At 32.4% G+C, this 138660-nt stretch overlaps 1 protein-coding gene across 1 annotated transcript; it reads left to right on the top strand.

Moving 5' to 3' along the window:
* The first annotated feature begins 2660 nt into the window (after nt 1–2660).
* LOC108904505 (transcription factor SOX-2) lies at nt 2661–103349 on the top strand. Its single transcript, XM_023457318.1, has 4 exons — nt 2661–2895; nt 26077–26271; nt 72532–72686; nt 102774–103349. The coding sequence occupies exons 1-4, from the start codon at nt 2667–2669 to the stop codon at nt 103347–103349; spliced, it is 1155 nt and encodes a 384-aa protein (XP_023313086.1). The 5' UTR covers nt 2661–2666.
* The last annotated feature ends 35311 nt before the right edge of the window (nt 103350–138660 follow it).

Here is a 138660-nt window from a genome sequence, read left to right on the forward strand (position 1 = left end):
TTCATTCATCTTTCCAAATTTGTTGGATATTTAGTTAAGTTGACTCATACTAGATGGCGGATCGGTAACAATTAATTTATGAATGAACGGTTGGGATGGGCTATCATGATCACTTATTGTGGACATTTATGGATATGTCCAAGTTAGTTCTGAGTTAATGGGCATAATAATTTACTACTAATATAAAATACACATTTACTTCCCATAATAATCAAAATGATTTGCCCAAAGTCGCAAGACTTGAACGAGAGAAAAATTATGAATATAATTCAAACGTATCTTAAAATTATACTCGTACAATGCTTGAATTAGTAACATAAAATTTTCAAAAAAACTTTTCTGTTATATTAATTTGAAACAAATAATAATTTGATTTAATAGTTTATACTAAAATTCTTCTTTTAAAAGAATTGAAGACGTTTGTACAGAGTTTTCCGCGGAAAATGATCGCCCAAAATCTTCTTTATTTTTGACATTAGGAAAAAAAATGTTCCACAAACTACTAGAATAGAACCTTAAGTTACTAGAATAAAGCTCAAATCATAAACAACCGAACTATTTATGTATTTGATAATATGTAATTGTATAAACTTTTTCTTTTACAGTTTAAAAATTCAGTAAGTACTAGTGGAAAAGTACAGAAATATTCAAAGGTCAAGAAGAGACAATACGTCGTAAGCTATGCGTCAATATTCTGTTAATACATACCAAATCCTAATATGGAATATAAAATATAAAACGGTATCGCCTTGTATCACTTTCACTCATCGTGATATCTTACAAGTTACATGTTTTATCACTTTAGAATTCTATATGCAGGGTATTTCTGAACTAAGTGCGTTCTTTGAAAAGGGCGATAGAGGGTATGAGTTTTATTAAACAACTGATGGTCAAAACACTTCGTTTCATATTGAAAAAAAAGTCCACATGAAGGTTTAAACAAATTTAAAGCCGTCCCTTGTACAGCAGCCAGCTGTACTTTTGATATCGAATCTTCAATCTGCCTTTTGCACTGTTCTACTGTTAAGTTAAGTAATACTGGGACACACAACGCACATGCACAAGATGCACGGGGTCGGCTTACATTTACGGTTAATTTTCTTAATTAATTTTCTTGAAAACAGAAGTATTTATACCATCAGTTGCTTAATAAAAGTTGCTCATTTTCGTGCCCTCTATCACCCTTTTCAAGGAACGCACTTGTTTCAGAAATACCCTGTATAATTGCTTAAGTACCACTTTAAATAAGTAATAATAACATTGAAATCATCAGAATCCTTCGAAATGTTTTAAAATATCTAATAACACTCAAATAGACGAACACAAGGCGGGTCCATACATACAGGGCGACTCAAAATAATAGTATTTAAAGTTACTTATTCAGGTTGTTTCATGGCGAACTGTACGTACTGTAATGGCAGAATTGGGCAACTTAAGGTAGTACCAAATGATCAGTAATAAAAGTCCTGGGTCAAAATTTGTTAATATGTGGGTGATTTTTTATTATCAATGTAATTTATTTTGCCTATGGTTTTATCATTTATGAAAATTAATTTATTACTGTCATACATCATGTACCTTTGAAGGCCAATATGCTCCTGAAGTCAGAATTTCGAAATTTGAGGACCGTATTCATCCAATATATTACCTTTATAAAAGTTTGACTGCTGATATTAAATAATCATTGCCAATTTCTCAATTTAAATTTAAAGTTAAAAAAGTTGTTTTAAATTCTCCTATACTCTAACATAATAATATTTTCCTTATTCTCTCATGCTGTGGAATACTTAATACTAAGATTGTATTTGTTTAACTTTTCTTTTTTTTGTTGTTTCTCTATAGAATTAGTTTTGTTCTGAAGTATGTAAGGCTGAAACTTGTTAAGTAGGTAACTCTTCTTACCATGTTGTTTTTCAGTCTTTTTTGCAAATTGTGAATTAATATAAATCTAATTTTTTGTTAACTGTTTTTTTTCTGCAAATAAATGTATTATTACTATTATTATTATTATTATCATTATTATTGAGAAAATTCCTATTGTTTCAGTCACTATGAGTTTGATTTTTTGTCATACTTTTCAAAATTTTAAATTAAAATTTATTCTTGTTACACTTTATCAGCTTTTCAATGTTATTTTGGATGTAAAGCTAATATTTTTTCAATTAATAATATTTAAACATTAATTTTTAGTTTCTTTAGATGATTATTATTATGAGAACACTTTTGAATTTATTTAAATTGGAATATTAAAACATGCATATTTTTTAAAAACCCGTAAAATTTGACAACCTTCTTTCACCACTGGCACTGGTTGATCTTATATTTAATTTCAAACACCTTGCGGCCTTCATATATTAGGTGGACATTCCCGGTATCTCGTAATCATCAAATTGCCTTTTGCCCTGTTCTATTGTTAGATTAAGTAATACTGCAATACACAACGCACGTGAACAAGATGCACAGGATCGGCTTACATTTATGGTTAATTTTCATATTAATTTTTTCGAAAACATAGCATTTAGACAGGACATAGCTAATGCAAAACATAGCCTTAATGTTACAAATGCTGTCACCGCCGTTCTTGTACTCTTATACGTCTAATTTTAACTACTTCCGTTGTCAAAACGTTACTCATACTCAAAATTTCTTGTAGGTCCGTTGGCCAGATGTGCGACGGTGGTTTCAGTGCCGCGGAGGGGCTCTCAAGGATGGCCTCCCTCGGGGGAGCCGCCTTGGGGGTCCCGCAAGGTCTGCAAACACCGCAGTCGGTCAAGAAGCAGGAGGACCACATCAAGCGGCCCATGAACGCCTTCATGGTGTGGTCCCGGTTGCAGAGGCGGAAAATTGCTCAAGAGAACCCCAAGATGCACAATTCTGAGATATCTAAAAGACTGGGTAAGTGGTTTACTAACATTCTATTAGTGCGATAAGTGTTGGAATGGCTTATGTAAATAATTGGACGCTTCTTAGTACTGTTCCATTTGCACATTTACCGTAATTAAGTTACGCGGTAATGGGGTATGGTGAGTAACGCAAATTTTGCACAAAGTAACGGTTCGTTGACTTATTTAATATACACTGAGCTCGTAAAGTTTGGAATAAATTCGATAAATCGTTATTGAAGGGTTTTGACAGGAAATCCTCGGACACGTCAACTTTAGTTTATAAAATGTCACTTTTTTCAGCCATCGACTTTTTTTTCGTTTTGTTTGTTTTTGAGCTATGACGTCATCGGCAATTTTTTTAAATGGCAACCCATATTTTTTTCCACGGATTTCGATAGATCACATTTTTCTGAGTACGAATATGTCAAAAACGTATGACCTTCAAGATGGAAGTTTTCGAGATAATAGACAGTTTAATTTGATTGTAGATGATCATGATACTAATTTGAGCATGCGCAATGGTCAAATTCTACGTATATGTTATGTCCGATACATAACTTAAACTGTCTATTAGGTTCCAAAGTTCCAAGGATGTCAAATATACAAGGTATCGAGTGGGTCAAGTTTTTTAATAGCTTATCGAACATTTTAAGAGATTTTAGGAGCAATTTGTTTAATTTTTTTAAACAATAATCAATAACAATTTTAACAAATGAAAAAAGGTTTCTGTACAAGTGATAAATAATTAAAGTAAACAAGAAAATTCAGCGGACCTCCATTCACTTCTTGGCAATATCCCATTCGCCACTGAAACTCCTGCAGAACCTTATGAAGAATATCTGGTTGAATGGTTCGAATTTCATTGCGAATTCTGTCCTTTAATTCTTCAATGGTATTTGGTCTATTGAAGTAGACTTTGCTCTTTAAATAGCCCCATAAAAAGTAGTCTAGGGGAGTGAGATCCGGAGATCTAGGGGGCCATTCGATAGTTCCTCTTCGACCAATCCAACGGTTAGCAAATATTTGGTTTAAATAGTCGCGAACGATCACTGCAAAATGAGGAGGTGCACCGTCTTGTTGGTACCATATCGTGTTATTGGGCAGATCGCGATCTACGTCATTTGGGTAAAGCACCGCAAGTGCAGGGACTAAATCGTCTCTTAAAAATTCAAAATATTTTTCGCCTGTTAATGCGCCTTCAATGAAAAATGGACCCAAAATGCGGTTACCGACAAGGCCAGCCCAAACGTTAACTTTTTTTGGAAACTGACTACGAGTTTCCATTTTCCAGTGTGGATTTTCAGGAGACCAATATCTACAGTTATGTAGGCTTACTGTGCCGTCGAAATAAAAGGTAGCCTCATCAGAAAAAAACAATATTGCGTAAGAATCCGCCGTCATCAATCAGGCGTTGCAACATGGTTTCACAAAACTGTAACCTACGGTCAGGATCATCTTCGTTTAATTGTTGGACCAAAACCACTTTAATTTCAAATATTTTAAGACGGAGCTTTGAACTATTCCGTTGTTTGCCGCCAGTTGGCAGGTGGGTAAATGGGGATTTTCTTGAAGCTCTAGTAGAACATTCAATTTAACATCTTCTTGTACTGGTGGACGACCCGTTCTAGGGCGATCTCTGTCATGACCCATTTCTGAGAGCTTTTGCTCTATTTTACTAACCGTGGACTGTGTAATTGGTTCTCTGTTTGGATATTTGTTGTTAAATAAACGACAAACTTCTATTTGTGTGCGAGCTCTGTCCCCGTAACTGATCATTATCAAAATTTCGATTCTTTCCCTTTCACTCAAACGACGGACCATTTTCAAATAAAATGAATTCTGATAGAGTAATGATTAATTAACTTAAAATAAAACACAAACTTGCGAGGACAAACTTCAAAATTCTGACAGCTATCAAAACTGTAATTTTTCCAGCGCTTCATTGATAAATGATTAGTATTTTGTCATCGCTTGTATAATGCATTCTTGAAACTTTGGAACCGAATATCTCGAAAACTTCCATCTTGAAGGTCATACGTTTTTGACATATTCGTACTCAGAAAAATGTGCTCTATCGAAATCCGTGGAAAAAAATATGGGTTGCCATTTAAAAAAATTGCCGATGACGTCATAGCTCATAAACAAACAAAACAAAAAAAAGTCGATGGCTGAAGAAAGTGACATTTTATAAACTAAAGTTAACGTGTCCGAGGATTTCCTGTCAAAACCCTTCAATAACGATTTATCGAATTTATTCCAAAGTTTACGAGCTCAGTGAAGAAGCCGAATAAAGTTATGTCTCGGTTAAAACGGTATTCTTTCGTTAGTGGTGACCTTTTAAGCTAGTGTCATACCGTATTCAGTACTCCTCGGGCTATAACTTATTGTAAAAATGGGTAATTAAACTAATCATTGTACAATGGAGTTAGAATGTCTTCGAATTTGTTCCACATGGAGACTCGACCCCCAGGGTTGGGGCGTTATAGAATCAAGTCACCATATTGGATGCGCCATCTTGAATTTCATTTGGATTCAACGACTTCAGCAATCTCAGAATTGTTTATAGCAGAAATGTGTGATTAATAGTTCCCTTCGGCCTGCGGGCTGAAAAATAAGTGTTACAGCGGTCATAATTTGAAAAAAAAATTATCGAAAACATTACACTAAGGGGGGTTTATATGCGCAATTTTTTGTTCGGTATTTTAGAAAATCTAAGTGAGTTAGAAACAATATCTCTTCACTGTACCAATTATATAAGTTTTCTTCGGGGTATAAGACAACTGATAATTCAAAATAAGGAAAAAGAAGCCTATTTTTACCTGGTAAGTTTATCTTACGTTTGCTGATTTTCGCATACCTGTTGAACTTACAGAAAATCGCGTACTATAAACATAATCCCAGCCCGCAGAATGCTTTTAGGAAACAATTAACACATGCATTAATAAAAATTGTTGAGTATCCTTACAAATTTGCTAGACAAAACAAAAAAAGTATATTTTCTGATTATTACATATTCTCTGTAATCTTTCAATGCAAGAAATTAAAGGAACTTACTCTAGTTTAGCGTTACGCTTCGTCACGTCTTGGATAGATTTATTTGTTCTATCATTATTTTACTAAAAGTGCTATTTCTTGTCTATAAAATTCTAGCCTCAAATGATAAGATTTTTATTCATATTTTCTTCTAGCTTTATGTAGTTTTGAACATATTTTATTATTTCTAAATTCCAACATCTTATTCTGTCAGNAGAATGTCTTCGAATTTGTTCCACATGGAGACTCGACCCCCAGGGTTGGGGCGTTATAGAATCAAGTCACCATATTGGATGCGCCATCTTGAATTTCATTTGGATTCAACGACTTCAGCAATCTCAGAATTGTTTATAGCAGAAATGTGTGATTAATAGTTCCCTTCGGCCTGCGGGCTGAAAAATAAGTGTTACAGCGGTCATAATTTGAAAAAAAAATTATCGAAAACATTACACTAAGGGGGGTTTATATGCGCAATTTTTTGTTCGGTATTTTAGAAAATCTAAGTGAGTTAGAAACAATATCTCTTCACTGTACCAATTATATAAGTTTTCTTCGGGGTATAAGACAACTGATAATTCAAAATAAGGAAAAAGAAGCCTATTTTTACCTGGTAAGTTTATCTTACGTTTGCTGATTTTCGCATACCTGTTGAACTTACAGAAAATCGCGTACTATAAACATAATCCCAGCCCGCAGAATGCTTTTAGGAAACAATTAACACATGCATTAATAAAAATTGTTGAGTATCCTTACAAATTTGCTAGACAAAACAAAAAAAGTATATTTTCTGATTATTACATATTCTCTGTAATCTTTCAATGCAAGAAATTAAAGGAACTTACTCTAGTTTAGCGTTACGCTTCGTCACGTCTTGGATAGATTTATTTGTTCTATCATTATTTTACTAAAAGTGCTATTTCTTGTCTATAAAATTCTAGCCTCAAATGATAAGATTTTTATTCATATTTTCTTCTAGCTTTATGTAGTTTTGAACATATTTTATTATTTCTAAATTCCAACATCTTATTCTGTCAGCCATATTAGGTACGACATTTTGACCTTTCCGACGTCACATTCGTANTTGTCTATAAAATTCTAGCCTCAAATGATAAGATTTTTATTCATATTTTCTTCTAGCTTTATGTAGTTTTGAACATATTTTATTATTTCTAAATTCCAACATTTTATTCTGTCAGCCATATTAGGTACGACATTTTGACCTTTCCGACGTCACATTCGTAAACAGCGACCCCAAAAACCTGCAAACCAGTGAGAATTTAGCTGTTTGTAATTCGATTCTTCTCTCTTTTTTAGTTTTCACCTCATGCTAGTCAATTTCGTCCAGTATGCCAAACTAATCAATTTGAACAGCGATTTCTCGAAGGGGAAAGAAGATATTCTAACGATTCAAAATTTCAAACGATTTTGAAGGGGAATAGTAGTATTTTTAGATGCCATAACGAGTTTTGTAGGGAAAATTACCTCGTTATGTAACATAACCTCAAATATAGCGCGAAACTGCATTTTCGCTCTGTTGGGTTAGGATATTCAGAAAATCTGAAATAATGAAGCAATTGTGTGATCGACCTCAGATTTAGTGCATCAAAAACCTTCCAAATGAATAGCCCGCTTCCTGCCCTGCCCTGCCCACACATTTACGACGGCCCAGTATCGACAATTTTGAGTTCTCATCATCGTTACAGCGATTTTGCATTAATTCGCAAAATAAATGGAGAAATACATAAAGAAGGTATTATAAAAACTATTTGGAATGTTACAGCTAAAAGTATTGTACTGGAATTAGTACAAGTATTGTACTGGAATTAGTACAGTAAGATAGTAAACCCTTTTACATATACTACTTATGTTCTTATTGATTAATAATTACTAATTAAAATTACTCGTACAAATACGTATTGTTAAAAAGAACACAAATCGAATTTAATTCAGTTTAAGTTAATACAAAGATATGGACAAAATTATCAATAAATATATGTATTTTTGTAATTTTGTTACTTGTAGAGGTTTATTCAAAAGTTTTAACTTGACCATACTTTCCGCCACACATAGTAGTTAAATCATTTTAACTTCTTACGGGAATACGGCTCAACAGAAAAAAGGGGTAAGGAATCGAGTACAGCTAGCTGATTGGTTGAATTACGTCTACCGCGGTATTCAACTGTGAACGAAGCATTAGCCCGCACTAGCTTTATCTCTCTCGCACACGTCTGGGCGACTGCAGTTTACATTGGCAAAATGACAGTTGGGCGAATCTAGTAGTTTATTAGATCTATGGTAACGCTTTACTTTTGACATTGACTTTTGACTAGAGACCGACCGAATGTGACTTTTTTGGTCGAAGCCGAAGTCGAACTTCGGTTTATGGGTCAGCTTCGGCCGAAGATAAGATAACAAAAGTAGTTCAAAAATAAATGCATAATGTTTTGGAAATATAATATAGGGTGTTAATTAAGTATGTACAATAAGTTCAACAGACGATTGATTTTAAGACAAAAAGTTCATATAAACATTGGTCCGCAGATGCCTCGTTTTCAAGATACAGGGTGTTAATCTTTTATAAAAAAAAATGCTATTTCGTAAATATTGTAAACACCCTTTACCCAATTTTGTTGTAATTTGGCAGTGTTATTTGTAGTTTTAAGGGGCTAATTTAACCCTAATTTGATTAGATTTGTCCAGCGGTGTCCCGAACGGTACCTTCGGCTTCGGCGAAAAGTTCGGCATAATTTTGGCCGAAGCCGATTCTTAGCCGAAGGTTTAAATAATGGCCGAAAGTGGCCGAAGCCGATGCCGAAGCCGATTAATCGGTCGATCTCTACTTTTGACACTTCAATAAAAATTAATTGTGTTCAGGCGTCTAGACTCAAGTATCCCGTTGAAAAAAAGATAAATAAGGGTACGTTTTTTCGATTTTTCCCCCAAAATTTCCCGACCTAGGGGGGTTGGTGTAGCACACCAAATTAATAAAAAAAAAACAAGTTTTCTTATTGTCCAATAAAAAAAAGGTTACCATTTAAAAAGCAACCCTATAATTTTTTATTGAATTTCACCGAAGTACATGCCCCAAAAAAACAAAATTGACCTGTCCGAGCAATTTTTCTAAAAATTGCCAGTCCTGAAATTTGCATGACTTTTGAGACATACATACAGGGTCGGAAAGTCCCCATGGTTCATCGGCCGTTACGTGAGAGGGATAAAGCAAGTCATAGAAATCCAGGCGGTAGAGAAAGATGGCTATAATGAAGGCGTCTAATAGTCACCGCCCATTTCGCCCTTCCACAGATAAGAAGTGGATCTTATTTGTCGACTCCACAAATGGAATAGTTAGCTTTCAAAATTGTAGATACTGGGCTTCGGAAAATCCTAATTTTCGGATTAATTGTAGACGACAGTATTAAAAAAAAGTTAACGTTTGGTGTACCTTTTCTTATTTAGTTGGACCCTATTTTATAGAGGGAAACTTGAACAAGCATTCTTATTTGCAGTTACTAAGTACGTTTTTCTTAAACTACCTAAACGATATACCATTAGCACACCGAGAGAGGGTTTTCAACAAGACCTCATTCTACAGTTAGATATGGTTAGAGAATGGTTGGACCAACATTTTAAAGATCGATGGATAGGACGATTAGGTCCTGTTCGATGGCCTCCTAGAAGTCCTGATCTGAAAATAATGGACTTTTATTTGGGGCAATCTAAAACAAAAAGTTTATGCTGAACCGCTTGGTAATAATGTGGACACTTTAAAAAACAGAATAAGAGAAACAATTGCTAATATTCTTCTATACGAAGTACGAAATGTCTATAGAGAATTTATTAGAAGAGCTGTAATTTGTGCAAAAATTGGAGGCAATAAATTTGAGTAAAATTTATTTTTGTAAAACATTACATTATTCCTTGTTTATGTAAATTTTCATATTATTAGCAATAAATTGACTTAATAAAAACAAAATTAAAGAAATTGATTATTGCATAAATTTTGCAAATATCAAATAAAGTGGTACATACAAATTAGCTGTCCTCACTGTTAAAATAAAAATTAAAAAATTTTAATCCTCTGTGGATCCTAAATGACATCCCTGATAATATTTTTCGATATTATCAAAAATAACGGTACTTTACTCTTGGCGACTAACAATATTTTTCTAAATACTGAACACCCTGTATAAAAAATGACAAATATTTTAACAGTTTTGACCGTTTTGGACCAAGCAGGCGTTTTTACAAAGAGTGACTTTTTGTCGTAAACTCACAAATAAAAAACTTTTCCCTCTTCCGGACATTACAGCGGGACACGCTGTATATATTTTTAATTTATTTGAATTAGCTTTGTACCTTCAAAATAAAAAAACTAAAATTTTGTAGGAACGTAGGTATGCTGGTATCGCCATTTCAAAGGTTGCGACGTCATGGAATTCTCTTCAAAACCAACACCCTACATTTTTCACTTGTATACTTTCCACCAAATGAACTTACTAGTCTTAACGCTTATAATTGATTAGTATATGTCTCATTTTATTGGAAAGGCAATAAAGAGCACAATGTAGCACCATTACTTTTATTTACGTATTAATTGACAGCACCTATTGTTGAACTTTCATAATGGCTGTTTGAACTGTATCGTTTCTGCCATTGTACGTATAAATTAAAGCGCAATACGTCGAAAAGAATTGGTAATAAAGAAGGATGGTCCGAGTACAAATATTTAGTTAGGAAGAAATAACACAAAGGCGATCCATCCCCGCGCACACCCAAAATGAAAAGTCCATTGAAATGAACTTGCTGCGTATTATCCTAATAAATACAATATGAATTTTAAGGGTTTATAAAAACCGAGCTTTGCATATGAATGCGCTCCTCACATATGTATCCTGTAAACGTCACGTTTTAAATAGATTTTCCACCCTAAATGGCAATATAAAGGCATATCATAACACATTGTTTATGTAGTGGGGAGGCCCATGCATTATTCATGTCCATATTCAGATCATCTACGAAGGCTACACTGATCGACAAGTGACAGTCTACAGCTGCCGTTTCACGGCTATATAGTCATTCAAGTGTTTTCGTATGCACCTCATGTCTTCTCGCCCTGCCCACTGAAGTGTTTTTTATTTTTTTTAAAGGCCTCATTATGGGACAGCTAAAAATAACAACCAGTTTCTCACCGCTATCTATATTAATTTAAATAAGCATTTGGCTCTAACGAAATTATAAAGTAGGTAGACGGGATGAAGGGAAAAGTTGAATCAAAACAAAATTGGCGTCAACGTAAAATAAAAAATGTTAGTTTTGATTTATACGGAATGTCCCAACCAAAAGTAGCCGCCATGTATAATTTAAATAACTTTGAAAATAATCATTTTCTGAAAAATTGTTGAAACATGTCAAACATGGTTTCTAGAGTGGGGGAGGGGGATTTTTAACGAAATACCTTTGAGTTTAAACTAATTCCCCTTCAAAAAATTTTTATTTACTTTAAATGATATTTTAAAGCACCTTTCGATTGTAGACTCTGCTGTATTTTCTGAAATTTAATTTAACTTATATTTTCCTCTAGGTTTGGAATGAAAAATAAGAAAGAGCAACCTAAATTGTCGGACATATTATTCAAACTAAAGTAATCATTTGGGTCATCTGATCGTGATCTTTTATATTTATTTTTATAGGGCATCTAAAATCTAGAGTGAATGTTACAAAAATACGTTTCTCTCCAGAATTTGCATCAGAAATTGGAAGGGTTCGTAGTCGCAAAACTTACAATTTTTATGTAAATATGTTATGAAAACACATCAGATCAGAATAATCTGAAAAATCATGCTACGATCTATGTACCTAATGGCTCCCAGTTACAGACTTTCATTACTTAGCCTTAGCCAAGAATCTTTGACCTGCTCTTGTCGTTCTAGGTCTAGGCTCTGTAGGATCAGACCCGCTCTCAGAACCCTTAAGACCGCCTTGGTATTGATTTATGTCCTTATTGGTTCTTCTTCTTTTTCCACTACCTGTGGCTGATACTATTCAAGTTCCATAGCACCCCGGCCTTATCAGGCTTATCGTGCATCCCAACTGTTCAGTCCTAGTCAGCAAGCAGTTTTTTCTTTTTAGAAAAACCAACAGTTTCCTTGCCGATACTTCTCTCAGCACTTTGGGTTCCACAAAGGGTTTTTCCAGGAGTGTCATTCTACTACGTGCAAATCCAGAGCACTCGCCCAGGATATGCAGAGAAATTTCATCGTCCGAATCACATCCTCGGCAGACCGGACTGTCTACAAGCCATAGCCTGCATACCTAGATGTTTCCTAAAATGATAGTGTCTCGTTATAAGTCTGAGCACTTTCATGGGCCAAATTTTATTTAAGCTTAGCAAATCATTTGTTTTTTCCTTTAAATAACAGTCCACAAGTTCACATGGCTTTGAATTGGCCTTGAAGCCAAGTATTTTCTGTATTCTAACTCAATCTATTTGCCCAGAGCCCCTCTGACCACACCGAGAAATGTGCCACAGAAGAACTCCGAATGAATGAACTTAGATCACTTCCCAGCAAGTTTATCCGCTTTCTCGTTTCCGTCTAACTGTATGTATCGCGAAAATTTCTTCTTGAAATGTAGTAGGAAACCTCCCCAAATAATGGCTTGTTGTCCGTCTGGGTCTGAATCCATATATTCCTTCACCAGTCCCTCCAGCTATTTTGAAACCATCCGTAAACCCTGTGGAAGTGAAACCTTGGAACTATCTTGTCGGATACTATCTTCATAATTGGTTCCGACATAGATTTGTCCATAATCCTGGAATAGGTACTACCTCTCCAGTCGTTATTGTTCCTGAGTCGGTATGCTGTTAACTTGTCTCTTCGGCCAGTATAAGAAGTGGTGGTAGATTTAGCATGACTTCTAGTGCAGCTGTCGGGGTGTCGCCCTCGTTATACCCAAACAGGCCAGTCTCTGGATTTTATTCAGTTTTTCCCTCCCTGTGGTCTCTTGTATTTTTTGTGCTACGAATGTAACGAGGCAATGGTGGTCCTCTAAGATGTTCCGTAATGGCTGCGTAATTGGTCGCATCCAATGGTTCCAAACGTTTTGCCGTCTTTGACTGTGTGCATCTTCAATAGTTATTCTACAAAAGCTTCACGGTGACTGAAACCGCCTGCTACATAGTATCTCTGGTGCTCATCTAGGTCTCTTTATCTATAAAGATACCTACAAGGGAACTCGAAATCGACACAAAAAACAACTATAATCAAAACAGTAATCAACAGAGAGCTAGGGCAATATCGGACCCGGAATATTTAGACTCTGAACTGTAACATCTCCCTGGATGGCAATAAAGAACGGAATATCAAAGGAATCATCAACCCTAGATATCCACAAAAATAAAGTAACAAACTGCATTGCCAAGGCATTACAGACAATGGCAGTAGGTACAAAGTTCATCACTTTACGAAATGTTCAAAAGTTGATTCCAAAAAAAATCTACTTGATCATCTGTTCATTTCTGGGGTATACAGACAGCATACCTTGTGTGTGTGAGATAGATATGACAAAGAGGTTGGTTATTTCAACAATTTCGGAATATGACAAAGTCTTAAGGCTCAACCAACCTGAGAAATCAGCCATCGTTAAACATGAGGTAGATGACGGGCCTACCAATTTACAAAATTATGCCAAATTTACGGACAACACGAATAAATTAATATGAATTATACAGTTCCAAGGCAATAGCGATTATAAAATAACTATCACTACAACAATTTCAATTCTATTAAGACTCGGTTAACTAATCAAGCAAATAATTTGTGAATATAATTTTATTAAGGCTTTCCGAACCCCATAAACTATCCATTTCTTTTGTAATAATGCACATCGACAACTCACAGTATGCATGCACAGTAATGGCTGATACTGTTCTACTCTACAGCCCCATTGACTATTTGCGATTGGGTCTGGTATATGTTGACTGACTGTAGGAGACTGTGTCAAAGTATTTAAACTTTTACGATGAGTATACAGTAAGAAAAAAATACAACCTAATTTTACAATGTTTCGAAGAAGACCATTAACAATCCTTTTAGTGCTGAATTTTAAACAGGCCGTGTCACCTAGGTGCATGGCCTGCGAGCTGATATGGCGCATTACTAGACACCACCTGGTAAAACAACAAAAGAATATCTAAATCTTTGTCACCGATCCGGCGAGATGTTTGTGTCCACTATCGAAGACCCACTTCGATTGTTCCATTAACAAAAGACGAATTCGAGATCCAGGCACGCTTCGAAAGGATATTAACAGAAAATGACAGCCGAAGCAGTTATATTTTCCTATAGATTTGCAGTTCAAACTGTCCTTTTATACGAAACAAACAGTTTGAATGAGACAAAGGCCTAAGCGATGTCTCTTTAGTTGGCTTTGTTCGGCCGCATTGTTAGCAGAATAGATACTTCAAGTTACATCATTTCTAAGAGATTGTCCCTGATTGCTTTATCTTACTCTGGGCCACAATAGCTGCTATGCGGCTAGGTTTTTAACACAACGGTTGGTCGGTTTTTATCCCCCGACTTTATCACATGTCGATCGGCCTGCTATCGACATGTAAATCTGGAATGAAAGAAATTGTTCGAAAAGCCGTGTAACGGATCCTCTTGAATTTTTTAGAGGCGAAGGGGGATTTTTTATCAGCAATATTCGCAGCCTAATTCTATTCTGTTGTTTGAAATGTCCGATGTCAAAAAAATCAAAGATTGGAAAGTGTTAAGGATTTATTTGTTAACAATAGAGGAAAATATATTTGTTTTACTAGTAGAAATAAAAAGGTTAATTAAGTGGAGAATGGGATGTTTGCTAACAAGTAAAAAAATTTGTCTTGGTCGGGTATTTCTAGAGTGAATATTAAATATACAGGGTGTAAGAAGTTTGGCTGCCATTACTACCATTACTTCAGAGATAGAGTAATCATAAATGAACAAAAATTTTGTATATTACAGGGGCGTAAGATTAACAGTTTTCAAAATACAGCGAGTATTAATATTGGGGAGTTTCATCACAACGTGACAACAGCGCTTAACCTAACGCTACACATCTGATACCACGTGTGCACGCGGCAGACGTCCTACGGAAAAATGTAAACAACTATTATTGTGAAACATTTAGTAAATTTCAAGACAATCATTTTCCAGTTCTTAAATAAATAAAATAAAATGTATCGATTTTGTAGTACGAAGATAGTGTTGTGCTTAAATTTTAGCTCGAATTTTAGTAATTATGAATCTTTTAAAAAAGGAACTTAACTTTTGATCAAATTAAGAATTTGTAAAATATGTAATTAAAATACCCAAAGATTCACGTCATCCAAATAGTCATACATAGTAAAAATAATTTAGGTACTCACCAAAAAGCAAAATTCAGTAATTTTTAAACGCACAAGTACAAAACAAACTACAACATATACTGAAAATGTCCACCACCATTTTCAATGCACGCACGACGCCTTCGAATCCAATTTTCGCGCACTCGCTGGAAAACACCTCAAGAAAAGAAAATAGTAGTACACAAAAAACACTCACACACGTTCCAATTCCAGATACCAACTGAATTGTGTATTACTGGACAACTTAGTATCTCGTGTTATCCGCGGCACCCTTGTCACATTGCTCGATATGAATTTTATCGAATTTTAAATTTATTACAACGCTAATTATTTTTTAAAATTAAGCATAAAGAATTTTATGGTATTCTATGCACTCAGTTATGTTAATATTCCTTAATTGATCAAACTTTTGTACATCAAGTTGGAGATTTTGATAATTTTTTTCTCGGAAATTGTTGAGTTTAGGACCCATGTCATATAAAGTTTGTTTGTTTATTTTAATGTATTCTACAGTGCTTTCGAGAAATTACAAATAAATTCATTATTTTTTAAATTGAGAAGTTTTCGAAAAAAATCCCCTGGCACGTCGATTTTGTTTTTAAAAAAGGCACTTTTTGACAAACGACCCATATTTGTGACGTCATCGTTGTTCGAGATATGACGTCATCGACAATTTTTTTAAATAGCAACCCCCAATTTTGACCATGCCATTTGAAAGAGCGTGTCATTCTACATACACAGATCATGAAAAATTATGGTGTTACATAACAAAAATTTCAAGAAAATAATGTTTGAAGATTTTAAAATTTAATTTTCACAATACTGAAAATGATAATGATTATGTAAAAATCGACTAAATGGTGCACCTCCCCATTATGCAACACCTGTCCGTGCTTATTTAGATGAGCTGTTCCCGAATCGTTGGATAGGGAGAAGGGGGCCGATTGAGTGGCCAGCTAGATCACCTGATTTGACACCCCTAGATTATTTCTTGTGGGGATACTTAAAAAGCAAAGTATACGTTACTAGACCGGTTAACTGTCAGGCAGCCAACGGTGCACAAATTGAACATTTAATTTAGTCGATTTTTCAAACATTATCTTTTTAAAATTTTTGTTATGTAACACCATAATTTTTCATGATGTGTATGTAGAATGACACGCTCTTTCAAATGGCATGGTCAAAATTGGGGGTTGCTATTTAAAAAAATTGTCGATGACGTCATATCTCGAATAACGATGACGTCACAAATATGGGTCGTATGTCAAAAAGTGCTTATTTTAAAAATAAAATAGACATGCCAGGGGATTTTTCCGAAAACTTCTCAATTTCAAAAATAATGAATTTATTCGTAACTTTTCGAAAGCACTGTATGTCGTCTGTTAAAATTATGTCAGTCAAACTTCTAACACTCTGTATAGATATATGTAGAAATATGTAAAAGTTTAATATTTTGTTTCTATTTAACAAAATAGTGATAATGTGTCTATTTTCTAATGTATTTATGTTAAATTTTACAAATATATTACCATGAACTGAACAAAATTTGTAATCAGGATTCTTTACTTTTTCTACACCTTCGATATATGAGGAAATGCCATAATAATAACCTATATTCCAATTTTTGAGTGTTATTAATGATTTGTACAGCATAATGATTGAATTAATATTACAAAAATAATTTGCCTCTATAAATATAAAACTGAAGCTGATGAAATAATTTCTTTCAATGTGTTGTTTATACGACAGCCTACTGTCAGAAATGACCCCTAACCCCTAAATCTTTAATAATTTATTGTTCATTTTTATAAGAGTGCTCTAATGGCAGTTTACTGCTTGTGAAAGTTATCGTACAATATTTTTTTGTTAAAATCTAAATTATTACTTTGTTACAACAACAATAACTTACATTTTTCAAATACCTCAAAAATGTAATGTAAAGTTGTAAAATGTTAATCTTTAGGTATAAAAGCATATTGACTTAAATTTTACTGAAATAGCTCTATAAATAATTGTACAGAATTTGTTCTAAAACTTTTGCAAGAGCTGGAAGATCTACAAATACCCATTATTAATTAATTATGTCGTATGCATAATTTATGTTGTTCTATAAAAGCTATCTATACAAATACAATGAATCCGGCTACACTACTGGAATATTTATTTAAATTTCGTAAGATGTCAGTAGTATTTCAGGTTATTAATTTTATTTAAGATAGGATAAATTGTTTAATCCCAGAATTTTTTAGACAGGAAAAACTGCGTCTTCGGCGGATACGATTGTCTCTGAGGGGTTGAGGGTCTGAAATTAATTTCCGTTAATACTGACCCTAAGGTCTCTTAGGGATTATGAATTTAAAGTCCTGTGGATGTTAGAATTTTCTACTTTCTTTCTCACTTTTTGGAAAATGGGGCGAAAAATTTCTATACTCCTGGCTCACATCGACGACCTTGGAGAAGGAGTGGTACACACTGTCATCATCGTTTGAGGGAACTGAGGATCCTCGGCGGCAATTTTCTCATCCGATAATTTAGAAGCTTTGATGAAAAATATCGAAACGTCGGTGATTTTCTTTATGATCCTGAGGCACGCAGCGCTTCTCTGTATCGTCGTGAATGTCTCTAAGACGATCTTGGCGGTAGTCGCGACGTATGCGGTGCCTCGCAAGAAGTCTGAAAGATCGTTTAAATGTTTAGTTTGCTCTGCATACTACGACACAATGTAATTAATTATTATTGATTGTCTTAAAAATTAGCTTCTCTGTAAACAAGATTTATGCCAAAAACTTAGGATATTTCCAGTAAATAATTTTTTTATCTGAACTTGTTAAACTTCCTTGATATTTAAATGTGAAATGAAAATAAATGTTTATCTCCTTATTCGACAGGCTATAAATTCGCAGGAAAGCGGAAAGGAATTTTTTTGTTTATTTTAAAAAACCCTCTTAAACTGCAACGGATCACCTTAATTTTTACGCAGTCGTTTACACCCTGTATAATCAAGGTTTCTTGAAATCGAGTATTCTGATTGACATTTTCTGAAACAAATATGACCTTCAGAACACCTTAAACGAATTTGACTATTTCTGAGATACATATGGTGGTCTAGAAATGATTCCGGGTATTTTATTTTGTTTGCGAAGTAACTTAAGAGAAGATCTAAGATTCATTTTACTTTTTTTTTAACTATTATTAAATTCATTTAGGAGATCTTAAGCTATTCAAATATTAACAAGCAACAAATTTACCTACGCTACCCTCCCTGAAAAGTAATGTCAAAATTATCATTTACTTCCTAATTGAACAAGGTGCCCTATGTATAGAAGCAGTTTTTTTGTGTTTACCGGTCAAATAAGTGCGAGGTCGTTTTAAAATATTTGTTTGGTCAAGGGCGCCACATGATTTGTTTGTTTTATCCCTATTTAGAACGCCAGGCACACGGTCTTTATGTTTTCACTTAAACTCTCACCCCTTCTACGTTATTAATGAGTTTGTCAGTTCATAACTCTGTTAGAGCATCTATATTATGTGACGAGAAAACCAAACTAACGTTCAACAAATTGCACGGAAGACAAGTGGTCTCAAAAAAATTTAATAAATAATTTAAATGCTGATACTCGGGAAAAATTATTTATTTGGCAAATACATTAAAAAAGAATGTATTTGAAGCATTGCTTACCACAACATAGAAAATACGGTTAACTACAGATTATGATGTAATTTTTTTTTGTGCGGTTAGTAGGAGCTTTAAGTGATGCTGATTAAGCTACGTAGCGATTTTTAGTAAAAGAATCCTTAAACTAATTTTTCAAAATATCGCTTGCAAAAAATATGTCAACAGGCCATGGATTGCTGTCTGGTCATAGTACTTGGTAGATCACGTTTAGATGACGCAACAAAATCATTCGAATGGTGGGTTCCAAAAATAATTCATAATAAATTGATGAAATTTGAGATATAGGCATTTTTTAAGTCAGATTTAAAAAAGTCCCTAAAGTGGTTTCCCAATAAATCACTTCAAAACAAATTCACAGTGTACCATGGTTTGCTAACTGGAATATCGTAATTGGTTCAGGAAATACAAGTAGAAGGCAAAAACATAAAATAATTCATTCAAATCTTTCATTGTTAAAAATAATTAAACACTATATTGGATATCTTTCAATTTTCCAGGAAAATCCCCTGGCGACTTTTTGAATATCCATCTTTTTCAGTATTCAAGGATTGTCACGCTCTCGAACAAACACGAGAAAAAACTTTGGTTTAGGTGCATTGTAGTATAACAACCCTTGGTTCGACAAAAAACAATATATCGTAGTTGTGGCCAAAAACATGTGATCGTCGTAAGGACTACCTACGTTGTGTGTATCCATTTTTAGTTGACCGGAAGGCGCTGGCTACTAACTTTGTAGCCTAACTACACCTAACCTTTATTTACATACAATTCAAATTAAACATGTGACAAATAGAAAGAGCAACAAAAACATTAACAACCATTAAGCATGAAAGGAGAGTGCCAGGCTCACCTAGAGCTCCCGTGGGGAAAGAGCATGGCAGAGAAACCCATGATCGTTGCTCTTACCACCCAAATATAAATACAAAACAACCGCTAACCAAAGGCATAAATTAAGATCCTTTGCTAATGATAATTAAAACNCCTCATCAACAAATGAACTGTTGCAATATTGTAAACTATATATGTTATCACAATTAGATAAAATTAAATCTAATAATCTATTGTTAATGTTTAATACTGAATTAAATTGTTTTAACCCACAATAGGAAAATGTGTCTATTAATGTAGAAGATCTTTGATCAACATTTAAAGGAGTGAAGTGTAAACAATTATTTACAGAGACCCAATTGACACTAGGTAAATTGAAATCACCGCATATGAGAAAAATGTCATCAGGTAGAGAAGTGAACAGTTTATAAAGATTATTACTAAAGCAAGCAGCGGCATAGATGTCAGCTGGAGGTAAATAAACGCAGCATAAATGTATTTTAACTCTCTTGTCGACTACAAGTGATACCCAAATATCCTCCGCTTCGCTTTGCCAATCAAATCTTCTCAGTGCCTGTATGTCGGATCGTACTGCCACTAGCACCCCACCTCCATCACGTTTACCACTATCAGAACTATCGCGATCGCGCCGAAATACAGAGTGACTATTAGTAAAAATTTCACTATCGGACACACTATTGTTCAACCACGACTCCGTCAGAAAAATCAGGTCGGCATTACTGTTCACTGTATTCAATTTAAATTGAGCTGTTTTTGATCTTAGCCCACGAACGTTTTGATAAGCCACAGATAGATGATCTGATGATCCGTAAAGCATACAAAGATAAGAAATAATAATAGTGAATACAATAATTGAACTTACAAATTACCAAGCTGGTCTGAATTTTTAATCAGCGTTATTTTTGATGAGTCGTTCTTTCTAACGAAAATACTGCAGTTTTTCAGCCAGATATACTTATAGCCTTTGGCTTTTGCTGTAAGTCTAGTGTTTTTATATAAAAGTTTATTCTCAGCTGTTAGGTGATCATTAATATACAAATTATTGGAAACACCTTCAACTGCTAGTGTTCGGTTAGGGCTAGAAATTCTCTTTGCTTTGGCTGCATTTAAAATAAGATTTTTTATATTTGAGGAGCTGAATTTAACTATTATACTCTTGGGAACTTCAGGATTAAACGATCGAACTCTATATATTGAGTCAATACAGTTGGTATCTAGGTTAAGATCGAGAAATTCTGACACTCTAACAATAACGCCGAGTAAATTCTCATTCCGTTTTTCAGGAACACCTTGTATTTCCAAATTATTAAGTCTAGTATGTTGATCTAAATCATTAATACGAGAGTTCAGAGACTTTATTTCTTCCTTTAGTTGCACATTGTCTTGTTTTAGTTCTTCAATCGTTTTTATGTGATTGTTAATACTTGATAGTGCGTGTTCAAAGTCGGAGACTTTATCAGAACAAAAAGAAACAGATACTATAAGTTCGTCTTGTCTAATCTTCATATCATTCAAATTATTTTTAATATCCATCATAAATGACAACAAATTCTGATTGTTTAAAGATTCACCTGGATCAGCAACAGTGTTCAAAGATGAAGTGGTCTGGCAGTTAGTACATTTCCATGTGGTGTTAGGAATAGCCTTCAGAACGTTTAACTGGTCCACTGTGATATTTACACACTTCAGATGGTAAAAAAGGCCACAAGAACCATCGCAGCGTATTCCAGGCGATTTCTTGGTTAAAGGAATTGTACATAAATTACAAACTTCAGACATTATAAAAATTGACAGCCTTTACCAAATCAAAAATGGTATTTCACAACAAGCAGTAAGGTTGTGGCGAATAAAATGTTACAACTGTTTCACTTTTCTTAGGAAATGGAACATTTAACAACACAAATTAGGAGAACTATATCGTAGCACATCACTCGTCGCTTGTCTGTACTGTACTCATTATCATGGTCTTGATGATCGACCTAAAAATATTTATGAATACTAATTAAAGAAGTCAAAAACACTAACAATAACGTCTCCAGCAAGTTTACGTGAACACCTAAAGTAACACCAACCCACCAAAAATTCGAGCCGAAACTTATAACAAACGCATTTATTAAAACATCAAAGAACGACAACTAACTGACAACAAGTACTGATTTGTTTCCATCTGGTAGTCCAATGTATGATTAATAATTACGGAAACGGCATTACAGATCTCATTAATTTCAAATGTAAATATATCTATTATAAAGGTTTGATTAGAGTTTTTTTTGTGAAATAGACTATTTTAACATCAGCTATAACCTCTTTAAATTAACACTCCACTCCCGAAAACTTTAAAATGTTTTTTGTAACTATGCACTATATTCTTATGCACTACAATAATATAGTGACTTGTTTATAGGGAATTTTTCCACGTGAGTTTAAAATTAATTGTATTCATTGTGCCACATTATGTCACTGTCGAGGACAATATAATTAAATATATATTTAACCGTGTTAATAACAGTGTCTAACACACTTTCAACTCCATCATTGGTCAAGCATACTAAGAAATATTAGAAACTAGAGGATGTGTCATTTAAATTAGACAGGTTCTTTATAAATATATCTGCAACCATCTAAAACATTGAAGTTTTTAGTTTTCCCGGAAACACAAGTTTATTTTTTTGTGCAAATTGGACATTTTGTAGAGGAAGACCTAATTTGTCGAATTTGACATGAAAATTTTCCAGTTTTTATACAGGGTGGTCAAAAAAATTTATCGAATATGAAGTTCAGAAAATGTGGAAAACTCGAAATTTTTAAACCTAATTAGGGAAACCCCTAATTTTTTAACGTATTCGCATTCTACACTAAAATTAAATGTAACTTTGTTAAAGTTTCCCTTCATTTTCAAACGAAGCACTCTAAGCTCACATATTATGAAATACCTTGTATATGAAACCTGAAAACAGCGTCAAATGTATCACTCCCCAATTTTCCCTTAAAGTTTTGTTCATTTTCGTGCTTCCTGAATTCGATAGGACGGTAGAATTGATTGATTGTATCCAGATAGTAAAACAAAGCGCTGGCTCAATATAAAGAAAAAAACCTGCGAGATTCTGAAAGGAAGGAGCATTAAATTATCTTTTGAGTGAAAATGGGAATGAGAAAGTGAACAATGGGCCATCATGGCTTGTAATTAATTCTTATCTCGCTTCAGGAGGCAAACACAAAGGGTAGCACAGTGGCGCTTTACAAAGTTCTAGACACAAAATGACAAAACACACAACAAAAACCGGCGTAATGTAATACAGCATCTCTATTGGAGGAACCAATCGGTCGCCCCATTGTTCCACCAATGGCGAAACAGGTGACTGTATATGCGCAACAAAAGAAGAACGCTCCGATGTTTACAGGAAATTAAATCAAAATTGATTTTTTTTCTATTTGCAATTTCGCTCAATTCGGATCCGGGCATAATGCGGTAGATTTCTGAACAGCTTCAGTGTAATATACCAAAGGAAAATGTTTTCCAATAAGTGTTTAGAATTTTTTGGAAGTAACCTAACTTGTTTAGAGCACAATTTTATTGCTATTTAGTAACAATATCTATCTAACTGTGCTATTAATGCAATTGTAATATAGTTAAGAATGTAATTTGAAGCAGATAAAAATTATAGATAAATTAGTATAAAGTAATATATTAGTAAAGTCACAGTGAAAACTACAACAGGGGAATATTAATCAATTGCAACTCAATTTTTTTTGCAACGGCTAATCTTTTATTTTCTTCGTTGAGCAATATTCTTTCGTTTCTATGGCTGTAGTCTACAAAAGGTATATAGAATTGTTAGATTAACTCAGTAGTAATAGTAGAGCAGTTTTCATATAGGTCCTATTTAAAAAAAGTAGCCAGCCAATTAAGCAGTCTGATTCAATCGATTTGATTTTAAAATATTATTTTTATTATTTTGGATTATTAAAAGCCAGTGCCTAATTTACAGTGGTGGGGGCCTGTAGGCTGAAAATTGGTGGGGGCCTATTCCAATTTTAAGAATAAAAAAATTATATTCTTCAGAATAATTTTTCTTTCTTGTTCCTGATGGGAGGTTTTAAAAAAAATCTTTAAAAAAATTGTTGTTAACATGGTGGGGGCTCCTAGTTGGTGGGGGCCTGTAGTCTGCAGCCTACACCAGCCTATAGGTAAATCAGGCACTGTTGAAAGCATGATATTGCTATTAGTGAAACAGTAAAAATACCTTGTCAACCTTATTAACCTATCAAATTTAACAGAGGGTTTCATTTAAAATAGTAATGAACCAAAACTTAGAAGTTATTCGGCCATAATTATTATTTTTTTATTTCAAATGTATTGAGTAAGCAAAAGATAGGTTTTTTCATGTCTCTATTTTAAAAAGGGAGTATAGGTTTAAGATAATTTTGCCAAAAATTAGATATCGCTTTATAGCTCGAAAACGTTGCAGATATCGCCCTGTATATATTTCCACCATCTAATCCCAGAACCTAACCTAATCATTGTTACATATTTTTCCTTTTTGCGTTTGTCGCTCCTACACACAAATTCATCCCTTACAAAAGTTAGTTTTTACCCCAAAATCCTATAGTGCACTTAAACATTGACAGTGTCTAATAAAAATAGTTATTATGTAGAGATTCGTCATTTTCGTCCGCATTACCTGCACCGTAGCATGAAATGTCCATAAACTCCATTCGAATTAGAGTTTGAATGTGAAAAGATTATACAAGACATTTTATTGCACTTTATGATGAGAAAGGGTATGTAGAATGATAATATCAAAAAAGTAACTCGTAAGAAGTTGGCAAATAAGTGGCAAATTTACGTGTTTTTCACTTTTTTACTGTCTTCTAGATAACCTATCGGAAAATTATTCCTACAACATGTAGGCAATTAAATTGCCTACAATTTAAGGTAACTAAAGTCATATTTGTTAACTGTTTTGTGAAATATGATTTTAAATACCTTAAATTGTAGGTAAATTAATTTCCTACAACATAATATGACCCATTTTCCGATAAGTCGTCTTTCGAGGGCAGTAAAAAACGTGAAAAAACACGTAAATTTGCTACTTATTTGCAATTTGTCAACTTTGCATCACTTCTTTCGAATTACTTTCTTGATATTATCATTCTACATACACTTCCGCGTCATAAAGTGCATTAAAATGTCTACTAATAATTTTTTCATGTTTTCACGTGTTACGATGTAATTCGACTGGAGTAATACCTCTTCTATTCGATGGAGAAAGATCACTCCGATCGAACTACCTCTGCGCCCAGCGGTCGCCACCGAACAATTATTACACTTTGAAAATGTTACATTCTACATAATAACCTAACGTCTAGCGTTACATCACCGGTTTTAAACAATTCCAACGTCAAGATGAAGGCAGATAGCACTTAGAAAAAATAATTTTAAAATGTAAATATATTGATTTGGTGAAACTTTTATTTGAAAGACCCATCTGGCCTTTATACAGGTACTTATTGACAATTCACATTGTAATTTTACTACAGAGCGATACTTACTTTTGAATATTTTATGACTTGATTAATTACAGAAAGAATTATCAAAAATTTTATGTTTAATAACACTTTAATAGCGATTAATAGCGATTTTCTGCTGAACGGTTACATTTATCGACTCGAATTAAGAGTACATAATTTTTTCTGATATTATTTTTCTCTTCAATGTAAAAAAGTTATGAACAAAACAAATTTTGAGTTGTAGGTAAAGTGCTTCCTAGCGGCGCATAATGAAACTTTTCTTTTATTGGTCCAATAGAGCTTCATCTACTTAGTGGGTGTGCCAAATGAGAGACTAATCAAACTTGAATTAAATGAGTTTTTTAGATAGAAATATAACCAAAAATTAAGTTTGGCAAACTGTAACTTGCAAACAATTGACAATTCGAAAAAAAAAATCATTACATACTGTTACTATTTTAATCCGTATAATCACCTCCCGGAGTTTCTTGACGGACTTTCAGAACATCCTGAATGTCGTTTGAATAATTTTGCTGTCAGTTGTATTCTGAATAACCAATTTTGACTGGAAACTTCTAATATGGCAGATTAGTGCATTGGATTTAAACCCCAAATATAAAGTTTAACCTTTTTTTTAGAAATTGCTACATGAAAACCTTTCCTACGCACGCACACCCTTAAACTCAAAAATAAGTATCCATCCGCGATAATATCTCTGAAAATGAAACTGATTTCAGGTGCAGAGTGGAAGCTGCTGACGGAAGACGAGAAGAGGCCTTTCATCGACGAGGCGAAGCGGCTGAGGGCCCTGCATATGAAAGAACATCCAGACTACAAATACAGGCCACGACGCAAGCCGAAAACCTTGAGGAAAGAGGGTTATCCTTATTCCATTCCATATCCTTCGGTGCCGATGGACGCTCTCAGGGCAGGTCAGTGATATTGGATCAGATATAAAAAGATTTAGAGTTCATTATGTTGCCGGACTGAATGATTTTTTCCCAATGGAAGTGTAAGGGGCAGCGCACACGAACGTTTAACGCTAAGTCGTTTACCACGGCAAAATGAGTGTCGCATGTAATGGGTTTATTTAGCATACGTTGTTTTAAGTCATATTCAGAAAGTGTACCTAAATAATAATTATTTAATGTGCAAAAAGTGAAGAATTTCTCCCTCAAAATATTTAATGGAACCCAAGCGAGGAAAAATACATGTTCTGACGTCACACCACTCCTCGTGTCGCACATACATCGTATGATTTCTTAAGCTAGAAAAGAGACAAAAACAAACAAATTAAACTATCAAATCTAAATAAAAAATATTTTAATAGTAATTTCTTACCTACCGTATGTGTAGATAAAAAATTATTGAAATAAAATTATCAGTATTGGATGTTCGGCTTTTTATGCCATTGAAATATCGTACTGTAATAATATTGTAGTATAACAACCCCGGGTTCGATCGAAAAAATAAACCAAACGTAGTTGTGGCCAAAAATATGTGATCGTCATAAGGAATACCTACGTTGTATACATCTATTTTTTTTTATTGACCGGAAGGCGCTGGCTACTAACTTTAAAGAGGGGAAGTATGGTTTAATTTTATAAAACAAAAGCAGAGTAAATACACCTAACTTTATTATTTACGTACAACAGTCTTCAAATTAAACATGTGACAAATAGAAAGAACAACAAAAACATTAACAACCATTTAACATAAAATGAGAGTGCCAGGCTCACCTAGAGCTCCTGTGGGGAAAGAGCATGGCAGAGAAACCCACGATCGTTGCTCTAACTACCCAAATATAAATACAAAACAACCGCTAACAAAAGGCATAAATTAAGATCCTTTGCTAATGATAAATAAGACCTGACTCATTTAATGTGTCACTAAATGTCACCTCACTCGAATTAGACATACACACTTCCAAGTAAAACTGAAGAGGTTTTAGTAACAATAATAGCAACAACAACAACAATAATAATAATAAAAACAACAACAACAACAACAACAACAACAATAACAACAACAATAATAATAAGTAAGGTACTGGAGTCCCATACGGGAGGCAATCCAGCTATGAGTTGAGATTTCGGAAAAACTGTTTTAGCAATTCCTTTTTTGTATTTAATTATTCTTTTTACAGATTCATTCCTCAAGGGCGAAAATGTTAGTAAATTCAACAAGGCTCTTATATGCGTATGACATAAAGTGAGCACCAGAAATCCAAGAACAACGTAATCATGATAAAACAAGTTAAATGTGAAACAAAGGAGTTGTTATTGCAATATCTGGGCAGTCACGACAATATATACATATTTTAACATGTAATAAATAATGAGCAATCTTTAAATAATTGTAACAATTTTACGTTAGAAAAATATACGTCCCTGGGCATAAGACAATGAATGCTAAACATATACAGAATTATTATCATGAAACATGTATAATCATCACAATCATAAGATTACATATTAACAACAAAGTACTTAAAGAATAATTACCTGCTAACTAATACCGGTTAAACACTTATAATTTTTCACTATTTTTGACACACTGCCCGCCGATCGTCTTGTTACCTATCTCCACACTGTTCTCACTTCAACTATCCAGGCTTCCTTCCAGAATTCCCCACCTAAGCGCTTGTTTTTGTGCTTCCTTCTACCAACTGTCAATATTACGTTTTCATTATTGTATAACACCCATGTAACAGGTGACGTCGAAGTTAATACGATAAGTATGGTTTGTAAAATATGCAAAGAAATGTCCCGAAAAATCGTTTGAATATTTATTACAAATGTGTTCAAACGTTTTTGAAATATATAGATTGAAAAACGACCTTAATATTTTGTACAGAAGTTCAAAAAACGATAGAAATATTATACAAGGAATTTAAAATGGTATTTTCGGAAACATACAAATTGTTTTGCAGGCAAACGAAAAGCTGCCGGCATTGTTTTATATGTAAATAAATAAGTTGGCTGGCTACCTTATGAAAATTTGTTTTTATATTTTTTTCATATTTTTTAATATTCATAAACCAAGTAGGAACAATTATGTTAATTATTAGGTAAATATATACTTTATACTTTTTTCTGTTATCTAATTTTATTGTAAATACAATTTTATTATAAATACAATTTTTAAAGTTCTGATATTATTATTAATAATATATTTTTTTAATTTACGGTTATAGTAGGGCTATTGGCGAACATCTCCATAATAAAAAATGACGAGGATTAATAAAATATAAAAACAGTTGCGTATAATTTTTTATAAAATCTGAATGAAAATCCTGCTCGTGAACATCAATTTTTCTATAATATTGTAAATGCAGCTAAAAGTTTCTTTCTTGTCCACCTAATAAAAAAAGCCACGGGCCTCACCTATGCACAATGTCACGAGCCGCCACTGCTACATTGTAATGCAGATATGGCCAGCGCTGTATATTTCATACGCCATACCGTGTTCAAATCATATTATATTGTATCTTGTGCTGCACGCCAATGGATTTGATACTAAAGCGCTGAATAAGGCCGAGTAAATTATTCCCATTTCGATTTTTATCATAATAAAACCGTTTGAACTAAAAAGGGACTGATGTTAATTTAATTCTGTATTTTATCGCAACACAAAAGCTTTGTAAGACCTTTGTTGTAAATTTTCGAGCCAAAAATTAGAATTAAAAATTTATCTACATAAAAATTGATTTCGTTCCGAATAATAAATGACTATGGCGTATAATTTTTTAAACAATGCCGTTTGTTGTGAAATATGGTATCATGAATTCTGATAAATCAGTTATTTTTAAAACACGCTTCAATGAATATTGCTTTGAAAGGACGCGAATTTTTGTTTTCATAAAAAAATATCCATTTTGCGCGTATAGGATTTAGAGAATAACGAATTTGTTATTTTAACTTAACACGATTTTTGACAAATTTGTACAGTTCTGGAAAGCTTTTCATTCAGACTGCATGTTTCAAACATAAGAAGTTTAAAAAAATAATAAATTTGTGTATGCGACGTAATATTAATATTTCGAAAGGATCTACCCAAATAAAAGATACTACTGAGATTTAGATTAAACCAGATAATATAAAATATGTTGCAATATTCCAACATCAAGATTTTACAAGTCTGAAAAAAATACCTTTAAAATACAGTAAAAGTAAAGGAGGTAATAATAAATTATACAGGGTGTCTCTGAAAATAATAGACGACGCTTGGCCACAGGTTCCTTGGATGAAAATAAGACTAGCCTAACTTACCTATCAGGGTGAGTCATTAACAATGGTACACAGCTTAATGGCATATTGTTATCCGTAAAATATACTGATTGAGCCAAACATGCCTTAATCAATTATTGCTCCTTTTCGTTCTACAGGGTGTTAAAATTGAAAAAATATTTTCCTTTTTTATCTATATTTTAAGTATGTATGGACCGATTGTTTTGAAAATTTGAAGTTGTACGTTTTTTGAGAAGGCAAATACGAATATGAAAACAGTGTTGGGGTAACGACTAGAGGGCGCTAGTTATACTGTCCTATCAATATAAAAATCTATCTAATTTTTTGTATTTTACAATTTTGAATTTTTTAACTACAAATTATTGAACTACGTTCAATTGTAAATAAAAAAGGTGTACTAGTTACAAATCGATAAACTAAACCGTTTTCGAGATACAGACGTTTCAAGTTTTTGAGATTCGGCGGGAATTAAATTAGAAAATTAGTAGGTCTTAAGATACCAAGCCTGAATTAAGAATTAAGACAAACATTACAGCAATTAAAGATTTTATTATGCATATCTTAACAAATTATTAACTACCAGCAACTTCAATGCATTTTCTTAGCCTTTTATTAAGATATTCTCTTCTCTAAAAAATAACAAGAAAAAAACTACTTCTTAATAGAATTGAGTAGAAAACAATATGGTATTGCAGTGACAGCTGTCAATTTATTATGTCCATGCCTACTACTTTGGAAAAATTAATTTTCTAATTTAATTCCCGTCGAATCTCAAAAACTTAAAATGTCTGTATCTCGAAAACACTAGTAGAGTTTATCGATTTGTAACAATTACCTTTTTTTAGAATTTCTAGTTAAAAAATTATAAAATATAAAAAGTTAGACATATTTTTAAATTGACAGGACAGTACCACTAGCTCCCCATAGACGTGACCACTACACTATTCGTATTTGCCACCTCAAAAAACGTAAAACTACAAATTTTCAAAACAATCGGTCCATACATACTTAAAATATAGATTAAAAAAAAGTATTTTTTTCAACTTTAACACCCTGTAGAACGAAAATGAGCAACAATTGATTAAGGCATGTTTGGCTCAATCACTATATTTTGACGTTAACAATCTGCGATTAAGCTGTATACCATTATTCATTACTCACCCTGTATACAAATGTGTACTTAGGTTTTTTCAAATAATTTGAAAACTATTTTTCTTAGAAACTTCAAATTTGGTACACATATTTTTTTTATGTAAAGGCAATGTATATATAGAATTTGGTGAGAACACAGATCTTTCTAGTGCCTGTGTGCCACTGGCTATCCCGTAACTTTTTTGTATGTACGTCAGTGGTACCAGAATTTGTATTTTAAAAAATAAGCACTATTTTAGAATATTTGTTGCCTCTTACAAAATTTTTATATCTTTTATGAATTTCGAATAAAATTGGCATTGGCAAGAGACTAAAAATATTCTAAAATTTTAATAATTTAATTCTAGCGTCACTGGCGTGCACATAAAAAAGTTACGGGGTAGCCAGTAGAGCACAGGCACTAGAAAGAGAATGTCCTGTATATGTATTCTCACCAAATTCTACATTGCCCTTATCTAAAAAAATATGTGTACTAAATTTGAAGTTTCTAAGAAAAATAGTTTTCAAATTATTTGAAAAAAAAACTGTTCTACTGGGTGTCCCGAAATTCATGCAACAAAATTTGGCCATAGATTCTCAAGACAAATTTAGGGGACCAGTATTTTTTCTTTTTGCCAACTGGCCCCCACTTTCGGAGTTACAGCTCCCTGAAATCTGCCCCTAAGAAGTCTTTTTTATATCTCAAAACCATGTTGTATGAGAATCACTAAATTTGGTACACAGGGGTTTTATGACATGTGGCATCTCACAGTGCTACGTTTTTTGGCGAGAAACCCCCTTAAGACACTTTCTCGTGGGCCCCCTTGTCTTTGGAACCAGAAAAATTTGGTCGCAAATTTGATTTTTTTTTAATTATTAGTTAGATAGAAAGCCATTGAATTTAGAAACTTTTTTGTCCCTTGATTATTTGTTTCGTAAACCGCAATGTTTTTGAGGAAAATGGGGAATCACGATATGCATTCGATCACATTTTGACATTTTTCTCGAAAACATTGCGTTTTACGAAAAAAGTACAAAGAGACAAAAAGTTTCTAAATTTAATGGCTTTCTAGTAGACTGATAATTTTCAAGAAATTTAAATATGTGACCAAATTTTTTTGGCTCCAAAGGCAAGAGGGCCCACGAAAAATGATCTTAAGGGGGGTTCCCCGCCAAAAAACGTTGCATCATCAAATTCCACATGTCATAAAACCCCTGTGTACCAAATTTCGTGATCCTCGTACAACAGGGTTCTGATATATAAAAAAAAATAATTTTTAGGGGCGGACTTCAGGGGGCTGTAACTCCAAAAGAGGGGGTCACTTGGCAAAAATAAAAAATACGGGTCCCCTAAATTTGCCCTAAGAATCTGTGACTAAATTTTGTTGCATGAATTTCGGAACACCCTGTATATTTAGAAGGCTATATCTCAGTAGGTGTGATTTTTAAATATAGGTAAGTTACGCTAAATGGTCTTATTGTCATCCAAGAAAGCTGCGGTCAAGCGTTGTCCATACTTTTCAGGGACACCCTGTATATTTTTATAAATTAAAGAGTGCACACTACATGATGAGGTATCTCAAACACGTTTTTGCAGACTTACATTCAAATTATTTTTATTTTAAGTGGAATATTACGACATCCTGTATGTAAAGCGTTGCTTGAGGGAGGGGGTGGGAAAGCAAATTATAATTTTATTTTAAAATTCGTTTTGACATTATATCACGTTCTTTTTGTGTCAATAAATTTAATCCACCTATATTGTATCTGCAGATAATATTTTAAAATCCTGTACGCCACTGGTCTCGCATTCAATCCGCTTACCTGGATGCTACAAGAAAACGGAATCCAATTCCACGCGCGGGTATATCGATTGAAAAAATTACAATAACTGGATTGTATTCCTCGCATTGTGCCGTTTCTATTTTAAATAAAGCAACGGGAACCCAACTGTCATATTTGACGCTACAATAACCACCTGGCCGACGCTGCATAACGACCACAGCGGAACCGATATTTACTTTTATTTTTTCAATCGAAAACCAATAAGGAAAACATACATAATTACTTACAGACTTGAGGGTTTTGATTAATTAACACGAAGTGCCACTTTTGACGTGGTGAATAATGATTAATTTCTGTTGGATTAACAAAAGTTGAGGGAAGAATTATGACAATGTAGTATAAGTACCTGTAAGTGGAGCACGGAGCTGCTTTCTATAAAATTCCACTTGATTTAATAGAATAAATATTACTTGTCCATTTTTCTATATAAAACTTTTAAGGTTGGGTATCTATGCACATGTCTTCAAATTATTTAAAAAAAAGGAAATAAAACTAGTTTTACTATTTTCTCGTTGGTTTGAATTCAAGGCTTTTAAGAAATATAATACAAATTATCAGAAATAACTATTAATTTGTGCTAACAGACATCATGAGTGAACTTAGTTATTTACCTGTCACTGTAGTTTTTTCATTTAATATCTAATGGTGTTTCTTTTATTAATTTAATCAATCAAACTGACATAATTTTTCTAGGAATTAATTTGTTCATTAATTGTCGTTATAGTTAACGAATAAAGAAGCATACTCAAACATTTTTAATTATGCAATAAATGCGTTAACGTTTACTTTTTTTATTGGGATAGAAATCATTTCTAAATTTAACAGAAGGCGTAATTTACGTTAAGGACAATTGCACCTTATCTTTTAAGATTTAAGATTTTTTAAGAACATTCGGTAAGTATTTGATATTTTCAAAAGCTAAAGTTACTATTTTCAAGCAAGATTTTTTCCTCGGTGCAGCTTTTTTTTTTTTTTTTTTCAATATGATGTATGCCCTTAATAAATAGAGAGGTATAAACTCCATTTCAGTGTCATAGAAAATTAAAATGGTAGCTCCATAAATCCAAATAGAATAACATAAATAGTAACAGTCCTTGAATATATACACAAAAAGATAACATGTTGATCATGAATGCAATCCACATCGTCTCTTTTAATAACAGGATGTAGACCGTATCAGATATTAGTTGAATTATAGGATTTTGCTGTAATGTTATGATTAAATATACTAATATATCATTGTTCTGAGACAAATATATGAACAAAGTATGTTCTGGAAATAATCGTATTTATGCGTCAGAGTTGATCACACAGCCACACAAAGAAAAAAGTCCAAACCCAACACAGCCACATGTCATTTTCGAAGGATGCTGAACACGACCCTGTAGTCAAAATTCATGACTTCATGACAAATTCCAGAGAGAAGTGAAATTTTTGGGTAGAACTGGTTCAAATATGAATCAAAACTTAGTGCTTTTTATTTATGTATGTACTAGAAAATTAAAAAAGTAATTACTAAAACCTTCATAAGAAACTTACGGACCACTTTTACTTCCTACATCAAAATAAAAAATTCCAAAATTTTTTACCACTCTTTGATAAAAAAAAATATATATTATTCATTATTTCANTCTAATTTTAAATTGTAAGTCGAATTGTAATGTTTGTATTTTATAGTTGTCTATACTTTATGTACTTTATGAGTGTTTTTATAATATGATGTGCTTCTCTTTGAATTGTATTTTAATTGTATGCTTTGGCCATGTTTTTCTTTGACGTGTGTAAACATTTTTCTTATGTAATAACACCAATAAATGCTTACTTACTTACTTACTTACTTACAAATACATTAAAAACAAAAATGATAAAGCAAAATATACCGACACTGGTTCTTTAATATATCATTTCTTTGTTGACGATATATAGAACACATTAAAGATGATATTATTAAATTAGGAGTAATTACTTTTTTAATACTAATTTTGAATTTTCTGAGAAATATCGAGGTCAAAGGTAAATTTTACTAATGGCAGCAGCTCAAAATACTACAAAAATGATATATTTGCACTCAATTTAGGTATATAAAAAGCACTAATTTTGGATTTTCACCCAAAAATTTCACTTTTCCCCGAAATTTGTCGTGAAGTCATAAATTTTGAATACAGAATCGAGTTTAGCGCATCGAATTCCTTCGGAAATGATATATGGCTCTCTTGGGTTGGACTTTATTTTTTTGTGTATATCTAAGTATTTTCGGTATCTAAGTATTTCAAATTGGTAAATAAATAATAACAAATCCAGTTCAGTTGCACAGTCCATTTATTTGCGATATTTGTTCAGCATTATCTGCTCAAAAATGTAAATGTATCTTTTTTTAAATGAAATCCAACGAAGGACTGCAAATGAAAACACAAAAGAAATTATTGAGAGCTGATAAAAATTGGACTTAATTTTAATTGTTTCTGCATTTATCATCTTTTGGAGATGATGATCTCACCTTTTTGCCCCTGCATCGACTCCGAGAAAGTCATTTTTCGTGAAATGATAAAAATGAGCAGCCGCCAATATCCTGAACCCTACACTTGATTTGTGCTTAGGACTTAAGTGGGATAATATACAGCAACGATAAAACAGCGACTTGACAGTCAAACGTCCATAAGCGATACGTACTCCTACTTGCGCACTAATGCGCGTGGGCTTGGAAATCCATTTACCAACGTAATTACATGCACAATTGTCAGTTCGAATAAATTACGTCATAATTCTCGTATTTAATATCAGCCCGCTTAATTGTCGGTAGTGTTACAGACAAAAAGCAGCAAACAAAATATTAAACAGTAATTTATCGCCGCCAGAAACCAGCTTGACACTACACGGTGTCAAAGCAGATTTAATTCGGCAGTGTACGAGGAACTGATGGCCTGCCCCCCTACCAGGCGTCAAAGAGCGCTATCAAGACCGAAATTCCTTGCCTCACCAAGGCGGGAAGGGTGTCGGGTTTCTGTGGAGCGGCACACTTTGCTCTCTTCAGGTAGTGCCGGGATGATGCATGAGTGTAGATGCGTTAATAGTTCTTCAAATATCAGAATTTATTACAAAGCATTAATGTCAGAATTCTGAAAAGTTGGAATTCTAATATTTTTCCAGAATCCTTAGAACATTTTTTAATTGCTCTGTAGAATTTCCAGAAACTATTGTAATTCTAAGTCTTGTCAAGAGTCCATAATAAACATTTAAAGACGAAAACAAGAGTTCCATAAATAAAAGTTCTGATTTTTGCCCTAAAATTACGAAAAATTCAAACTTTTCCCAGAATTCCGAAAAAATGGTGGAATTCCCACCGAATTTCAAAAAAGTTGGGGATGTTAGTTATAACATTGATTTTAAATACTACGCAACCAGATAAATCATAGAAGAAGCAGGTACTAAAAAGTGTAGATGCTGTAAAGAGAAAGAGCGATTTGATCTTTGAGGAAGGAGAGTAGCGTTAGCCAATCACGTGCCTGCGCGAGAGAGAATCATAGTACCCAAAGTATCTCTTTCTCTCTCTACACTGTCGCCGGAAGCATGCTTCCTACATGTAGTATATGCTTTAAGTCCAATTAATCCAAGTAAAGATTGATTTTTTGTCACAAATTTTGACGTTTCTAGGCAGTCAGGATCCAGGTATTGCGATCGACTCTCTCAGATCTGACAAATTGCGCTTTTATCGTTGTTATTTATTACATTCACTCATAGCACCTTATTATAACAGTTTGAGTAACAAATTACAACTTTTTGAATATCAAAATTAAAAAGACGTATAAAAATTTCAAAATTTGAGTAATAAAATGTATCAAAATTTTGATATTAAAGTCAGAATTTTGGATGTCATAGTCAGAATTCCGTGAATGACATGAATTCTAGGTTTCTCGAATGCTCAAAATTCAAACAAATTTCGATTTAAATTTTTTTCAGGATATTCATACAAATATAACTGACATGCACTTTCACACAAGGATTTTTTAAGTTTTCACACGTCTGAATGTATTTATCGCGTAAACAAATACTTTTCTTATACCAAATTTAATTTTCTATAAAGATGTCATCTACATTTTTGCTATAGCTCTAAAATCAATAAAATTTAAAAGAAAAAACAACTTTTTAGCAGTGCAACTGTGCAAGTCACAGATCCTGCTATTAAAAGACAAAGATTACAGGAAGCCTATTCAAGAAAAATGTTTCATATTATATCTGTCCCATAATTTTTCGGAAGCACTAGAATTAAAAGTGCGAGAAATTTAAAAATGTGATATTGTCAAGATTAAAAAAAATCCAATGAGGAAATTAAAATTCAAATTCAAATAAAACAGTATAATTTCTTCAATAGAATTCCATGAAATTTTTAAAATTAAGTCTCAACAAAAATTCCATGAAAATATGAAAATTTTAACCCCGACATTTTAGGATGAAAGGTAAAAATTTTAAGATTTTTTGAAATAAAATTTTGGATTACTGATTTCTACCTGAATTCTACCTCATTTCAAAAAAGTACCGAAATTTCGACACTAGAGTTAAAATTCAGAAAATATTTTAAAATTATCTAAATTATATCAGAAAATCAACCTCAGAATTCTTAAAAAATATCAGAATTACAATCTCTTTTTTTAGAGTTACGAAGAAATTTTCGAATTCCCCTGCAAAATTGTTAGAAAAACGTTGAAATTTTAAATTAAATTTCAAAATTTCGCAAATAATTACAATATGAAAATCAATTTTCCATAAATAAAAAATTGCATAGAGGATTCTGAGAAATGTTAAAATTTTAAGAGCAGAATTTCAAATAGAATTTTAAAGTTTTTTGAACAAAAAATATTACATCTGTAATTCCTTTTTAATTTAGTTAAATAGTCCAAAATTTTGGAAATATATAAAAAATTCAGACATTATAATTAGAATTTAGTAAATTAATGCCATTCCAAGGGTTAGAATTATGAAATGTTAGTATTTTTTTCAAAACAGAAAATTTTGGAATTCTCAAGGAAATTGTTAGACTCCAAAAATCAAGGCGAAAGTTATAATTCTAAGAAAATGTTAGGATTTTAACTTCTAATTTTCCAAAAGTATGTGAGAATTTAAAAATTTACAAAAGAAATGCCAGATGTTGATTTGCTTCTTAGAATTTGACCTTAAAGATAATTTTGATTTTAATGTTGAAATTCGGTTTCATAAATACAGTTCCTAAGAAGAAGAAGAAGAATTCCTACGTGAAGTCAGAATTTCGAGAAAAAGATTACCTACACAGCCCCACAAAAAAAAAGTTCTGAACCAGAGACATGAGTATATAGGTATTGTGTATTTTTTTAAGCTGAATCCGAATCTATAGTCCATAAATCGATCAGGTTATTTTTTAAAAAAACGCTGTGAGATGCCCAAAATAGAGTGAGGATAAGGTAAAACTTTATAATGAAATGCAAAAATTTGTAAATACTTTGAGAAAACATTATAAAATAATATTTTGACCATTAGAAAGAAATATATGTAAATTAAATCCACACCCACCCCTACGAGGGAGTTTATTTTTTTATACCATCAAGTGCAAGGTGATAGACAACATACTAAAAAAAAAATAATATAATTTATCCCTCAAAGGGTTGAAAACCACAAACCAGGGTGCCATTTACCCACACACATTTTTCTATTCAATATTTTTCCCTGAATTTTGTTACCGCGGGTTTTTGGAGGTCGCTAATTACGAGCCTGAAGTCCGAATTCGAAAATTCCTGAATGAATACGGCGGATGTAAAAATCAGAAAAGCATTCAAAATTTGAAGATTATGGCTGAAACTTGTTACTCGGTGGTTTTCAAAGACGCTTATCACCAATACAAGGTTGTAACCCGAAATGGCGAACCTATTATGGCGGATTGAAAAGTAGGTTCCATAGAAATTGATATTTACCACCCAAAGAAATGCATTATGAATGTTTAAAGAATTGAGTAATTTCAGTAAAAATAGGCAAATGTCTAAAAATTAGCAACAAAGAATATAAATTCGACATGCAGTGTGATGTCCCTTTCAAATACTCTTACCAATCCCAGCACTGAGTAATAACATCATAAGCAACGATTCTGGCATTCTAATTCTTCTTAAATGATACAGTAATCTTTAAAACTGATAAGTAATTTTTGTTCATTTTCTTTAACAACTGGTATTTCCGAATAACTAAAAAAGTCGTTATAATGTATTCTTCACAGCTGTCGTTCTTCTTCTAGAGAGGCTAACAGCGTGGATGACAGTGCCAAAAGAAATTTGAAAAACGTAACTGCGCCAAAAACCAGGATTAGAAACTTAAAATATGCGTATGCATAACATTAGTAAATATACGTTCGATGCCTCCTGAGCAGCAGTGGGTCAAGTACCCTCAGTGGTTCCCAAGTGGTGGCCACAGCAAAAGTACGTGAAGAGCGATCGAGCGACCCTAGCCCGTTTCCCTGCACCATGAATCACACGGTCAGGCGGATCCGTTTCTTTTTGTGTCGATTTAACATCGTTACCGATCGTGTTACGGGTGATTTAACGTCGGTGATTTGTAAGGATTTGAATTTTAATGTTTTCCGACGTGTTCCTGTGATCACGTTTATAACTCGCGGTATAAAATGGTCCCTGTCGACGTTATTTCACGTGCGATACACCGGCGTATCGACTTGGGGGAATTATGGTGATCACCGGGATTTACCGACGCATTAGTGAGTGTTGACGCGATGTGAGGAGAACGGAGAATGGTACATATATTAATGCAGCTCTCTAATAGGTTTTTACTCCTTTGATCATCGTAAAACTATGTATTATTTGTGTTTACTAGAGCACAAAATACGCATATATTCATTACTAAGTCTAATCCTTCAAATTAAATTGTTGGTCTATTAAAATTATGTCGTCAATGAAGTAGTAACTTTTCTTAGCTGCGTCCACTTTATCGACGATTTACAATATAATTACCCAACTGGACTTGTACAGGGTGGTTGATTTTCGATAATTTTATAGGGTACAGCCAAAACCGTGACAGATACAAAAAATCTGATATCGATGTCCCGTCCTCTTTCTTTGAGTTTACTTCGCTGGTACCAAAAGATCTTGGCTAACTTAATTAGTTTTAGATATACAGAGTTTTTTTGAAAAATGGCCCATTTACATTGACCTCTCTATCTCAGTTGTCATTCAATTTAGAAGAAAAAGGTATGAACATTATTTGTTCAATTTTTATTAGGAAGCCAGTGGCGTACTCAGATGTTTTACAAATCGCACAGTTTTTCCGATATTACATAAACATAGTTTTTTTAAATAGAACACCCTGTATTTGCCTAAATGAAAAAAAAATGCAAAAAATGTATAGATATTTTTTCAGTTGGCCACGTAATTTATTCAGTATTCGTCTTTTGTTGTTTAATATTGACAGTTAGTTTATTTTTGACTGATTGAAAGCTTGTTAAACGTCTATTACTTGGTTTTATTAATTTTGAAAGGTATAAAAATGGTGTATGAAAATCTTCACAAAGTTCAAATGTTGGAGTGTTACATTGAAAGTGAAAAAATAGTGACACAGCTTTAAACTTATATTTGGTGAGATACCCAGAGCGTCATCAGCCAAAAAAGAGAATTTTTAGCCTACTCTATGATAACTTGTATTAGTTTGGTTCTTTTCAAACACCGAGAGCTAAATCTTATAATATGTAATAGAGAAAATGATGAAATCAATACTTTAGCTTTTGTTGTCGCAAATCCCAATATATCCAGTAGAGAAATTTAAAGGACGATATGAATTAGTAAATTCAAAGCAATGAGAATTAAAAAAAAAACAAACATTTCGACCATATACTATAAGAAAAGTCCATCATTTGCATCCAGGAGATGAAGAGAAACGCGTCTGCCAATGGTTTTTGCAACAAACTCATGTAGACCCCAATTTTTTCAAAATGTTATTTGGACCGACGAGGCTGTTATAAGCAGCGAAGGTATATTCAACCATCATAATGCGCGTTATTGGTCTGATGTGAATTCTCACCAAACTGTAGCCAGAATTTAACGAGAGCGGTTTGGTTTTCATGTATGGGTAGCTCTCATCCACAATAGAGTGTTTGCTTACGAAATGTACGATGAAAACCTTAACGCTCAAAGATATGTGAGAATTTTACAAGAAGATATTATTGAACCGCTGGACGATATGCCACCAGCTCAACGATATCACAACATGTTCTTTCAGCATGATGGTGCGCCTCCAAATAATTCCCACATAGAGAATTATTGAATCATAATTTCGGGGACAATTGGATTGGTATGCACGGACCAAACAGGTGGCCGCCTAGGTCACCAGACCTAACCTATATAGACTTTTATTTTTGGGGAAATAAATCTACAGCTAATAAAGTCTAGGAGCTAAGGAAACATTTTGAAAATTATATTCAGCGTGTGTCAAATATCCACATTTACAGTGCGACCCGCTTCATTGCCAAACGTTATCAATTATGTATCAACGAAAATGGCCGACAATTCGAGCACTTGCTACCGACAACGTGGCAACCAACCCGGAAATGGTTCTAGCAAACTATTTTTATATGATATTAAATTTGAAATAAGAGTATATTTATTGTTTACAATTTCTGCCTGCTTTAAGATTGAGATCTTGAGATCTTCTTATTTACAACATGTGATTGTTTTTCTTTTTGATTAAACTAATCAAGCATTTGAGTTCTCGAACAACTTTATTAAATACAGTTTTTAACGAAAACAAAATTTAAAGGCACTTTGCTTAGCGAATATTTCACATTTTGATATTTTTTGAACGCCCTGTACGTTTTATTACATATTTGATTACTGTCCATGGCTTCCTAAGATAAGCAAAACTTTTTATCAAGAATAACTCTTTCTTGAAAAATCAACAATAAAAAAGTTTACAAGAGTGTAGTACCCCATCCGGGGACACACTGTATATACAACACAGTTCTTAAAATATATGCATCTGATTTAACCAATTTTATTGCAGGAAACAACTGTTCGGCGGTCTAATATCCCGACCAATATTGAGTACACAATATCTAATGAACAGCTTATGTCACTCGTTAGTAGAACCACATATACCGATTTCGAAGTTATTAGTTCTCTTGTATATCCCATAGATGGGACGAAAGACGAATGATCTAGCCAGTTTGATAGATCTACAGACTTGATTATTTAGCTATGTTTTCCTTTCATAAAAAAAATATAATAGACTATAATCTTATGAGAAAGTAATTTTATGAATATTTTCATTCAGTTGTTTGTAAACCTTTTTGGGAGGCTACCGTCCTTCAATGAAAATAAAAACTGTTTCTATGTAATTATTCAATATTTAATATCTACTTTGCCCACTGTTTCCAAAAATAACGGGTACTTTTCTATTTGTCATTCATTTGTTTTTATATTGAAATTATCAGATCAGATTTGTCTTAAAAATACACAAAATTTACGTATTTAAATATATGATACATCAAATCAATTCACTGAAAGAAATGGGCTTATTAAACTGTTTATCTGGAATAATGTGTTAGCGCATATTAAAACTTTTATAACCAATATACAACTTTTATTAAAAAAAAGCAATCATCTCCATACTCATTATTCAATCAGTTTAACTGGAAGGTGCTTAATACACCTTATGCATCTATGAAATAAAGGTTATAATGAATTACTTATACATTATTAGGTGTTATAGACTTTATATTCCAGTTGTATAGTAGGGAAGATTTGTTGTATAAAGACCAGTATCCGAATTTGTATATAACAATTGTATTAACAGAATTATTCGTTCTTATACTGAATATGTTTCCGTTTTTAACGTGTAAAACGCATCTTATAATGGTTAAGTGATCGTCACCTCTCGGTGCATAATCGGTTATGATCGTTGTTAAGTTATATTCATAGTCTTGTAATAATAATCATATGTCAGACCCGAGAGCGAAGTGCGCCGACTCAATAAGAAACCTGGCTATTCCAGCCGCTGATTTAGGGTTCGCCGCACGAGCTCATCCCTTCTAAGATTTCAGTAGCATGCTATGCATGAAGCAGAACGGTACTCAACTATCTTATACAGTCCACTTTTATTGTCCATACATGTTCAATCATTGTCAAAATAAACACACAAAACCACAACGTCTTTATTATCTTTACTCAAGAAGAGAAAATACAACAATCGTAAAATTTCCGACAGTCCGCTGTGCATCGACTTACACACGTCTAGTTTGATGAAAATGGACAGTATATGCACATGTTTTGTGGGATACATGATCATATCGCGTTGTGTGAAATGGAAAATTATTATGTAAGTATCTAACTGTTTTATGGCTTGTAATTGTTTTGTTTTTTCAAATGTAAATCTTGTCTAAATCTTAAAAATTATTATTTTGTAGGTCCTATTAGAAATCGCTGATGTTAAGTTTTACATAAGATGGAGGAACAGAAGGTTAACGGTGACAAAGAAGAGCATGGGTATAAAGTCAATCAACCAGAGGAAATAAAATTATATGGAAAGAAGCTCAACCTTTCTGGGGATGCTTCATTCTTAAGGTGGAAGAGTTATAGTGCAAATTCTCATGTAATACAAGAAAATACGGGTGCATCGTTGCTAAGAAAATAAACTGGACAGTTTTGGGAGCGATTTGTCATCATTTTTAATGCTTAAAAGTATGTTTTATGTATGTTTACATTAGAACCTTAGCTTGTAATTACAGTTATCCAATAAAATTTCTGAAAACTTAATGACATATGTTTTTAACTCATACAGAGTATACAACAGTTTAATACATTTATTATTATAAAACTTATAACCAGTACTAGATGTTCTAATAACGATATGGAACACTTTAATAACAGTTATTGCTATTATTTCGTAAAGGGTATAAAAAACGTTGTATACTAGTTATACAATAATTTAATAAAGAATAAGGTTTATAGTCACTATACAACTGTGCTAGCAATACTCGTTTTATATCCAATATTCACCTGTTTAACTGTCACGTATAGTATACAATGGTCTTATAATGGTATATAGAATTCTAATATAGAATAAAACGCATTTCTTTCAGTGTTGAGATGTTCCTTAACATGAATCCAGATGATGCCGGCCGGAAATCTGGTGCCCATTTGCTTAAACAAACTCTTTTTAAACTAATTGTAAAAATTGTTTTTTTCACTCCGGAAACATTTTTTTGTTTTTTGGCACATTATAAAAAAGTTCCTATGCACTACCTGTGCCTCTAAAATTGATAGTTTTAAAGTTATAAACAATTTAAGTTGCTAAAAATGCGAAAATGACGATTTTCAACGGCCGATTTCCGGGTTAAATTTTGTTATTTTTGATGTTGCCAGGTACCTAAATTAAAGTTTAAACATCCCCCTACATGACGCTGAATAGTTTTTGGGACTCGTATTATTCTGAAGCCTTGTTTTTTAATTGTTAATAAAGTGCTATGAGCCGCGCCTTTTTTCGGAGTGAAAAAAACCAATTTTTACAATTTATTTAAAAAAAGTTTGTTTAAACAAAGAGCACCAGATTTCCGGCCAGCATGATCTTGATTCATGTTAAGGAACATCTCACGAATATTATTATGCAAAAAAATGGAGTCGGAAAGTTTCCCCACGAATGCGAGGTTATCGCCTTGTCTAGTGGTAATTAGTTAATACTGATGATAATGCTCCTAAAACATATGCATATATTAAAAAAGTACTTAAATATTTTTCTCTAAGAGAGCCTAAAACTGACGATAATTTCTACCTGACGTTTTTATTAGAATATGTTAAATACCTGAACTAAATCACTCCGGCCTAACGTTGGGTTCTTGTTTCCTTCTGGACAACACCCAGTGGAGCGCGTGTAACATCTGGACTGGAGAGGTGTGAGATCCCGTGGTCACAGATCGGAATCCTGCCAAGATATCAAGGAACCCCACGTTCGAACACGCATATTTAAAATTCTCGAGAGTTACCTACATGACATGGGTTATATTGCGGGTATTTTTCACTTCTGGAGATGCAGGTATGCTAGAATTAATCTAGTCCAGAAACAAGCCCGATGACAGTTTTACGGTCTTCCAAGGGGAATAAATTAAGAGTAAGTTTGATAATGTTATTAATAATAAAAATATTTGTTTCGTATCTAAGTCAGTGACATCCTATCCTATCATTGGCATGTCAGTTAAAACTTGTAAAGTTTGTAAAGTAGAGAGTGTATTGTGATACTTCAAGAATTGCTAGATACTCCTAATGTCAGTTTAGCTATGAAATTATAAGCAGTGCCACTTTTTGCATTCCCCTGTAAAGAATAATTAACAAAAATGACAAAAAACAGTGGTACACAATGAGATCCGTGTGGAATACAATAAATATTACATAATTTCTGTTGTAACAATGCTACAATTGTTAGATCCTATCTGAATTTATTGCATATCTGTAGTTAATGCACCAAATATAGAAATAGATAATTCACTGATGGTCGGGATATGATCATACACAGAGCCAGAATTGTTTAACAGAAGACTACAGCAATATTACAAACTATTAGAAATACAGGGTGGTTCAAATCTCAAAGAGTTGCGCGATAGTTCTTGAAATGTAGTAAGAAAACTCAAAAGAACAGTTATTTTCCTGAAATTCACTTATTACATTGTTATCAAATATTTCTTATCTTTCACTGTTTTTAAGATGAAGTAGTCAGCTTGTTTCTTACGGACGTTGTACTGACTTTTTATATGGTTAAAAGAATAATTCAACGATTAGTCATAGGTATTTTGATAGAATTTAGTGTTTAAATTTAAACGTTATTTTCATTTTCATTCTTTTATTTTATGGACAGCATATTGGTTGTTCAAGTGATTGACACATCGGGACTATAATTCTTTTCTTTATTGAACCATATCAAAAAACCAATAAGGGGTCCACAAAATAATGGATTTGATTATCAGTTCACACCAAAATAACAAGAAAACAATTTTGACAAACCAAGTACCGATCTATTATGATTTAAAATGAAAAAACCGCTTAAAATTTAATTTTGTATTTGTTCAACAAAACTGTGAGATAGCGTTAGATTCACAGATTTTTTATCATTATTTAACCATTTGCAAAATCAATATGGCCTTCATAAAACAAGGATTTGATCTTTACTGGCTTCAGAAATCCTTTTTGTATTTTGAGCCTCTATATATCTCTAACTGTTTACGATATCGGTATATCCATTAGATAATTTTAATCTTGTGTAAAAGTTATTAAAACGTAAAAAGACGCCAAATCCTATGTAGAGTGTGGAAAGTAACTACTCTGTGGACTAAAACTCCGTCAGGCATTGATTTGGACTCGCAATATCTAGTAAACAACTCAAAACGTTCGTCAGTGTTATCGCTTTCATAGTACCACAGCCTAGGCTGTGATAGTACCTACAGATAGTACCTACAGGTCGCTCTCTGCCAGTAGATAAAAACAGTGTCAGTAAACACTGAGTAGCAACACAGTAGGTATAGTACAATCAATTCATATAACGATGGCCGTCGATGAGATTTTTTTCCACTGGTTCCCATTTTACTTGTATAAACTGTTTATTTCTTCCCTATAAATATATTTAATTACTGTTGTATTACCTGTTTTAGTGAAGTAATTTTCAATTTTATTGAAAAAAATGTAACAATGTCATTTTTGCATGCAAAAGTATAAAGAAACAATTCGTCTGAGAAATTTAAAAGTCCCGCCACACTAATGGCCCCACGGCACAGAGAGGAATTTATTCCTTTTTAATGTGGTTAACTTGGTATAGGCCACAATTCTTTATCACCATATAGGTTTTCATAAAAAAATGTATATCCTTTAGTAATTTTTATTATATCGTAGTAGTAGTGACAAATAAGACAAAATCTATTTTGTTATATGTACAGGGTGAACACCCTGTACATATCTCTATGACAAATTTTAACAGATGATAGCTGGGTCAATTCCAAACATTTTTTCTTATATAGATCCGATTCGTTTTTGTTTAGAAGTTACAAGCATTTTAAATTATAAGATTTGAATTATTTCTCATCTAAAAAACGACTAATATAAGAAAAAAATGTTTGAAATTAACCCTTGAAATTAACCCTGCTACCATCTGTCAAAGTCTGTCACTGAGCTTGTAAAACACCCTGTATCTCACCAACATCATGTCATATGCATCCTTTCTTGCTCTTCATCAAAATTAAAAAAAAGATTAACATTTTAATATTAACATGAAACCCAAAAATGAAGGTTATTACCATATTTGTATCTCACGTTGGATACGAAATAAGAAACGAACATTAAACATTTCCAACTCAAAACCGTCATTATAGAAATCAATACGACCCAAACATTCGAAAAAAGGTATTAATCACATCACCTAAACAACCGGGCTTTGAATGGAACGAGTCAAACTGGAATCCTACAAGAATAAAGTCATCATTTTTAACCTGCGCGTAATCATACATTCCGAATACGAAATTATACGTACACATCTGTCACTTACAAGCATTTCTGTCTTCACTATTGCCGGTAATATTATAAATCACCGTGCACTCCAATATATCCTGTCAAATCTCGAGTTTAAATGAGCCTTGATTGACAGGTAGGTGTACGCCGTCTGATATGTCAGTGTGGTTTTGTAGAATGGAATAGAATAATGGAAATATATGTAATCCGTAGATCCAAATTTGATAAATATAACCTATAGATACGTAATTTTTTAACAAGTAATTAATTATAGATACATTTTATATTTTAATAAAAGTACAGGACAGGAGATAACCAATACCAGGCGTACCTAATAAATGTTGTTCTTTGTACAGCTTGTAAAATCCATAAAAATAAAGAATGACGAAGATACATACTCATTCAAAAAATTATTATTTTTTAATGATTTTTGTAACTTCGTGAAATATCGAGAGTAAAAAGTTTCGAATTTTTTTAATTTATCTTTGGGCTCACAAAAGCTGTTTTTGATAAACCAATACCAGAGTTGTTGAGCCTGATCATTTAACTTTAATTTAGTTCTATTTTGAACTCTGTACAACAAATTGTCGTTGTAACAGACCTTTTTAGTAGTGCACATTGTCATGAAGAATTTCTCAATATTTTTACCAGATCGATTTTCGACCTTATGTACTTTGGCCATAAGTGCTAAAAATATGGCTTCTTTGTCATGACCTTAAATATTGCGACATTCTGGAAATATTTAAGAAGTTTCAAACTCCAAGTGACAAACTAATAGAATTATAGAATTTATATACAGGGTGTTCCTAAATATCATGTACATAAGGGAGGGAGTAATTCTTTGGCTTATTTCATATGAACATAGGTCCGCAAATATTTTTTTAGTTTTTTCTCTATAGTCTCTTATGATTTTTTCGTATCTACGACCGTTATCGAGAAAAAAAAACGATTTTGTTTGATGAAATTGAAATTCTTAAAATTGTCCAGTAGGCTCTGGCTTTATTTGGATAATCTCTTGTTTCTATTAATTTGACAGTTTATTCGCCACTACCTGTTAAAAATTAAAGCTGGGATGACCCGGTTTTTTTAGCAATGATTTATTACAGTACAAAAACCATAACAAGGAAACTATGTTACAACAATTGTTGAAAGTGACGCATATGAATATTTGAGAATATTTGTTGATCAGTTATCATTCTATTTAGGAACACCCTGCATTTAAATTTATGGACCAGTATTGACTTTTATAGTAATTAATAAATTAAAATTATATCAATGTTACTGAGCATGCGCATTAAAGATAATTTCATATGAGAGAAGTAGCCTCGCAACAAGACATCATTCAAGGAAAGTTTGGTTATGGTTAAGAGTACGTCTATAATAAACCACTTGAAGAAGAAAACACTGGATAAACACACTGACACAGTACAACACCAAGAAAAACAATAAAAATGCTTATTAGAAAGTGCCAAAATTAAACAAAACAAGAGAAAATACGCTAATGATGACAGCGATAACATATCAACAATATCAAAGTTTGGGCGTATATATTAACCCTAAATTATCTTTTGTCAAGCATATTGAAATTGTGGTAAGGAATGCCTACAAAAGTTTGGGATTTATTGTTTGAAACATGTGCAATTTTACGAAAATTTATACTTTTTGTTTGTTATTTAATACATTTGTTAGATCTAAACTTGAGTATGCCTCTGTAGTCTGGACACCTATCTACGCTACACACATAATATCTATTGAGAAAATTCAACGCCGTTTCTTTAAATCAGCTACATTTTTTATTGATGGCCAGTAGGTATCCTCCTCAAGCAGGAGGAAGCATTTTTCAAGCGTTTCAATATGAGTAGCTTATCTCAAAAACGCAAGTTAAATTCTGTTATTTTTTTGTATAAGATCTTGAATAACAAGGTTATATGTGAAGATATATTATGAATGATTGATTTTCATATTCCTAGAGCTTATACCCGACATTTACATCTTTTCGCGATCAAATATCATCGTACTAATTTATATAAAGCATCTCCGGTTTACCAAATGATTATTGGTTATTCTGAAATTGAATCTCGCATAGAAATACTCTGTTCCAGTATCACTCAAATTAAAAAAGTGTTACTTTAAATTTTATGTTTGTATAAGTATGTTTTTGCATTTGTTTGTATTGCATTATAGCGTTTTAATATTATCTGTCTTTTACCTGTTTGTTTTAGATATTATGTTTTGTGGTATTTATTTTGTTTTAAGAATAATTTTTATCTCTTTCACCTATTTTTATTACTTTCCTTTAGTTTGTAACCTTATCATGTAACTACTGGGCATTGCCCGTGGATATTGTAATTAAAATAAAAAAATAATAAATAAATATCTCACCTGCGTGTGAGGATATTCTTTCGAAGCATGAGTATTACGAATAACACTGCTAATGTTAAATTTATTCTATTCTAAATCCTTGTAAATATAAATTAATTTGAAGTTGTTCATTTCTATAGTATCTATGTAAATAGTACACAAGGGTCAGATTCGGTCTGTACAATTTCAACTATGACAATTTGTTGCGGGTTGCCTAAATATGTGACGTCACAGTAAAAGAGTCTATATCGGCCTCTGAATGAAAAATACCCTTTCGTCTTTGATTATCTACATATATCTAAAGTACTAGTGATCGTACAGCTAATCGATCGACACTTAAAATCTTGAATATGATTATTGTTTTGGAGTAAAAACATATTTCTTACCCTTTGGAATTTCGAAAAGTACAAAAAAATCACTTTTCTGGCTTTTTGTAGGTTTTTTTTAGCTAAATCTGCCCCCAATTCCTGTAAAGTTTAAAAAAAAAAATACAAAATACTAATCGTAAGTTGTCGTGAATTGTTACGATTCTAAAATCGATCTGTTTACGTCTTTTCATTTTTAATTATTTTTGACAGTATAAATTTGTTTGTTATTCCTGTTTCCATAGTTATAGGATTCAGAATTTAAATTGTGAGTGAGTGAAAATTGTGAAAATTCATCAAAAGTACGGAGAGTGTGTAGCTGATTATAAAAACTGAAGTTAGCGTACAAAGTTAGTTATTTTCTTAACACTCGCCAAATTCTCTCATTTATTCTGGAACTTTTATGATTTTAACTTCAATGTTAACGAACAACAAACTAATTTTATTAAACGACAAATTTTCAAAAAAAATTATACGTCACTTTTAATTTAGTTTTTTGCGAGACAAAATGTTTAATAATGCCTAGTCAGTTCATTCTTCTCAATAACCTTGCATTACAAAGCTCGTAATACATATGTCGAATATTAGAGATGACAGCACTATTTTTCTTTAAGAAATGAATCTGTGCCCTTAAGATTCCATATGCTTCGGTTTGCCCTAAACATAATTATTTTAATTCATTAATTTCAGTTGTTTAAAGTAAAGAAACAAATTGTGCTCATAAATACCTCAGAGCTAAAGTCCCTTTTGATTTAAAAGACAAATTATAAAATTACTTTCCATTACGATAAATCTGAAAATCCCAAATTCTCACATTTTTTAACAAACAATTCGAGAGTCTCAAAGCCATAAAGGTTAAATCGGCATAAATATGTATTATGAATAATGCCGCGTAGCTATAAATAAATATTATGTGAATAAAAATACCTCGGGTATATTTAGTCATCTAAACCCATAACTAACAGTTCATTAATTCCATTAACGAAATTTAGAACCATAAATATCAAATTTGTGTTCTGCCTCGTGGGATATACTGTTATATATGGGATTTGGTTGATTTGAATAAATAATTTAAATAATTATTTGTGAAAAATAAATATGTTGCACGGTAGTATAATATTTTCAACGCTATAAATTATAATTTCAAATTAAAATATTCATGCCCGTGAATACTTAAAAGCCCACGAAGTGCGTGATGAAGACTTTCTCCTGTCGTATTCGAATGTAGTTTAGATCAATGGGCGGTTCCCCGATGTTTTTTTTTTTTCGGAAATAATTAAATTGAGTTAAAGAGAGCCCTAGAAAATGAACAACTCTTTAGTTTATTAGCGGAGTAAGTGATAATACGAATAGGACTGTTATTATTATTTTTCACAGGATATATTTAAATGTAGATGCACAAACTTTACACAAAATGTGATAATTGAGCCAAATAAACCTTAGATTAAAATTACTTAGATGCAATAGTTTTGTTGTATTATACAATCGATTTACCTAAAAAAATATTTTATCTTGTTCTGAGAAAGGTTGCAATAATTTAACATTGTCTAGAATCATGTACCGTATAGTGAGTGTGAAGTAAGAAATTAAATTATTATTAAATTTTATGACTAACAAAAGAAGCAAAAATACGCAAACAATAAAATATTTTCAAAGTATTTCCCTGATTTTGGCCAGCAGCGGCGTAACATATTTTATTTTGAAAAGAGAACATCACTGGAGTCACTTTATGTTAAATTTGAAAACAATTGATTTGTTGGTTTTGTAACTCGTAAAAGAAGCAACTTTGATCTAAGGTTTTGGTTCAATTATCATATTCCGATTTCAACATTATCTGGTGTTATTTGTGCTCCTTCATTTAAATAGACTCTATAAAGGGTGTCCGCAAATTTCACAGACAACGTTTAACTGCATATTCACGACTAAAAAAAAGTTAAATAAAATCTTTTTGGTTTTTAAGTTACAGGCCTTCAAAGTTGTCAAAAATAAAATTAATTTAATTATTAATAACTTCATAACCCTTTTACGGATCGCGTTAAAATTTTGAATATTTATTTGGAATATTATGGCATATTATTTCTTCAAGCTTTATTCAAATCGATATACTGGGTGATACTTTTCTCCGGTTACCTCTCCCTTTTAGCGGTGAAAACTTTTACAGTTGTCGTATTTTTTTTAAACAGGCAGCAACATTGAAAAGGTCATTTTATTTTAAAAAAATATTGTCTCTTGAGAAAATCGCATACAGAAAGCCATTCTTTAGAAAAATGGCATTATTTGCAGGTCTCTATGTTCTGGTTTGCGTAGCAGTGTACGGATTTAAATCTTAGAGTTCAGTAGGCGATGAAAACAAGATGTTGATTGCTGTGGCAAGGTAATATCATTATTGTCGTGTCTCTTTAGGATTCTCATCGCGCCACACATGCAAATTATGAAGTATCCGCAGTGAATCAAGACAATTAAATGTATGTAAAACTAATGATCTGAAAACTTTAAAAAGGCAACTTCTTCGGCCATTTCATTTAAGAACTTGAAAATTTAGATCCCAACGCTTGTTTACAATTTTGCCGCTGGTTAATGAATGGCTTCGCAGAATATAATAATTTGCTTAATATTGTTTTGTACCGTAGAATCTTCCAAACACTTCCAAAAATTAACCAAGCACTAAAACTGACTGAAAACAAGTTGATCTAAAAAGTATACTAGTTGATCGAAAAAAGTATACTATTTGATAGATAGTATGTAAATTTTTCGAGAAAAACGAAGGTAAAGCGCGTTGTTTAGGTACATAAAACGGTAAAAGCAAATGTAAAAATATTAACATGAAAAAGTATATGATAATGTTATAATGGTTTCATTGTAATTTGGCATATAAGCATAAATTTTAATTATCACTAGATATTAAACACACTTCCAAGTAAAACTGAAGAGGTTTGGTGTTAGTTAGCCGGCAGGGCCGGAAGGTACTGGAGTCCGATACGGGAGGCAATCCAGCTATGAGTTGAGATTTCGGAAGATCTGTTTTAGCAATTCTTTTTTGTATTTAATTATTCTTTTTTTTCAGATTCGTTCCTCACGGGCGAAAATGTTAGTAAATTTAACAAGGCTCTTATATGCGTATGACATAAAGTGAGCACAAGAAATGCTTTATTACTTGTTTTTCGAACAACGTAATCATGACAAAATTAGTTAAATGTGAAACAAAGAAGTTGTTATTGCAATATCCGGGCAGTCACGACAATACATACATATTTTAACATGTAATAAATAATGAGCAATCTTAATAATAATTGTAACAATTTTACGTTAGAAAACTATACGCCCCTGAGCATAAGACAATGAAGGCTAAAGATATACAGAATTATTATCATGAAACGTCTATAATCATCACAATCATAAGATTACATAGAACAATTAACAACAAAGTACTTAAAGAATAATTACCTGCTAACTAATACCGGTTAAGCACTTTGATTTTTCACTATTTTGCCTCACTGCCCGCCGATCGTCTTGCTCCCATCTCCACACTGTTCTCACTTCAACTATTTAGGCTTCCTTTCAGAATTCCCCTCCTAAGCGTTTGTTTTTGCGCTTCCTTCTACAACGGTCAATATTACGTTTTCATTATTGTGCAACACCCATGTAACAGGTGACGTTGAAGTTGATACGATAAGTATGGTTTTGCACAATATTAAGACTTCATCAAAATCCTTTAAATTATTTTAAATGTAGTAGCTGTGCCAATTTGGCATAAATAACAATTCATATTGTAGAAAATTATAATAAATCTTATGAACTACTTCTAATTTTCCATATTACCAGTTACTCTTGAAAAAATACCAGCGATAAGCTTCAGCCACTCTGAGTTTTACGTTACGTAAAACTTTAATCCGACTAAGAACCTGTAATTTCTTTCAGTGTACATTCAAAACCCATCAGCCTTAAAAGCGTTGTATTAATCTTAACAAATCTATAACGAAAATGTAAATACGCCACACCTTATTTGGGTCGAAACGAAATTATCATAATATATGGGCCGCTATTGTGGCACTCATTCAGCGTTACTCCGGCATTTCATTTGGCGCTGTGGCTCGCATATCTGAAAACTGGGATCTCGTCAAATACTATTTCAGCGATGAAAATGACCTCGCGTGTTTTCGCCGTTATAAATTACCCCAGGCACGCACCGGACCCGAACGCACGGCGGACGGCTTCGCCGTGGATGCCATCTAAACGTTTGTTCTTCGCCATCGCGACTAAATTACCGCCTCGTGTTGTCTAAATATTAATGAGTGCGAGCTGAATTACTGTGTTTGTTTGTACCGGAAAGTTGATCCATTTTTCAGGCTTTTCAGGTGAAGGAAGCATGTTTCGTAGCGTAGGTACATAACCCCCCTGAAACTGGTATTTTTCAGTGAGAACATGAACGATAAAATAAGGAATATTGATACCCTAACCTTCAGTTGTTGAATAACCATTGAAATGTCGTACTAGTCAACGTTATTTTTAACTACAATTTTGACGTTATCTTACGGATTTTCGGCACTACAATAACTCCCATTTGAAGCTTTTATATAGCAATTTCACAGCTTGGAGTTACTTAAAATCGTATGTTGAAATCGTTCTTTCCCTTGACTTTAACTAAAATAATTCTCCTAACTTTTATAACGCTCGTTTATACGTTCGTTTACGTAATCCATGTTATATTACGGTTCTTTACGTTCGATTAAAACGTTATAAATAAAAACGTGGTCGAAGTTGGCTCTGACACATTGGACGTAGGAACTAGCTTATAGCGGGCAACTTAACCTCATTTCTCAATGAGCTGTATAGCAGCTGTCAGTTTCAATAACGTTAATGACTATATAACTTTATTTTAAAGAATAATCGTGATAACAATAACAAACAATTAAAGGAGCTGCGGAAAGTGTCCCCCTCCTTGTTCCAAGCACTTTTCACACCTGTTCCTCAAAGAATTAAAGACATTTTCTAAGATGCTCGGGGTATTGTTAATTTCACGAATCTTGTCTATAAGTCGAGCCTGCAGATGGTTTAAATCAGGAATAGGCAGTTCAAAAATAGTGTTTTTAAGGTAAGGCCACAAAAAGAAATCACACGGCGTAATATCACATGACCTCGGTGGAAATTCATGTTCAGCATTGAGACTTATTAGTCGATTTTGGAAAACTTCCCTCAACATATTCATCGTCTCGCCTGCCGTATGTGCCCTTGCGCCATCTTGTTGAAAGAAAAAGTTTGTAATTTCGTTTTCTTCCAGCTGGTTAACAAAAGGAGCGATAATTTCTTCTCTATACCTTTGCGCAGTAAGAGTACCTTTAAAAAAATAGGTCCATAAATCCTCCTCCGATTGAGAGCACACCAAACTCCAATTTTTTGAGCGTGTAGGCCCTCGACAAAAAAGTTATCTGGTTTTTCAGAAGACCACATTCTCATATTCTGTGAGTTTACGTAACCACTTAAATGAACCCAGGCTTCATCAGAAAAAAAGGTGATATTATGAATATCACCGTAGTTGTTTAAAAACCATTCACAAAATACAGCCCGTCGCGGAAAATCAACTTCATGAAGTTCTTGCTGACAAGTTAAACGATAGGAGAACAAACGCAAATCTTTTTTTAACACTGTGTGGCAAGTACCGACTGATACTCCCACCATTTGTGATAAAACACGTACAGAAGTTCTTGGCGCATTTTCCATTATTTGTTGGACATTTTCTTTTAATTCTTCAGTCCGCTTTTTAGGTCGGCCGCTTCCTTCTTTTCTTGTTACACTGCCCGTTTCACGAAAAACATTAACACAACGCTGAACTGCACTTTGAAAAATTTTGTACTCAACAACGCCGGGAAATTGATTTTGAAATTCTATGAAACATTCCTCAATAGAATACTTCCATATTCCATCAATCTTGCGTCAATTTCTAAAGTAGGACTCTATGATAAACACTTTTTGTTCTTGAGAAAACACCATTTTAAACGCTTTTTAAAACGAAAATATTCAAATTGATAGCGGCGATATAGCGCTTTGACAGATGACGTTTAAGTTCATTTGCTATACGCTACTCCCTACGTCCAAATTTTCAGAACCAACTTGACCACGTTTTTATTTGAACGCTCGTTATTTTCTACCTTTAACGTTATATCAACCAAAAATAAAACCCACGAGTTTAATGGGTTTTCGAATATCATGCATGTCCTCACTGGGTTAAAACTGAACTGAAATTTCCACTTATTTATTAATTTCTCCCATCATTTTCATATAGAGCTTATTTTATTGATGCTTTTCGAACTAATTTACTGTCTTTCGAAAATTTGGTTTCATATAATTTGTATCACGCATTTACTATTGAATTAAAAGTTTTATTACTAGGTTTTAAAACTTGTAACATATAACTGAACCGAAATTGTACGTAGCAAAAATATTAGACATCCCTTAAAGGTTGATAATTAATAATTACTTATAAAATATTGGCGACCAAAATAAAAAAAAATCGTGACGTCATTTAGTGCGATCGAGAAGAGGTATGATATTGTACTATAACGTAGATGGCCGAGCAGCAATTCGCGTTCTCAGTCCCACTAAATGACTTCGCAATATGTTCTTGATCACGTGATAAAATTTATATTTTTACACAATTTTAAACATCTCCAATTAATTTGTTCTGTTATTAAAGAATTATTTTTTTTACCATTATTAACTGTTATCGACTACTACAAATTAATAAAGTTGTAAATGAAATTAATTTTGTGCAAGTTGCCTATTAGAATATTGTTAGACTGCTATTTTTGTACAAAGTTTATTTTATTAATACATTTCAAGCGTTTAATAATAGGATACACGTTTGGTTGCATGACACCTATATGGTAAGCTGTCCAGCAATACTCAATTCAGTTAGTGTCTGGAATTGGACCGTGTCTGAGTGTTTTTTGCCTACCACTATTAAAAAAATACTTATAGTTATTTAATTATTTTTCCTATCTTCTGAAAATTAATTTTAAAGCCCTATAAGTTTCAGCTAAAACTATTGTGTTTGTGCTTGCACTGAAAAGTCGTTTCATTTTTCAGGCGTTGTATGGTTTGGAACTATATTGCATTCCGTAGCTGGATGAATTTCCTGAAACTTCACTGGTTATTTACAATTGAACTGATACATATTATACAGTATGTCCACAGTTAGAGGGGAAAAGAGGGAAAATATTTATATTTTTCATTTTACGAGAAAAAGGCATTCTTGATTAAAATTTTCGCCTGTTTTTAAAATGTGGTTGGCGTGGGGAACTTTCATCTTGCATGTACAGGGTGATCAGAAAAGCGGCAAATATAAAAATCGGTCAAGAATAAACTACCTTTGTTTTTAACGATACAAAAATATGTTGTTAAGGAAAGTTGCTTAGAATAAAAATTTATATTATAATGTCAATTTGTTTATGAATCAGCCTACTTTGATGATTGTTTCTATTGTTCATTTTACGAGAAAAAGTCATATCTTTCAGTTTATCAATCACTACAGCAGCGGTACCGTCGTCACCTATGAATAAATAGTTCAGGTTTTCATACGAAAGAAGTACGCCTCACTGCATGCATATCTGAACTTCCTGAAATTTCTGTAGTGCTTATAATTAAGTCAAAATTTTCAATCATAAATTTCACGATCATAAATTTTGTTACCACATGTTTTTTTAAATATTAATGATTTCTGGGATGCGATTCTATTGTTTGTTTTCCGGAGACCTTTCATTTTTATTCCATGGATAATCGAACCTCTCGAAACTTCAGTAGTACCTTGAAACTTATCCAGGAGATGTTTTCAAGTCTTTTCTTCACCATAGCTGCAGAATCACTATCATCTGTGGTTAAAATAATTGAGTTCCCAACTATCTTACTATGTTTATGTTTGTACCAGAAAGTTGATCCATTTTTCAAGTCTTTCAGGAGAATCAGGAGAAGGAAACATGATTCTTAGCAAAGGTACTTAAACCTACTGAAACCGGCATTTTTCAAGAGTTTCAGGAGAAGAAAACATGTTTCACTGCACAAGTAAGCGAACGTCATACAAATTCAGTTACTTAGAACTAAACTGCGGTTTTGGTTGTATATTTACTTTTTGAAAATTAATTCTTGGAGTATTTTTCATGTCAGTGCATATTATCCAAACATTTATGGCTTTCAAAGCAATATAAATTAATATGTTTGTATGAAAAGTTGAATCATTTTTCAAGCGTTTTAGTAAATAGCCTCCTACAAGTCAATAACACTTTTATTCATTATTTATTATTTACTATCATATTTATTTTTAGGTATCTATAAATGCCCAAATCAGGCCAGTCTAAATTACAAAACCATAATTTCTATATTTCGAAATAAAACAAAAAATAAATTGAAGTTCCATATGTGGTTTTATGTTAAAGTAATCAGCATATAGCAATTGTCACATGTACTGAGACTTCTAGGCTACATAGTTTTAATTGTAAATATTTTTTTATGTTTACAAGTTACGTGATCGCCGCTTATGCAACCAACTATGCAAGGATGGTAGTGTCAACTAAAAATCATAAATCTGTCCTAAAATAGGACTTTTTATAGAAAGGGACATTGAAGGTGATTATTTAAATAGTATCCCATTGCTGCGAACGACTTACCTTCTAAGATTTTATATATAAGTGCATTTTTCAAGAAAACATATAAAAAATCATAGTAGGCTAGACGTTTATGGAAATGGGAAACTAACAGTTGCTATATGATGATCTGATCTCTGGGTTCACCCACAACAAATAGTCCTGCTTCATTTCGCCAGACACTGCATGATTTTAAATATGTAAATAGAAACAAACATAAACCTCTGGCGCTGTTATCCACAACTTGCTCGATTTACATACCAATAAAATAATCCGAATTCGCTTAATACTGTGAGACATTTAGGTAAGACGTTCGTTAAATAACAACCAAAATAAGCGAGCATGACAAGTATGGACAGAACACGCAGATCACATTTCACCATTTAAATGCCAAATTCGGGATATCGTCAAAATGTATATCGATCCTCGGGAGTGTTTTCCTCTTCATTTGCATATTAACTACCGAAATTTGCCCTGTTATTGTCCATAAAATGTCTTATAAAGCCCAGCTGATATTTACGGCCTTACTACTGCAAATATTTTCATGTATTTACATACTGATGCCTTTTACGTGTTAGCAAACCTGTTGGGAATATTATATTCACTTATACATATAATTTTATTCAGAAATTTAATCGCGTGCGTTTCAGCGTGGTCCTAGTATTTTTTTTTATTAAAATTTAGGCTTTATTGAGCAGCATTAGTGGGTTAAATGGTTATGACATGAACATGGTATTTTCATTAAAGGAAACATAAAAAATGTATATGGGAACCATGTTAAATATGAAGATATGAAAATTAAGTTAGAGATTATATCCTGAAATTCGTTTTAAAATAGCTCCCTCTGCTGTAATTCATTGTAAATACTCTTTGTGTATTATTGTTTCAAAGTTGACTTATTAGTAAAAAAATATTAGGTGCTTACTTTTGCGCAAAATGGCCACAGCAGTGGAAAACTGAAATCCATTTATCTGTGGTACTATACATTTAACACTCCCACTTGCAATATCTCCGAAATGAAGATATTTATTTTAGTTCCGGAAACTGGGGTTGTTAGGTCCCTCGAATAGCTTCAAATTTCAGTTAGAATTGTTAATTCAAATCTTTCTGTATAGGTGGTGATACTAAAAAATTGTTTGATTCCTGGAACATGGAAATGCGGTCCATCTGAAAAATCGTTAACTTTTGAGTAATTCTTATAATATAAGTTTTTCCCAATATTTACTTGTTTTCGAAATATGTCGACTTCAATATGCAATGTATGATGTAACAGGAAAATAAATCACAGTGAGACAAAATATTCTTTTAAAATATTGTTGGCTTCACACACCACATACCTACTAACTAACAAACAAATGATTTATGGTTCCAACAGAATGCAGCGCCACTCAACGACACCCCCCCCCTGGTTAAGTACTAACGGAGTTATAAGGCCATCTCGTTCACCAGATTTGACCCCATTGGATTTTTTCCATGAGGCCATTTAAAAACACATCATGACACTATAGAACACATGGCAGATTTGTATAATAAAATTTATGCAGTAACGGCGGCTTTAGATCGTGACATTTTATTAAGATCCTATATTGTCCAACTATTAATGCTGAAGTCGTAATTTTAAACATTTATTATCATCTTTGTTTTCACTTACTTTGTTATTATTTTAAATACTTTCTGTTACTTTTTCTGTAGTTGATCATTTGTTTCTTTATAATTTATTATTTTTAGTATCGCCACGACATATATACAGAAAGATTTGAACTAACAATTCTAACTGTAATTTAAAGCTATTCGAGGGAGCTAACAACCTCAACTTCCGGAACGAAAATAAATTTCTTAATTTCGGAGATATTGGCATCGGGAGTATTAAATGGCACACCCTGTGTATTTTTAAAATGTAAAAATACCTTTTTTGCACTAATTAAAGTCAGATTCATAAAAAATATATATATTTTTAATTCGAACAAACAAAATGTACAGCAAAAAACTAAGTACAGTTTCAAATATTTCACATATGAAAGGGTAACTATTATTCTTACAATATCCTAAAAACTTTTCTACACTGTGTAAAAAAAATTCACTCAAATTCACTCAATTTTACTCATTGTATCAATTTCTATCTATACTCGTGAAATTGTCACTCTGTTAGTTAGTTAGGAGTACAATTAAAATTTTATGAGTGAAACAAAAGTGAGTGGATTTTACTCAAATCCAAGTATCTACTAACTAATAAGTGAGTGACTTTTCATTCTGTTCTGAGTATGTAAAATTGAGTAATTTTGTACTATGAAAATTTCCAAGGTTGGTGCCGCTGCTTCCATTTCATTAATATATGGAGTGGTTATGCACTACGTTATATTCTCTTCAAATTTTAATTTCAAAATCATTGTATTAAAGTTATAAATTACTAAGTTGCCACGGTGTTTTCTACACAGATTTGTTTTAGAGACAATGTGTAAGGTCTCAATTAAAGGAATCGGTTAACTGAGTGGACGTATAGATTGCCATAACCTATATTGTACGTTATAGATAAACTAACTGTTTATTTGACCAAATATTAATCTAGACTCTATATATTATAATAATAATAATAATATCTCTACTCCTCATTCTAATTACGAGAATTAGCCCAGAAGTCAGAGACTTGTGCGGGAGAGGAGGCGGCATATTATTATTACGCAGGCCGCATTTGCGCCCAGGAACGACTTATGTTGGTAGGCCCTAACCACCATTCAGTGCAGGAATGAGGGAAACCTGAAAAACCTCATTAATTAGGGGGGTGGTCAAATGCCAACCGGTGTCAATCTCTCACATTGACCCAAGCCAACATTCTTCCACCCTACCATACCTGCACAGAGGGCGCCAATCCTCCGTACAAGTATAGATAATTTACGGTCACCGGCCGCGGGATTCGAAACCCGGGCAGTTCGACACATCGATTTAAGTACTGACGCCTTAAACCGTGCGGCTATCGACCGCGATTATTGCTTTTAATTATTGTAATCAAACCACAGAATTTAAACATAAATTTCACTAAAATAATCGGATTAACAGACATTTGTCCAGCACTACACGCCATACATCACGCCACGAGATGACCTAATGGGGACGCCGGATGGTGGGAATAGACAAAGACAACGCACGACAACCATAGTATGGAGTGGGATCACTCAATAATGAGGACATTTACTCCGATTTAGCTACAAATGCAACAAATACGAGTTTATCTGCAGAATTTATTTAATTGGTACCTATATTTAAGTGAAAGTACTCAGTTTTAGTTCAAATATTATCACAAATAATTTCACTCAATAGACTCACTGTGTACCGTGTGTACTTGCTTTCACTAACACCGATTTTTTTACAGTGCAGGTACATCTTGAAAAGTGATAAAGCTATTAAAAAGAATCTTGAGGATCCGCAACTTTTTAAGGGAGAAAAACTTTATTACTGAGATAACTTGAACTACACCGATTTACTACTCTTGAGGTATGAACCGTTCGCCTCCGTACACCCTGTATATATAAATTCCATCGACATGGTTCGTCTTGAATTTTGAATATTTATTATACCAAATCCTTTAAATAAACTTATTTCTGTCAATTACTATTGATCCGTTGGATATGCTGGCTGACCTTTAGCTTTTTTTTTTCAGTACCTACTTACGTAAAAAAATCCCATCCCACATAATTGCGATTACATTTCAGCGGAGATATTAATTAATGTTTACAATTGATTAATTGTCTCTTACGACGGACGTTTCTCAAATAATTGATGTAATCTATTATGTAACTGACCAACTGATAAATAACCTTGCAACTGTTACTTCGTACTTTGTGTACTCAGCAAACAAGTAGTTTGAGGCGTGATTAGTGTCCGCTAATTTTAGTTAAAAATTGCCAGTCACGTTGAAAATATCCTGTTTAGGGAATAAAAACATTATTTTTATATTATGAAATACAAAGTAATAGTAGATAATAGTAAATACAATAATTGTTTAATTTAACTGTTAGGCTAAACTGGTGTAACGAAAATTGAGTATATAAAAGGGTTTTCAGATATTATTTTGAATTCTTACAGCTTTTCGTTTGAGGAAAAAGAAAATTAAATTAATCTGGTCTTTTTATTTTTTGCTAATCAGGCTCTTTAACTTTCATAACTAAGAGCGAACAAATTATATTCTACTTAAATAATAATGGTACAACTTTTCTATGATCCTTTTTTTGTATCCCTTCCAACATAAGTCAAAATCTGCAGAACATGTCTGTTTATTTACAAAAATTGTTTCACTAAAAGAGCATAACTGCTGCCAGATAATTTGGATATGATAAATGTAGCCAAATGTATCTTAACACAGGGCTGTTTCATTTGCAAATTACAGGCTGTTCAATTTTGTGAAAATCACAAATTCGCCATTATTTCGAATAATGTTTTTAAGATTAATGAAACTTGCGCTAGTAACTTACAATTAGCTAAATAAAGATAAAAATTTGTTTGAATCACAATAGTGTTTGCATAAAATAAATTGATTTTAAAAGATTTTATTGGAATCGTGCGCCATTGTTATCAATTTGTGACTTGCTAAACTACACATATTATTACAGAAAACTTCTTATTTCTGTAACTCCGCATTGTTTCTCAATTCTTAAATAAAAGAAAACGGAACGGTAGTATGAGATTTTAATTAAGCTTCCTATTGGTAGTATTTTGATAATGAAGTGTGGGATCTACACCGTTTATAATTGAATTATTTCTAGGTCCATATGGAGAACTTTGACAATAAAAATATTTCTTACGAAGTTTGCGAAATAAAATACGCCCTTGAGATCTCAAAAATGGTTGCAAATATATTTGCAAAATTTTTCTTTTCATAATCAACTGAGGTGGTTCATTATATTTTGACCCCCCTTTAACTTTTTTGTTTTGAGAGTTATAAAAAAAATGAGAAATTGCACGAGTTTTTACGAATTTTTCGAAAATGATAGTAGAAAAACAAATGAAGCCCAAACAAAATGTCCGCCGATGTTAACTTTGTTAAGATAAATGGAACACCCTGTATATTTTTACATATTTGGATAGAACGTTCCCTGTCAAGCATAGTCATGTAGGGTTTGTTGGGTCTATCGCTAACAATAAGCGAGATACTATTAAAAAACGAAAAGATGGTTTTTTATTAAGAAAATAAGACATTCTGTAATTGTTAAACCTTTTTCAGGCATTTCTGCCTTTTTCCAATTAAGTAAGGATTTACAGATTTAGTTATAATATATTTTGACAGATCGGACATTGATATGGTCCAAAATGCGTATAGGTATTTTAACTAAATCTCAATAATTAGCCCGTGAGATGCCTAATCACTCATGGACAATGTTATATGGTAGACCGTGACAGTGACAGGTAATGTCATGACAACATTGTTATTGTTTGACAGTTTTTATTATTATTTAACTAAAATGGGTTACGCAGAAGTAGAAAATTGAAATATTATAGGAATTAAAATAGAGCAAACTTCTTCTCCATACTCTATTTTAATTCAAAATAATTTTCTACTTCTGTGTAACCTATTTTAATTAAATAATAATACATTCTGTCAATCAATAACAATGCCTTATAATGGCCATGAGTAATTAGACCTCTCACGGCCTAATTAGTGAGATTTCGTTACATTCTATACGCATTTTGGACCGTATCAATGTGCGATATATCAAAATATATTATAACTAAATCTGTAAATCCTTACGTAATTGGAAAAAAGGCAGAAATGTCTGAAAGAGGTCTAATAATTACAAGATGTATTATTTTCTAATAAAGAAACCTTCTTTTCGTTTTTTTATAGTATCTTGCTTATTGTTAGAGGTGGACCCAACAAACCCTATATGTCTATGCTCGACAGGGAACATTCTATCTAAATATGTAAAAATATACAGAGTGTTCCATTTAACTTAACAAAGTTAACAGCCGCGGCCATTTTGTTGTGACTTATTATTTTTCTATTATCATTTTCGAGAAACTCATAAAAAATTGTGCAACTTTTATATTTCACATTTTTTTATAACTCTTAAAACAAAAAAGTTAAAGGGGGGTCAAAATATAGTGAATCACCCTGTATATAGTGATGTTTTCATATTTTTTCCAAAATTAATGTTTCTTCATAGTGATCTATTTAAATTTTATTTCGAAATTACCATTAACTTTTCAATTTTGAAAATGCTGTAACTTTAAGGAAAATAAAAAGTTTTGTGAAAAATACGAAAGCACCAGTTGAATAGGAAAAAATATATTTGACAAATATATGTGCAACCCTTTTCGAGATCTCAGGGTCGTTTTAATATTTTATTTTCCAAAATTTCGAAATTTTCTCGTCACGGAAATTTTCTATGAAGGCCTTGAAATCGTCTCCTAAAAATAATATGGGTTTTACAGTTACTTTCATTTTGACGAGCCGTCACTGTACGCCGCTATCCGCTAAATTCGTTTTACTTTAACATTTTTTTAATTGTCAATTAAATAACGATATCTTGCAAAAATAAAAAAAAATATTGTTTGCCATATTTGCACATTATTTTATTGTAATATCTGAACAAGTGAAAAATACCCCATCATATTTAAAAAATATACCCATATCTCTTCCATTTTATTCATAGAATATTTTTTTATTCCAAAAAAAAATACTGCACTGTTCAATAGAAAATAACTCCAAAACTGTTCGCTTTACAAAAGATATGTATATACTTTTTTATGTAAATTTATTTTAAATAGAATATAATCATTAAAAATAAAAAACATTGCCTAGAAAGTTTGAATTTTTTGAAAATAAAAGGCAAATTTCAAAGCCACTATACAGTGCGTTCATGATGAAGGGAAATTCGTTTAAAATTCAGGTAATTATTCTATGGAAAAAGCTCGGACACGTCGATTAATATTTTTAGTTGTGGATTTTTTGACATAAGAAAATTGTATACAGCGTGTCTCAAAAAAGAACATACGCAGTCATCATTGATTTTTTTAATGGAACACCCTTTATATTATGCCATTTTTTCGTAATAATGACGTCTAAAAATTGATATTTTGAAATACACACAACTAATTAAATAAAATGTTTANATTCTATACTCTTATTTGACTTTTCTATATACTACTTTATTCCTTGTGGATCCCACTTTAATTTTGACATTTCTATGACATATTCCTTTTATTGATATACAAATTTTTCTTTAAACCTTAATATCTTTTATTAATTATTATTTTACCTTATATTATAACTATTTACGAAAACTCTGACATTTTAGCTTTTGTTAGATATCTGTCACTTATGAATTTTAATTAATTTCAATTATGTTTTTCTAATAACATCTTGGCATATGCTCTATCTGACCAAAATGATAATCATTTTTATACTTGAATTTTGAAATTTATTCTGTTCTAATAATCCGACTTTCTTCTAATGATTCCTAATACTTATTCAATACTAACGAAAAAATTTTTAATCAAATATTTTCCTTAATTTTGTAATAACCATTTCAACCATTCTCTTTACCGCTTTGTATTTAAATAGAATTTTAATTTAATTTTTAAATTGCTATCACTAATCTAATTTCATCTCAATATATTACATTTTTTATAATTTTGGTATAAAAACATTTTCGTGTTAAAATTGTTGTAGATACGTGTCAACTATAAAAAATTTAATAAATATAATACTTCCTTTAAGCAAAATACGCACATTATTATAATATTTGTTTTTTACTTTAGAGAAAACTGAGCCTTGAACATTGTTCGTGCAGAGACAAAGTAGCTTACGCTAAATGTAGCACGCAATGAAAACAAATGTGTTATCCCAGTAATGTCATTATTTAACAAATTGTTTATTGTTATAGTTTATACATACCTGTTGGTTTGGAAATTGTTACAGTTAACTGTGATTTGAAAAACTAAAATTTTGAATAATAATGATATTTTCACATATTGAGAAGTGTAATATGTTTGTATTGTACTATCAATGCAATTTCAATTATATTCAAGCACTTGTGGAATGTAGAAAACCATCGCTAATAAAAATAAATAAATAAAAGCTGTTGCTACTTTTATGATGGTAAACTGATGAGTGCCAGATATTGCAGATTCTTAGCTTCAAAAAAGTACATTATGTTCATAAAATTTTTGTAGTTGACCTGTTTAAAACAATTTCTACACATTAATCTACATTTTTGATACCAAAATTATAAAAATGCAATAAATATAAAAGATAAAGGCAATATGTAGTACATCGCATGAGGCAACAACAAGCAATTTTTTGTATCCACAAGCTGCTTCGATGACAACTTTTTTTTGTCCGCGCAGAGGGAGCAGCAAATTACATACGATACTTCAAAAATTTATTTATATTAGGTGAAAGATATCAATTTTGCCATGAAATTTTATTCTCTATCTCTTAAAATAAAAAAGTTAGTTTTTATGATTTCTCATAAAGTTGGATATGGATCTAAAATTTGTTTTTACAAGCATCAAGGCCGAGATACATAGGAGTGGCCCTCTTATAGTAGACAGCCTGTATACAGGGTGATTCAGTCATAATGTCAACAAAGCGACCTAGATGCAATGTTGCCATATTTATATATTTTCGCACATATAAAGACAATAAGTAAACGGTTTGCTCACGTCAGCCAATAAGAATTTAAAATGCTATAAATTATTTTTTTATAATTATGCAATCAACATATTAAATTGTTATTGTTGCCCAGCAAGAACCTCGAGGAGGTCTGAGCATGACTTGCCAAAAATCATTTTTTATTAACATCATAGTGATAATTTTTTAATTTGCTGTAAGCCTTCTACTAAAAATTGAAAGTAACGCGGCCCATTCAGATGTTCAGGTAGAAAATGCGGCCCAATTAAACGATCGCCATATACTCCTGCCCATACATTGACACCGAATCTCCTCTGAAAGCTAAACCGACGAGTAGTGTGCGGGTTTTCATCTGACCAAATGTGACTATTATGGCTGCAAAGAAATTAGCTCTGTTTCACTTTAAATAAAATTTAATATTGAAGTTACAAAACCCCAAGAGTTCAAATAATTTAAATTTCATTTCATAACCATTTCAATTTCATTACAGAAATAATGACATAAAAAACCAACACTCACTAGATAAATTATAAAGAGAGGGTGAAATGTATGTAGTATTTAAATATTGACTGTAAGTAATAGAAGATAAAAATACAATCGGACGGAGACAAATAAACAACTCGGTACGTGTTTCCGACCTAGGCTAACCTGTGTCGAGGTCAATAACCTTCTAATTTGCACGTGCACTTTAGTCTAGGAGCCAGACAGGGTTCCGTTGCCAACCAGAGTGCCACGGCTGCAAACAACTTATTCTAAAGTATTTTGACCTCCTGAATCCAAAAAACTTGGTCGCAAAGCCTGAAAGTGGTCAGTTTAATTGTTATCAACAAATTAAATGTTTAAATGGCTGTAAAAAGTTTATTTTTATAGCTAGTACACGGAACCTGATCTGGCTCCTAGACTAATACGAACTGTAGTAGGATCGTATTCCATGCAAAGTAGAGCAAAAAGTTGTCGGTCTTTTATCAAAGGAAAATCGTGTCATCAAATTGAATGTAATGAATAGGGATGATTGTTTTCGAATGTACGGTTATTACAATTTATCATTTTTAATATTATTAACGTTTTCACGTTTTATAATTTATTATGTTAAATAATACACAGTTTTAGTATTTCAATTTATTATTCAATATGCAGTTGCGTATAACCAAAGTTTACATAATAAATGTAAACTTTAGTGTAAATCTAAACTTTGGTGTAACCTAGGTAGGCACTTATTGTTTTTGAGAAAGCAATACTTATGTTTTTTACCTGTTTAAAATGCCAGCACGAGTAAAACAGCATTCATCCGTCCAGAGCACTTTGTTAATAAAGTTCTGCTGCACTTAGGAACCAATTGCAAAATTCAAGACGATTGGGGAAATCAGCTGCTTCTAAAGCTTGAACTTTTTGAAAATGTGTTATGTTAACTCCTTTGCGGGAAAAATGCGGGAGATATGGAGGGTGGTAGATTTGAATAAACGCTTTAAATTGTTAGGTAATGGTTTTGTAACCGTGTGTAGTGTATTTTGTATATTCGGGTATTTAGTGTGCCGACTTTTTTTATTTGATAAAATACAGTGTGCCTACAAACCTCTGCTTTATTTATTTTCTTTTAACGAAAGTTGACTTCGAGAAGTCAGGCTTGTTAAAACATTTTGCACTAAATTATTAAAATTAGTTATAATAAAATGCAGCATGATCCTTTATTTACTTGCATTTTATTGGTTTCATACATATGTATCCGTATACTAAAGCGGATTAATTAAATGTGAACACAGATTATGATGTGAACTTGGCAACGCTGTTCGCTTCAGCTGACGATTTGTTCGTGACATTACGTTACAAAATTTTCCGAGCATCCGGACATCTGGCAGGGCCGCCTTCTTAGCGGGAGTTATGGGTTGATTTCCTTCATTTTTAAAAGTCGAGTAAAAAATTTTTTTTCGATTTTCTGTCTTTATTAAGTCTTCCGAATACGTGATTAAAATTAATGACATTATGACTGAATCACCCTGTATACTAGGGTTGCTATACCTAAGAATTTTCTAAAACTGTCATAGGAGGAAAATCCCTTCAACGTCGCCCATGGCTTGCAGCACTGCTCTATCAAAATTAAAAACTGGCATTCCGCCGCTAAAGAAAATTATTAACAAATTCCTTCGCAACAAAAGGAGCACCGTTAGATTGTTCTGTCGGGAGATAAAACTTGAAGCACATACAGTGCCGTAAAGCTTATCTTTTAACAAAGCCATTAAAACAATTTTATAAACCCCATACTAATTGGGTAACAGCATTAACACTCCAACGATAAATTTTTGTCCTCCTGGCTGCCATTAAAAGTTTACGCGGCGACTTTATAACAACTTTTAATTAAATAATTAAAATCGAATCGGCATTAGTCGAAAACACAAATGAAAGTCGGTGGAGATAGTAAAAAGGATGTTCTTCGGCGGCAGCAATTATCAGCAGCGGCCTGAAAGGGACCATTAATATGTAATTTAATTTAATAAGGAATTAATTTATGCGCAAGATAAATCTCTTAACAATAACGCTCGGATGGAGCGGTGTATCGGGATACGATTTGAATAGAGCTGCAATTATGGGTTTTTTCCTACGAGCAATTATCGCCGCTGTCATGTTGTATACATTATTCATACATCTGCAATTAACATGCCGATAATGCGGTCTTCAAATAATATCTTTTCATGTCACTTTTATTTATTAATAATATCGCGTACTCGTATTACTGTGCAAACGGAGTTTGGTTAAATGTGATAAACAGCTCCGGGAATTTGTCTAATGTAACCAGCGAAATTGCGTTTGAACGTAAAAAGGTAGAAGTACTGGGTGAGGCAATTTTAATGAGAAAGAGAGAGGGAAATGAAACTACGAAAACTAGAACATTATTTTTTATTGTAAACCTTACTTAGTAGGACGCCGCTATGAAGGAATTCTTATAAAATTATTAAGTATACAGGATGTTACAAATTCGCTTCTTACTACAGGGATCTCGAAAACGGTAAGAGATACAAAGTTGCGTAACCAGGCGACCAACATTATGCCTCTAAAAAATCAAGGTTAACATTATTAGTTTTCGAAATATTTGAAAAAAAAACGAAATTTTGGAAATCCATTTTTGTTTCATTTCAGCCTTGTTTGAGGTGATATTGAAAAAACAAGAACACTTTCTCGTGGCCACTTTTTGCCCTCTATCGAATGGCATAATCAATTTTTATGTGTAACGTTTTGTCTCTCCAGGACCATCATCAACTTCATTTTTTTAAATACGACCCTAGAAATTTTATTACATTTTTTGCAAGCCTTCATGATCCACAATACGGTACTGTTTCAGCCCGAACCACATTCAGACGTTCTGTCTCGAAAAATTCATCTTCAGTGTATTCGTTCCAGATTTATCTAAATGTTTTATTTAGATTTGTTTGTTTATTGAATTTTCGTACACTGTAAGTGTCGTTAGACCCTGTGAAGTACATCTAGTTATTTAAACTATTACCACCACGCATTAAAATAAAAAATTATCACAGTTTTATTCCTGTTCATAGTTATTTCTAGGCTTCTCGAGTGCTCAAAATTCAAACAAATTCCGATCTATTTTTTTTTTTTTTTCAGGATATTCATATAAATCCATATCATATTCATTTTCAAACTTTGCCAAAACGAAAATGTTTTTGAAGATTTACTTCAATTTTTTAAAGAATAATATTCAGTTGGCGTTTTGGTTGTTCATATGCATTTTTAAGAATTAATTTGTCATAATAAAATTAAAATTGAAATAATGTTTTAATTTTGACCCAACAACTTATTGAGTTATGTATGACCAAGTGATGGCAATGGTTAACAATAATAAATGTGTTATTGTAACGCGTGTTGGTATTAGTTTAAATATCTAGATGGATTTCACAGTGTAGCGACACTTACAGTATACGACAATTCAATAAACAAAGAAATCTAAATAAAAATTAAGATAAATTTGGAACGAATACACTGAAAATGAATTTTTCGAGACAAAACGTCTGATACTGGTTCGGGCTGAAGTAGTACAGTATTGGGGATCATGAAGGCTTGCAAAAAATGTAGTAAAATTTCTAGGGTCGTATTTAAAAAAATGAAGTTGATGACGGTCCTGGAGAGACGAAACGTTATATATAAAAATTAATTATGCTGATCGATAGAGGGCAAAAAGTGGCCATGAGAAAGTATTATTCTTTTTTCAATATCACCTCAAACAAAGCTGAAATGAAACAAAAACGGATTTCCAAAATTTCGTTTTTTTTCAAATATTTTGAAAACTAATTATGTTAGCCTTGATTTTTTAGAAGCATAATGTTGGTCCCCTGATTACGCAACTTTGCCCCCATCTAAGCTACTTCGTACCTCTTACCGTTTCCGAGATCCCTGTAGTTAGAAGCGAATTGGTTTCCACCCCATAAGTAGGGGTAAGTCGGGCAAATACTGGAAAAATCGAATTATGCTCACCTAGATTTTTCATGACGATCAATTTAAGCCCACGGAGACCTCTGTACAACCTTCCCCGTTCTTGCTACACACTACGCAAAAACGGGGGGATTTTGCGGTCACTCTTTAACTATTATTGAGTCACTTTTTACTCAGACTTGGTTTTTAATTAACTAAATATTGAATGCGAAAGTAAATCACTCATAAATGATTAATTAGGGTATACAGTGTTGAAATTAATTCACTTCGCGGGGCCTCCTCCTGTCCTGGCTGAGACCCGCCAGCTGAGACCCGCCGCCGCCTGCTAAGGCCTGTTCTCCTGATGATCACGCATTTCTGGAGCATCTAACGGGCCCCTATCAACTATGGTCTAGATTACAGAAGCAATATGTAAGTGGTGCCTTCTTCAGGGCATCATTCAAATTACTCGAAATGCACCAAATACGGGTTTATGTGAGTGAAAGTACTCAGTTTTAGTTTAAATATAATCACAAATGAGTAAAATGATCAAAATGCCCAATATTGAGTGAAAACGTGCTCAATAATTTCACTCAATGGATACACTCCGAACCTTTATTGCTTTCACTCACACCGATTTTTTTACAATGTGTTTAAGTAATTATTGTATTATAATAAATATTATCGTCAAAACGTCAAATTAAAAAAAAATATATTCAAGTATCTACATTATTTATGAGTAAAATTAACTATTTGCTATTATGCCAACGCATATATTTCACTCTTCTGACGATTCATAAGCTGGAATTGATATCTCTTACGGTTGTTAAATCATTTATTACAAATTATATTATTGAATGCAGTAACTTTTTATCACAAATCATGAAAATCGGAACGTTTGAAAAAAATCATAAAAGACCAGGCCCTGCTCTATTTGAAATTTTTAATTAAAAATGACCATTTTATACATAGTTCAATAATAAAAACAGTGTCTTACATCAAAATTTATTTAAAAAAAACTTTGTCTTAGAACATTTTCAAATTTCTTTTCCATATTTCAGGGATGGCTGCAAGCAGTATGAGTCAATCCATGGCCTCCTACTATAACCCTTCAGCGGCTTACGGGTCGCTCAGCGCAGCTTCAATGGCTGCGGCTGCGGCTGCAGCTCAGCAATCGGCGGCTGCGATGTCTGCGGGACTTACCGGGACAGCTCAGGTGAGGTTTTGTTCTTATTACTCATATTACTATTTCAGTTTTCTAAAGAAAAGTGTAGTAATATTTGCTTGTATGACCTTCCACCAAAATATGCGCATCAAACAAATACAAAGTCTTTGATTTAAAATGAAAAATATACAGGGTGTCCCCGAAAGGTCCGTACAAAATTCTACCACAAATTTTCGAGATTAAAATAGATCGATAAGTTGATAATTACGGAGGTACAGGGCGTCACATGAAATCAGTAGTTATTTTGAACATTTCCTTAAAGTGTTTTTACATATAATTAATAAAATTCACATATTTTCGGTTTTGTTTTATTGCTTGTTTTGCAGTTTGTTTGATTGCACCCTAAGAAAGCAGAGTTAAACCGTCCTTGCATTTTCCTGGCAAACGGTTGCTCCTAGCGACATTAACGTACATAAAATTTGTTAACATATTTGAATTTTTTACCCTAACAAAACCCTATATACCAAGTTTTATAACGTTGTCAGGTTTCTATCAATAAATAATGAAGGAAATTGAAAATAAATTAATAACGCTGACCCCTATATATCCATAATTATCAACTTTTGAACTATTTTCACCTCAAGAATTTGTGGTAGAATTATGTACAAACCTTTCGGGGACACTCTGTATATATACATTTTGCTAAACGAGACAAATAAAATTATATTCATATTTCAGTTTAATTCCTATCCGCGAGATTATTGTAAAATTGTCTAAAGTAACATAATACAAGACATCTCTCATCTCGTGAGTCAAAAAGTTTTATTAGCTAACTTTTCTATTTAAACAAATAAGTGAGGGAAGCAGTTTTTTCACTTGGCAGGGAAAACCATCAATTTTAGCGAAAAGTGACAGCTTATAGGGAGTAAAATTATCTACAAAATGAGAATTATTAAATTAAAATCGGTTAATAAACAAAAAAGTTATTGCAAAAAAAACAAGAAAAGTGACAATTTTTTAAATTGTTTATAACTATCGCCTTTATTGTTAAAATTTTATAAAACCTATGACAAGTTGAGGGTTTTGTCATACTTTAAAAGTGTGCCAAAAATGGGCGCTGTAGGTTCAATAGTTTTCGCACAATTCAATTTGTAACAAAGGCTCCAAAAGTTATGAACTTTAAGCCTCTGTACAGGCGTTAGTTTTCAACCAAACATGATTCTGAAAGCGTCATTGTAATCTTAAAGACGTACTTAAGGGACCTATTAAAAAATATCACCGTTTTTTTGACATTAACATTCTCAAATTGTGCATTAAAAACCGTGCGTTTTTCGCTTTGTTGCTATTTATGCTACCTCACCGAAAATAGATGCAATGGATAGCTGGCCAAAAAATACAAATTTAAAAAAAGTACCCTCTACGACCAACAGGAGCTAAGATAAGATTTTTTTTAAATCGTAGCGCAATTGTTTATAAACATAAAAAATAAAGTTTACGAAGTGAACTTGTCATAGGTTTTATAAAATTTTAACAATAAATGCGATAGTTGTAAACAAATTTAAAAATGGGCACTTTTCTTGTATTTTTTGCAATAACTTTTTTGTTTATTAAACGATTTTAATTTAACAAGTCTTATTTTGTAGATAATTTTATTCCCTACAAGCTGTCTGTGAGTCATTTTTCGCTAAAATTTATGGTTTTCCCTGCAAAGTGTTTTCCTCACTTATTTGTTTAAATAGAAAAGTTAGCTAATAAAATTTTTTGACTCACGAGATGAGAGATGCCTTGTATTATGTTCCTTTAGACAATTTTACAATAATATCGCGGATAGGAATTTTTTCGAGTTTCTCTTTTTTTTCGCTAATATTCCTGGTCTATATCTAGTTTTGTTTATAAATGAAAATGGTAAGTTGAAAGTTAAAAAAACATTATATGAACTAGACAGTACATCATGCTTAGGTAATGTATATCAATCTTCTTCTTTATACAAGTTAAGAAAATGATGAGTGCAAGTATAATAATTTACACGAATCATATGCACAAGAGACATTGACGCTTGTCAATACGAATAAATAAAAAAGAGGCCATGTTATGTATCTTTGTATAAAATATCTACTATAGCATATATTATGTATGTTTAAGGTAAATACGCTCCAGCTGTAATTTTGACTGTAATGGCCATACATTTTTTATTACAAGGTCGTACACTTATTGTGATGATCACCTAAATCAATAAAAATATTCTCCTTTATACAACTGAAAAAAACCGTAGAAGTATATTCAGAAAAAAAAAAGAAATGAGAAAATGATTGCTGTTATTCCTTGATTTTAGCTCAATATTGAAGTTGTTAAATGTTTTATTGCAAAAAATCTATTTAAATTGCCACAGTTTGTTAGTATAACTAATTATGATCTGCTAAAATTTTTGATATGAAATTGTACCGATTTGTACGAAAGTTAAACCAATCAACCAACTAGCGTCGATCAAAATACAAAATTTTCACTAGTGTTTCGAATTCAACAGCCGGATATGTCTACGGAGACCAAAATTGCTCCGGAGACACCAGGTTAGAGCAGATAACTTTTGGAGAGCCCGAATTTATTAATAAATGTTAGCAAAACGACTGCACTGCACTGGCTAGACCGCTACGAATCGCTCCAAAAAATCACCTATGTTTCAAATTTTCTGGTAAAACAGCACGAATTCCACCAAAATCGGGTAATGATCAAAGGACGGATAAAATGACCATAGATCTAGAAACTCAAACACATTCGACGACTGATTAAAAGAACACCAAAAATTTCCGAAATCCGGCTAGCCAAAATCAAGAAACAACGGCCAGGATTAATCTAGAGAATTGACGGAACCATCAAGAGGTGCAATCGAATGTCAACTCTGGTTTTCTGCAGTTAACTACCCAGGACAGTACTAAGTACGACTCTGTGCATTCACTTTCATTACACTGTATGGGACCTACTGTATGTAACCAAACAACATCTCGCATATCAATAATTATACCAAATAAATTTTTTGTATTCATTATAAAATTTTTATAAACTATTGCGAGCTGTCGTTCAACCGTGGATCATAAAGAGAGCACCCGAAGTACTTAAGCTTCGCTACATTTTTGCGGCTGATACAATAGTGCTCTAGCTCAAACACAAAGGCAGTGGAAAGGTGCATAAAAATGTCAAGCATGAAACAAAAAGTGTTCAATTCAGTCGAAACACTCACTAAAAGGTGTTATCGAGAGAATGCCAAGTATATTATAGGCAACCACAACAGAAAGTGTGCTACTCTCTAATCACCAGGTTCTAAGTTCCAAGCTTTAAATTCATTTAATTTGAATTCTAAGAGTAGGATGCGCAGTTTCAAAGTAGTTGAGTGGAGAATATCTTTGCTATGGGCTACGCTATACTTCGTTTGTACGAATCGGTTACTTTTCGCACGAATTCGCAACCTGTGTAACTACCACCTAATTACAAATATTATTCCTAAGCAACAAAAGTGCATTGAAAAATACTTTTCACGAGTTTTTCGTTATTTTGTAGAGTCCACTAAAGAGAAATCGCTGCCAAGGTGCGATTTAAGTCGTCCTTATAACAGGACGATTCATGGCGGCAAATCGAGATGATTTAAGCGTTCCCAGAGACGGCAACGCTGCCGGGCAGTTTGAAAATTCCATGTGTCCGCCATAAAGAACCGGTGCCATACGTTACGGCATTGTGACTGCTGGGAGCAGCACCTTGCGGGACAAAACTGGCGATATATCATCCGACACAATGTACTCTAACGATTTAAACAAACCCCCTGCGTTACGCGCGACTATTTTATTTCCCGCGAATATTTACGGACGCTTTATGCGATATACCAACATGGTGCCCCTGTCGGGGTATTGTCTTCTGAGCTAATTGCTGTCGGGTATAAATGATGACGCGGGAGGATTGTGTCCTAATTGCCCCCACCTGCAGAATTTTCTTCGTAGCCTCTATTAGGCGGTCAATTGTTATAAGCGTCGTATTTTAAATTTGTTTGTTATTTAATAACTTCACTTTATTTAACAATTGGACGTAGGTCTCTAATTATCATTATCAGCGTTATGACCAATTTAACGTTAAGAATAGTGAAATAAACAGAGAATATAACTTTAGAAAAGCGAACTATCCTTTAATGTACGAACTTATTGCAAATGTGGACTGGACTGATGTATTAAAATGTGATAATATTAATGTTGCGTGTGAAGTGTTTCACATCTTGAGTAATATTTTTGATCAATCTGTACCTCTAAAAATTAATCGTCGTAGTTTTCCATCGTGGTTTACTAGTGATATTATAAAAAAAATATAAGGAATCTGCTTTTAAAAACTATAAAAGGTTCAGAACAGATTATTATTATAATAAATTTAGTAATTTGAGTAGTACTATTAAGATTCAGATTAAACAAGCATACAACAATTTTATTCATAATTCTGAACGTCTTATTATGTCTGATTCTATTGAATTTTGGTCATATATAAATAGTAAAAAAGGTCATTCAATCATTCTAGGTACTGTAAAACTAAATGGTATTGAACATAACAGTCCACAAACGATTGTGGATGCATTTGCTATTTATTTTCACAGTGTTTATGTCACTTCTGACTTCAACTACGAGACTAACAATGAAGCGATAGTTCATGGTGATATTGTTAACATACAGAAAATTACTGAATCTGATTTTTTTAATGCGTTAAAGAATCTAAAAAAATAAAATAACTTCTGGTACTGATTCCATACCTAGTTTTGTTGTAAAAGACTGTGGCCAAATATTAGTAACTGCGTTGTTGTACGAGTATATGTTTAATGTTTCACTATTTACAGCGACATATCCGGATAAGTGGAAAATGGCATGTATATGTCCGATTTTAAAGCAAGGCGATAAGTCCGTAATATCTAATTATCCATTTTATGCAATTTTTCAAAACTTTTAGAAATTATAATTTATGAAAATATTTACGCTTCAGCTAAAAATATTTTCTCGCCGGAACAACATGGTTTTATTAATAAACGGTCTTGTATGTCTAATTTAGCTTGTATTTCTCAATACATTTGTGAAACCATTGATTGTCAAGGACACGTTGATGTATTATACATGGACTTTCAAAAGGCGTTTGATCAAGTTGATGATTATATATTACTAAATAAACTTGATAGTGCTGGGTTATCTCTAGTTAAGTTTATTAAATCATACCTAACAGATAGACAGCAGTTTGTCCGTTAGGAGGAGTTTAATTCATTCAAATTTAATGTGACCTGGTGTCCCTCAGGGATCTAATTTAGGACCCTTGTTATTTCTTCTATTTATTAACGATTTACCCAACAATATCTCTTGTTGTAAACTTCTTTTTGCGTATGATTTAAAAATATATACAAGAATTAAAACTCCTGAGGGTTCTACACATTTACAGATTCAAGCCAACCATATTAATGACTGGTGTAGTTCCAATTGCTTAAAATTGAATATTAACAAGTGTCACCTTTTTTCATTTTGTAGGAAAAAAGAAACATGTGAATATGAGTATAAACTTAATGATGTTACAATGTAGTGAAGTGAAGGACTTAGGTATTTTCTTCGATTCAAATTTTTCATTTGTTACCAAAATCAATCGACTAGTAACTAATGCTAATAAAAACATAGGCTTTACGTTAAGAAATTGTAAAAATTTTGGAAATATTAATACTTTAAAAATGTTGTATTACGCAGTAGTTAGGAGCAAACTTGAGTATGGTTCGATAATTTGGTTCCCCATTTATCAGTATCAAATTCATAATATTGAATCTGTTCAGAGACGTTTTTTAAAATTTCTGTCATTTAAAGAAGATGGCATTTATCCTGCCCGAGGTATTGATAATCAAATACTACTAAACAGATTAAATGTAATTTCCCTTGAGTGTCGTCGAGTATATAGTATTATTGCATTTTTATACAATTTGATAAATTATAACATTGACTGTGAAACTCTTCTAAACAAAGTAAATTTTGAAATGCCTAGGACCAACATTTTGCTAAGAGCACCTATATATATAGTGGTTGCACTTGTTTTAATAATTTACATCATCAGTGTGATAATTTTTCGTCACTAAACATAATTAAAAACATTATCTATAGAGGTACATGAATGTATATATAATATAATATACAGGGTGATTCACAACTTATCCAAAAAAATTTGGGAATAGATGCAGCATGAGAAATAGAATCAATGTCGTAAAAAAATTTTTGTAAAATCCTTATAGTTTCCGAGAAAAAAAATATTGAAGTTATAGTACATTCAACCACTATATAGCTGGACAACTGTAGTCTCTAGCGTCATTTGCCACGTGGCCTCAGCAACTCCGAATACTGAATTCGGATTTTGCAATCATCGTTGCGATATTTACTTGCTATCTCTGGTGTATGTATACAACAGGTTTTTAGTAGTTAGTGTCAAAAATGGGTAGTTTGTGTCAAAAATGGTTTGCGTGTACTCGGAGTTGATGGATATCGTTTTAATTTATGGTGAAGCATTTGTGTTATGGTGAAACAAGAGAACATTTGTGTTAGTTCGTAGAAACTGAGTACAACGGACCCAAATGTGTTTACACATTGGTGGATAAAATTTTGAACAATTGTTGTAACATCGAGTATGTCAAATTATTTTATTATTTAAAAACACAAATTAATTTTATTAATTAATAAAGGCAAAAGCAGTTGAATTTGCCGATATAAAATAGGTGCGATAAAATTATATTTACATATTTAATATTTCTTTCCTTGCGAATGTTTTTTGTCCGTTTTTATCACACCGCCATGCCGGTCGCATTGTGCGAGGTCAGATTTTACAGTGAACCAGTTTCCAGTGCCGTGCAGAAGTGTATTTTTAAATCATTTTCGAACTGCCCTTTTTAATTTTTTCTTTACAAAATTGTATTTGTAAGGGTCCCCTGTACATCCAGAATTTTTTTTTTGATAAGTATGTATACTGTAACACGCTTGTCTTTAAAAGTATCTGATTTATGTATTTATATTTTTATTATTCAATTGTAAATATTGTTGATTATGCGTTTCCTGTAATTGGGTTTTCTTACCTGTTGGAAATAAATAGCCTTTATTATTATTATTAATATTATTATTATTATTATAAAAAGAGTTTCTTAAAACAAATTTATAACGAGTTAAATAATATTTACAGTAGTTTACCTCCTAAGTGTCTGAAAGAAATATGTTTAAAATTTATCTACACGTTTCAAGGAATATATTAAGAGTAAAAAGTCCTATACTACAGATTTATGTAGAACAGCCTGGAAACATATTTCATGAAAACATAGGTGAAACTCGAATTAATCAATGCAAATTACTCTGATATGCTGTAGAGTTTAGAAGTACACGTTCTGTAGTTTAATAAGCGCCTAACTTATGAGCATATGTCAAAAAAAGTTACGAAGGAAAATTCCAATGAATATGTAAATTTATACATGTAATATCACTTCTTTCTTCAACTGTTTGTACAGGAACTGCGTAAATTTATTAAAATACGATTTTTGTCTTATAAATAGAATTTAACTCCTAATGACCAAATGGAAGAAGTATGTATTAAGAGATACATTCTATTAACATTACCATTGACACCTATATGATAATTGTGCCACATAATAAAAGCAGCATACCATATTCAGCATATGTTTACAGATAGTCAAAGTCGGTTATTCCTTGAGTTTATTTTGGATTTCATTTGTTCATTTTAACAATAAAATGATGTCTCCAGAACTGAATAGTTTCCTAATAAATGCAAATAACGCATATCAATAAAAAACACTTTAATTATATTTAATATACTTGAAAGGCTATGGAGACTACCTGCTAATGCAAATTGTAGAATACTTTATTTACAAAATAATATATCTTGACCGGTTCAAAACAATACGAAGAATTTGATGCTTTTGCCTTTAATATAACCACTTATTGTAGAGGTCGTTCAATTAACACCAGCCCTGTTGGAGCTACTGAGTTTATTTTCCAACCCCTTGGCAGCAGATTGAGAATACTTAAGAAGATTTACCTGAATAATGCGTGTGATTATTGTTCATTAGTAGAACAAGCAAAAATTCTGATAGCAGCAATTATCACTATTAATGAAAACAACGAGTCCCGGCAGTAATTTAATTTTCACCTTCACGAAAATACAGTACAAACAGACAAAGGATAAATGACATTTTTGTTCACTGGTTTTGTCTGTTTGTCTTTCGAGTGTTGGGTTACGAGCGGAAATAAAGATTAACACCAGATCTTGTTTGGATGGAGGGTGTCATTTGCCTAAGTAATTTGTCGAGCCAGGTATACTAATCACTTGCGTTTTGTTTATTTTTCCAAAAATTCTGTCCACCAAATTTAAACATTTCTCTAGATAAAAAAGTTGTCTTAGAAGATATTTAAATAATTTCCGTAATATTGATACAATTCCGATGTAGTATGCACCATTATTTCTCAAGAGAACAAAATAAGCAAAATGGCAGATTATTGTGAAATATTAAATCAATATTTCAAATTTGTAATCCCTTTGAACTTTTCAAAAACAAATCATTCACATTGTATACTCCTGAAAAAATATGGTGTTAGTGTTATTTAGTACCAAAAGTTGCCTATTCAGACTCCCAAGTAAGTAGTTGGTTTATATTGTTAATAAATTATGGGATTTGGCTCTGTCAGACGACCAAGGTCAAGTGAAATTAATTTTGTGAAATGTAAATTTTACAACGTTATAAAAGCATAATACAATTAAAAACCAATAAAAACTGCAAAGGAATTTGTGATATTATTTATGGTTTCCGACTAATTTTGACCGTTTTTATACTTTTCGCCGTAAAATGATTTATTTTACAGCTTTCAGCGAGTTCTCTGAACTGTTTTGAATATGATTTTCTAATGTGGTATTTGTGAATCAAGAATTTAATGACACCATTAATAGTTGCTTTTAACCTGTGATAGGTCGAGCCCCTTGTCTTCAGCTTTCATTGTTTTGTGGTAGATTGAATTATATTTTTTGTGTACAGGGCGGAGCACAAACGTTGACTTTTAATTGTATACTGAAATAACACTCAGAAAGGTTCATATTTATCCACAATCAATTTACAAAACGTGGTCAGCAAGCTGTTCAAATTTCACCCATGTTTTCAATCCACTACAAGAAGTCACTTATTTAAATCTAAAAAAGGTCCAAGTCGTCTTAGAGAACAATACATGTTGAGTATAACCAGTCTGTTCCAAAACCTACCCATACAGCGTTGACCGAAAACAGATTTTGCAACCGAAGTTGTCTATGCAGCCGAGTACCGCTTGAGACACACCAATCCATTACATATGATGTCCACAAAGCCCGATATTGTTGACAGATTGACCGGCATCTGCCATAAATCGCCAAGAATATCACTGTTCAAATTTTCCGTGAAATCAGCTCGAAATTTGAAGAAACCGCTGAGCGATTACCAAACACTGGATGGTGTGTTTGGTGATTTGGTGGCTGTGCGAGCTATATGAAAACAAAAGCCCAGCCATTTCCGAAGACCGGATCAATATCGCCTCAGAGTGGCAGGAATTCTTCAGTTCCAAGAGCGCCCAAAGTTTGAAAATCCGTGATGCAATACGGTACTACATTAATTGCTCACACTCTAATTTAGATTTTACATGTGAATAACATATTAATTTATAAGTTTCCAAGTCTTAAAAATTGTTTATCCAAATCCAAAAAATATAAGATTTTTTTGAGGTTTATGAACTAGAACCCATTTTCCAAAATCCGTCTGTTCTCTCTGTTTTTATTCCAAAGAATTGAAGGTTAGAATATTCACAAGTGCCCATTTTCCAAAATCCAGCATCCAATCTCACTGATTTTGAAAAATCATAGAGCACATAGAAGTCGTTTTTAAGAAAAATGTTACCATGATTCTAAACCTTTAAATGATATTGACAATTTTGCTTCAGTTTTATCATTCGATATGGAAAATAGACAAATATAAATGATTAAAGAAAGAATTAAGTTAAAATTGGAAGTCATTTTAATCCAATGATTGGAAGTTAGGATGCCATCTTTTTCAAAGGTGACTAAGTTGTAATTTAGCCCTTGACATTCGACACATTTGTAATAACAACGTAATTTACAGTCTGATAAAATAATTTTAAAATTATTTATTTCCTAATATTGACAGTGCGCCTTTCAACTTAGTCCTTGATAATCTCTATGTTTTTAATATCGACGTAATTTCTGTAAATTATTCTGCTTGTGAATTTCATCATTTGATATCGGAAATAAATTAATAAAAATTAAAGGAAGAATTGAAATTGGACTTGAAGTTTTTTTAGTCCAAACAAGTGACAGTTAGAATTATCATATTTTTCAATAGTGGTTAAATTGTACTACAGCCCTTGTTAATCGCTATATTTTTTGATATCGACGTAATTTACAGTCTGGTAAATTAATCTGTACCTGTGTCTATTTTTCAAAATCTAACACCTGTTCTCTCTTACCGTTGAGTGAATGCACTATTTTTTCACTCAACACTCTTGACTTTGAAGGGTCTCAGCACAATGAGATCATTTTGGAAGAAAAATTACAATAGTAGTAATGTTAACAATGTTGATCCAATTTCAGACTTTTGTATGTAGAATAAACTAATTTTATAAAATACTAAATCAAAAACTAAAGAACTGGATTGGATGTCCTTTCAGTTCTAAAGACAGCAACTTAGGATGCCATCTTTTTCAAAAGTATTTGTGCCAAAAAGTTAACAGTGGACACTTATTGATTTTTACTTCATCGTCATTTGATATAGAGAATACAGCGAGTATTAATATTGGGGAGTTTTATCAGAACGTGACAGCAGCGCTTAACCTAACGCTACACAGCTGGTGCATACCACGTGTGCACGCAGCAGACTTGTCCTACGGAATAACAAAAATGTAAGCAACTATTATTGTGAAACATTTAGTAAATTTCAAGACAATTGTTTCCAGTTTTTAAATAAATAAAATAAAATGTATCGATTTTGTAATACAAAGGTCGTGTTGTGCTTACATTTTACTAATTATGAGTTTCTTAAAATAGGAACTTAACTTTTAATCAAATTATGAATTTGGAAAATATGTAATTAAAATACCCAAAGATTCACGTCATCCAAATAATCATACGTATTAAAAATAATTTAGGTACTTACCAAAAGGCAAAATTCAATTTTTAAACGCAAAAGTACAAAACAAAATGTCCATTACATTTTTTATGCACGCACGACAGCTCCGAATCCAATTTTTGCGTACTCGCTGGAAAACACCTCAAGAAAAAGAAATAGTGGTACGCAAAAAACACTCAGACACGGTCCAATTCCAGATACCAACTAAATTGCGCAATTCTGGACAGCTTAGTACCTCGTGTTATCCGCCGCGCCGTTGTCACATTGCTGGATATGAATTTTATCGAATTTTAAATTTATTACAACGCTAATTATTTTTTGAATTTATTTTATTTATTATTATTATTTATTTTTATTTTATTTATTTTCCGCCGCGCCGTTGTCACATTGCTCGATATGAATTTTATCGAATTTTAAATTTATTACAACGCTAATTATTTTTTAGAATTAAGCATAAAGAAGTGCAAAAAAGTGATAAACATTGTATTTTATGGTACTCTATGCACGCAGTGAAGTCAATATTCCTTAATTAATCGTACTTTTGTACATCAAGTTTTAGATTTTAATAATTTTTTTCTCGGAAATGGATGAGTTTAGGACCGATGTCATAAAGTTTTTTTTTTGTTTATTTTAATGTATTCTATCGTCTGTTAAAATTAAGGCAGTCAAACTGCTAACACCTTGTATAAAACATTGAAGAGAACACCAACAAACTGGATTGGAAGTCCTTTTAATCCAAAGAATTGAAGGTTAGGATTATCATACCTCTTTCAAAAGTGGTTATATTATAATTTAGCCCTTGTTAATCAATACATTTTTTATGTCGACGTAATTTACAGTCAAATTCCGACATGCGTACTCTCTAGCTTTGAAGGACTGCAGAACAATTAGATATCGTAAAGTAATATTGACAGTGTTGCCTCAATTTCACCATTTGATATGAAGGATAAACGAATTTTACAAAAGCCTAAAGGAAAAACTATAATACTGGATTGAACGTCCTTTTAATCTAAAGGTCTAATGGGTAGGATCACCATTTTCTTCAAAATGGTTAAATTGTAATCTAGCCCTTGTTAGTCGCTACATTTTTAATATCGACGTAATTTACAGTCTCGTAAAGTAATTTTTACGAGTGCCCATTTCCCAAAATCCGGCACCCGCTCCCCTCTGGCTGGGGGCTACCTAAGTAGCCACCTAGCCCGTATAAACTGTGCGTTTCACGACCTTTATGCCCCACAAATAAGCATCGGAGCGATAAACCCAGCACTTTACAATCGAACACCCCACATCTGGACCCGGGCCGTTAATTCATATTCATGCCTCGGCATTCTCGCGGTGGCGCGATGGCCAACAAATCAATGCTTGTTTTTCTTGTAAAAAGGCCCCAGACCAGTCACAAACAGGCCGCTAATCCTGATTTAATAATCTTTGTCTGTGTATCTCGGTGACAGCGCCCGGCTCTCCAATCATGCCTTACCGGGTGACTCCCTCGCGGTCCGGGGCCGCTGCTTATTTGAATAACAACGGCAGGATAAATTGCGCCTTCCAGGGGCGGCAGGAAGGGATCTTTCCATTCAGCAAAATCAATGTTGCTATCTGTAATAGAAAGAATAACGTGTGTTCGGAAGATCAATAACATTGACTATTTACACATCGAAAGGTTCAAAAGGCATAGTGTTTTCCGAAGCAATTTTATCACGTCGATCCAAATCAAGTTGTGAAATTGTTCCATCACGTTAGGATTTTGAGATATTCCAACGTAAAGATACAAAAAACCATTTTAACATATTTTCAAAATTATGTCACACCTCCAGATATTTTTTTAGTCAATACTGTATACGTTAACTTAATATTCTTATCTTATCCTTAGTTTCTGTTTTGAGTTGTCTCGATACGACATTTCTTCTCCAAAGCATGACCAATTAAAGATTAGTTAATTTCACTATGTGACAACTACCTTTAGTATTCTGCACTTAAATTTGAAAATAAACACTATCAGATTCTATTAGATTAAGAAAGCCAGACCGTACTGTTAGGCATACTTGATTATTTCTTCTTGAACCATTGATATAACAGGGTGTTTTTAAATGAAGTAGCAAAAATGGTATCAGTGAATCTAGAACCAAAAATAAGAGGATTGAAGTAAAAATACCTTATATGAAAGTTGCACCCCTGAGGCGATATACCCTCTTAAAGTAGGGGATTGAAATTCACATTTTAATTTTTTTCTTTAACATGGGGAATGATAGAGCCACGAAACTTGGTATGAGCATCCTACTAATAAAGAGACAACTTTTCAATATTTTTTCGATCATTGGCGTATTTTATAAAGGAGTGAAACAGTCAACCCCATTGCAATATTTTATTAGAAATTTTTTATATGACGCAAATTATTTATTTAAAAATATTTATTGAGAAGACTGATTTATTGCGCAACTTTTGTACCTCTTGTAATTTTTCGATAAAATCGATAGTTTTCTAGTAAAAAATTAGATGCGTCATCGTTCACTAAAGGGGTAATTGCGAAAATTTGTAAAAATAAAGTAGGCGGATGTCGTAACAACTAAATTGTTATTTATCATATTAATAAATTGACACTTCCTGTCAATAAGCTGGTAATTTAATAATAACATTAAGAACAATTTGCTATTAATTAATGAAAAATGTTTCATAACTTATGACTATGGGATATGTATTACGTAAAGTTATTTATTTGAAATAAAATTTGATACAAACAAAAAACAATAAGAAATGCAAAATTAAATTTAAAGAATATTCTCGAAATAATTTCCATTTTGCTGCAAGCATAACCTAATACGTCTGTTGAAATTATAACGCACTCGCAGAAACAGTTCTTGGTTATTGTGAAAGTCATCTGCTGCCTGAAATATTCTTAAGCGTAGTTCTTCTAAGGAGGCAACAGGAGTGGTATAAACAATACTTTTTATGTGTCCCCACAAAAAGAAATTCATAGGCGTTAAGTCAGGCGATCCAGCGATTCGGGTAATTTAAATTTAACCATTCTCTGTACTATGTGCAGGCGCCCCATCGTGCATATACCACATCACCTACCGTGTAGCGAGGGGTACACCCTCAAGTAATGTTGGAAGATTTTCGTTCAAAAATCTCTGCCGCTCCAAGCCTGTGTGGAAGAATAAAAGGATATACTAGAGTGTTTTCTACAATTCCCATTCAAACATTTAAACTGAAATTATGTTGACATCTTGAAACAAATATTTCATGAGTATTTTCTTCCGACCATGAATGAACATTATGAAAGTTTACTGCACCTACTCTAGGAAAATTTGCTTCATCGGTGAAAAGTATATTCATTAGGAAATTTAAGTCATGGCCTGGAAATATTAATGTACCATTGACAACCATCCACGCGGTTAGGTAAATCAGGGTCATTCAATTCTTGCACGGGTTGATGGTGAAAAGGGTATAAAAGATTTTCATGAGCTACATTCCACACAAAACTGTGAGAAACTTGCAGTTGCCTGGACACATGTCTTGTGCTTGTACCACAGTTTTGTTCTAGATGTTCCAGTATAGCTTCCTCAGTTTCAACAGTTAGGACATTACGCCTTCTGTCGGCACCCTCACGATTGGGCTGAATTTTACCAGTTTCGCGAAGCTTTCTTTCCACCGAGGCCAATGTTTGTCTATGAGGAATCGGTCGGTTTAGATATCTTTAATGAAAAACACTTGGAGCATGTCGACATATTCGTCATTAATCAATTGGTTGACAGAAAGTGTCAATTTATTAATATGATAAACAACAATTTATTTGTTTGACATCCGCCTACTTTATTTTTACAAATTTTCGCAATTACCCCTTTAGTGAACGATGACGCATCTAATTATTTTACTAGAAAACTATTTTAGTTTTATCCAAAAATTACAAGAGGTAAAAAAGTTGCGCAATAAATCAGTCTTCTCAATAAATATTTTTAAATAAATAATTTGCTTCATATACAAAATTTCTAATAAAATATAGCAATGGGGTTGACTATTTCACTCCTTTATAAAATACGGCAATGATCGAACAAATATTGAAAAGTTGTCTCTTTATTAGTAGAATCCTTATACCAAGTTTCGTGCCTCCAGCGTTCCCCATGTTAAAGAAAAAAATTAAAATGTGAATTTCAATCCCCTCCTTAAAGAGGATATATCGCCTCAGGGGTGCAACTTTCATATAATGTATTTTTACTTCAATCCTCATATTTTTGGCTCTATATTCACTGGTACCATTTTTGCTACTTCATTTAAAACACCCTGCTTTAACTTTTTTATTTTTAAATTAAAAAAATAAATAGTAAAGTTGTTGCTACAAGCACATACATTGTAATGAAAGGGAATGAAGAGAGTCTTACTTTGTACTAACCAGGAACAAAACTCTGGTTAACTAACTGCAGTCGATATTCGATCACACCCCTTTACGGTTCCGCCAATTCTTAGGATGGATCGTCGCTGTTGTTCCTTGCCTTCGACCTCTCTAGAATTCAGTGATACCTGGTCTTGACTCATCGTTAGATATGGTTGGACTTATCCTCATAAGATCGTCCGTTGGTGATGCTCGATTGGTGATGGTCTCTCTGTTAACAGCATTGGGTTTTATCATCTGTTTAGTTTAGTATGCATGTGTGATTTTCGATTCCATGATCAGCTCGTGCAGTTGGATTTGAAACATCGGTGAAAATTTCGAATCTAAACTGGCTTTCACTTAAGTAACAAGCTCGATGACTTCTGCTCTGTTGATAAGAAAAATGATATGATCCTTAGTTCTTAGCACATATCATAAGTTCATTGGTTTTATAAGCCAAAGAATAATGTGTTAGATAAGAGCCGAGGTATCTGAGAAGTGACTCGTAGGACTCAGACCGGATCTGCTCAGAAAGTATATACCATGGATGTGTGTATATGTCAGAAGATATTACAATAAGCTCTGAGATGTTCGAAACAGATTTATGGGTCCTCTTAAGGGAACAATATGAAAACAATAAATTTCCTAAGACGAGCTGCAAGAACTGTCCACTCCAAGGCTGCTGTGTACCTATACATTGCAAGAAAAAAGATGTCAGCAGAAGGCTAAAGGAGTACAAATGCACCAAGCAGATGCAGGCAAATGCAAGGAATATCAGAATTCTGGTGCGAGAGAAGATTGTGGTCAAGAGTCTACATGGAGGCAAGAGAGATGTAGAAAAAGAAAGATATCTGCAAATATCAATAATTGGAAACACACGAGTTAATGACTACAAGTGATGCCTATGACACCACCGGCCAGAACACATGGCAAATATAAATACCAGCCAGAAGACTTAATCCACAATTTTATGGTTTCTTCTGAAGAAGATTAGATTCAATCACATTTTTACCTAAGAATTCTATTTACTGTTTCACTGTTAATTTTTCTTAGACCTTTCAATTTGACTTCAGTTTTATTATTATTATTGTTTTTCCCCCAAAATTTGTTCTACTAACATAAAAGTTCGAATTCCATAAGATATTATTAATAAATAAGGGGTTTCTTCTGATAGATTGATATTGGTAATTCTACCAAGTCTTAAATTAAGTAACCAGTGCCAACAACAGCCAATAGTAATGGTAAGTCACTCTTTTTATTTCAAAAAACAATTGAAAATCAGAAAATGAACAAAATACGTTTTAATATTTAAGTAATTCTATTGACCTTATTCTACATTATATTCAGGCGCCCCTAAAAATCCATTTTACGACTTTTCTCTTGAAAATAAAACAGCGACGATCCCATTATTCCTACCCCAAGCGCAGCCACATTTCCGTTGTTCCGCTACTGACTGCGCGTCATTTAAATAACAACGGTCGGATAAATTGTTCCATGCCATATTTACATATTGTTATTTGACGCGGATTGTGACTTTTTAAGTTGTTGCTCTTTCTTATCTTATCTCAACACGGCCTCCTCCACTGTTTTCATTTAATTCCAATGAATATTTGACAAACACGTCGGTGTTGTTATTTCCTTAATCGCCTCTTCACCGGGCTTCAGCGGGAGTTTGACATAAGAGAATATTTTTCAGTAGCTACTGCTTGTCTTTGTACAACAGTCATGGAACTACAAGCTTTTAACAAAAGGAACATACTAGTTTTTGTTAAACAGATAATTAAAAACGGATGACGTGGCAATTGGTGTGAAACGAAAATGTAGCGTAACTCTATAAAAGATGTGCTCATATGGTGAAGAAGATATGCACAATAAATATTGCTCGTATGAATTTTATGAGCAGAAACTATTGCATAGGTAGTGTATGTAGAAAATATTTAACAATTATGTTCATTGTAGGCAACTGTTTACAAGTATTAAGTTAGCATTCACAAATTATTTGTTTGTTCCACCTTCTGTAATGGTATTATAGCTGCAATTGCGCGTTATTTATTTTGCAAATTATTTTCTATCGCTAATGAGCACCGCTTGTTGTGAACTTGTCCGAGGTTTAATTGTAATTAATTGATAAATATTATTTTTGACTGCACAATAAATTTAATGTTTTACTACATAGTTGTAATACAAATTATTATATAAATTCGCGATATTATTGCACATGTGGTGCCGTAATTTAACGCAACAACGCCTTATAGAACTTGTAAGTGGCAACTAATTAGTATTCCGAATAATATTGTAATAACAAGGGAAATAATATGCTTGAAATTTGCCTGGGAATCGATCCTGTTTACACATCAAATGTTGCAATGAGTGTATAGTTATATTGAACATTATTACTGACGGGTATACGAACAGAAGCCGCTTAACAAGTAGTAAGAAATGTCCTTGTAGAGGAAACATTTATATGCTAACTTGATACTAGAAGTTAAAATAAAGCTAGCTTCACACAGAAAGATGTCAATCATAAACGCATCTGAAGTTGATTAAACAACGAAAATAATCATGTAGCTTCACAATACTTTTCAACCTTAAACTTGAATCCAACAACATAACCTCACTTTCATTGAACCTAACATCAAAATAATACACTCTTTACTAAATCTATGGGTATAACTAAGTACTTAAAACTATATTTTTGAGCTTATATTTCCTAGCTCTAAAACCATAAACCTATAAAAACCTAACCTCAAACCCTTCAAAACCTAACCCCAAACCCTCAAAACCCAACTTCAAATTCTAAAATCTTAAGCTAGAAATTCATACCAAAGAATAAAAGTCGTTGAAAACAATTTTCTGGAACTTATATTTTTTATTTTTGAAGTCCTTAACCTCTATTGTTAAATATCTAACCTCAAATCCAAGAAATCTGAGCTAGAAAATAAAACGAATACCAAATTCCAAATCAAAGAATGTGACTCCTTGAAAACTATTCTGGAGTTAATATTTTGTACTTCTGAAGCCTCAAACCTATGTCCATAAAAATCTAACTTCAAACCCTTGAAATAAGTGGATATTTAGATAGATAGATAATGTTTCATTCGATAAATTATAAAAATTTCAACAATTTCAGCTATAAACTCAGATTCAAAATCTATATTATTTACCGAAATTTTTAGATGGGCTGCATTTCGTTGTCTTTATTTATATAAGACTTAAGCTATATTACCGCGTTAAGGTAGCAGTCTTTGAATGGGTCATTTTTCTGTTTTTTTATTTTTATTTAATTTTTTGTTTTTTGTTTTTCATTGTTTGTTTTTGTTTTTTTTCTACTTCTAATTTTTATTGAATGTTGCATTTTTTTTTTTTGTAAAAACCGAATTTTTATCTTTGGTGTTGAGGTTGATGGGTTCTCAATAGATTTAAAAAATTCCTTTTCTGTATGACACCACAAAATGCTGTTGAGAGAACTTTCTCACAATGAGAAACTGAGTATATGTGTAAAAGTTCACTGCTCTAGGCCTACTTTAATAATTTTGACCCGTTTTAGACTTTTCTCCAAAATTGTGAAAAATTTAAAATATTTTGAAATATATTTCAGTATAAAGACAAATACTTCAAATCACCTTTACGATGCAGCAAATAAGTAAAAAAATATAACAAAACACACCTCAAAAACAGCCTACGAATAAATAACAATAATTTCAAAAAGTATCACCATTCATCGAGAGAACTTACTATCCTCCAAAAAGCCTCAAAACTCTACAGAGTGGTTCTAAAATATGTAGCCAACCTTATAGGTCAGAAACTAAAGGTCAAAATAGACTGTTTGAACTAAATTACCTAGATACCAAAAAGCACCCATAACGAGTTACAGCCCTTTAAAGTTGAACAAAAAAAAGTAAAAATACTAATTTCTCCTAAATGTCTGAAGATATTTTTTTCAAATTTGGCACACGTTCAATGCTAATAAATAGCCATGTTTTCAAATGAATATCAATAAAATGAAGAGACGGCATGAGGGTAATGTCATAACAACATTGCTGTTGTTTGACAGTTTGTATTATTATTGTATGTATGTATTGTAAGTATGTATGTTTTAAAAATAGGAATATTCTTGCTTTGAATAGTCATTATCACAATGTGAATACTAGACGAAAGGATAAGCTATATGAGCCTTCTGCTAGATTAAAAATAACTAGTGACTCAACCAGATTTATAGGGCCTAGAATATTTAATTTGTTACCGACAAATATAAAACAAAGTACTCGTATTACCGTAATGTGTGCAATGTGTTTTGAATTTATTAGACCTAAGGTTTTTTTATGCCCAGTCCTAAAAATAAGTTTATTGTCATAAAAGGAAAATAAATGAATAAATAAATAAATAAATAAATAAATAAATAAATAAATAAATAAATAAATAAATTTAATTAAGATGGTTCATAGAGAAGTAGAAAATTGAAATAAAGTTGTGTAACCTATTTTAATTAAATAATCCAAACTGTCAATCAATAACAAAGTTATCATGACATTACTACGTATCACTGTCACGACCTACCATACCATACCATTATCCATGAGTAATTGGGTCTCTCACGGCCTAATTAGTGCGACTTAGTTAAAATACCTATACGTAATTTGGACCATATCAGTGTGTGATATGTCAAAATATATTATAACTAAATCTGTAAATCGTTACGTAAATAGAAAAAAGGCAGAAATGTCTGAAAGAGGTCTAACAATTACAAGATGTATTATTTTCTTAATAAAACACCTTCTTTTCGTTCTATCCAAATATGTAAAAATATACAGGGTGTTCCAATTAAATTAACAAAGTTAACATCAGCGGCAATTTTGTTTGGACTTCAATTGTTTTTCAACCATTATTTTCGAAAAATTCATAAAAAATCGTGCCTCTCACGACCTAATTAGTGAGATTTAGTTAAAATACCTATTCGCAATTTGGACCATATCAATGTCCGATATGTCAAAATAGGTATACTATAACTAAATCTGTAAATCCTTATGTAATTAGAAAAATGGCAGAACTGCCTGAAGGATGTCTAACAATTACAAGATAGATATCTTATTTTCCTAATAAAACACTTTCTTTTCGTTTTTTAATACTATCTCGTTTATTGTTAGAGATGGATCCAACAAACCCTATATGACCATGCTCGATAGGGAACGTTCTATCCAAATATGTAAAAATGTACAGTGTTCCAATTAAATTCAAAAATTCATAAAAAATCGTGCAACTTTTGTATTTCATATTTTTTTGTAACTGTTAAAGCAAAAAAGTTAAAGGGGGGTTCAAAATATAGTGAATCACCCTGTACAACGGGCTTAAACAACATCCGTTATGAAATATAGTAAAATAGACTGATTCACATTCAAAATCCACAAGGAATTCTAAAGAATCTCCAAGTATCACAAAAACCACTGTCGAAATACTTTGAAAGCTCCAAAATATTTCAAAATACGTGGAAATAATTAAAACATCTAAATACTGCAAAATACCAAAAGTTAACCAATGGGGGAGTTCCCTTGTTGTATTTAAACCCACATATCGAAAAAGAGAACCATTGACTATAACATTTCTGCTAAGAAATCTGTCAATTCCGGTCTCCTTTTTTTAAACAAAAATGTTTTATATTCGGCTTCTGTCAAAAATTTTACAACATCTTGGTTAGTAAAAATGTTAGATTTTCTAGATCTGTACCCACCTGATTCGCTTAAAAAATGCGATAAGTGTCACTAATATCGATATTTTTGTTTTAATAGACTATACATTTCTTAACAATAGCTCGTACATAGAGAAGACGATATTTTTAAATAAACAATCAAAATATAGCTATATAGTAGCTTTTGCATGCATTACATTCTCCGTACTTTATCTTATGCCCTATTCCTTGTAAGGAATAAATGCAATCTCAAGTAGAATTCGTGGTATTTGTAGTAGAAAAGAACCCATGATATTTTCAGCATTTTCCTCCTCTATGTCAGAGGAACTAATATTTTCTAAGTCACTCATTTCAGTAAATTACAACGAATATCCACTAATTCAACTATAAGTAAATACATACTTTACTTTGACACTTTAGAGAAATTGTCAAACTTTATATAAACAAATCAATCATTGCCAGGAAATAAAGTTAGATGTATATTTAATTCGCTAATGCCTCGCCTAATAATGTTCACAGCTGCTATTGTACTTATTCCGCTTACCTATTCCTTTTGACATAAGTAATTGTTATCATATAACGAGCGTTGAAATAAAAACGTGGCCGAAGTTGGCTCTGACACATTGGACGTAGGGAGTAGCTTATAGCGACCAACTTAACCTCATTTCTCAACGAGCTGTATAGTAGCTGTCAGTTTCAATAACGTTAAGACTATATAACTTTATTTTAAAGAATAATCGTGATAACAATAACAAACAATTAAAGGAGCTGCGGAAAATGTTCCCCCTCCTTGTTATAACAATAAATTAAAGCAGCTGCTGAAAGTGTCCCCCTCCTTGTTCCAAGCACTTTTCACACCTGTTCCTCAAAGAATTAAAGACATTTTCTAAGATGCTCGGGGTATTGTTAATTTCACGAATCTTGTCTATAAGTCGAGCCTGCAGATGGTTTAAATCAGGAATAGGCAGTTCAAAAATAGTGTTTTTAAGGTAAGGCCACAAAAAGAAATCACACGGCGTAATATCACATGACCTCGGTGGAAATTCATGTTCAGCATTGAGACTTATTAGTCGATTTTGGAAAACTTCCCTCAACATATTCATCGTCTCGCCTGCCGTATGTGCCCTTGCGCCATCTTGTTGAAAGTAAAAGTTTGTAATTTCGTTTTCTTCCAGCTGGTTAACAAAAGGAGCGATAATTTCTTCTATATACCTTTGCGCAGTAAGAGTACCATTAAAAAAATTGGTCCATAAATCCTCCTTCAATTGAGGGCACACCAAACTCCAATTTTTTGAGCGTGTAGAGGGCCCTCTACAAAAAAGTTATCTGGTTTTTCAGAAGACCACATTCTCATATTCAGTAAGTTTACGTAACCACTTAAATGAATCCAGCCTTCATCAGAAAAAAAGGTGATATTATGAAGTTCACCGTAGTTGTTTAAAAACCATTCACAAAATACAGCCCGTCGCGGAATACCAACTTCATGAAGTTCTTGCTGACAAGTTAAACGATAGGAGAACAAACGCAAATCTTTTTTTAACACTGTGTGGCAGGTACCGACTGATACTCCCACCATTTGTGATAAAACACGTACAGAAGTTCTTGGCGCATTTTCCATTATTTGTTGGACATTTTCTTTTAATTCTTCAGTCCGCTTTTTAGGTCGGCCGCTTCCTTCTTTTCTTGTTACACTGCCCGTTTCACGAAAAACATTAACACAACGCTGAACTGCACTTTGAAAAATTTTGTACTCAACAACGCCGGGAAATTGATTTTGAAATTCTATGAAACATTCCTCAATAGAATACTTCCATATTCCATCAATCTTGCGTCCATTTCTAAAGTAGGACTCTATGATAAACACTTTTTGTTCTTGAGAAAACACCATTTTAAACGCTTTTTAAAACGAAAATATTCAAATTGATAGCGGCGATATAGCGCTTTGACAGATGACGTTTAAGTTCATTTGCTATACGCTACGCCCTACGTCCAAATTTTCAGAACCAACTTGACCACGTTTTTATTTGAACGCTCGTTATGTTTATGGAATTTAGAAAGACGCTTTGCCATTTTTGTTATTTTGAATTCCGACCACCATGGTTAAACCATTATCAGCATTTATTGTCTTCGAATGCCCAAAAAACTTTCCACGGATAATTTATCCTCCGTCACGGATGGCGAAAATAAATCAACATCTCCTGTGATTTGCAACTTTCAACCCCGCTCATCCGCCAGTTTTAAGGTTGAATAGCTTTAAAATTGATGTCTTTCGAATAAAAGGATAACAAATTGATGATTACTTAGCCTATAATCCCCCAAGTTACATGGATAGTTTGTGTTTACTGTAACTAACGGAGTGTGAGAAATACCGCACAAGTTTTTAAGTTTCCAAAGTGTCGAGTCACCGCTGGTGAGCCGACCATTAGATTAGGAATGGTCCGCCGTTATGGGACAGGCCAGGTGTCGGCCTGAGTTACGGGTGGCATTATATCAAATTTGGTGTTTATTTATAGCTCGCAGGAATTCCTTGTGTTCCGAGGTCATCCTTTTGTTGCTATTTTTATTAACTACGGCCGGACAGCCTCGGCGAGGAACCAAAATTAATTTTCCAGCTCGTACAGGGTGTAAGTCCTGAACCTCGATATTGTCACGGTATGGTTAACGAATTGGTAAAATTAGTTAAACAAAGAAAATACCCCCCAATATCCCTTATAATATCCTCCTATTCAGAGTGTTCCACAAGTTCTATGACAAACTTTGACAGATGGTAGCTGGGTTAATTTCACACATTTCTTCTTGTATGAACATAGGTTTGATTCATTTTTGTTTAGAAATTAGAATCATTTCAAAAAAATATAATTTCACATTTCAATCAAATTAGCCTGACACGGTGGGCAGAAAGCAACTTTAAATCGCATAAAAATGACGACAAAACTGAAGGCGGCGATGTATTTGTACTTGAAAATAGATTAAAAATCAGTTTGAATTGAAATCATAACTGCTCCTGTTTGTAAGATATTCAAATTTTTCGTTTTTTATAGCAAGAATTTGTGATATAAACAATATTTAAGAATCACGATGGTTAAAAACTTTTTTACGCCAAATTTTGAATAAATAATGAATTAAACTATGTATATATATTATTACATATTTTTTTTATTGTTTATTGTTTGTTGTTGTTGGTATTTTGGTAATGTAATGTAAGTAATGGTGTTGTGTGTTGTTGTATTTTGTGATGGTGTGTAAATTTTGTGTGTTTATAATTATTAAATATCCATTTGGGCGCCTTTTATAATGTAAAGTGTCATTTGGGTGTGTTTATGTCTTATTTTCCATTGAGCATAGGTTCTGATAAGAAAATTCTATAATAACACTGACAAATATAGACGAATTAGACTCTCTTACCTTATCATTGCTAACATCGCCTCCGGCAGCTTTACTTTGTATAAATAATGTTCACAGTGTAGATAGGATTTTAACATATTAGTGTAGATAGGAATGTTCATTTTCTACACTGTCCCTCAAGAAAAAACACTTTATTTTATCAATAGCATGAGTCCTTACCTCATAGGGGCGGTTCTATGGTCTTTTAATTAACCTTTACTATTTAATTTTTGATAGGAAGCAGTGAATAAAAGCAAAATTTGTAAGATTTACACAAGATGACATTTATTACTTATTTTTCTTTCAATTTCAAACAATCCTTTTGATGAACACATAAACTAAAATTTTCTTTATATACTTTTACATGAATAATTGTCTGAGAAATGCCTTATTCTACCTATTATAGTTTAGAAAATGTTTGGTTAACCAATTATCATTATTTTTAAACGTTTTTCAAAACAAATCAACTTATATTACGAACATTAGAAACTAAATTAATACTTAAATTATAGAATGTTCAAAAATGTCAATTTAAATTTTAATCACTGAAATTGTTTATAGTCGAAACGGGTTTTCTGTTTCGCAAATAGTTTTTATAGTTCAAATTTGCAACACTTTATCGCATGGAGAAAACAGTTATGCAACTGGACTTACTTTATTTCGTTCTGCCTGGCAATTTGCGTACGTTTCTCTAACCTCACTTTATTGTTGTGGTTTGTCTGCTATTCTCGTGCATTGGAGATAGCTGTTGGGTCTGTGTATAGTGCTTCCTGGTGTTTTAGATGTTGTTTTGGGGAGCCACAGGATAACATGCACCCCTCACCAGTCTCTCGAATCTCCTTCTCTTCTTTCAGCCGCTTGTTGACTTCCCACGATGTTTTTTTGTTTTTCCGGTACCAGGTAAATTCACTGATTTGGCCTATTGCCATTGGTTGCTCGTATCCATGTTATCATTTTATAACTGCGCAATTTCTCTAGCATATTGCGATGAATTTGATTTTAATTACCTTACGGCGTAATTTAGATTTTATAACTGCGTAGTAGATTTTATACGTCTTAATACTAATTTACAAGAAATTTTTATATAATATTTCGCATGACAAATTTTTTTTTTAAGAAACTTCTAGCCTATGTGTTTCTGATGTTATAATATTTGAACTTTCTTTTGTACTAGATTATTTAACATTAATTTACTCATAAAATTTCTAAATTGGCCCTTCTTGTGGCATTTTCTTTTACTTTAATGCTTCTATTCCTACCCAAAATTTATTTTCTTGACATGCTTATCATTTAAAACGTATTATTTAAAATTTTGACTGATAATGTTTTAGGTTTATATGAAATAACTATGAAATGAGCTTTTTATTTTTCTTTAAAAGTAATTTATGTCTTTATTTTATTCTACATTATAATTTCATGAAAATTTTCTATGCTGTTTCTCGGTGTTGTGTCTTGAGATACAGTGTGTTCATTTCAGTGTGTTTGTATATATATACATTGTATCTATTTAGTATAAAATATCCAAAGAATATAAGGCTAGGCATATCATTGTGTGTGAAGGGCCACTCACTCACATGCGTCTCTGGACGCCTCGGACATATTATACATACCCTTGCAAGTAAGTTTTTAGATGATTTTACACGTTTCCAAGGTGCACCACGTGGAGGTTACTTACATTCCACCTCTTTTCTTTTTTATTTTTTTCATTTATTTTTTGAATTTTTTTATTTATTTTTTTTTAATTTTTATCATTTTTTAATAATTAAAGTTTTAGAATAATACAGAAGAAAAAATAAATGTTCGTAATTAAGGTCAATATTTTAAAATTATATGGTATAGTAAGCTCAAATGTAATTTTAGATGTGTTGAGATGAAAAAGCAGCTACTGCTTTTTTTAATCGTTTTGGGAAAGATTGATCTTCGATCAAATTTATTTTAAATATTTCCCAAAATTTTAACAAACTCTGTGAATCGCTTCCCCAGCTTGTTTGTTTCAAATGATCTAGAATAACATAGATTTTAACGGTTTGTAAAACATCTGTGCTTTTTAAAGCAAGCTCATGAATATTTTTATCAAATGGAGAAGAGACATGGATTATTTCCCAAACAAACTGCTATAATAATCGATATTTAGATAAATATATTTGGTGAAAAAGCTTATATATACTCGTATGTTTGAAATTTCACTTTTCCGATTGTGGATAGTAAAGCGCCATCTAATTACAATCAATATAACTATATTTTCTTGGCGATAAATTATACAATACGTACGGTAGAATAATTAATTTTCGTAAATAAAAAAAAATAAACTTGCGCGCACGCACGTGTGTGTATACATGTCAAAAATTGATCTTTCATATTTAAGTTATTATTTATTCAAAATTCATTACTTATACAAAATTTAAGACATTATCTATTCAAAATTCCATAAGAATGTTTTTAACCATCGTAATTCTTACCTCTTGTGATATTTAATAAAATTTTCCTATGAAAAAAAAACAAAGATTAGAATATCTTACAAACAGGAGCAGCTAGGATTTCAATTCAAACTGGTTTTGACTCTATTTTCAAGTACAAATATATCGCATCTTTCAGTTTTTGTCGTCATTTTTATGCGATTTAAAGTTGCTCCCTGCCCACCGTGCTGATAAATAAAAATGGTGGTTGCATAACAATAAGTATTATTTGTGTTTAACGTTTAAACTAAAGATTCCGGCACTCAACGGATGATATTTGGATCATTTCTTATCTGGTTAGCTGCATCCTGAATTCTTTCAAGTAACTGTTAACGGGTAGTAATTTCAACATGATAGACAAGCTGCTTCATATGTCCTCATAAATAGAAATCCAAAGGATTTAGATCTGGAGAACGTGGTGGCCATGCTATTGGATCTTACTGACCTATCTATTTATTTCGGAAATTATCATTTAAACAAGCAGTTACTTGTGTCCCTCTATGTGGTGATGCATTCGTGCTGATACCACATATTTTGAACAATATTAAGTCCTACGTTATCAATTAAAAAATCGTCTTGATCTAATTGCATGCGGATTTTGTAACGCCCAGATATGTTCATTATCACTATTATTTATGCCGACCCTAGTAAAACATGCTTTATCAGACCACATAACAAACGGAATGACGATATCATTTTGTGAATGTTGTTGGAGTAACCAGCGACAATATTCTTCGCTGAGGAGCATCCCCAGCGCCATTTCTTTGGTCAATACACGCCATACAAAATTGGATGATAAATGAAGATTACTTGCTATACACCGAACACTAGTTGAAAAGTTGTCAATGGCGACATCTGTTATATCTCATTTTCTTCATTTTGTACATTCACTTTAGTAGGACGAATGGCCTTTTTAGAGGGGGGAGGGGGGTTACCTTATTCTCGAAGTCTGCGAAATGAAGCACTAAAGCCTCTGTGGGTTTTGTGACATCAGTTCAGTAAAAATTTGGTATATTATGAATAAATACCAAACCATTAACCTACACCACAAAATATGAAATTAAAGATTAGTTAGGTGTTAAAACAATCATAACATAAAAAAATGTTGAAGATTAATACATTAGAAGCAATAGTTATTGTAAATAATGGGTTTGTTAAAGTAAAAATCATATATTAGTTAGACCAATGAAATAATCTATCATTAATCTAAACCGGAAACTTTTTTGACGTAGGTATCGCAAAAATTCTGTTCTGTTCGTAGTTTTCTGACAAGGTTTGTTTGCTCGGTTTGTCACAAAAAAAATAAATAAAGCATTTCCTAATTTCTAATGCTTTCTTGGATCATATTCAAGGCTTTTGATAAAATGGACCACGAGATAGTTTTACATAAATTTTAATATGCTACATTGTTATTAAAAATACTTTTATAAAATAATGCAACATGTTGATCAGAATTTCAATTAAAATAATTGCAAGAATACCTCAGGGTACTTTTCTGGATTTGGGTCTGGATTTTGATGTTTCTTATTGTTACTAATGATACTGTAAATAGTTTAAAAGTACTTATATTCCGTCTACTTCATGCTGACAAGGTATGAAACTTTTCTGTTCTATTTATTTCCTCAGAGTCAAATTGTACAAAGTTACAAAATTACTTGAACAAAGTGAATGATTCATGTCCATTATCATCTTCAATTAAATATTAATAAGTTTAATTTAACGACATACTATAAAAAAATAATTCATTATTATTTAATTATAAATTAAATGATTTATTCTAGCTTGTCCTCAGTACGCAATGCTGACCAAGAATGAAATAAATAACTCAAATGCTCCATGATAAACAAAGAGGATCGAACATTGCAATGTTGCCATATCCACTCCATTGTAATGGTGAAAACAAAATAAGTGGCATCCTACAGATGTTTACTTCTATGTCTCTCTTCTTGCCTTATGCATTCGCTCTCTACATTGTAAACTAGAAACAAACAATAAACATAAACAATGTAATACACAGATTGTGTTTATGTCTTGGTATAGCCTACTATATTTAATAACTGTATTAATACATTTACAATCTCTTACACTCTAGAAATAATAATTATAAGGCCATGGATCTTACTTAATTAAGCAATTTTTCTAAGCTTTTTGGTATTATTGATAATCATGTACATATATTTCTCTTTATTTATTGAGTATTTTGCCACTAGTGAAAATTATAAATTAAAAAATTAATGAAAATCCATGCGTCAAAAAGATAAGATTTTCTGACAGTCATGTATATCTTCTTGAATCGTACCTATTAGGCAGAAGGCAGTTTAGTGAATATGAGGGTACAAGGTCCATAGAATACAATGCCATTTCGGGAGTGTCTCAAGGCTCAAATTGGAGCCCTCTTCTGTTTCTGATATCCATAAACGACCTTACAGCCTATTGCATACTTTTTCAATACATTGTAGATCAAATTATTCAGAGATGTACTTCATATCCTCTGAAATTAAAGACTTGTTTCTTTTTCTGGAAAGAAAGATATGCTAAATTGTAAATCTATTCTTTTGGTGCGTAGGAAAGAAACTAAAGATTTTGGGAATCAGTTTGACGACAGAATAGAATTAACTGTAATAGTCTTCTAAACAAGTTGTAGTAATTTTTAACTGTACTAATCAATATTAAAAAAGTTGCCTTCTTAAAATATATGTTTTTTATTGTTTCCTTTAATTGTCTTTTTAATATATAACCTTCTAGACATTTTCTAATATATGATTTTCTTCTTATCCTGAGTCTTTCCATCCAGTTATTGGTCGCTGACTATAAGATGGTGTATGTGATAAAATAAAAAGAAATCAATTACTATATATCCAAAAAAAAATAAACTAAACTTTTAACACTACAAACTATTAGATAAGAAAAATTGCGAGTCATAATTTCAATGAAGAAATTGATATTCTTTGTTGGAATTTGTTGTATGTATTTCATGGTATTATTGGACATACTTTCTCATTTTAATATGCCTCACATAAACTATAACTTTCTCTCTCTTCCTTTCCAGGTGGTCAGTTCGATGGACGCCATGAAATATTCGATGGAAGCCGACAAGTACCGCTCCCCCTACATGCCGCCGTCCACCCTCGCCATGTCGATGTACTCCGATCCGAAATACATGGATTCCTCCTCCAAGAGCTACCTGGAGCGAGGCTACCTCGACTCCACATCCGCTCTCACCAAGGCCTACTTCGAATCGTCCAAGATGTACATGGACGCCAACAAATACAACCCCGAATCCTCCAGGTCATATCCGGCCCTCGACATAAGCAAGATGTACTCGGAACACCAGCAGCAGCAACAGCAGCAGCAGATCCCAGGAGGTATGGGCTCCCCCAGGTCTTCGGATTCACCTGACGTTAAACCGAACCAAGAACGTCTGGAGGGCGCTTCATCGTCAAGTTCGACCACTACGTCATCAGCGGGGGCGTCCCCAGGTGCTCTGCCAGGCTACTACCCAGGTAGCACCATGCAGCAGGGTAACTCGGTGCCAGGCCTGCTGCCCATGGCCCAGTACCCGGGGCAATATCCGACGCAGACGCCAGGAAGTGAATTTAGACGGCCTCTAACTGTACTATTTTGACCAGATCGAATGTGAACGTGAATAGTGATATAATAGGTGCGTTACGTGAAAGACAGTTAGCATACGAGAAATTAGAGGTAGAATGTGATGTATGGTGACAGATGCTTTAGATGAATTCAATATTGCCATTATTCTGTTGAGTATTGCGGTACAGGTAGAACCACTTGGTTTGGTTGGGTGTTTTATTCTGCTACAAAAATATTAAACATTTTATAAACCATATATGTTCATATCATAATTTAAAGCAATCCTCTGTGTATTATCTACATTTTAGATCACTGCAATTCAGTTCTTTAAATATTGCTAGATTTTGTCTAGTTGTATTGGAATATTTATCTGAAATCCTCAGGCCAGAACCAGAACTATAATAATCTAAATATCTGGTTTAGTAATAAAGTCGTATTAAAATATATATTTATCCCTCAAATCTTCAAAACTAGATCTACAACCATCTAAATATCTGTTTTGGTACTAAAGTCACAGTGAAATATTTTTTCTTAAATCTTCAGATCAGAACTAAATCTACAATAATCTATGTAAATATCTAGTTTATTCCCAAACTGATATTGTAATACTTTCTAAAATCTTCAGAGCATAATCTACATCATTGTAAATGTTTTGTTTGGTACTAAAGTGATGTTGAAATATTTCTTTCTTAAATCCTCAGATCAGAACTAGATCTATAACCATCTATGTAAATATCCAGTTTATTACTAAAGTGATATTGAAGTAGCTCTTTCTTAAAGAACATAATCTACATCATTGTAAATATTTTGTGGTACTAAAGTCATGTTTAAATATTGTTTCTTACCAGAACTAGATCTACAATCATGTATACATTTGATTTAGTATTACAGCCATAATGAAATATTTGTTTCTTAAATCCTCAGAACTAGATCTACAACCACTCAAACATCTGTTTCAATTTTGGCCGTATTGGAACATTCCCTTCTTAAATCATCAGAACTAGATCTACAATCATCTAAATATCTGGTTTGGTAGGTACTAAAGTGACATTGACATATTTCTTTCCTAAATATTTAAAACTGGATATACAGTCTTATAATATTTAGTTTTCTACTAAAGGCAAATTGAAATATGCTTTTCTTAAATTCACAAAATTAGATCTACAACTTTATAACTATTTGGTTTGGTGCTAAAGTCATAATGACATATTTCTTTCCTAAATCCTCAGATTCAGAACTAGATCTGCAACCATCAAAGTGCCTAGTTTAGTATTGAATGCGTAGTGGAATATGTCTATTTCAATTCCTCGAAATAAGATTTACAACCACCTAAACGTATCTTAAGCAATGAGGTTAAAAGAATGATAGTTACCTATAGAAACATGATCTCTGGAATTGCATAGTCTAATTTCTTATTTTCCTGTAATTTAACATTTTCAAAATTAAATGAGCAACATTATTAAATCATAAACACTACCGTCAGTACAGTTATGACTTATTTGATGCGAGGTTTAGCAAAATCGAAAACCAAATAAAATTATGCTTGATAAATCTATCTTTATAAAAAGCATATTGACTAAAGATACAAATATATTTACTTATTACATCAATTTATCTACTATTTGACTCAAGTTGACTTAATTATTATTTGTGTACTTTTTGCATTTTGGTTGATTGAATCAACATAATTGTCAAAAAAATTTTTTAGAGAAGAATTGAGGACATTTTTAGCAGTATTTAAACTTACATCATAAACTTAAGATAATTTTTTGATAACGTCCAACTAAATCAAGCCAAGTTTTTGTTGTTACTTAGTTTCCCTCTGTGATTTACATATAATTACAACGTAGAATGTATAATGGCAAAACAATTGTAGCTAAAATTTTATCTTAAGGAAATATCGCTTGGCGCCTTTCATTATCTCAATCTTGACGTAAGAAAGGACTAAATACATATTTTTTTGTGTGGGTGAAATTTTTCATAAAAATTTTGCTTGCAGCCAGTATACGAGTTTCTGAGACAATACATAAAAAGAAAATTATTATCGTTGACTTGGAAACCATCAGTTGTGTAACAAATACTCAACTATGTACAAAAATGTATATATCATTTCATTAGTATGTACAGAAGTAAATGTGCTTAGTTACAAATTATTTAAATTATGTTTTTATTGTAATTCACACACATTGTCTTGTGTTCTGTTACTTTTATTGTACAAAGTTTATTTTAGACGATTATTTTTACATTTCTGTTGCTGTTTTCGGTAGCGTCTACTTAAAAAGTAACTACAATGTATAATCATATATTTAACTATCAAAAATTAGGAGTACTATGATGGTATGTTATGTAAATTAAATGAAAAACAATTCCAACAATAAACTAGACTGTCATTGTTTCATTTCACTTGTTTTATTATCAAACATTTTGTTCCATAACATCGATAGCATGTAAAAAAACCTTTTACGAACATATGATAAATCAGGTAAGTTCCAGAAGACCAGTATTGAACAGTAGAATCATCAGTTGGGCTAATATTGAATATTATTGAGATATTTAGTTCACTGTTGAAGAAAACTATCTCAACTAAAACTAATTATCCATTGGTTAATAATGGATCATATCTACACAAATATATCATTCTAATATACAGAATTTAAACAGGTTTGGTATGTAAGATATATAAAATATATAAGATATATAAGATATATAAGATATATAAGATATATAAGATATATAAGATATATAAGATATATAAGATATATAAGATATATAAGATATATAAGATATATGAGATATATAAGATATTATAACGGAGTAGTTTTTTTTCCACAATATCATTACTAACTGAATAATATATCGCAAAGAATTTATATCCCAAAAATATAACATCTTGTATAAAAGAGTGGGTACTCTTATCTTCCATACTTGAAAAAAATATACATAAAAATGTACCCTTATTCTTTAATGTATTATTCGTGCTGAACATATCGAAAGACGATTTAGAAGCATCCTATATATTTACAATGTGTAATATGTTCTTTAATTGAGTGAAAAGCACCCCTTGCAAAGAAGCTAATAGCGTCGGGCATATTAGAATTTCCTAAGTCTGTTTCCTGCCGAAAAATTATCGACTGCAAATTATGAGCCATTGTCGACATCATTAGCGGCACAAAAAGTGCGGCCGATCATGGGAAATTATTGAAATAGCGCGTCCAGCACACACCGTAATATATTCAAACGCTATCGCTTCGATTCGGCTCGCTGTCGACTGTAATGATTTATAGACTATTTAATAGTTTATTTTCCTTTGTGCCCCATTGAGAGGTGTCAGTTTTGTGTAATTCAAAAATAAACATCGCACATTGTTAACGACCGCTACAGGGAATTGTAATTACGAACAAGTTTTTAAATGCTCGCCCTTATTAGGGCATTATCATGAACTACTGGATTTCTAGGAAAAACGTCGTTTGTTTTTGTATAGAACTGATTACTGAAGTGAATCCGGTCGGTGGTGTTGTTAATTTTAATTAAATAATGTAACCAAATCAGAAGAAAAGCCATAACGTTCCTTACCGGCCTTGTGAAAGGGTAACTAATAACGTACTTAATCTATTTACTTGTCCAAAATGAACATAATTCTGTCAAATGCAAGAATTATTTTACTGGACATTACGTAAAAGGTTGACCTCGGTTTGCTCACGTCTCTAGTTATGCATAATCTGAAAATATTTTTGAATTGAACTATGAGAATCCTTTCAAAATTTTTAGAGACCAAATAGTACAGTCATTGAAGTTTTTCACCTCCGAATTCTTTGAAACTGAACCGATCGACTTGAAATTTGGCAGATAATTAGAGAAAAGGTCAATGAATATTAATGACATAGCGCCGATTGACGCTTCCGCCATGTTGGGGGGTTGACAACCCTTCTCGGTGGTAGAAATTTTTTTTCAAAAATAACGAAATCGATAGAGAATCAAATTTTGAGCAAAAAATATTCGAAGAATTTTTTCGAGAAATCAATAGTTTTTTATTATTCACGATTGAAAACTTGGAATTTTGAGTGAAAAAAATACTTTTTCAAAGTATTTTTCGCGAGTAACTCAAAAAGTACGCATTTTATTGAAAAAGTGTAATGAACAAAAATGTAGCTTATAAATAAACAAAGAAAATCGTTTTTTAAAAAGTGTTGTATGTCGTATACAAAGCGGAATATGGTTAGTGGAAGGGGACTTGATTTGGGGGAATACTCGAATCGATGTTTGTAATTTTACGTGTATAACGCTCCATGAGTTTTTTGTAGTACTCAAAAAGACTTACAAAATGAGCACTTATAAAAGTTAGTTAGAGCAAAATTGAAGGAGTTATCGTCAAAAACAGATGGGTTGCTCATATTTTTTAAGGAAAAATGAGCAGTAAACACTGTACCATTTCCATCAGAATAAAAATTAATCGCAGACCCTTTACAATTAGTTTTGTTTTAGTGTTTTTCATATGATCCTGAAGTTAGACCGGTATAGAATGTGTATTTTTTGAATAATGTACGGTAAAAGTTGAAAACGTATTTTTCATTATTCAAAAATAATTGCCTTATTTATATAATAATTCTGAAACTATGTAAGATACGTAAAAAATGATAGACAACAAAAATTTAGATTTTTTGTTCAACAAATATTTTGCTTTTTTTTATTCCTATAGCATAAAAAATAAAGGAGATATCGCCGCTTGAAGTATCCATTTTAGTGAAAAAACGACCTGTCTCGAGCCCGTCGATCCTTTCCCTTTAAAAAACGAAGGACTTAAAAGGTGTTATATGCAAACGATCTTATAGCTCTTGAAATTATCTTTAAAATGCTTTTTTGTAGGATACTATAGCTTCAAAATTAACCGAGTTATTGTTAAAAAATCAATGACATTTTTTCGGAACAAAATTTTTATTTTAAATAATTACACCGTTAAAGCATTCCAAGCTTTTAAAAAGTAATTTTTTATTATTTTTGTCAATCCAGGGGTAGTTTTTAGGGGTTGAAAGGGAAAAATCCTTTTATTAGCTATAAGGTAACTTTTATTTTAAATAATTGCACGACTTAATCATTCCAAATCTTTAAAGGGTCGAAAAGATCAAATATATCATAAAACGTCTTCGAGAACATGGAACATTATTTAATCTTTGTGCTTGAACAAGATTTTTATCAATAAAATGCTTAAAACTTAATTTTTTCATTTTTTTCACTTAGGGGTAGTTTTTACCCATAAAAAAACAACAAGCGTCAATCGGGCTTATGTCACTTTTGAACTTGAGCCTAAAATGAGTCTTATTGTAAATTTTCATCCAAATCCATGCAGTTTCAAAGGATTCGGAGGTTTACAGCTGATTTTCAGCTTCAATTACTGTACTAAAATGAAATTTTTTGTTTTTCAGAAAAATAAACAAAGTAAAGCTGTTTAAAAATAAAATGTTGAAGTCTATGTAAAAATGACGATTTGCTTCATTTATTTTTCCTAAATGTGCAAGGAAAGGAAAACTTCACTTGAAGAAACATGAGAGTTGTGAAATATATTTTTAAAGAAATTCCAAAGATGTTTTTTTTTTGTAAAATTAAAAGCGAATCTACCATAAAGTCGACCTCATATTTCTAGGTAATTTTATTTTTCTTAAAACTACTTATGTAAAAGTATACTGGGAAAGAGAAATTAGAATATTAAATAAAATTAGTTCATAAGACGTAATGATATTCGTGATAATGCACTTGACTCATGTTACTTATTCCACAGTCAAAACAGATAAATAAAAATGTCAGTATCACTAAGAATATAAACGGAAACACATTTTATATTTCGTTCTGCTGTCAAATATATGATGTCACAACCCAATTATTACTTGATAAGCAATGCCACTGATATTCCTAACACCCTATATATTTTCTTTAATTTGCTTGCCTCGAACGTTTCTATTAAAGAAATTTAAGAAAAATAGTGAATAACGTTGGTATATATTTTTTAATTGAACTAATTGTTATATCTTTATTTGTGCAAAATTCTAGCTGTATGAAATATTACGGATAGGACAAAAGATGCGTTCCAAATCAATTTTAGAGGCATGTTCTGGTTCTTATTGTGACAATTAACAACGGCATATAACATCATTTTATATTTCTTACTAACTGCAGCAGTGGTTACAAATATCGGTATGTTTGTAGTATAATATTTATGTATTCACTGATAAACAGTCTTACTTTCAACAACTAAAACGTTTAAGATCAACGTCTTCTACATTCTTTATATTTCACTTAGGCCATATAGCTTGTTTATTACTAGGAAACGGAATAGGAAAACAACGTCTAAAAACGAAAGTTCAATTGGAGAAGGAACCTTTAACAGTAACACCAGAAAAACTACCTAAATTTTCTTTGCCATCGAATAACTGTTGTTCATTTTCCCTCACAATCAATTCAGAAAAATTGTCATAACTAGTTCTTTCGACTCCTGCTATTAAACGAGATATTTTGTTCTTGGACGTTATACTATCTCCTACATATCCTGATGTTACAGTATCACCATTGGTGCTACTAGTAGACTGAAGGTATTTTTGCCTACTGATTGCGATATGTCAGAAAAAAACGCCGTTCTTTAATTTCTTTTGGTCGCAAAGATATATACTATCGATACAATTGGAGAGCGTGCATTTCATTTTTCTTCCACAATAGTAAAAGAGTTTGGTACACCAGTTTTTGTATCGTTAATTTTTACTATAACAACGATTCCTTTGTTATCTATATCATCTATCGAGAACTTTACCAACTCATCTCTTCTTAATCCTCCAAAAACACCCATTACTAGAACAACCTACAATAACAAAAACCTATTAAGCACATGCAATAATACAGCCAATTAATTCCTATATTACCTTTTTCAAAAGTGTATGACTTGATGCTTCTCTAATAAATTTCAAAATATCCTCTCTTGTGAATATCGTGGAATATTTTTTGGAATATATCCTTTCGATATTTGCTTCAAATAAGGCCCTAGTCGATGATATTCTCATATATTTACTTTTCTGCGCACTAATAATATGGTCTTCAACATTGAATACTTTGTCCAAAATGTGTTAAGGCTGAGTGATTCTGACTAAACGACATATAAAAAATATAAATTATCAAAAATTATAAATATTTCTTTAAAGTGATAAAAGGTAATACACACCAGTTCTTGGAAATATCCTATTAATATAGTTTCACTAACAGCTGTCACTGAATTTCTGCTTGTCCAGTCTCAAAACGATTATATTCTTTATCATAAAGTAATCTAGATTTCTTGGGCAGTAATTCTTCATTGGCTTTATTGGTTCTGGCAACAACTATTGCTGGAATATTATCCATTCTGCCTTTTCAATATGTCTCCTCAAAATCAAACATCAAACTATCATTATCAACAAATTTGCGGGTGTCATAGATATATCTTTGATACGTCGTTTATATATTGAAAAACTGTTTTCATTCTCATTTACATTTAATTGTTAAATTTAAAATAAACATATAATCAGATGTCTAAGTAAAAAATAAAACGTGTGCACTACGGGGGATACTAGCATGAGTATGCCCTGTATCTCCCTTGGTACATAAATAACTATATCGTTACCATAAATTTAGCTTGCCAACTTGAAATTTCATCGTCACTAATTCTTTTCAGGTTACTGCAAATGACAAAAGATTTATCAATTTCAGTCAAACAATTTTCAGTTTTTATTTTCTGCCTCAAACCCCAACATGAGAAAAAAGATCAAACGATTTCTTGTTTTCTTTCTACTTTTACTCTTGCGTAGATCCATATTTTGAAACAAACATGCTTAATCCAATTTCTTCAATATTTTTGGCTAAACTCTATAATTGTTGTCTTAATGAAGAAGGATCACAAAGAGGTTGGACAACAATTTGTCCAACCCCTTAGTGTATCTTTACATAATTTTTTTTTGATCAACATGTACTACATTTACGAAAAAATAGAATATATTAAATGCTGTTCAAAATAGACTTTCAAATAACTATATTGGTGGAAGAAAATAAGTTAACAAAAGACCTAAATTTTTCTTCCTCCTTATTTTTTTTTCCACTCCCCATTAAAAATTGTATAATCAGTATCACATGTGCTGACAACACTATTAACATTTTTTTTAAATAAACAATAAAAAAAAACAAATAAATTAGCAAATTTATCAAACAATTAACTTAATTAACCTAATTTTTAGATGGTTTTTAGTAATTTATAATCTAAAACTCGAGCTAAACAAACACATTCACAAGTATTCCATTTATTGAAAAAAAACATATTACAAATCATCTTCTCACCCTCATCACCACCTCTAATTTACGTTAATAAAAGTGACATTTCATAAATACATACAGGGTGTTAATGAGCTTATGTCAAAATAAGGTAAATACATGAATGTATTGAGTATAATGTATTGTATCTGTTGAGTATAATGTAATTTTAAAATCTGACTCACCTCAACATGGCAAGGAGCCACCTTTTGACAACTGGTGAATTTCATAGAAGATGTTCGATGTATCCACCATTTGCTTGCACACAAGCTTCAGCGCGACGTATCCAATTCGCTCGCACGTGTTGCAACATTGTCACATCTTTTCGAATCGTATTACAAGCTCATCAATCGCAGTTGGTCGATGTCACGAACATCCATGGAATACACAACACTTTACATATTCCCAGTAACGGTAACATATACAGTAACCACATATTTTACCAAACATTTAATTCCAATAGCTCCGGCAAGGAATTTTGCAAAAAATCTAGATATGAAGCACCGTCTAAGATTCTAGGCAATTCAAAAGGTCCTTTTAAAGTATCATTAACAATACCGGCCCACATGTTCACTGAAAACTGTTGCTGAAAGGCACCGCGACGTATTTTGTGTGGATTTTCGATAGTCCAGTGGTGATTGTTGTGGGCGTTGCGTACACCATTTCGACTGAAACATGCTTCATCTGTAACAAATATTTGCGCTGCAAATTGAGGATATCTTGCATGTTCCTGAAGCAACCATTCGCTAAAACCTCGACGTAGTGGAAAATCCTCAGCAGTAAGCGCTTGAACACGTTGATTATGAAATGGGTACAACTGAGCTTCTCGTACTGCCCGCCACACAACAGGATGCGAAATATTTACTTGCGGTGTTACCGTCGCGATCTCGATGCGGTTGTACTTCACCGGTCTCCAAAACTCTTTGCGCTACAGCAACAAATGTTCGCGGTGCGGGGACACGTCGTTCAGGATATCTTGCACGGTACACTTGACAAGCTCTGTGGGCATTTTCGTTTGCTTCGCCATAAATTATGACTATATTATAATATTCGCAATTGCTAAATAAATGCGCCAGTTTCAAAAGAAAACTTGGAAATACGGCTATTAAATGTACTCTCGAAAAACAGCACAGCAATCACTACAACAATGAATTACAAACTGACTTTCGAATACAGTCCGGCTTCATAAAAAACATACAAACTCGTAAAAAGTGTTACAGAATTTTTTGTAAGTATTCGCCGCGATAAAATACATGTATTTCAGCAGTTCCAAAACAGTTTTAAACGCATCCTTTTTCATCCCCTTAAATGTTTGACATAAGTTCATTAACACCCTGTATATTCTATTATTAGCTCTCACATGTTTTTAATCTTTTCTTAGGTATTAAGCTAATTCAAGCACTGGCAAGATTGCTAACTGCTGGTAGTGGGGGAAACAACTACTCTATGAGCTACATGCCCTAATTATTGGATTACGCCGCGCTAATACTCATTAAACAGTTAGTAAAAAATTATTATCCAAAATAAAATGAACTATTTAAATAATTAATAAAAAAATGCACATGCTTGTAACGTGTGGCGACATTATTTAAATAATTTTATACCATCTAATTTGGTAAATATTTGGTAAATATATGTTTGCACAAAGAACGTATTTTTCCTTAACAACCAAATGTCCACGTCCGGAACAGTTTTTAATCGATATATTTGTGGATCTGATTGCATAATTCGGCCCCCGGTGGGAATAATTATGTCGGCGGTGAAAATAAAGCAGGGTAGGATTCGGCTCGCGCAAAGTGCCTCTTACCACCTGGGGCCCTCGGCAACTACTCCAGAGGCTACAATTATAGCAGACAATGGACAAGTGTGGAGTCATTGAATGGCGGCGATTCTGGATTCAATTCATCTAGAATTGAGCACCGTGTGCGCCGCATTGTCCTACCCGGTACCGCTACTGACTTATCATGTGCCCAAATAGATTTTGTTAATAGGAAATGCTTCTGCAGTTCTCGTACAATGGGATACAAAAAGCTGTGTCATTTCGGTCGAAATGGTAAAATAGTAGCGTGCGAGTGAAACAAAAAGAAAAAATATACCTAGAATGGTACCAAACTCACTTCATCAAAGATTGTTTAGAATATGATTTAATACATCAGTGAAAGTAAATTGTGTAGAATCTTCACAGTAAAAAAAAATTGGTACTTATGAGTGAAAGCTATAAAGGTAAGGAATGAATCCATTGAGCGATTGAATTATTGAGTAGATTTTCACTCAATATTGAGCATTTTGATAATTTTACTCATTTGTGATAATACTTGAACTAAAACTGAGTACTCTTACTCAAGTATAGGTATCCGTTTAATAAATTCTGCAGATAAACTCGTATTTGGTACACTTGTAGCTAAATCGGAGTAAATGTCCCCATTATTGAGTAACCCCACCTCATTCTATGGTTGTCGTGCGTTGTCTTTGTCTATTCCCAACGTCCCCATTAGGTCACCTCATGGCGTGGTATGTGGCGTGTAGTGCTTGACAAGTATCAGTTAATCCGGTTATTTCGGTGACAATTGTGAATAAAAACCAGTGGTTTAATTAAAATAATTAAAAACAATAATATATTTAGTCTTGATTAATATTTGGTTACATAAACAGTTAGTTATATTGTTACCTATACATACTTACGTGTCTGTAACGAACAATATTGCTGGTTATGGAAATCTATTCGTCGTATTAGTCAACCAATCTTTAATATTCTCCAAGAGGACATAAGCCAAGTCTGAGTAAAAAATTACTCAATAATAGTTAAATTTGGAAAAAAGTCAACTCTTAACTGAATCGGTTATTATTAAAAGAAACTAAGCGACATTTTGGCAATTTTCAGAAAACTAACAAAAACTGTATTTTTAAAACTGTAGATTTTTTGCAATTTATCCTAACTTTGAAACAAGCATTAAACCTTCTTTTATTAGATCCAAGAGACAGGTTATAAATTTTTTATCATTTGATGGTAAAAAAAATTGCGTAAAAGTTACACCTAGGCCCTTTTAGTACTAAATGGAACAAACAGACTCATTAGGTCGCAAAGTTTTATTGTAAAAATAACGAGATATACATAGTAATGTAAGAAAGAATGACAAACAATACCCTTGCAAGTCTATTTTTACGTATCGTGTTTGTTCTAACTGTAGTTTGTGCAGTTTCTATCAAATTCTGATAAAACGTTACATTTTCTTCATCAACCTACTTAATAAGCTTCTTAAGGTGTTCAGAATAAGAACACCATTATTTCCATAATCTGGTGTAAGAGGCATTGAAATACAGCTTAAAATGATAATATACAGTCCATTGATTGCTTCAGACGATTTAATATAACCAGGTTTTTCTTTTTCGTGAATAATGTGATGCATTTTATTGATACAGAAGCTTGTTTTATTGCATCGTTGTTCAGCTTTTCTCTGGGGTTCTTCGGCGATCACAATTTTTTTATAAAATTTTGGCCAACAGTCTTTAAAATTTAAATTTTAAAAGGAGCTAATTGTAAGTGTACGCCCATACTAATATTATTCATAAACATATTTAACACATAGTTACTTTTACGAATAACTCATGTATTTTGGCTTGAAGAACCCAGTCGATAAAACTTCAAATGGCTAATTTGCAGTGGCGGCCCGTGGTTTTGAATACAGGAGGGGCGCATTTTGAAAAGAGGACGTACATCATAAGAGCTGCGGGGGGTGTGGGGGCGGCAGCCCCCCGCTTAGCACCGCAGGCGAAAAATTTTAAGGAATTTGAAGGTCATTGTGTTTTGCAAGTACCCCAAAATGAATACTGTCAGTGTGTAAAGTAGCTACTTAGATAAAATGCGAGAAATAAAATTCCAACGTGTGGGGGCTGAAGTGGATAATCGATCAACCAACCCAGTTAGGATGTAATTATGTAGATTACTGTAATAGTTCATTCTATATAGTTTTTGAAGTTCCTTTAAAAACATGGGCATCACTAAGATCTAAAACGGGATCAATTTTTGCACTAAGTATAGTCTATCAGTTCTAAAAATACCCCTTTGTTTACCGAGTCACTTTTTTATTATGTTCACGAAGAGGAAGGTTACATGTACCACATAGTTTTAAGATATTTATAATTTTTGATAGAAACAATCGATTTTTCTTAACTGTTTCGTTATGACTATTTATTTGTTCTGCATAAGCACTATTTAAACAAAAAGCAATATTTATTTACTCTTCCTAAAAGTAAAAAACTCACCAACTAATTTTTTTTGGTATTTAGGAGAATTTTCTTATTTCTTAATTTTAATTTCTAAATGTTTCAAGTCAGAAAACAGTTTTCGTCCAGTTTTCTTCGCCTCCTCCAAACAATAAACATACAAAACAAAAAAATCTATTTGTTTGGTCACAACCACACAACCACAGAGTCTTATCATAAATGTTTTTATCAAATTTGCGAAAGCCAGCCCACTTTTGCACTCTTTCTGCACCTGAACTAAGTTGAACACTGGCGTTGGACGTCCGTTATTTTTCAATTAGACTTTTTCCTCTAAACTTAAATTACTAATAACAAGTTTTTTTATTTCACAAACCCTCATTTTAAACTTAAACTTATAAAATATAATGTCTTAAAAAGCGCCAAAGCAAAAACAAAACACGTATAACCACACTTCAGTGATATGGGTTACTGCCTCATGGAGTCCCAAAACAAAGCTCGCGAGCCTATCGTCGCTTATCCCCTCCACGTGCCATTCGTGCCAATTTGTCCAATCATATGTAAAAATATGCTTGCACGATGGACTCAGATTTCACGGTCCGCGATGGAGTGGGGATTGCGCACGCGGTTAAACATAACTCTTTGGTACGGTCATAGATGGCAGATGGCATTAATCTGAGCTACGTTCACGGAGTACATGCACTTTATGCAACCAACCTAACATCCAAGAGATACTGAATGCATGCTATTTAGATTTCTTATTGATTTAAATAAATACATTATTTTAAGTTTATAGTTTGAAAATATCCGGGGGGCGGAGTCCCAGAGTCCTCCTTCACGAGCCGCCACTGCTAATTTGTCACGTAGTCACTTTTAATAATAATCGATTCATTTGGTTTTATATACCTAATAAGAATAGAGTAAGAAATCACTCACATGATAGTTAGCAGATTTGAGTAAAATTCACTCACTTCCGTTGCAATAGTTTTCCTCATAAAATTTATTTGTAAATTTCACTCAATTGGGCGTAGACAGTGTGGACATTTTTGAATAAAATTGAGTGAAATTGAGTGAAATTATCTTTACAGTGTAAGCAATCTCGCATTAAGCTGCGTTATACACTCAATGCATGTATGCTGACTTTTGTTTTACTTTATTTTATTAGAAGCCAAGATACTTTCCCTGACCTTTGAAAAACGGATTTGATGAGAACCAAAGTAACTGAATTTCAACAATTACTTTACATTCCATGCAGTTTTAGACATGTATGATTCTTCATCAACTTTTTTTAACTTTTAATTCTCAGTTATTACTTTAGTATAAAATACATTCAACAGAAGAATTTATTGAATAAATATATTTTCAGATCAGACAGCTCATTATATTTGTAAAAGTTGTAATAAGTCATGTGATACCAACAGAATTTTATGTCCTCACAAAATATAAACATGTTTCAAGGCAGATATTAGACCATAGTTATACTCTTTATTTTACACAATATACCTCAGTACATATCAAAAGCTATTAGTGTTATTAACCTCTTTCTAAATATAGACAACATGACTTTCTTCCAGTTGTTGACCGTATCTATTGTCTACAACAAGATGTCTGTAACTATTTTTTTATTGCCCTATTTACTATTCATATATTAACAGCTACGGGTTGCTTACCTTGCTTATTCTTCATACTATTGCCGATGATAGTTTGTTATAAATATTGTATTCGATAAATGTTTACCTAAAAAAAATGGTTTTTAAACAAGCAGTATTAATTCTTTAATTAATTTATTTTATATAAGAAATTGAATTTCATGTTCATTTTACAATAAAGAAAGTCAGTTTTTGTCACAAATTTGCTAATAAAACTCATCACCAATAATTATTACTAACATTTTTTTAATAAATAACTACGTTTAATAGAATTTTAGTACCCCTAATCAGTACCTCGTTAGGTACTGATTCTATAAGCTCTCTAAATATTCCAGCAGTTATTTTTTTAGTTAGGGCAATATATTATGGCATTTGTTAATTTTCAATTAAATATTTTTATCCACGACTATTGTATAATGTACCCATTATACGTCTGTTTGCTCGACCTTAATAATACCCATTAATCACGGCAGTGATTAATGAGTCATTAATCACTACTGTCAGATGCTTCCTTAATTTAGCTATAATATTATATTGTTCTGCTACAAACAATCCGTTTTTAAAATTTTATCGTGTAAACCACTAAATATTTTCAATTCAGTGCTGTACATATAAAAAAAAATTAAAAAAGTGAATTTTCCTAGACCGGATTCGAACCCGGGACCCGCGGTTGGAAGGGAAAGAGCATCTACACTGAGCCATCAGCGACTTCATTTGTGATGTTTTTCGAAACATTTCAAAAAAAACTTCAACAAAAATATTTAGTAGTCGTGGATAAAGTATAGTATTCTACTCCCGTATAATGGGTATTATTCACTCGGTGATTTAGGCCCCTCGCCTGCGGCTCGTGGCCGTAAACTTCACCTCGTGAATAATACCCATCATTATACGCTCGTTGAATAATATACTATTATTATGAAGTCCCCCATTATTTCCGTGTTATTTGATAGAGTATAACTTTTATTAAATTCGTAGTTATTAACCACTACAAACATTTTTAATAAATACATACGTTTTATTCACAAAATATCAAGTGGACCATAAAAATATTGAGCATTTTTTTTATTTTACAATGAAGAGACATTTTGACAGTATAATAATTTTGACATAGGTAACTTTTTAAAGAAAACTGAAAAAATTTAAATACTTTCAAAATTTGGGTCTTTACAGCCATAAACGTCCTGCAACATTTGAAAATATTGAAAAAAAACTTTTGAATTCGACATATACCAGGTGAACCAGAAATATTCTGTTGCCCCTCAGCCATAGATTTGTGGGCTCAAAATAAGACGATTTAGACCAACTTATTTATATACAAATCAATACCTACTCACAATCAGATAGATATTAAGAAACGTTATTTTTATTTTAATATATATGTTTTAACTATTTGGATTAATCTCAGTCTCACTCATTTACTCTACGATAGAAAATAACATACAGGGTGAATTTCTTGGAGGTGCCCAACTCCAGGAGCACCTCATAACTTTTTATGCATGTGTCTATGTCTCTCTAATTAATTACTTTGACAAAAAATATTATTAGATAATTTCCACTTTTAGAAGTTGATTCAAATTTTGAATACGGTCAAAATGACCAAGAGCATGTTGTTCGAGAATCAGAAGGCTCAAAAGTCTTAGAAGCAGAAGACTTTTCAAACAAAAAGTATTGGTATAAGTGAATGTTCAGAACAATAGATATTTTTTGAGATATTCACTCCTTAATTTGGTTTTGTTTAAATTTAGTTAAAAAATACTGTACGTATTGTATTTTTAGTTATATAAAACTGGTATTTTGTTTCTCTTCTTTGTTTACTCAAGGAAAATAAAGGTTTTGTTTCATTAATTTTACTCATGTATTCGGAAGACTTAATAAAGGCATAAAATCGAATTCAACCTTTTAAAAGATAAGCAAATTAGACCCTAAACTCCTGCTAATTTGGCGCTCTAATTTCCATAACATTTTCTGATCACAGAGCGTTCGAACACTGAAGTAAAACAGCTGATTTCCTCAGTCGTCTTGCAATTGGTTTCTAAATCAATGGATGATGTTTTAACCATACTGCCATTTTAAATAGATAGGTACCATATTACTCTGAAAAGCAATCAGAAAAGGGGTTGAAATTATGATTTGAAAATATTTATTTTCGGCATAAATATGTATTTTAAATTTTTTTTATTAAATTCGTATTCTACCATTTTTCCTTATTTTTCCTTAAAATGAATGACATTATGTCATTATTATGTGTAATCACTCTGTATAAATTTATTTTTTTTATATCTAGTTTCTTTGAATTCTTTCAATTTATTCCGTTTTGTTGCAGAAAACGGAATAAACAGACCTTTCTTCCTGTTTTTTTTTTTCAGAATTATTAAATCTCTAGTCTAAATTGTTACATTTTGATCTTAGGAGTCTGCGGTGGATCTAATTTTTTTTTAAGATATTTTGTATAACAAACTTTCATTACTTTTTACAATCCGTTCGTACCTATAGTTTTATAACGCCCTATATACATATATTTGTTTTGATCTCCAATTTTTTAAATACGTTCGTGGAGCGTTAAAATTTGTATCGCCTCAGTATTTAAGCGTACAGAAAATAATAGAACAGAAACGTACACTTGTTAATGGAAGAAATAAAGCTCGAGTGCACAATTCAAAAGACTCAGCTACGAGATAAGTAAGTCCGAGTTGTTTTATTAACTTAAACCTATACAAACTTGACCCCTGATAAAAAATCGACCCCTTATCCGGGATCTCGAACGAAATCACAAAGTCCTCCGTTGAAAAGGCTACAGGACGTTATTTCAAAAGAATAACTGATTGTCAACGAATAAAGAAACGTCGGAACACAGCAACTGGCGAGCGGAACATCGAAGAGGCGTCCAGGAAAGCCGATAAAGATTATCCGGACAGATGCAGACTGCTCGAAAATAGGAATAAATCCCTTATAAAAAGGCCAAATCCACTTTCTTGTAGCCAGATCGCTTTCAGATGAGATTGACCAGTGAATAAAAGGTCCATTTGTAATGAACTCAAGCTTACAAAGCTGCACGGAGTGTATCTAAGTGACTGACGTCGGGTTTTCTACACCAACATGATCAGGAGATTCTGCAGGGACAATTGGAGCTCTTCCAAATTTTATTAATGCTTGATAAAATATAGAAGTGCGTTCTACTTTTGTTTCCTCGCATACATACAACGTAAACCGTCCGCTAAGAGACAGTGATTTGAGGAATAAATATTTCTAACAATTGTTGGAGTACTTACACGGAAAAAAATTATATTAAAAATTTTATACAATAGTAACTGTTGACTATAATAACAGTGCTATCCAAAAAGTTTGCACCATATGGGAAAAAACTTTATGTATAAATTTAATAGATTCCTTTGATTGTCAGTTGTCTCTGCATGTCGTCAAATCAAAATAGCGTCCATCGAACTTCATAAAACGTTTATTATATACGATGGGCAGACAAAAATTACAAATCGGCCCAAGATTAAAGTACCCTTATTTTTCAACCGTAAGGAAAAATGTTTTAAAGAAAAGTTATTTCCCTCGAAAAAATTAGCCCAAATATAAAATTTCAGTTCATTACGTTGAAAAAGCGATTCCTTACATTTTTGCAACTTTCCCTCGTACCATAATTCGAGCGAAAACATACATTACTAAAATCACGTTTTTTAGTACGTTTCTACAAGAACAACATTATAATTACTGAACACAAGTTGAATTAGCAACTAATAAGGCCGTTATAAAAAATATTGTAGAAAATAAAACCAAATTTGGTGCAAACTTTATTTTATGAATAATTTAAATGTTAATGTTAATTTAATGTTATTCAAGTATCATCACCTACAATGGTTCACCTAGAAGTAGGCTTTTCCGTAGTCAAAAAGTTGATTGTTAATAACATCAGTTTCTTTTTATATCTCTTATTTGTTTTTTTTTTGTATTGTTAAAATAAAGATTGTTTCTACCTTATAGCAACGAAGGTTAATATTTTTTGAACGAATGAACTGTAACTGTTAATTTAATAAGTGCTGTATACGAGGTTTACCATTTTACTTAGTTTTTATATTATTCTTGAACATAAAATAAAGTTTGAACCAAATTTTTCCTTATTCTCTACACTATTTTTTATAACGGCCTTATTAGTCCCTGATTCAACTTGTTTTCAGGAATTATAATGTTTTTCTTATAGAAACGCACCAAAAAACGTGATTTTAGTAATGTAGGTATGTTTTCGCTTGAATTATGGTAGGAGGGAAAGTTGCAAAAATGTAAGGAATCGCTTTTTCAACATAATGAATTGAAATATTATATTCGGGCTAATCTTTTTGAGGGAAATAACTTTTCTTTTATAACAATTTCCTCCAGGGTTGAAAATAAAGGTACTTTACCCTCAGGCAGAATTGAAGTTTTCGTCTGCCCCTCGTATATAACACACGTTTTATGAGGTTTGATAGGCGCTATTTTGATTTGACGACATGCAGAGATAACTGACAATCAAAGAAATTTATTAAATTTATACATAAAGTCTTTTGCCATATGGTGCAAACTTTTTGGATAGCACTGTATATAGAAAGTAAAACTAACTGCAATTTGTGTCATATATTACCATCAAACTGTTTTTAAAATTTTGTTTAAACTATACTACAATTTTGTTAAATAAATATATAAGAAAAATCAATAAAAAAAAAGTTTTGTTAAGCACCAACAGAACACTATGACAGGAACATAACCTTTCTGGAGCATATTTAATGCAGATATATTGATAGTTTTAATCAATTACTATTTTTGACTGCAATATACTTCCCCCAGTGTATCCAGTTTCTATTCTGCTAAAGAAAATAAGAATTATTGATACCCGATTGAAATATTTCAGATTTTCAAGAAAATCCATTTGTTGTAAACTGTTTTATACTGTTGTTCACAACCAGGATAGGTACCAAGAACAACACTTAACGTGTCTCTATATGACATCTGACAAAATACCACGTTGTGTTAAAATATGTTTCAGTTAATATTTTCGCAATATCTACTGCTTTTTATACAGTGCATTCATGTTGAAAGGTACAAATTCGTTTGGACGCGTCGATTAGTATTTTTAGTAGCGAATTATTGACATAAGAACATTGTATATAGGGTGTCTCAAGAAGAACATATGTAGTCATCATAGATTTTTTTATTGGAACACCCTGTATATTATGCCATTTTTGAATTGTACTGTAAATTCTGAGCGAACACTTTTCGTATAACATACTATATCTCTAAAATCAGCGGTTTTTGTAATAATGACGTTTGAAATATGATAAATAGAACAAAAATTAATGTTTAATCATAAAACATTGTTTAAATAACAATTGCTTTATCATAAATGTCCAATCTTTTGACTGTTTACTTCAATACATTTTTGTAGTCAAAGGATTGTTTCCCGTTGAACGTTTTCAATTACCTTTGCTGGAATAAGTCTTATTTCCTGGCGTATTCTCTGTTTCAGGTCATCAAGATTATTTGGTCTATTCACGTAAACTTAAAATTTTCAATAACCCCATAAGAAGAAGTCTAAAGGGGTTAAACCCGGTGCCCTTGGTGGCCACTCAATAGGACCTCTGTTAAATCAAGAAATTGTCGAACAGCAATTGCAAAATGAGGAGGTACCCCATCGTATTGGAATCATTATGAGGATTATCTGGATCTTGTGAATTAGGAAACACAACTGCTAAAGCGGGGATGACTTCAAACTGAAGAAAGTCTAAATAGCGTTCTCCATTTAAATTTTCTTCAAAAAAATAAGGTCCAAAAATTCGGTTTTTGGACAATACCTGCCAGAAATTTATTTTTTGATGATGGTGTGTGTGACAGACTTGTGTCCAACGAGGATTTTCAGTTGCCCAGTACCTGCAGTTTTGTCTGTGTACGTTTGCCCATTTAAAACAAAACTAGCCTCATCAGAAAAAATAATCTTTCGTGTGAAATCTAAGTTTTGATTATTCATCTCAATTATCTGCTCACAAAAGTGAGTTCTTCGGTAAAAATCGTCTTCTAATAGTTCATGTCTCAATTGAACCTTATAAGAATGATATTTATTTTTTCGGAGTATTTGTGACACAGATCCCGATGACAATCCTGGAGATTGTTCTAACGGCTACATGAGGATTGTTTACAGTTTAGAATATTCTGATATCTATGATGTTTTCCTTTAGGTAAATCTCTAATGTGGCCGTACTCAGCAAATTTCAATTCAATTTTGCTGACAGTAGATCTAGTAATTGGAGGTCGATCAGAATGAATTACATTAAATAAATTACACACTTCTTGAGTACGCACACTGTCTCCAAAACCAATCATCATAAGTACTTCAATACGTTCTTCCTCAGATAAATGCATTTTTAAAATAAAACGTAAAATAATTGATAAAATTACAGCGATAGTTTGGTTTTTATTGTCACAAAATACTACATCAAAATGGTCTAGGGGTCAAGGAATGAAAAACGATTAATACGAAGAAAATTGTTTTGTTTAAGATTTTTGACATACCAGGTTGTTTTTGTTGGCTTTTAAAATGTTCAAGGTTGTTCAATTTAAACATTTTGTTTAATTAATTGTCTGTATTTCAAAATATCAATTTTCAAACGTCATTATTACGAAAACCGCTGATTTTAGAGATATGATGTTATACAAAATGTGTTGAGAATTTACCGTACAATTCAAAAATTGCATAATATACAGGGTGTTCCATTAAAAAAATCTATGACGACCGCATATGTTCTTCTTGAGATACCCTGTATACAATTTCCTTATGTCAAAAAATCCACAACTAAAAATACTAATCGCTCAGATACGTTCTTTCACGCAATAATTACCTGAATTTTTTACGTGAACCTAGTAATTGATTTTGGCGTTGATTTAAGAAGCATGCTTTTAACGTATATTGACAATGTTCCTGCCTCTCAGCTTTGCAATGTAATTCAAAGACAGTCACCGTTATAAAATAATAAGTGTAAAAAAAATCCATTCGCAAAATTAATATAACTTCCTTGCAAGGTGCCTCGCTTGGAGACATCTATGAAACAGATTTATATGACGTGATATTTAATTTAATGTTTAAAAATTACCTCCACGTTATTTACTCAATATGGTACCTATGTGACTGACGTTAATGATTCGAATAAGCTCGAAAGCACGATCCATAGTAAGATTTGCTTACTCGGACTTAAATAAAGCGTCCCGTACACGAAAATTTATAGTGGACTTTTACAGCATCATATCTGTAGTTGCTGTAGGACCACTGTTTGTGGGACACTCTGTATATTCAAAAATTATACTCAAACACTTCTTCAAGATATCAAGAATCGTAGATCGGCCACCGATTACGGCTAAATCACCATTTACCACCAAATTACGCCCAAGACGTCCCAAATTACACGTTACCTGTCCGTCACTTATCAAATCTATCTCCAATCTTTAATCCACCAATTCAATGACGACGCCACAACTAGTTTATATAATTATAGGCAACCTATAAATTAAGATCTTTGTCGAATCAAACTACCCCATACAAATCAGTGTTGTTTAGACACTCGACCATAATATAGGGGGCGATAACTCGATAACTGACAATGGAAAGAATTTCGGAGGGAGCGAAGCTTCGAGTCATTATCTTTCGGAGAGCACGGGGATCGGTGGAAATCGCATCGAAACTGGTTTCCCGAACGCCGTATTCAATTAAAAGGAATGAGTGGTGGCAGGCTAGTATGTCGTTGATAATAAGGGGGCGTTGCGATTCCGTTAATGTTTTTCGGTGACGATAAGGGCCGGATTGAGGTTTTTACCCAGAGCACTGACATTTTGTTGTTGCTATAAATACAAATGTAAACGAATCTACCGTTAGAAAGGAAAAAGGAAAAGTATAATTGATATGCTCGTATAGTTTTCAGCGAAAAAAATTAAGGGAACAGCAAAATTTCCAAATTTTTTTGAGAGTTTTGAAAGGCTTCAACTTCGTGAATAATAGTCTTATCGAGAAGAAAAGATTCTAGTTTTGAAATCTTGAGATGAAATTTTTTTTTGAGCGCAATCAAAAAGTGCAAATTGTAAATAAGGTAACGCAAAATATTTAAATACTTATGATTTTTTTTCTAAATTGAATTTTTTCAAAATTTTTTATTTTTTTTTTCGATATTTGATGAGTATTTAACGCGAAACTGTGAGAAAAGTAACGCAAAAAAAATGTTTTCATCTCTAGATGTCAAATCTACAAACTTCAAGCTTCAAGATTTTCCTCGATGCGACCATTATTCACGAAGTTTCAGCTTTTCAAAAATCATTAAAAAAAAATTTGGAAATTTTTTGCTGCCTTAATTTTTATGTTGAGTTTACAATTCTAATGTAGAATAAATATTTATAATATTATTTTTGAAATGAAACGTTATACGTTCTTAATAATCAGTTTTGAAAAAATTCAATTTAGAAAAAAAATCATAAGTATTTCAAAATTTTTTTACGTTACCTGTTTTAAAATTTCACACAGAATATTTCGAATATTTCGAATTTCGAAAAAAAAATCAAATTTTTTCAAAAACTTTTTGCGTTATTTTTCACAATGTTACATTGAACACTTTTCAAATGTCGAAAAAGAAATTTGTTAATAAAATTTAAGATTATTGTTTTTTTAAATGAAAAAAAAAGGATCAATACCTAGATCGTAGAGCGATGCGTGTAGAAAAATACATGAAGATTCACTCGGGGTATCAAAAAAATGGCATCAAAACTAAACAGAAAATGATTCAGTATGATTTTCTGAATATTTTGAAATCACAAAAAAATTTCAAATTTTTTTTTAAATTTAAAAAAATTCTAAATATTCAATGTGAAATTGTAAAAAGATAACGCAAAAAAATATTTAAGTCCTTTATGATTTTTTTTTCAACATTGAATTCTGACTCCGGATTCGTGTTCAGCGGGCGAAAATACATCAGAAATCATATGTCGCATGTACATTTCAGACAACTTTTTTTGTGTGGTGGTGTTATCATTTGACAAATATTAATTTCCCATTTTCACGAACGTCTGACCTACCATGATTTTTTATACAGGGTGGTCCGAATTTTATGCAGGAAACTTCCAGGGCTGATAGATCTCTTTAAAATAATAGGTGTTTCTCTTATAAACATAGGTCTGGAACGGCCTCGTTTTAGAGATACAGGGTGTTGAAGTTGTAAAAAAAAATTAATTTTTTGTTTATATCTCCGGAATCTATTAACCGATCTGAACAAAATTTGGTACAGATAATGGATGACAGTAGGCCTTGCATTCTCTAAAATATGAGCTCTAAAGGATCTACCAGTGGTGTACAATTGGACGGGGTCACCTTTTTTTATAAAAAAAACCTACGCCACTCTATTTTTTACAATCTATTGTAACGGATTTATATTCTAATGTACAAAATACGTAAAAAAGGTAACGTGAATTTTTTCCCTAAGTTCACCGTTCTCAAGTTATTCATACGAATACAATCTCCTTGTGGCGGATACTTCTAACCATAATATTACAAGAATATTTATGTTTATGCTTAAAAGTAAGTGCAATTTGTAAGCACATCAACAAAATTCTTTACACTCGTCGCTTTCATCTTTTGGATTAAAACGATATTTGGAAAATCACGACGGCTCAATGAAAGACACAGAAATGAAATTTTAAGAACATTGGGGTGAGTAAATCGAAAATTTGAAAAGTTCTACATAAGGATGGTAGAAATCCGTACTATTTACAACCTGTGCAAAATTTACTTCCGGGAGATGTAGACACACCTGAATTTTTGTTAGTGGTTGTTTTAAAGTCACAACATAATCCAGAATTCTTACTAGAAATACTTTGGACCGATGAGGCTACGTTCACAAGGCGAGGGGTAGTGAATTTTCACAATATTTGGTCACAAGAAAATCCTCATGAAATTCGGATAAGATCTTTTCAACGAATTTTCTGGCTCGGAATAATTCGGACTTTATTTCTTGTCACCCCATCTAAATTCCCAGCATTTCTAAACTTTCTAGAAAACCATCTATTTGAATTATTAGAGGATGTTCCATTAAATATACCACAAAATAGCTGGATACAAATGGATGGTGCTCCTGCGCATTTTAGGAGAATAATACAATAATGGCTTAAAAATTATATGGGGCGATGGATAGGTTGAAGACCAAATGCCAATGTCAACCATAATGGTGCAGAGAATCCAGTCTCTTGGCCAGCCAAATCGCCAGATCTAAACCCCCTGGACTTCTACGTTTGGGGTTACCTATCTGAAAAGTAAAGTTTACTCTACTCCACCACAACTACTGCAGCGAATAGAAGAGGGGTGTAATGAATTAAAAGAAAACCACCACATGATATTAGTTAGGTAATTCCATTAATCATTAATAGAAATTGTCAGAAATGTATCGATGTGGATGGTTCGCATTTTGAACAATTGCTGCAAATACGTAACGTTAATTTCATTTCTTGTTTAATTGTCGTTGCTTGGTAAATGTATTTTTATTATTATTTTCATTTAAATTGTCCTTATTTGTAAAGATAGTGGATTAAGCCTCCAGGAGAAACTAAAATACACTAGGAACACTACCTCACAGGTGATGTGGAAATAATTTTGTTGATCTGCTTACAAATTGCACTTCCTTTTAAGTATAAACATAAATATTCTTGTAATATTATGGTTTGAAGTGTCTGCCACAAGGGGTTTGTATTTGTATGAATAACTTGAGAACGGTGAATCTTAGGGAAAAATTTCAAGTTACCTTTTTTACGTATTTAGTGCATTAGAATATAAATCCGTTACAATAACTTGCAAAAAATACAGTGGCGTAGTTTTTTTTATAAAAAGAGGGCGGCCCCTGTCCAGTTGTACACCACTGGTTGAACCTTTAGAGCTCATATTTTAGGAAATGTAAGGCTTACTGTCATACATTATCTATACCAAATTTTATTAAGATCGGTTAATAGATTCCGGAGATATAAACAAAAAATCAAATTTTTTTAACAACTTCAACACCCTGTATCTCTAAAACGAGGCCGTTCCAGACCTATGTTTATAAGGCAAACACCTATTATTTTAAAGAGATCTATATGCCCTCGAAGTTTCCTGCATAAAATTCGGACCACCCTGTATATGCACCCATTTTTCAGAAGAACGTGTTAAGAATTTTTTTCGAAGAAAAGATAACAAGTAGAATTATTCTACGTCTCCAAATTTGAGGGAAAACTATCAATTGTTTGCCACTCCAGCCCTGTAGGCCCTATTTTTCAAATAGGTAACTGAAACGAAAATAGAGTATTGTACTAACCTGCCTAGTCATTCGGGTGTCTGTTTTAATTCTTGACACTTGATTATCCAAATAACATGGCATTAAGTCGTTGAAATGCTATGATTACTTCTCAAAAACGCGGTGGCTGCGAAGGATTATTAAATTAGGCTTCCTTAAGTTCATCTTCCTCGAATTTTTATTCCAGATTATTATGTCACGAGCTCTTGACTCTCGCTGGCATTTAATGAAGTAAAAAAATCGAGTGGTACGCACAGAGAAGTACTTAATAACTTAATTGGAGAGGCCTCGGCCTGCCACAGCGAGCATCCTTTTGTGTGTTTAGCTGTTAGAATTATAATTACTACTCGGGCCATTGTCTTCCTGAATAAACAACTTTGTTCTTATATAAACTTCTTGTCTTGGAGAACAATGAGACGTGAACAAACGTGCTCCTAAGAGAAGTGATGTGTAAACGATAGTTTGTCATATTATGATATTCTTAATAAAATATTAAACCATGGAAATAAAGACGTACCGAAATGTATGGGTTTTAGATTTGAAAGAGGCAATAGGTAGATATATTTTTTAAAATCTAATGCGAAAGTACAAAATATTTCACCCACCTTCTTTTTTCGTACCAAAGGTACCATTCAAACACTGGCGACAAAAATAAATATAGGCGTTAGATGAAAGCAAGTGTTTTTCATTGATTTACTAAAGCGTTCGACACCATCAAAGAAAGAAAATTACAATTTAAAATGAAAATATTTGTATTAGAGAAAATCGTTTCTGGCTATCTGAAACGGTGAAAATAGGCAGCGCTTAGTGAATCACAATATATAAAATGTAGGGCACCCCATGAAACTATCCCAGTCCTATTATTTTTATTACACAGGATGTTTCTAAATATCATGTACATAAGGAAGGTTAAAACTGTAGGAGCTATAAAGAAACAATCTTAAACTTTCAACACCCTGTAGATCGGTAATAAAGCGTTTGCGGACCTATGTTTATATGAATTTTTAGTCATGAATTAAGCTAAATAATTACTCCCTCACTTATGTACCTGATATGTAGGAACACCCTGTATAAAAGAACATGTCTTCTTTAGTGTAAAAATACCCATATGCCATATGGTTTTGCTGACTACACAGCAATTTTTATAGAGGAAAACTTGGGAAATTTTAAATTGATGGTTAAAACTGACTTTAACAAAATTTAAGATTTTACCAACAATTGAATCCCCATCTAAACAAAGTATAATAATTAAAAAGAAGATCAACAATGTGTAACAAATTTAAAATCTAAAATAAAATATTTATATTTTATTTTCTGATTTCTGATTTTCTGATTTAAGATAGTAATCACATACAATTTGATTTTAAAAAAATTGCAACGTTGTTTGCGTCATATTAAATACACAAAATATATTATTCAGAAACAATCAAAAGTGCTCTATTATGCATTAATTGATGGTCATTTAAGAAATAACATTTCTGACTAGGAACACGAAAACTTATTTTGAACCACTTCGAACCCTAAACAAAGGATTACTGAGTCTGATTTTCAGAAAAAAATGAGTAACATCCCGCAAATATTTTATTTTCAGAAACAAAAATACTTAATCTAGGGCAACTATACTATTTTAAGATAACTTAAACCAAAATTTAACTTAAAATCGTACTCTGGATCAACACCTAGCCATTATTATTTTACACTCAAAAGTATGATGTCAAAAGCCGTTGGTCGAAGATCATTTACATTTCTGGCACCAAAATGATACAGTGCCTAAAGCTATCCATATTATCGAAAGTCTCTTATCATAAAATAATAAATTGCATTACAAATGTGTTGATCTAATTGATGTTCAAGGTATCTTTGTGTACATACCATTTTTTTTTGTATTGATTCATTATTGAGCTATTATTGCTATTATTTCTTAATCAAAATAGAAATAGTTACAATCTGACTGTCTATAATTATCTGTTGGTCCTTGTCAAAGATAATGTTAGAAATATAAGAATAAAATATGTTTCATGGAAAGATTGCTTTAATTATTTCAGTATATCAGGTATATATTTCTCAATTAATAATTTTTATTTTAGATAGATTTATTTTAGAAATACTTTTGCTATTACTTAATACTATTATAAAGTAAAACTACTGAATTTGCAGTGACGTTTCATTTTCAAATTCAAAAATAATTATAATGTAATACACAGCTAAACAACGACAAACATAAATCGTCTCAAAGCCTCAATTTCAGTGCAAGAGCTTTTCACGCAAATGTGCCCTGTCTGAATGGTATTATAGATCCATAAAAGAAGCACGTAGTGCTGTCAAAAGCAAATCATATGTTTCATATAAAATCCGCAATTATTCGTTCGGTTCGATTATTCCGAGATATAAGCAGAAAGAATTTCTCAGATATGGAATCCTTTTATGCGACTTAGTTGTGCTATGAAGTCAAAGGGAACGGGATTTAATAAGGGCATTTTTCCTACTCAACTTTCTCATGGAAAAATATGAAGATACATATATGTACAACAATTATACAGGGTGATTAAGAACTTATCCAAAAAAATTAAATGTACAGAGGACTTTTACAATAGTATATTAAACAACAAGGTTTGCACACGAGCGAGACATATTGGTGGACCGAGCCGAAGGCGAGGTCCACAAGTCGAACGAGTGTGCAAGGAGGTTTTCAAACGAGTTTTTTATGATACTTTTTATACGACTGCAAACAGAGACCACAAAAATCAAATTTTAATTTAAATCGTTTTTATTACTAAAATTGCCAACGCATTAACAAAATAAATTAAATACAACTTTTAATTTAACTCGTTTTTATTAAGAAAATTGCTAACGCATTAACAAAAGAAACTAATATTTAATATTTATGGTAACATTTGAACATTCCTTCAAGGTTACGCTGGGAAAAGCAGTATTATTGTGCACCTTGTTTTCGGTAATAGAGAATATTTTTGGTGTCGTGTTTTTAGTGCAGTTTTTCAGCGTGCGGTCGTTGTTTTCTTGTTGTATTCCAGTAGACGATCGTTGTTCTGGTTCTGTGGCAGCAGAAGACACTGAAGACTCTATCTTTTTCGAAACTTCCATTTTATTTCTCAAACAGTCATCAACGTAGCCTTCGGCAACTGTACTGGATTTCCACCCTCCATGGCGTTTGAGGGCAAGCAGATTTGAGCCAGAATTGACTAAAATTGTGGCCGATGAACGCCGAAAACAATGTCCCGTGTAACTTTCTGGATTCTCTAGCATCAAAAACTTGGCGATTTCCCTAGCCATGTTTCCAATTTTGTTGATGCCAACGTTTTGGCTTGAACATTTTCCGTTTTGATAGTTTAAAAAAAACCTGCCTGTCTTCAGATTAGGAGGACGAAGAGCACAGTACTTTTTTAAGATAGTGTAAAGGTTTCCTGTAATTGTAAAACACCTTGGTACCTTTGTTTTTGTATTCTTCAGTTTAATCAGCATAGCACTGCCGAAATCTTTGGTGTCTTCTATTTTGAGATAACATAATTCCTCCCTTCGACATGCCCCAGATAGTCCAACTGCCACCACCGCCTTGATAAGTAAATATTTGTCGTCTGATGCTTTCGTCAAAAACCGGCAAAAATCATCTTCTGTGAGGATTTGGGACTTCTTTGGGACGTAGTTTTCGGATTTTCGTTTGATTAGCGCTTGCAACTTTTTATAGCTTCCAAGATCTATGTTGTGATTGGCACTTAACGTTGACTTGAGCATCGAAAAAATCGTCCACAACGTCGAAGATTTATATTTCTTAGATAGTTCTTCAAAATACACCATTACTGCGTTTTCTGAGAAAGTTTGGACATTTTTGGCTAGTCGCCAGTCCATAAATCGGCTTAACTCAGCTTTATACCTGCTTCTGGATTTTGTGGGCAGCAGTTCCGAACATTTCGCTTGCTTTCTGCACGCGTATTGCGGATGACTCTAGAAACTACAGTTGTCCAGCGATGTAATGCTTGAAACTACTACAACTTCAATCATTTTTTCTCGGAAACTATAAAGGATTTTGCATTTTTTTTTTTACTATATTGACTTCATTTCTCATGCTGCATCTATTCCAAATTTTTTTTGGATAAGTTGTAACTCACCCTGTATAAAATCAACAGAACGAATTCGTTATAATGAACATTTCCAATATAAAAACTTCAAAGAAAATTAGAAATCTACATGTTATATATGTTATTTATTTAAAACATCTATAAACAAAAAACTCTTATCAAATTAAAGATAAAATAGGCACACGAAAAAAAAATCCAAACCCAAAAGACCTACATGTCATTTCCGAAGGAATCCGATGCACTGAACACAATCCTGTAGTCAAGATTCCCGATCAATTTCAGAGAAAAGTTAAATTTTTAGGTGAAAACTGATTTCTTCCTAAATTTTCTCCAAGTAGTATTTTGAGGCGCTCAATACGATGCTATTGGCAAAATATACCCATGACCTGGATATTTCTCAGAAAATTTACTACTTGGGTAAAAACTGGCCAAATATAAGTCAAAACTGATTTTTTTTTCTAAATTTTGTCCAAATATACCATTTTCGTAGAATTTTGAGGTGCTAAATACGATTCCATTAGTGAAATTTACCTGACCTCGATATCTCTTGTATATGTGTAATTAAAGTGGAGCATTTCTTTGTGATTTAATAAAAAGCAAATGTAATAATTCAAAAACTTCTACTTGCCCGAAATACGAGGTGTGTATGGGGCAAGTGTATGAGTGGGTACTTATTTTATAATATTATCAATTATTTTTCTTGTTAAACTCGTACAAAAAGTATACAGCATCATCTACTTTGCAACGTGTGGCACAAGATACATAAACAGTAAACATTAAGACTCGTCTGTTCTTATATTTACTCAGTTCTGACTGTGGCATGGATACTTATTAAAAATCAAAGTAACGACCATCAACTGGATATTTACCAAAGCGTTTTTGCAACAAGGTATAGGACCTACACACTGTTTGCGGTTACCCCAACAGGGAAAATGTGGTGTATAACATTGTCTTAAGAGGAAACTAATTAAGAAAATGAGGCAAAGTATTTACAAGTAAAAAATAAGAAAGATTCATTCAGCATTAATTAAAATTTTGATTTTGCTGTAATTATTTATTATAATTAAAGTATTGGTACACACAATAGTGTCTGTACTTGAAATGAATGTTCTAATTATACAAAATTGTTAAGTGAGAATATTGTACGTACTAGTATGAAAATATTTTATACGTTTCCGTTTCACACCTTCAATCAACAGTAATTACTTATGTTCAAGTTCCAGTTAATTGTATTTACATTGCATTTATTAAAAAAAATAACAAAGGAGGATGCAAATAAATTAATTCACTTTAACATTGAACTTTTTAAAAATCTGATTCTAATTTTAATAATAATTCATAATTGATAATTGTGCTCACAAATTACTTTTTTTAATACCTGCCTTTTGTTACGCAAGTATAATTATTTGAATTAAAACTCTATTATCGTAATTATATGCATATAGTAGTAAAGTACTACTTAACTAAAAATAAATAACATATCTGCCTACATTGAAATAATTAATACAACTGTTTTTTTTTCATATTTTTTTTAGTACCATCTAAAATAAATTGCTTAAAATGCAAAAAATATATGTTTGAAATCATGGGACACATATCTACACGCTGTCTTAGATCAAACTTTACCTCATTATAGAACTATATACATATAAAGAAAAAAGTTCATTGGAAAAGGCCGAAAAGTGATTGGTTCCCGAAATATATGTCTCATATTGGAACTCTTGAACTCTTTTTTATTTATTCAAGTCGTACGTAAGCAAATAAAAATTCAAGTAGGTGTTTCACTTTTCATTGCAAATAATAACAATATCACAAGAGACTAATTTCAGTAAATTTGTTCCAACATCCGTTTTTCCAGATGGCAGATCTTATACTTGACATATTTAATACGTATTTTGTCAGTCTTCTTAAAATCGAATTATACAGGGTGTTTCACAAAATCGTGTTAAAAATTAAGGAGTCTTTTCGTGACCCAAATTTAAGAAATGTTTTTTTGAATCCCTGAATCACTTTTGAATTTTAAGATGTTAAACATTTAAAGAAAGAATAGGCGGATGTTAGTAAACACATCGAAAAATGTACCTCAGATCTACATAACGTTTGATTTGAGACAATTTTTTTTACGTATTATGCACAAAAAAATCATTTGTTCCGAAGATATTTAAAAAATAACCTATAATATAATAAATATAATAATTTCTTAATAGGTAACTTCTAATAATACAAGTAATTTACTTTGATTTTTTTCTATTGCCAATACAGTCATTTAAAATATTATAGATGGTAAATGTAATAGTTTGTGAGCAAAAAAATAAAATAGGCTATTGGACATACTAGACTTTGCTCCATCGGAGAACTTTATTACGATAGCAATACATTAAAATGAAGGAAAAGTCTCGATTATAAACGGAAAACCATAAAACATCATAACAAATGTTGGAATTTTCAGTACAATGGATTTAATAGTGTATTGAAAAAATTAATCGAAAGTATATTTTGGCATTCCGACTTAGCCCAATCTCTACGACCCGCATTAGTACTGCATACAACACATTGTTACATATTGATCGCCTGGTACTTCAACAAGTTATTAATTCAGAATACATCGTTAAAACTTTTCAGACTTGCCCGGATTGTGTTGGCAGCAATGCCCTACCTGACTGCCTTTGTTGGGCCCGCCATTGTCGGCCCAAACAATATATTGTGCCGAGTTGTGTGCCGCACAATTATAATTATGTTTTGGTTTGACTCGCAGATTCGTAATTAAAAATAAGAGTAATAATTGAATTACATTTTGCACGAAGGAGTTTCTCCGTAACGATAAGGGAGCCGGGTTTTTGTTCTCATGTTATTCCAGACGGTGGCGCACTAGTTATTTGTAATAAGTTTCCAGGAATTTCATTTCAGCGAGCAGGATTTTTCAGGGCTTTAGCATCGACGGTTAAGTTTTTCACTCTGTCATTCTCAATACAAAGTCGCGAAGAAATTACTTCTGACAATTTAGAAAACGGTGGAAAATATACATTCAGTCGTGTTGAGGAACGACTTTGAAGATCTCGATAAGATGCTCGAAAAAGTGACTGAGAATCTTAATTTCCTTGGAAAACCAAACACGTCTTGAAAACTGAGGGATTATATTGAGATACCTACATTCAAAGCTGAACTGAACTGTACTTTCATCAACTACCATTTTCTATATACTGGGTGTATGTGTACCAACTTTGGTAGTGATACGCCAACTAGTTTAGAAGATATTTAAAAAACACTGTTAACAGGACATCTTCAGGCTGCTATAATCTTCATAAGGAATCAGAATTGAACCTTAGTTTATTAGAAATTTTTGTGCCAATTTTTGAAAAAGGAACACTCCGAAAAAGTTTAGAAGTAGAATATCATATTTCAGTGTTATTAAACGTCGTTTCTGCACTACGTTGAAGTATGGAAAAACATATCATATGCGTTGTTTGTCAAAAAGAGAATTGTGCATCCTCAAAAGTTCAAAATTTTCAATCAGAGACCAGTATTTAGATTTTTTAAGTGAAACCTTATACTCAATTTAATGTAGGCCAATATTAAATTTAATTTTCTTTCAGTTTTATTAAGTCTATTCCCTATAGTTTACGAGATAGAAAAATATATTTTTTGTACCCATATTAAATCAACATATGGTCTAAAAAATGCGTACTAACATTACATTTCTAACACCTGTGGTATATTTATCAAAATTGACATAGAATCAAAATTAGGTTTTGATAACTAAAAATAAATTCAAATGTTATATAACATTATAGCGATTTCTAAGCTATATTGAAGAAGAAATGAAGCGAACTGTACAGGGTGCCTCAAACTCTTATAAAATTTTAGAACACGTGGTGTTAAATGAGACGAGGTAAGCTCCATTTTCAATCGAAAGTATTATCTTTGGGATTTCACAGAAACGACTAATGACGTCATCAATTATATTTTTTCCAGAATTAATTTTCCTGTTACAAAGCTGTCTTTTTTCTAATAAACTTTTATTAGAGAAATTTTTCTCTATTACTTCCCGTTTAAAAGTTATAAGCAATATCGTCCTAAAGAGTCTTAAAAGAAATACCAGACAATTATTTGATTTTTCCGAAAAGAAAATGCATCTTCATTTCGTCGCAAGGTCCTTTCCAATCTTGTAGATGTTATCTGATTAGGCATGAGGCGCTCTGGATACCTTTGTCGATATAACTCCACAGCTAGCTCTTCTTGAACTCTTTTGCGACCTGTCGTAAATTAGCAACATATCAACTTTTTCTAAATGAGAAAACATTTTGTAAGCACAAAAGCTTTATGTTTGACGTTCGTATTGAGTAATGACAAGTATTTTGTGACATTTATGCACTTTAAACAACGAACATTCAATTATTTTCCAACGAATACTTGATTCTTCCACCGCTAATGTGATTTTTAGATGGTATTTCTTTTGAGACTCTTTAGAACGACATTGCTTATTAGTCCAGTCAAATTAGTCATAAAAGTAGTGGTCAAGTAACGAAAATTTCGACAGAGCTAAATTTTGGTGGAGACCTTGGGTACACCAGTAGAAATAAAATGTCAAAAGTCCCCATCGATCCTGTGCTAAAAAAGTTATTCGGGGTCAAAGGTAAAAATTTGAGGTGTTTTTGATTTTTTTCGAAAATGGTAAGTTTTATCAAAAAAGTAGCCCTGACAAAATTTATATATCCTAAAGTTATCTACAAAAATGGTCCTTATACTTTTTTTTCTAAGAATCACCATTCCTGAGATATCGCGATTCTAAAAGTTAAAGAAGTCACGTTCTACATGATATGCACATACATACAGGGTGTCCCATTTTGAAAAAATTCAGGAAAAGGTAGATCCGATAAAATTAAAGGGACTTTGTTATATAAACTTATTTCGAAATCTGAACTCTTTCCGAAATACAGGGTGTTGAAGTTGAATTTATTTTTTCATCTTTTGTTAATATCTGTTGGAGTTATAAACCAATTGTTCTCAAATTTTGTGTGGTGAATGCCACTGTGTACTAATACTAATACACAAAATCTCAGCTCGACAGAAAAAGCCAGTGGCGTGCATTCCGCACTTGCCGATAACTTTTATAAAAAGTATGTGTTACGTCACTGACTGATCTTTAAAATAATAAATAATTTCAATTGTCCGTGCATTGTTCTGCCAAAAAGTATTGTTACGTTTTCTCCATAATAGGCACCGTTACGGAGTAAACCGACATTTTATACAATCATCCCTGATCTTAATTTTAGCAGAACTGTTTTAATCAACAACTGAAACGCTCAGGTTGTTTTAATTTGGCTTCAGTATTCCTTATCTAAAAAATGTTAAAGCACATTCCTGGTTAATTTAATAATATTAAATGTTCAAATTGCAAGCCACTGGCTGCAATACACTTTGTTCACTCGTAGTGACAGAAAATTAAAAATCAGAGTTGCTTTGAAAACAGTTTTGGTTGTCATAATAAACTTGACATGATCACTCTTTGTTGAGAAACGAAAACTTTTTACATTAATTACTCGGATTTAGCTTTTTATAAAATACCATTAAGTGCTTTAATAATGCCATATAAATTTTCAAATGCTGAATATGCTGATATTGTGTTCTGTTACGGATTGTGTAATGGTAACGCATTGGAGGCATCTCGAGAATACAGACGAAGGTTTCCTGATAGACGACATCCAAATTCTCAATTATTTACTGATGCATTTCAAAGACTC

Source organism: Anoplophora glabripennis, unplaced genomic scaffold, assembly GCF_000390285.2.
Source record: "Anoplophora glabripennis isolate ALB-LARVAE unplaced genomic scaffold, Agla_2.0 scaffold157, whole genome shotgun sequence".
Classification (NCBI taxonomy): Eukaryota; Metazoa; Arthropoda; class Insecta; order Coleoptera; family Cerambycidae; genus Anoplophora; species Anoplophora glabripennis.

Bases quoted from the DNA above. Each gene is read 5' to 3' on its own strand.
- LOC108904505 (XM_023457318.1), top strand. From the start codon at position 2,667: ATGTGCGACGGTGGTTTCAGTGCCGCGGAGGGGCTCTCAAGGATGGCC. The intron at 2,896-26,076 runs GTAAGTGGTTTA...AACTGATTTCAG, and splicing joins TGAGATATCTAAAAGACTGG to GTGCAGAGTGGAAGCTGCTG. The intron at 26,272-72,531 runs GTCAGTGATATT...TCCATATTTCAG, and splicing joins GATGGACGCTCTCAGGGCAG to GGATGGCTGCAAGCAGTATG.